This window comes from Emydura macquarii, unplaced genomic scaffold (genome assembly GCF_026122565.2).
Source record: "Emydura macquarii macquarii isolate MOO-44397 ecotype Brisbane River unplaced genomic scaffold, CSIRO-AGI_Emac_v2 contig_2681, whole genome shotgun sequence".
NCBI classification, from domain to species: Eukaryota; Metazoa; Chordata; order Testudines; family Chelidae; genus Emydura; species Emydura macquarii.
Window position 1 is genome coordinate 2,251,413 of NW_027132818.1, and position 144,179 is coordinate 2,395,591.

Consider the following 144,179-nt stretch of genomic DNA (forward strand, 5'->3'; position numbering starts at 1 on the left):
TTAAAAGCATGCTTGGAATGTTTTAGGATATCATCTGATATATTCTGCCTCCCCCCCCCCAAAAAAAAACAAAAACAAAACCCTCAGTGTGACAGTCTGTATCCTCTGTTCACCCCTTTTTCAAGACTGATAAATTTTGTACAGAGTATTCCTTGTGAGGTATCATTTGAAAACTCATAATTTGCTGATCATTATTGTCCTGGCAAAATATGTGTGGCAACATTGTATGTAAAGTTATAAGATTCTACTGTATGACTATGTTCCAAGGCTGGAGAGTAGTCACAAACCAGTTTCCCAGAGACAAAAGGTTAGCCGTTTCAGCCAGGTGTGAGCAATATGAAATGGACCATCACCTGGTTAAGTGGCCATTCTTTGTCAGGAAAGAGGATGTGGGTGACAAAGAAACAGCTGTGAGTTCCCCTCCACACAGACTTTGTCTCCTTTATATGAACTTATATTGTCCAGGAGGGTTTGGGAAATACAAGATGCACATTTCTGGGGAAAGTCTAGGACAGCAATGGGGTGGCTCTGCAGTGTAATGCATGAGCGGCTGGCTATAGCACTCATATAGTATAACTGGAAGTAACTCACATGCTGGAAGTTCTGTTTGGGCAGACCAGAAGAGGTTGCTTTCCCAACAAAGCAGTGTAAAAAGCATCCCAGGTTGGAGAACTGAGGGACACAGCTGTTCATCAGTTCAGATTGTACCTTGAGTTATGTCACATCCAGTTATCAGGAATTCACAAAGTGCAATTGAAAAATATTATGCAAACTCTTTCCTTAATGCTTATAACCTATAGCTGTACTAGCTACTCTCAGCCCTGTCTTTTTCATTTATTTCCTAGTCTTCTCTTTATTTCTTGGCCTTCCACTTAGTATTAAATACTATATCTGCCTCAGAAATACTTATTTTCTGTTTTAGTGAGGTTGAGGGGAGACTTGGTGTCAAAAGATCAGTCTGAAATCAGTTTAATTTATTAATCACTTCCAAACAGAACAAAGTAGTGTGACTAAAAGAATTATTAGTTTTTAAAATGTAGACTTGACTCAGAAGGTTGTATATTTCTGTAATACCATTTCTCATAATCTGCTGAAACTTCTGCAGTTTATGCTGAACGATGTACTGTATTTCCATAAACATGAGGGGACATATGCTCAGGGGCTGAATAACTTATTCAGAGAGAATTTCTACCCAATGATTTTCAATAGTTCACTCCAAATCAATGTCTATCAAAGGTGGCACAGATGCTTGTTTGATCCCATTTCAACCATTCCTTTTGTTAATAATAACCTGACTCCTGTGAGATGTTTTAATTAATTAATTCATTCATTCATTTCCATTGCTGGGTTGTTGTACAGTGTCTTCAGTGAAAATCACTTGTTTTACATCATAAAACAATTATGTCCAAGCACGTAATGTAATCTCACTTACTAAAATAAAATAAATGGTATCTTCAGTGGCTGAAGACCCCACTCCTAAAATAGAAATCCGATTCAATGAAAGTAAAAGATTTTGTCACTGTTGTTTCCAAGGGCTAGATAGATAGACAAATGATAGACCGAGAGATTAATGGCCTAATTCAAAAATTTGACTAGTTTTGTCTTGAGTTATATCTATTGCAATGAGCACTTGGGAACTTCTGTATCCCAAAGGTGTTTGAAAGCTGTTTAATAAATCAATAATGTCTATTAAATTATCTGTCTAGATACTTATATGACCTTCATTACTGTTCTTTCTGAGCTGAGTCGCATCATTATTCATAATGATGTTACTTTGGGTTAGACAGTTCATTATAGGTAGAGCTGGCAGTAGTGCCTGTATTTAAGGTTGCCTGACACTTCCCACTGCAGGTTATATAGAAGGAACTTCAATTAAAAATTGCATCCATGTGATGAGATTTTAATAAAAATGTCAATGCTGGTGATTATACATATTTCAGTAGAAAAAAGATACAAGAGATTTGTTTTGCAAAACAGAAGAACTGTTGTGGGGGTACTTTTACATACGTTATTTCTGTAACTAGATTTTGAATATTTAGTAGAGTTTAAAATATCACAAGATGTCCTTTCTGGTGACCCATTTTACTCTGCAAAATCAAGAAATTATGCTACAACACTGGGAAAGCTTCATGTTAAAATTTGGGAATCAGATAAGCACAGTTTTATTTACTAGTTTATTTTAATTGGACAACTTGTATTTTTTCCTAATTTTTCTATATGCTCTCCAACTGAGGATCTCAATGCACTTTACAAACATTAATGAATTTAGCCTCACATAGCTACAGTAAGCATTATTATTCACATGAAGTCTGAAACCAGAATACAAGTCCTTGCCAGTACTGTGCTTTAACCACACTGGAGTGAAATTCACACTTGTGCAGAGGGGCCAGCACAAGCTTATGCACCACTTGAGTCCTATTTAAATCCTCAAAATAGCTCTCAAGGGAGACTTAAGTGGTACATAAGCCTTGTGACTAGCCCTCTGATCAGGAGTGAATTTAATCCTTCTAGAAAGCTATGCAAAACTTCTGTAACAAAACCTGAAGCTCAGCCTAGGTCCAGGAGCCTTTTGATGAACTTTGTCTGAATTTTGGGCTTCTGAGGAAAGGTTTCTGGTTTCAAATGGAAACCAGACAAAACTCAGCACATTTGATGGGAGTTCTGCTTCATTTAAAAAAAAAATCTATCTTTTATTATTGAGTAGAGTTTCAGAGGGACACCTTATTCCATACATCACATCACCTACCTTTTAAATCTTTGGTGTGAGTTCTCTCCTTGGCTTGTCATTTGTGACCTGATATTGTTCAGTTGCAATTACAGCCATTGCGACACCCATTGAAATTATGAGCAATCAGTTAGCTAGAACCTTTCCTCCTCACATTTCTCTTTTTTCAGATCCAGACAATTGCAGTGTAGTAGAAGTTTCCTACTGCATCCATTCCTTTCCATTCAATGCACAGTCAACCCTCCCCAAAGTGTCATTCTTCCCTGTTCAACTGTATTCTGCTGTATGTTTACTATAGAAACCTTTTTCAGCATAGGCTTTGTAACCGTGTTCATAATATGAGCCTCAACCACCTCATAAGCTCCCATCTGTGGTATTAGAGCGCTGGATTTTGAATCATAGATGGTAACATTTTAGGCTGGGGTTTTCAAATGAGCCTTGTGGAGTTGGGTACTCATCCCCATTGGAAGTATGTCCCTTAACTCCCTTAGACTCCTTTGGAAATCCCAACCTTAATAAATTAATCTCTTCTAGCCAGGGGGTTCATCTTCCCTTCGTTGAAGTTAATCCTCTTTCAGTGATAGCACTGCCCTCTGAACTATAAGCAGCCTCTTATGTTTTCATATTAGGGTCAAGTAATGCTTCCACCACTTAGGGCTTGTCTACACCTAAAATGCTGCAGTGGTGCCACTGCAGCACTTCAGTGAAGATGCTACCTATGCCAATGGGAGGGCTTCTTCCACTGGTGTAGTTACTTCACAACCTTGAGAGGCGGTAGCTAGATTGACGGGAGAATTCTTCCATTGACCTAGCACTGTCTACACTGGGAGTTAGGTTAGTTTAACTGCATTGCTCAGGGGTGTAGTTTTTTCACACTCCTGAACAATGTAGTTATACCATCCTAATTTCATAGTGTAGACCAGGCCTTACTCCTTCATCTAGTTAGAGGAAAGCAGTGTCTTACTAAAAGCAGTAATCACCTCAACTTCAATTTGTGCAGATAATGCTTGTGGAAACTAGTTGGACACACATAAGTTCTTTCCGGATTAAGTTTTCCCAATTAATTCATTCTTGGGATTCTCTTTGGAATGCTATGTCCTCCCACCATTCATTCCATTAAAAGGAAACTTTCTCCAACTGTGGTGTGTAGCCCTATGAACCAGGAGTGCTATAACAGAGTACTGTAATAGTCTCTTTTCTGGACTATTTCCTGTAGCTGTACTTCATCTCTCTTAACTGAACTTAGCTTGGCGACAGATCAGGTGCCAGCAATGCTGTTCCCATTTTACCTTTCATTTCCTCAAAATCCTCTGTTTTAAAGATTCTTCATTCCAGAACTATGAAAGCTGAATGTCCTGATCAGAACTGGAATGATTACCTTCCAACTATTGTAATGTGTGATGGGGTGCACCAGATCCTTTGAAGCACCCTGCTGGAGGCCTTGCAGTCCTCCCACACCGCACCCCAGGAAAAGAGCAATGAAGGTGGGTCCCCCAGGCCTGCCTAGAAAGGCTGATGGGAAGCAGCCAATTAGAGCACAGTAGGCTCTGCTAAAAGGATGGGGGAGGGGAGTGAGCACATCAGTGTTCCCTGCTGGCCTCAAGGGAGAACCAGAAGGTGGGTTCTTGTGGCAGTGGCATTCAGTGAGGAAAGAGGGGCATTGAGAACTTCAGCACTGAGGTAAGGGTGAAGAGGAGGGGCTATGTTGGAAGCACCCTAGTGAATAGCAGGGGCAACTATTAAAGGAATCAGCTCATGGATACTATTTGTAGGGTCCCTGTGTTGGGATCTGGAGTAGTGGGGCAGGCCTGGGTCCCCCCACTGGCTGCTGGGGAAATGGTCAAAGCCCCAAGAAGAGAACAAGTTTTGTTTAGAAGCCCAAGGAATGGGCTGGAAGTTTAAACAGACACAGGGATGGGGCTGAAGCCCTGAAAAGGGTCAACCATTCACTGAACTTCGTTACTCCCCTGGAAAGGGACTAAAGATAAGAAGTGACCTGGTTGGAGAGCTGGTAAACCACAGACCTGCTAAAGACAAAGTCTCCTAGGTGAAAGCCTTGGCGGCACTGCTCCATAACAGGGCAGGGACAGTCCTAAAGCTAGCCCAGAATGGGTTGAGAACTGTGCCCAGAACCTGGACTACAGATACCAGCAAGGGCACGGTGATAGTCTTTGTTGGACCTTTGTTACCCTGGAAGGGGTTCCTACCTTTTACACTGTATGTGACTTAGCTGGAGGGCTGAGCCACTGAAGACCAGCTTGACAAGTGCAACAGCCAACAGGGGGCACTGTGAGCAGAGAGCGAGAACATGAGTGCAGATTTGCACCCAGCCAACAGGAAGTGCTCATGAGAGGTGAGTGCACCCCATCACATAATAGTAATGGGCTCATCTCACTGTGACTTTTATTCACCATTTACTAGAGTGGGGGAGAGGGAGGACCATTCAGGCAGCAATTTGCCAGCCAATTAACTTTTTGGCATAGGCGTTAATGTCCCAGGGACCATTTCTGCCCAATATAAGATCTGTTTATTTTGGTAGGGCACAAGAGAGAATTGGGCTCCGGGCTTATTCTTTGGTAAGTTAACAAAGAACTTCAATATATGGACAATTACATCCTCCTCCCATCCCCACCAAATAATAAGAGTTACCAAATTCCTTCAGCAAGTATTTTGATAGGCAGGAGTGGGTACTAAAAATATAGATACTTTCAAAGTTAGTGCTACCATTTGTCTCCAAATTAGCCAAATATCCACTGTCCTATTGCACTGCAAGAATCCGGAATCAAAGCTCAAGCACTTAAACATCAAATTAACATTTTTTTCCTCCGTGTTTTTAACACAACCCTGCTATCCGGTGATGGTTGTGTGTTTATGAAAAAATACAAATTAAGAGCTAGGACAAAGCCTGCATGGTTAATTTTAAAGAGCAAAGTTAGTTGTAAAACTCAAATGGAATATTGTGATTGATACTCCTCTTGTTTATACAGCTATACAAATGCCTTGTTTCAAGGGTTTTAATTTCTTCAGGGTTAAAACTGAGTGTCTTGGAGCTCTTTTGGAAAGCATCACTAAGACAGGGTTGTACCATGTTTAGTTGATGCTGTAAATTAGAAGAATCTATTCCTTTTCTCTCTTTATGCCAGTTTATTTTCAGAGGCTAACATCTGCCATGCTGGCTACAATGGCACCTGTGGCTCTGTCACCCATTCTTGCACAGACGTTGTAGAAAGAGGAAAGCTATTGATTTCTATTGCCAATGAGCAAATTTAGAGGGGCTTTAAGAATGTACTAGTTATTTCTGTAGGAAGTTGCATGGCATGAATCTATTAGTTATGCATGATCTTGCCTGTTTCAACTACCCTGTGTTTTGGATAATGGAGCAGTCCAAATATCTGAGGCCCCAGTCAGGTGAGTCTGTAGGGAAAGAATAGTAGAGTGAGTGGGAGTGTATCTCACTGCAGTGTTTTCAGTCACAGCTCAAATAAACTTCTGGGTAGCGCTCTCCAAGGTCAGAGGGGAACAGAAATGTGATTTATTTAATTATTTAAAAGAAAGCCAGTGTATGCTCCAATTAACCAATCGCCTAACATCACAATCCTTAGTGTTTCCATGAAAATGTGAGTTACCTTCTTCACCCTGTTTGATCATATTACAGCGTTTTCTTTCAGAATGAAAGCTGTTGTCGTCTTACCCAATAGTCAGTAACATATCAAATGGGGAAAAATACTTACCCTCTTTTGTAGAATGCTTTGAGACCTCTGGATGAAAAGCATGATATAAGAGCTAAATAGTGTTGCTATTGTTATTAGTTATCTGCCAAAATTTTGAGTCAAATAGTGGGGGTTTTATTTTGCAAGCTTTACATATCTCTCCAACTTTGTCTAAACCATTTCAAAGCAACAATATAGTAACAAATATAGTCTGTTTGTAAAATTCTACTGTGAAATGCTTTTTGCAGGAGAAAGTGGTTAAAACACTACAAACAGACTTGCAAAAAAGATAGCAAGTTTGGCTTTACAGAAAGATGGTGGGTTTTTTAAATGTTCATAGGACCTCATCCTACAGTCTTTACTCATGCAAATTCTCATGGAAGTAAAGACTGCAATATCAGGCCTATGAAGATTCTTATTACTCTGAGTGTAATGTGTTTAGAACTCTTAAAATAAATGGAGCTTTGAGCGTCTTAGTGATGTCACATCCATGTCAGTAATGTACCTAATACCAGTAAATGATTCTAGGTAGCCAGTGCACATCTTGGCAACATTTCACTTCTTCAAGTGTTAGTGACACCAAACCTACAAACTTAATCCTATCAGCTCCCAAGTTGTGCAATATTCATCTTAAAGCCTGGGCATTTAGGCCACATATGGCTGAGTCACTTTTTTGTAAGTGCTGGCAGCTTTAATTGGGATAATTATGTTAATAACAGGAAAGATACATTGACTAATTTGTCTCCATGTTGTTGTTACAGGAGCTCTCTAAGATCTCTCTTAAAAAAAAAGCAGACTTTAACAAACTCAGAACAGATAAATAGGGTGATTGGTCCTACAGGAAGAAAATCTAAGGGAAAAAGTTCAGGAGAGTTGGCAGTTTCTCAAGGAGATCATATTAAAGGCATAACTGCAAAATATCCCAATATGAAGGAAAGATAGGAAGAATAGTCAAAGGTCAATATAGCTCCATCAGGAACTCCTTAATTCCTGAAAATCAAAAATGAATCCTATTAAAAAGTAGAAACCTGAATGGATTGCTGAGGAATTCAAAAGAAGAGCACAAACATGTAGGGACAAAACCAGAAAGGCTAAGGCACCAAATGAGTCACACCTAGCAAGGGACATAAAAGGGAGTAAGAGGAGCTCCTTTAAATACATTACAAGTGAGAGAAAGACAAATGAAAGTATAGGCCCTTTATTTAGTGGGGAAGGAGAACTGATGATATCAAGAATGCTGAGGTGTTTAATACTTACCTTGCTTCAGTCTTCCCTAAAGAGGTTAATGGTGACCAGCTATTCAACACAGCTGATAAACAACACGAGGGAAAGAATAAAAGCCAAAATAAGGAAAGAACAGATTACATCTAATGTATCTAAATATTCTTTATTCAAGTAGGCAGGGCCTGATGAAGTTCATCCATGGCGAATGAGGCAAAGCAATCTCAGAACCATTAGCAGTTATCTTTGAGAACTCCTGGAGAATGGGTGAGGTTCAGAGGACTGGAGAAGAGCAAACATAGTACCTATCTTTAAAAAGGAGAACATAGAGGACTCAGGGAACTATAGACCAGTCAGCCAAACTTCAATAGTTGGAAAGACACAGGAACAAATTATTAAACAATTTATAAGCACCTAGAGGATAATAAGATAAGGCATAGTCAGCATGGATTTGTCAAGAACAAATTATTGCCAAGCCAACCAAATTTCCTTCTTTGTCATGCTTACTGGCCTAATGGGTAGGGGGGAAAAACAGATGTGGTATCTTGATTTTTAGTTAGGCTTTTGACAATCTCACATGACATGCTCATAGGAAGGAAGAATCCCATGCACAGCTATAGACTGGGGACCGACGAGCTGGGCAGCAGCTCCGCAGAAAAGGACCTGGGGGTAACAGTGGATAAAAAGCTGGATATGAGTCAGCAGTGTGCCCTGGTTGTCAAGAAGGCTAATGGCATATTGGGCTGCATTAGGAGGGGCATTGCCAGCAGGTCACGGGAAGTGATTATTCCCCTCTATTCAGCATTGGTGAGGCCGCATTTAGAATATTGTGTCCAGTTTTGGGCCCCCCACTACAAAAAGGATGTGGACAAGTTAGAGAGAGTGCAGCGGAGGGCAACCAAAATGATTAGGGGGCTGGAGCACAGGACTTATGAGGAGAGGCTGAGGGAACTGGGCTTGTTTAGTCTGCAAAAGAGAAGAGTGAGGGGGGATTTGATAGCGGCCTTTAACTACCTGAAAGGGGGTTCCAGGGAGGATGGGGCTAGGCTGTTCTCGGTGGTGGCAGATGACAGAACAAGGAGCAACGGTCTCAAGTTGCAGGGCGGGAGGTCTAGGTTGGACATTAGGAAAAAGTTTTTTACTAGGAGGGTGGTGAAGGGGTTACCTAGGGAGGTGGTGGAATCTCCATCCTTAGAGGTTTTTAAGCTGAGGCTTGACAAAGCCCTGGCTGTGATGATATAGCTGAGGTTAGTCCTGCTTTGAGCAGGGGGTTGGACTAGATGACCTCCTGAGGTCCCTTCCAACTCTAATATTCTATGATAGGCAAACTACGGAAACAGGGTCTAGGACAGGATTAGACTTCAAAAATTGGAGAACTGCTCTGAATTCAACAAGATTAAATTCAGTAAAGATAAGTGCACAGTACTTCACATAGGAATGAAAAATCTAATGCATAACTACAAAATGGAGAATAGCTGGCTAGTTAGGTAGTAGTACTGCTGAGAAAAGCATCTGAGTTTCTAGTGGATCCCAAATTGAGTGAGTCAACAATGTGATGCTGTTTGAAAAAAGGCCAATATGATTCTGGGGTGTATTAAAAGGAGTGTTGTATGTAAGACACAGGAAGTAATTGTCCCATTCTACTCAGCCCTGGTGAGGCCTCAGCTGCGTATTGTATCCAATTGCTGATGCCACATGAGTTGGAGAGAATCCAGAAGAGAGCAACAAAAATGATAAAAGGTTTAGAAAAATTTATCAGGAAAGATTAAAAAAACTGGGCATGTTTAATCTTGAGACAACAAGACCAAAGGAGGACTTGATAACCATCTTCAGATATGTTAAGAGCTGTTAAAGAGGACTGATCAGTTGTTCTCCATGTCCACAGAAGGTAGGACAAGAAGTAATGGGCTTAACCTGCAGCAAGAGAGATTTAGGTTAGATATTAGGAAAAACTTCCTAACTCCAACGGGAGTTGAGTTCTGGAATAGGCTTCCAAGGGAGGCTGTGGAATCCCCATTGCTGGCAATTTTTAAGAACAGGCTAGATATGCCTGTCAAGGATGGTCTAGGTTTACTTGGTCATGCCTCAGTGCAGGGACCTGGACTTGATAACTTCTGGAGGTTCCTTCCAGCCTTACATTTCTGTGATTGCATGATCTTTAGATGAGTGGGAATCCAGCTCTGTTTGTAGGAAAAAAATTTCCAGGTCATAACCTATTTATTAAGTGTTAAAGCTAGTTATATTATGCCCTGAACATCAAGAAATCAGTACAATTTGATCATTAATAGTTGTAGCCAGGTAAATATTGTCAACTGGCTAAAGCCTTTTAGTTCAGTCATTAACAAAAGAGCTGAAAGGATGCAGGAAAACTGATTTATTATAACTGTACAATTCCAAGTAAAAGGATCAGAGATAAAACACTACAGAGTTAAAAATAAACTATACAATTACAATAAAACAAGGAAGCACATTGCCAGAAATAAGTGCATAAGAACAAACAGTATTTTTAAATGTATATCTCACTTGGAGGATTATGTTCTTTGCAGCATCTTTTGCCTAATGTACAGGCTGGCTATGAGGAAACACTCCGTTTTCTGTACTTTTCAAAAACGGTTGTTTAAAAGCCAGTGTTTCAGAATTGACCGTGTCTACACTGAAAGAGTGGCAGTAATATCTCTATGAGTGAAGGCATCATGTGGCTTAACACCAGGGCCCAAGCATAATTTTTTCAGGCCCAGTACAACCTTTTAACACAGGCCACCTCCTGTACTGGCAGTAATGGGGGTTGCAGCCTGGGCCAGGTCCCCTACGACCTCTGGGCTCTGGTAAAGTGTACCCTTCCCCCACTCTCCCCATGTGGGGGCCCTGCTTAATACAGTATTTGGAGGGTGGGGGAGAATCTTTTGCTTCCCTAAGAAAGTGATCCTGTCTTATTTTCCTCTCTTAGATGGAGTTAATTGATTATCTTCTCTGGGTAATGCATACTGTCTGGAATGCATTCTCTCCTTTTTAGTCATTTGCAGTACTTATGTGTGTTCAGAATTGAGCATTGTATGCAAACTTAATGCCACTGTTGGTGGTTAAACCAATCTAGAAATATCACAAGCTGCTCCGTGGAACAAGAATAAATAAAAACCTCTTCCAGTTCTAAAAATTCAGATTGCTAAAGCTATTCTAAAATCTAAAGGATAGCCAGTAGGTAAAAAGTTGGATTCTGCTTAGGTTACCAGAAGAAAATTATTGCATACAAAAAGCAATGTCTCCTTTTCGTTTTAGTTGTATACCTTTAGCTCTTGTAATTATGACATGTTTAAGATATTTTACTTTATTACCCTGCATGCTACACCAGTAAGCCAGGGAGCAGTGGCACCGACACTGATCGGATACAGGGGTAGCTAAAGAAAACAAAGGCGAAGATGCTCCATGAAACAGCTCTTTTAAGCATTTCCCATCGTTTTGACTGAAGTCTCCCAATGATTTTGCCCTTCACGTGTGGAAGGGAACGGGCAGCTGGGCCGCTGGCAGGACGGCGGCGTGACTGTAAGCGACGGCGAGGCCAGGCGCACCCACGAACTGCAGCTCCCTGCTGTGACTTAGGCAGGATTACGGAGCCTGCAGCTGCCCGGCTGGAGGTCTCCCTGCCGGGGGGGGGCTTGAGCTCGGACGCCTGCAGCCGTCTCAGGTCTGCTTTGCCAACAGGCCGGGCCCACTGGCGGCTCCAGTAACACCAGCCAGTCGCTCAGTCGCCTGGGGGAAGCCAGGAAGGAGCCGTGGACCCACCTCGTTCCATCTAACTGCCCGGAAAGACGCCGCTTCGTCCCAAGCTCTCAGTCCGTCCGTCCCGACACCCGCCCCCAACCCGGCTCCCCGAGTCCCATCGCTGCCGCCGCCCCCCCTCCCCCTCCCCGCGTGTCACTTGGCGAACTGGCTCTGCAGGGCGGCGAGGCCGAGGCCGGAGGGGATGAAGTGCGGGAACTTGCAGACCGTGCAGGTGCACAGGCTGGCCCCGCCGCCCAGATGCAGCTGGCCGCACGGCTGCTCCTCCAGGGACAGCGAGAGGTATTTGTTGGCGGCCCGCAGGCCCTCCGGGTGGTTCGCGTTTCCCGGTGCCAGCAGCACGGAGCCCGGCGCCGCGAAGAGAGGCAGCCCGGCCAGCAGCAGCCGGGGGCCGGAGCCGCTCATCTCCCCAATGATCCGCCGGAGCTCCTGCAGCGAGCTGCCCAGCAGGAGGATGTAGTTCCGGGCTAAGAGCAGCGTGGCGATCTTGGAGAGCTTCCTGCCCGGGGAGCTCTGGCAGTGGGCGGCCGAGTAGGGCATGATCACCTCCCGCAGCGCGTCCATGGCTAGGTTCAGGTCCTGCATCCTCTTCCGCTCCCGGCTGTTGATCTTTCGCCTCAGCTGCTGCTGCTCCTTTTTTTGCTCAGTCTTGCCGCCGCCGGCACTGCCCAGCTGCTGCTGCTGCTCAGGAGCAGGCTCCGGCTTGTCATGCACTCGCTTAGGGAGCAAGGTGGAGGAGGGCGGCCTGTAGCCAACCAACTCGTACAGGGCTGTCCCCAGCTGCACCTCACCTGGGCGTTGTTGCCTCAGCATGGTCCTCCCGCTGCTTTCAGGGCAGGCTGCTGCAAACCTTCATCGCGATGGGGCGGGGCCTGGCCGCCAGGCAGAGAGCGGCAGCGAGCCCAAGGACGGGGCTGCCCCGTCCCGCTAGGCTCCCGTTACCTGCGGCGGGCAGGAAGCGCTTGCCGCCTGGAGCTTGTCGCTCAGGTCTGGGGAAGGGAACGAGCTCGCCGGGCCCCTTTAAATCCACGGCTCCAGCTTGGGGCAAAGGGATGGCAGAGGGCAGCCAATGGGCGCGCAAAGCCGGGCCGAGACGGGCTCTCATTGGCTGCCGCCTGCCGCGGGGGGGAAGAGTTGCACTTGGCGAACGCGATGGAAGTTTTAGGGTAAGGTTCGCTCTGCAGCCCCGCAGTCCAGGAGCGCTGCCATATCGGTGTCCGGGTCCTTCACAGGGGCTCCTCTGCCTTACCAGGCAGCGGCCTTTGTTATCTGAGACACTCTGTTTTCTCCCTATATTTCTCCGGCTTCCGCTCCTGGGCTCCGACTGCTTCCAAGAATTGTCATGTCTGCCAAGGGACCGAAAAGAGAGGTTATATCTGAGCTGACTCTCCCTTTCAGAGCACATAAAGCACTGTCTGGTTTGTCTTTGTCTTTCTTTGCTTCCAGAGCTCATTTTACAAAGCCTTTCAGGATGCCCTCTTCCTCCAGTTATTACTAGAGAGAGGCTCTTTTTTAAAATAGAGAGATACAGCTGACTGCCACATTTGGATGGTGGGTGAAATACCCCCTCTCAATGCTTAGATCCAGAATTTTTGCTCAGGCCCATCTCTAGTGATTGAATTAATGTTCACCTTTGTGTCTGTGTATTTATTAGATGTGCGGAGTTGCTGTAGCTGCGTTTGTCCCAAGATATTAGGGAGACAAGATGAGTGAGGTAATATCTTTTATTGGACCCATTTCTATTGGTGAGAGAGACAATCTTTTGAATTACACAGAGCTCTTCTTTAAGCTGGAAAGCTTGTTTGAGCAGTTAAACGGGCCTTTGTGTTTTGGAGTGTATATATAGTTATATTAGTGATCTTTCACAGTTTTTGTATGGCATACTGGTCATTCTGTAGCCGCAGTTTAAGACTAGCCATTTAACAGAATCAAAACAGAAATAGTTAAGTAGATTTCACATATTCTACAAACCATAGTAGTTTTTCATTGATTTAATATGAGAAATAGGTATGTAACCAATGATTGGGACAAAGTATTGCATTAATTCTTTGTATTTTCAACTAAAAATAAATGTAATGCTGTAAACATAGGTATTCCCCTCGTAGGGCTTGATCTGTAGTGCCTTGAACTCAACTGGAGTCTTTCCATTGATTTCTGTGTACTTGGGATCAAGCCCTTAATGCTGATGAAGGAATGAAGAAAAGGCAGCGGAAGGTGGTATGTCTGGTGAGAAGAAACATTCAATGGAAGAACAGTTCTACTTTTTTAAAAATGTGTGTTTACTGAGAATAGGTTATACAGACATTCATTCCTAGGTCACCTGTTCAGATCCAGCCCAGATAATCCGTGAGCGGAACTCATTACCATCTGAAAGTTATTCATCAACCTATAGGAAATGAGTTGGTGGGCTCAATGAATGTTCCCTTTAATTTTTTTTCCTGGCGCAGAATGAACAGCTGCAAGAGCACAAGTTATGTGCTGGGAAAAGAAGCATCCAAAGCAAAGTCAAGGATATGTTTATTGACAAAGAATGTCTGTGCTTCTATCAGAAGTAGTAGCAAAGTTGAAATCCAGATTCCGTAGGTCCAAGCTTTTGGGAGATAAACCTGGAACATAGAGTGATGTATTAGAGGGTTCCCGTAGGAACCTCTTACTAAAATTCTGCCACACAACTGAAAGAGAGGTTGGGATAATTTCCCTGCCATCAATGATTTGCCCCTGTAACTCTTAAAAATATTGCTGAAGAGTAAATATGTTGCTTGTGAAACAGATAACAGAGCTCCAAATGTAGCCTCAAAATACTTAAGGGGAAAAAAGAGCTCTGTGGACACCATTTCTGCTCCTATTTCAAATGACCCAAGTAACACACTGCATTCTGTTGGCCGTATGCTCAGCATATTTTTCAGGTGCAAAGTAAAATAATTTTCAGCAAAAGACTCTTCATATGTTTTTGCCCCAATGCTGTTGCTTCCCTCCTTGCTTGTGAGGAATTTTTTTTTTGTCTTAAATGGGAAAACTCATTAATAGATCCTCAAGTCTCTGAGCCATCCTCTTTGTGAACACACACAGGGAACGCACAGCTGAAACACCCATCTATTGTGCACTTGATTTTCAATAGTATTTTGAGACTAGAAATATTCTCCACATTATCTCAGTACTTCTCACAAAAGTATGTATGTCAGCTTAACATACTGGATAGAAACAGGAAGCTTTGTGCACTCTAGAAAGGGTCAGAAGAAGGTATCAAAGAGGCATCTGCCTCTGAAATTCATGCAGTTAGTCTTTGTTGGATGAACTGGCTGTGAAATTGATGGATCTACCTTGGACACAGTCATAAAAATGTCAGGATATTGACTAAGAGTCCATATACTCAAAGAACTGAAACTGTGGTGTCACTTCCCCATGATCATTTCCATAAGGTAGATAGATTAAAGCCCCCACTCTGTGGTGCATGTTGAAATGACTACTTTAAACTCCACAGGCCCAGTTTTCCCAAGAGTTAATATCTCTTTTCCTGTTCTGGTAGCATGAAGAGGATGGAAATAGCATCATGGGAATACAACTTATGTAAGGGGGTTCCACAGCCAGCAGAGAGCTATTGAAAAAGCCCTATGCCAGCCCTCTCCCAGACCTTGCCACAGGCAGCATATCAGGGAATGGTGTGTGGCTGGAGCACACCTGGAAGATGACCCACAGGAGGCCACTGCAGCCAGAGCTTAAGTGAGAGCAGCCCTAGGCTAACATATGCCATGGCTGGACAGGCACTCAGCTGTCCCAGCAATACAAAGAGTGCAGCAATGGCTTAAAGCTACCTTTGCTGCCCTTCTGCTCCCTTACAGTTGTTGCACCAAGCCCAGGAATGGAGGAATAGGGAATCACTGGCCCTGTTTTGTAACAAACTCCTTCTCTCTTCCCATCTGATTCTCTGCCTTAGAGGAGCCATTGTCAGGAATGGGGCAGAAATTAAATCCTTTTTCTTCTTGTACCAGTTGAAGCTGGGGAGGGAGAACATTTAGAATGTACACCATTCTCTTTATCCCCTTCCTTCCCATTTTCCTGTTTCTAATTTTTCCTTTCTCCAATGATTTATAATGAATGATAATTATTTGTATTGCAGTAGAGCCTAAGGGACTAAATCATGTCAGGACCCCACTGTGTTAGGTAGTGTACAGGCATGCATGCACCGCACATCATTCTCCTTTCTCTTCTGTTGAAAGACAATGGTGATAGCAATTCAGTATAACACACCAGTCTCAAAGCTGTAGAAATACGGCTTAGACTTCTTTAATAGAAAAGACTCTATGATACAGTGATAGGTTTTTCCTTGAGGTTTTTCAACTCAATAGCTGTTGAATTTCTGTTGTTGAAATTCAATCCTTGTTCTTTTAAGACTAAATAAAACAAAACCAAGGGGGAAAGAGAGAGAAACCGCAGAAAAGAAAATACAATTCCTCTCTCTGAATCTCTCACACTTGCAGTTTAGCTGCTGGAAATTACAGTCATGGCACATGCCCAGACTTGGCAAAACTTTACCATAATTATTTATAGTTGTCTTCTTAATCACAGCACTATTGCAAAGGTGGATTTGTTGTAGCTGGCTAAGATGGACTCCTATTAGACAGAAGGCAAGCAGAAAAAGATGGGAAAGAGGTAGTGGAAATAGAGGAAGGGCAGGGAAATGACACATAAGAGATAAGGTAATAACAGGAACCTCATATTTACATCACAGGTGTTGCATAGGGTGTTGTTGAACTTGAGGAAGGTGGTGATGTCATCTTGGTCTCTCTTCTTGCTCAGTCTGGCATCCTTCAGGATTAGGATAACCTATGCTGATTGTGAAATGAGAAGGGAAAGGATTTCTGGGGCTCCTAATCCCACTTTTGTTGGGAAAGGGAAGAGAGCTCAAAAGCTGCTGCTGTTGATGCAATTTCTTCTTCTGGCACTGCCCTTTCCCCTCCTGGTGCTTCCACCACCAATCAGGTGAAGAGAATGAGGCAGGGGAAGGGGAAAGAGAATTGGTGATAGATTTGTGGGGTGCGGGGTATGGAGTGGGAGAAACAGCTAGTGGGTTTGAATGATTTATAGTGGTGAACTCAACTGACTTCAGTGAAGTTACTTCTGATTTACATCCACGTAAGTGAGAGTGGAATCACATTCACCATCTATAAATGCCACAGGCAACCAGTATAAGGGTTTTGTGACAGTAGACCAAACTGGAGCACAATGGCCTAATGCTATCTTTTGTTCACCCCACCTCCCACCAACACATACTGTAGTGTGTGTTTCTATATTTGTGTACATATTAATATAAAATACATACTCCCCCTTATAAATCAAAAAACTACTTTTCATTGTCTGGGCTGGAATCCAAGACAGGGAAAAGGCAACAGAAGAAGATATGAGTTGTGGTAATTATTCAGATACTGTGCATGTAGTAAAGTAGAAGCCGGTTATTTCCCTTCTTTTATCAGATCAGAGCAACAGACTAACATACAACTTTTGACAGCAAAAGGACTGAGTTTGAAGTTCATGAAATAGATTGTACTTTCTAGCAAAGAGGCTCTTTAAACCCTATAGCTGGTATTTAGCGAATTTGATTTTTTTTGTTCATGAAATTTCAGTTTAACATTCAGTTTTCAAGATGAACTCAGTAATCCAATGAATTGGCTGAAAATGATTTCCTGATTAGATCACATCAGTTATTGGTTTTTATTTAAATATCGCTATTAAAAAACAATGTCATTATACTGAGACCTTTTTTTAATTTTGCTGCAGACATCAGTAACTTCTTGTCTGGTTAGTCAGAACACACAAATAGAAACTTAAAAGCAAGAATATTTTACTCCTGCAACAATTAACTATGTTCTACTAATATATAATGTCTTAACGTATTCCAATAATACATATAGGCATCTACTTTCTCTTTCTCCTACTGAACTCCTATATGACAAGGCAATTTTACTGAATGAAAAATAAAATGAATAAAAAATAAAGGTGGCAGTTCCTTTTTCTTATAAACAAATTTAAACTGGACAATAACATATTAACTTTAGCTTCAGCATAGAGTGGAAATAAAAATTGCATTAGTGTGTAAAATAATATCAAGTCTTTCTGAAAATAAAGTAATCCAGTATGCTGTGAAATCACACACACACACTCTAATATACAAAATCAGTTTCAAAGAGTTGGCTTTCCTCACCAGAGAAATAGATATTGTGTCTTTCTTAAATCAGTAACCTAAGCCAAATGCTGTAGGGGGTTACACTGGTACTATAAAAGGGACAATTTGCTTGGAAGGCTGTGGCTGATTTATAACACAATGCCCAATGCCATGGTCAGTTTTGTTGCAAAAAATTGGCAGTTTAACTCAGAGTCTCAGTCCGCCCAAAAAGATGTGTGATTCTGGCTGAAGAAGCTTTGCTTATTGGATGTTCCAAACTGTTAAAACAAGCTCTTTCATAGTGATACATGGCCAAATGTGTTCAAAGAAATGAGGGGGGGGGGAACAAAGGTAGCTCTGAAGTCATTTCCCTGCACTGAATCCAGCCGTCCGGTTTCACTCTTTTTCCATTGAATGGACAGAATGCAACAGGAAGAACAGGAATGAAAGAGAACAAACAGGCCGAATGTACTGGCAGAGAGACTTGAGAGAGAGGGAAGACAGGGGCAGCTAGATGCTAAACTTCTATTCTTTGTCCTTAGAAAGGAATGAATGATTAATTATAGAAATCCAAAAGGTAATAAATGTGCCTAAGTGAAGAACGATGGCCAAGTTCCTAGAACACCTGCAAAAACAGGCGGTTTTGTAAATTCAAGTACTTCTCTCTTTATTGTGGAGAGAAGACAGGATACATGGGATACAGTGAACAGAAGTATAGTGTTCAAAACTTCACCTCATTTGCTTTCTGCTGGCTTGAAATCCTTATCTCTCCATGTCTGCTTTCTTCCTGTGTGAAGCAAAACCCCAATCACCTTAGGAGAAAACCAGATTGTTCCAAGTGCCTAAACACTTGGATGGGTGGGATCATGCCCTCAAATGAGTAGAGAATGTAACTTTCATAATACATTTAAATTGTTTCCCTCCCAAATCAATAATTGTAGTAAAATAATTTTATTAATGAAACATATGAAAACAAGTATTTTAATATACAGGCAGCAAGCATACAAACATACTCTATGTGTGTGGATTATGACTGGGATTTTCAATATAGCCCAAGGGAGTTAGGTGCCTAAATCCCATTACAATTCAGTGGGAGGGGTGCTTAATGACTTCAGGCCCCTTTGGAAATTCCATTCTACAATACTTGGCCCACAATTCAGCAAGGTACTTACCCAGGTGCCTATCTTTAAGCATGTAAATCGTCCCATTTAAGTCATTGCTTAAAGATAGGCACCTGGGTAAGTATTTTGTTGAATTGGCGCTTTAGTGAGCACTGGTCAAACTTTTTTCACAGAAGGGTATCACGTTTGAAAAATAACAGTTCAACTATTTAAAGAAGTGATATCTGTAAAACCTATGTGATCAGAAAAGCCTTAGTCATTGATGGAGTTAAACAAGACCCAATGAGAGCTTAATTAATCCCTCACTGCTTAGGTTCATAAACATGGAAGCTCCCAAGTGGAGAGTTGGATCCAAATTAGCCCTTTCTGTGTCTTTTTTTAATGTCTATCCCTTTTTTAATGTGACTGATTTTTCAAACTTCCCATCCTCATATGTCTGAACTGTTCTCTCTCACATACATCATGTTATGGATCAGACCCTGACACACACTACTGATTTACTGTAAGCATCATTTAATTACCTAGAACCTTACAGTGGCAATTAGGCAGTTAGGTAGTATAAATCCCATGTAATTACAGAGAAAATACATTATTTCTTCTATCTTCTACCCCTTAGCAGAGTTTGTGGTATACTCTGTATGACATTTGTGTATTTCCAAGCTCCCCAGTGGACCCCCTGACTAAGAGGGTTGGAGTCTCTGGAAAGGAGAGTCAATCAAGCATTCCCTGAAGCTATTAATCAATCCATCATTGCTTGCACCCAGGCTGGGTCTCATACAACGTCTTTGATTGTTTTTCCCTTGTCCTCAGAGTTGCCCTATTTTGTATTTAACCACTATAGGCCTGATACTGTGACGTTCTCAACTCTCATCGATATCAGTGGGAATTAGAATTGAACAACACCTTGCAAGACCAGTCCTTGTGTAAATTCAATGCTAGTGAAAGAGAAAATATAATCGTGCATAGTTTCTGTGCTCAGTTCTATGGGCACAGCACTGCCTATGCCCCACAGTCCTAACATGTAACACTTCTATAGCATTCCTGGTTATATTCTGAGCTTCAAATCGTAAAGGGAAAATTGTCCTCTCTGAGATGCTCTGTAGGTCCTAATTGCACATTCTTCACTATTTCCCCTACAGTGCTACCATTGTTGTCAATGGGCTTTCTAATCACAGAGGAAAAATTCTGAGTATGCAGTAGGAATTTGCTCTTTGAACAGGAGAGATTCAGGCCCAGATCTGCAAAGGTATGGATCAGCCAGTACTTGGCCCAAACTGGGGAAACTAATGATCCAACCAGTGGACCAAATTCAGTGATGAAGCCTGGTCATGCCACCTGAGGCATGTTGCACATACGCCAAGAAGTGTTGCTTCACTCAGTATTGTAAGACCTAAGTAACTTAGAAGCTATGTCCCATTTTCAAAAGTGACAGGAACTTAGGAACCTAAATTTCATTGAGGCTCAATTGGACTTAGGCTCCTCAGACACTTTTTAAAATAGGACTTAACTATCTAAATCATTTAAGCCTTGCAACACTGCCTAAATAGCCTTTAAAAATGTGGGCTTTTGTCCTATATACAGTCATTTTTTAATGTTCACAACTCCCCTCCAAGAACTGCAATGGGATTATTGTGGGGAGAAGGGTCTTGGGATAACAGATCAGATGCCTAAAACATTTTTAATAAAAATTGAATGAAAAATTAATTCATTTTCTTTTCATGAACATATACCAAGAAGGATTTGATAAGCGTATGAAAAATAATGAATGCACCAAATTGCTAAAATCATCAATACCACATTACTGCCAAATGCACTCTGGAGGTTTCCTAGTACTTATCCTGCAGATTGCAGTTCACAGCTCCCAATCCTTCCCAGTAGCTAACTCTCTGAGGTGTGTCCTCACCGTGAGGCCATAGCATGTTTGAATATGAGACACATTGGTGATGGATAGATTACTTACCAACCTTCACGTGGATAAATATTACTTCACTGCTTGGATACAATATATAAATTGTCCCAACAAACAGGAGCATAGAGCAACAAAATTGACATTCTTAACTTATTTCTTTGCAAATCGACAATAAAGATATTAGACTTATATACTGTTGGTATTAATTAGCTATATATAATCATTCAGAATGTAGACAATTTGGGGAATAATGGTTAGTCTTATTTTTTCTTTGTGATATTTTTTATTGTGTGTGCCTGTGCATGTAATATATAAATAGTGTATATGCACATATATAACACATATGTACACATGCATATATTCTCTGTGTGTATATTACACACATATACTAGAAAAAATAACTTTTATCAAAAAGCCTGTTGGGCTTAGCCAACCTGAATTTTTTTGCATATTTTGTTGCATTACTTGGGCATTCAAGTTTCTATATTTGCAAAGTGAAAAGTGTGTGTGTGTGTGTACATTGCTAAGAGAAGGAATTGATTTTTATAATGTGGCATTATGATGCAGTAGCGCCAGATGTTATATGTCAGGGGTGGCCAAATTGTAGTCCATGAGTCACATAAGGCACTTTTACAGTTAAAGTGTGGCTCGCAGAACTCCCTATGTGCACCTACCCCCACATTCTCCGCCTACCAGACTGGGGTGGGGAGCATGGAGTTTCTGCTCTGTGGGAGCATGGTTGGGCTACGGGATTCTGCCCAGCAGGGAGGGTAGTCTCAGGGATTCAGTAAGTTTGGCCACCCCTGTTATATGTTAATGATGGAATGAAAGTTGAAAATGGCAGAAAATTAAGGGAAGCTTTTTCCAGCATCACAAAGAACTGCCATTTTATAAGGTAGAAACATAAAAAGCAAATTAAACGTCTTCTCTTGAAGAGTGTGGTTAGTTCTGCTGTAACTCGTCCTGCTCCCTCAAACAGTCACCTGTACTCTTTAAGGTGGTATGGGCATTTGCACCAAATGCCCACGAATTTCCCTGTGAGAATCATCTTTGACTTTGACCCAGTGAAAAGACCCTGTAGAAGATCTAAAACCCATGTAAGCATCACAGGCATCCTCACTTGTAAACCACCAGATTTGGCTCAGGACAGAACATCATGGAGGTGAACAATGCATTCAGTGGCTCCTGTGCTGTCTAAGCTGCAGCATAAGAATCAGCCCTCCAACCATGTTAGTGGTTTTAAATGCTTTATTCATTAAAAAAATTAGGAAGTTGTTTAAAATTGCTAGGGTTTAATCCTTTATGTTAACATTCACCTAGGTATCCAGAGACTGTGTGTCATATATATAGCTTGATCCAGCACCCACTGAGGTCAATGGAAAGTTTCTCATTGACTTTAGTTGGTGCTGGAAAAGGCCCACAGTGGGGTATATGTTTTGGGGTAAGGGAAGATAGTTGACCTTAGAGTTAGGCTTTTACTCCATCTGTTACCAGAGACAGAATAATGGACATTCAGGGTCTAAAATCCACCCACCACTGAAGTGTAATTTACATCTGTGACTTTTGTTAATCCTTTTGTAGAGGTGTAGGAGTTTTCTATGAAATATAGATCCACACCTGGTTTCTTATTCTGAATCCCTGGAGTTTGGGGGTGTCTAGATCTAAGCTCCAGTTTGCAATAATGATTTTAAGAGTTTTGGGAGTTTTAAGAGTTCGTCTTTCAAAAATGTTACTCAGTTAAAAATCACAGGTTGATCCCTTCAACACAATAAGTTTTTTTTCTCATAAATTGACAGTAAATCAATTGAAACACAGAAACTCTTTGTCATGCTGGGAGTAAAACCATGCTAGAGACAGACATTTGTCAAGTGTGACAAACTTTTCAGCACTGTTGTAGCTAGCAAGGTTTTATCACTGTTTGTGTCCACCACGTATCAGGTTTTAAAAATCAAGAAAACCTGCTATCAGAAACCATGCTGTAAACTACCCACTAGCTAATCCATAGCAAAGTTGCTGAACTCAGTTGTAGCGTGGTTGATAACCCTGTTGTGTGTGAACACATCATATTACACCCATATTTGGCTGTAACCATTCTCAAACTGTTTGAAACATAAATCCTAATTCTTCTTCATTGGGATCTATTGACCTTATTGCAGAGTCAAGGCCATATTATAAACCGTTGAGAGGATTGGACCTAAAAGACAGGCCCAATATCAAATTGATAATATGCAGGGTATCTATATAATACTCCACTGGTATAAGATTTTGCTCTTTGAGCACAACTGGTTGCTGTCAGTAAGTGTCTAATTTCCATCTATGCTGTCACCAGTGTCCCTATATGAGGCTGGCATTAGGTCCTAAACATAGGCATACCGTGTCTGCAAGATGCCAATTCTCTCCTGAAGCAAGCCAAGTGAAAGTATATTGGATACTTTGGAGATAGCTTTAGTTGCTGAAGATGGAGGGTTGGCCATTGAAGATGGACTTTGGTGAGGGTGTTGCTCTACCTTTTTCAACATAGTGTGCAGCCTTATTTCTAGTGACATACAAGGATGTTTAAATGTCATGGAGTTTGGCTTCTTTTGTAATGGAAGCAATTTTATATATTAAGTTTTAATTTGTCCATATTTTGGAAACATGTCTCTAATATATAATTTTCCTGCATAGGTAGAGGAAAAAGTAGCAACTGTGAGGTGAAGGGAGAAAAACTTGCCTCTGATATGAGCAAGAAAGGAAAAGGCTGGTGTGAATTATTGGGGGCATCATCCAACAAAATTCCTCTGCAAACCCCAAACAATCCATATATTTGTTCTAGCATGATGTAAGGCCCTGATCTGAAAGACTTATACCTGTGCTTAACACTGTGAGCACTGCCACTGAAATCTGTGAGACTGCTCCCAATGCTTCAAGTTAAGCATGTGTGTAAGTTTTTGCAGGATCAAAGTCAAGGTAGATGCAAGTGAATGAGGTTATCTGTGGCAGCTGGCAACCCCCTGTATCATGTAGCATACAGTGAAGACAGCAAAACTCTATCTTTCATGATATTATCTACTGTTATATTTTATCAGAATCTTTCATTGCTTTTTTTGATTAGAAAAATACGGATAGCAAATATTGTTTGAATACCAGTGATCCAGCACAGCGAATTAGACATCCTTGAGAAGAAAGCATTTTGAAATCTCATCAGTCCATAATTTTCTCATACCGTTCACCCATTATGTTTTGTAATGATTTAAAGTTATCTAAAAGAACAAAGGAAAATAATGGTTGATGTTTAGATAGTGTTTTGATGGCTTTATGTAGATTTTTTTCACCACTGAGCAATCTTACCAATTTTAAAGTAACAATATTTGAGTCAGAAAGAAAAAAAAAAAAACAAGGAATAACAATATTATAAATATAGATTCCTTCCTGAAGAGCAATTGTGCTGTTTTTGGCAGTTGCAGGTGACAACTCTAACCAGTCCCCATAAGCAGATGAGAAGTTTATAGGCTGTTAATAAACTGTAACCAATCAGTGAATGCTGGCTGATTGTGATCAAGCTGTTTGGGGCCACAGGTCCTTGGGAGAGCTAGCACTTGCTCTGTCTTTATTTCAATATAGCAGAAACATTAAAGCATGTGGCAGACTCTTGATGTTTGTTATAGTGAAAAGACATATGTCCCTCACACTAGCACGTAGAATATCTAATTAAGTTACACAATGATAGCTTATACCCAGGGGCAGTTGCAAACAAAACACTGTCACACTCTTAGGAATACAAACAAAATTAAAATTGGCTCTTAATAAATTATAATGATTATATTTTCAACACATTAAACTTCATTTACCAACACCTACGAAAAGACTGAACTGATCTCTGCTAATATAATTTTATAATTTTTTTTTTTTGTGTGAAAGTCTTGGCTTGTATAGCTAGGATTAAGGACAAGTTTGTTTATTAACTACTGATATTTTTCCTCTTTAGCTGTCTTAAGAAATAAAATCGGAAATGTAAATTTATTATGTCATCTTAAGTCAGTCCATGGTAGTGCAGTTCCTAAAGGCTTCATTTAAGAATAGTATCTTGGTTTTGTAGGAGGTGCACATTACTGATTTAAAAATGTGTGTGTCTCCCCTCACCAACCATTTTCATGACTAGTTTTACACACTTAAACTAGAAAGAGAAAACTACTCCAAATCTGAATGGTGGTTGTAATTATTTTCTAGTACTGTGGATAATATTGGAGAACAAGTTGTGCCATTATGGATTTTGGGTCCAATTCTGCCACCCAATGACTAAGGTTTGATCTATGCCGTTTTTAGTGAGATTATGTCAGTCAAGGGTGTGATTTTTTTAACTGTTACAGTTCCTAGTGTAGATGCAGCTATACCTGTATGAAGTTGCCCTCTATGAGTATAGATTATTCCTCTTCCTGAATGATCATAAGCATTTTACCAGTGTACCTGTGCCCACACTGGGGAGCTATACCACTTTACCTGGGTATAGTTAAAGTGGGATAATTGTTGTATGTTGACAAAGCCTCAGAAGTAGGAACTCCTAATGCTAGGGTTGTCTTTTCTTTCTTTTTTATATTTTTGATACATTTTCCCAAATATACCAGGTACATCATAATACACAAAGTAAGTTAAGAGGGTCAGGATAAAGGGAGGGGAGGGGAAGTGACATATCTATCTTCAGGGTCTACCTTAATCACACACCTCTAAAAAGTCAGATGCTAGGATTGCCTGAGAAAGTTCCTGTAGATTTCACCCATGCCTTGATTACAAGGAACTGTTCTAATACCTCAAGTAGACATGCAGCTTGCTTCCTCTTCCTGGACAGAGTCAATCATTTCCATTGCATCTCCACCCTCTTCAAACAAGAGCCAGTCAGCAACTTCTGAACATAGGATTTCCTTTTTCCTTAATCTGACTCTGTTCAGCTCTGCTCCTTAATTAACTAAGAGGTTATTACTTAGGGATGGGTCCTGCCATCTCAGTGAGGTCAAGACCTGCACTAGCATCAGTTCATTCACTGAAATCAGTAGGGGTTCAAGGAATGAGGAGCTTTCATGACACAGTGGTAAGAACATCAGAGCCCTCTCTACTCTAGCACTTACATCATTAGAGGCAATGGTGCGTCTATACCATTGCTGAAAAACTGATTTTCCCTGTGGAAATGCATCCTACATGACCCAAATCATTTGTAACATCCTTCGTGCTTGAAAAGAGACAGGGCTTGCTGGTAAAGAATATTTAGGGAATAATGGACACGCCCAGGAGTTTGTACGTCTCTGACTCCCTCACTTCCAAACTAACTAAACACAGTCAGGGTTGCCTAATGTTACTACACAAGGACTTACATTTTCAGAAGTGACTAGTGATTTTGTGTGTCTCAGTTTCTGGTGCCCATTTTCAGACACCCAAAAGAGGACGGCTTTTCAGATAGCGCAGCACTTCTGAAAATCATGCCTGAGGTGTCTCAAGTCCAGCACCCAGAAACTGAGGAACACAATTAATGACCATCTATGAAAAGTTTGGCTCAAGTGATTTTCCCAGCACCCTGTAGGAATTCTGGCAGAAGTAGGGGTAGAACCCAATTTACCAGGGCCATGGTCTTTAACCTTAACCATGAGACCATCCTTTCTCTTCCTTCAGTCTCAAGCAATTCACTGCATACCTTCTAACTTCTACAACAAATGAGGTAGGAGTCCTGCAGACAATAGCCTCCTTCACTACGCAACCCTGATTCATCCCCAGAGCAGATGCATCCTTTGTACTGAATGAGGCAAGGGAAAAAAAAAAGCATAATGCAATTAAAGACAATATCATAATGCATATGCACAAGGAGGCTGATTAAGATTGCTCAGACAGCCTTAAATCTGGCATTTCCTAACTTTTGAGAGCTTGACGTTGCAGCCTTAAATTTCTTTTTTACCATACTTTTTTATGCAATAGGTAATATTTTAATCAGTAAAATTATATAGCACACACTGTAAGTGAATCTACACTTGGGTAGGGCTCAATAACCTATCACCTTTGCAGCCTTCCTAACCAGGACCTATCTTTTTATTCCATCTCTATTCAATTCAGCACCACTTTCCCAGTTACAGTGCCAGCAGCCACAGCATCACAAAAGCCCTGAGAAAATTCAGTAGCTTTTATTCTGTGCTGCGCCTCCAGGAGGTACAGATCAGGGATAGAGCGGGGGAGAGAGAAGAAAAAGGAGGAGAAAAGGTGGCTTCAAGTCCCCTTTGTTACCTCAGGATTCTGAGATGTTCAATGTATCTCTGGTTTATGGAAGCCTTCTGAGGGCTGCTTATAAGTTGCCCATAATCCAGAGCAGTCCAGAACTCCTAGAGTACCATGTGCTATGGTCTATGCTGTGTCTATTCTTGGGGAGTGGAGAGAGAGAGAATCTGTGTGTAGGGAAGGCAGAATCATTTCTAAACTGAAGTTCAAACATTAGAAGCATGTAATTTAGTTAGCACCTTGATATATTAGTTGTAATTTAGTTGCACTAATATAGCTTTTGCTACATTCACTCCTTTATTTGGAATACTGTATATAGAATTTTTGTGCCTGTAATAAGGATACTTTCTATTCTTTCTTTAAACATATAGGGCCAAATTCTGCTCAGTTACATCAACAAAACCCTCTTGAAGTTAATGGGATATCACTAATGTAGCTGAGAGCAGAGTGTGTCCCGTTAGTTCTAATGAGTGAAAGTGCATGATTTTTCAAGCAGAGAAAGCTATATATTTTACTAAAAATAGAATTTAACAATGCCTTCTGCATCTGTAAAAATCTCAGACAATCCTGACACTCTGACAATTCTGTAGGCTGGTGATGTTTAGTGACATTGATTGATTTTTCCTGCTAATAGGATCAACACTGAGAATATATTAAACTAAAAGGCACACTTCTGACTTTCAGGAAACACTCTGTGTATTGGGCCTGATCCAATTGTATTGGTTTTGGCAGGGCAATATAATGATTGATGATAGCCAGAGAGTTAAGGGCTGCTTAGAAGAGGAGTTTGATTCCCTTGTCTTAGAGGTCTCTCCATGTGCATGATACTAGTTCCCTGCTAGGATAGGGACATGCATAAGAAGGGACAATGGAGCCGGGTGGCCCATCCAGATAACCCCTTTTAATGCATATGGTGAGATCTGACCTGCCAGTTCAAGAAGAGAAGGCAAATGGCTGATGGGAAATTAATTCTCAGGAGTTTGTCAAGACATCTCCAACAAGTGAAGATAAATGGCAGAACAAAACTTCTAAAGACAAACCCAAGAATAGGGATGAATGAAAAAGGGAAACACTGTTTTGCATTTACATCCATCTTTTGGGGTGGGGGAGGCTTAGGGTGAACTCAGTTCTTACAGAGGATATCGATTTATGTGTAATAACTTGGTACTTCTCATAACTCCAGATACCTTTGAACAGCATTAGATTGTCAGAAAGGTCTGTGTGATACACAGGTACACATTAGTCTCTTTCAGGCTTTTTGTTCAAGCCAATGAACTTAGCATTTACAAAACTCTGGAACGAATCTTGAGCCCATTGAAGTCATTGGCAAAAATCCAATTGTCTTCAGAAGTGAAGTCCATATAACAAAAGCATTTTAGTTATATATCAGGTAGTCAGCTTGAAAAAGTTAACACTTCATATAAGTTGATGTGTGGAGTTGGAATGCTATCCTCCCTTTTATTCTCATTGCTATATCTATTGATTTCCTTTAATAATTACTACTAGAAACATTTAAACATGTTAAAAAGTGTTTTTTATTAAACTTATTTTTTCTGACTCCACAGGACACTGGAGCCTTTGCAGGCTTAAACAAGTATTTTAAAATGCATTAAATCCTTTCAGGGACATAGGGGCTGGAATTTTCATAAAGGGTCAGCACTCACAACTGGGGCCAGATTTTCCAAAAAGTTTAGCTCCCACTTTAGGCACCTAAATAAGGGGCCAGATTTTCAGAAAAGCTCAGTGTGTTGGCTGCTGCTTTGGAAAAGCTGGCCCCCAACAGTGGGTCCTGAGCTTTTAAAAATCTGGCCCTAGGCTCTTCTGAATACTTTGGCCATGGGATAGGAGTTCCCCATCCCCACACTTCCAGGGAGACTGGCCTGTGAAAGACCCCTCCTGGAGGTAGGGAACTGGGAGCAGGTACAAGTGTCCATAGACTCTCTGGGCTAATGGAATTATCAGAGTTTATCTGGAGATGATACCTGTTGGGATGATGGGTAAATAGTGAAAGTTACCACCTTCTCTTTATGCGTGTGTGGTAGGGGTGTCATTTGTGTTAGAGGGACATATTAGGGTATTTTTATTAAATGTAGAAAGAACATTAGCATAAATAAATATCCAGTACACCAGCCTTTCATTTATGGAGACAGGAGTTCAACTCTTAGGCAAAAAAAAAAATCGAATGGTTTGTGCCATTGTGCCATAGCAATGTTCTGTGGCTTCCCAATCTCTTATTTCATGTCATGTCTAATGCTCTGATCCTCATACAGAGGAAAATCACATTGATTCCCAGCGGTTTTGCTTCTATAGTATCTCCCTGATCACTCTCAAAAGTGGGATAAATGTAGAGTTTCTGTTTCCAAATCCTGCATGTAATAAATGAGGCAAAGTGTCACTGAAGAGAAGTTATGCTACATCATTGTGATGGCTATCAACAAAATGCTTTTATTCAAAATCTGTGTCTGTACCTCAAATAACCACAATGTAATATGGCCCAGTATAATGTAACTGACAGCTTCTACTCGGCTTAGGCACTAGTGAAAAGTCTATGGGGAAAGAATTATATGTCTAAAGATAAGGCTGATATTTTAAAAGCTGTCTGAGTGGATCTGGACATCCGTTCCCATTAATTTTAATGGGAACTGGGCATCCAAGTTCCTTTAGACAGTTTTGAAAATCTCCATCCCAAATATTTAAGATTAATTACTAAAGAAGAAATATAGAGTAAAGAGAAAAAGAAATTATTGTATTTGAAAAGGTATAGACATTTATTAAATGCTATTGATTAATAACAACAATATGGAGACATGTTATTAGAACATCATAATGTTAAAACTGATTGATTTTTCCAGATAAAAATCATACTCTGGGTCCAATTATGGCATGCAAAGCTTATGGAAGATCAATTTTTCATGCGGGATTTGGGAGCGGGTAGGGGTGTGTGTATGTGTGTGTTGAAAATTGGCTTAGAATGTGGAGCAGCTTAACTATGAAGTAACTACCACTGTGTAAATTGCTAACTATATGAAGCTTAGCACTCTGTACTCACGTATCATGTAGGACAGTACTCGTTTTCTTAAGTTTCTTATTTTTATTATTTAACTGTACTGCCCTATACCTTAGTTTCAAAAGTTCTTCCTACACAAATTACTTTAACGTGTGTGCGTTTGTGTGTATTGTTCCTCAGTCTTCTTGCCAAATGAACTGATAGGAAAGAGATCCTGGCCGCGGTTTCATGCCTTATATAAGCTGTTTCCCCATAATCAGCAGCCAGCTACGCAGCTGTATGGGTGGACATTGTCAGACTTCCCTCGGGGCAACCAACTGTCCCGTTGCTAGCAAAAAAAAAAAAAAAAAAAAAAGAAGAAGAAGAAGTTTGACTGACTCATTTGAAACTGGAAACTCCGCAGCCTGGCTTTCTGAGCGCAACATAGCCAGCAGTGTTAGGATGTATTCTTGCAACCATCTGTTGCAGACTGAAATGCATTAGCACATTAACAGAGTGCGCCGCCTAAATATCATTCTGTATGGAGTGAATGCAGCAGAGTTAACAAAAAGGAAAGTGATGGGTTTTGCATAAAGCCACGCTTTAGAGCGACCCAAAATTAGAATCTTCCCATAACCCGCACATGCCCCGATTAACAAATTACAGTACTTAGTGCTCTCTTACACTTACTGTATTCATAGCCCTGATCAGAACTTAATAGGAAAGGCCTGTTTTATGTGGGTGAGGAAACCTTAGGTTCTTCACGTCCGATGAATTGTTTATCGCGATATACTCTAGCTCTTTTCTTTTGCTCTTGATTGGCGAAAAGGGTTAAAAAGGGAGGATCCAACTTCCATTGTCTTTAATCTTCAGGTGTCTGTTATGACTTGAGGTCTTGATCCTTCTTTGTGCCCACCGACTGTACCGAGCCTTAAGGAGACACCAGACAGTGTTTACCTTTGTTGACCTCGGAGAGGGGAGTGTTACTTTTTAAGCTGTATGAAATGCGCTAATGCTATCTGATTAGGCATTTCACTACCCCCCCCGGCACTCCTAGCGCCAGCCACCGGCACGCCGTGATCAGCCTGGGGAGGGGGGGGATATATTGCTTTGAATGAGGGTTCTGCTGTATTTATCTGATGGCAGACACAGACTGGGGGCGGCGGGGGGATTCTGGAGGAAGCTACTGATTGTTTGACAAATGTTCGTCCCGCTCTATTCTTTGTTTCACAAAAGAAACGCTGCCGTGCAAGGCGGCTCCCATTTCCCTGCTGAAGGGACCCCAAGGGGCGTCACTGATTCGGATTTATTCCGTCTTTTTCCCTGGATTGCTGCCTTCTGCGGAGTGCGAAAGGGCCTCTGGGCCCTTGCCTCTGCACCGCGACCTGGCTCCCCCCAACCACCCCAGGGGCTTGAAAGCCACGGCTCCTGCTAGAGCTGTGCTGGCAAAGGGCTCCCCCGAACTGGCCTGAGAAGGGGGCTACTCTGCGCCCTGATTGTTGGCGGGAAGGCAGGATCGAGAGGGGAGCAACCTCCCCCCCAGTCCCATGGATCTAGATCCCTGCAGAGCCGGGGGGGAGGGGGACGAGGGGAAAGAGAGCTTCCATCCCGCGTCTTCTGTTCCTTCCCTGCCAGACCAGTATCTTTAAGCTCCCAGTGCCACCTGCTCCTGCCGCCCTTAGCCGGGCCAGAGCCATTAGAGCAGGTCAAAATGTTCCACACAGAGGCTGGGGCTGGTTTCCCGTGCAATAAGCGTTCATCCTCCACTGCAGTGCAGCCACCGCTGGGGTAAAACACAGCAACTGTAACGTGCCAGGAAGTCTCCGAGTCCTGTCTCCCATCGCAGCGCGGGCGGTGGCTCGGCTAATTCTGTCTGTCTGAGCTGGAATTTGTCTCGTGTTAACATCCCTCCTCCCCGGAAAACCAAATCTTTAGCGATCACAAGTGATGAGGCCTTTTGGGTTTACAATTTAGGCAGAATGCACACAACAACAACAACCCCCGCCCCACACACACACAGCCGATTTTAGTGGCGACTGATGATGCTCTCGCGTGGGCATGATTTCCTCGCATCACTTCATTTGTAAGTGAGAACACGATGGGGCTGTGTCCCGAGGCTTTTCGAAGTCATGGAAAAGGAAAATAAAGGGTGCTTTTTAGAAAACCCCGGCGTCTGTTCTCGTTGTCCAATCCCACTTTTCACTCCAATCCCCTCGCGGCGGATAAGGCCAGCAGTTCTTGCAGCTGATGGACACATCTAGCGCATCTGCCAAGGCTGAGTTACATGGCGTGCTGAAAGAAGGGCACTGCATGCACTATGTTTTATTGCAAGGCAGATATCTGGACAATGAGTTTGCTGAGAGGTGGTCACCAGTTTCTGGTGCATTAAACAAAATGCAATCTTTGTATACGCCTGGAGGTTTAGCACGGGGCTCTTTTTATGGACGTCTTTTATTCCGGGTCTCAAAACAAGGAGGTCTGGTTCTGAATATGAATTCAGAAATGCCAGGAGTGCGGTTAGCACCCTCTCAACACAGCCGACTCAGTGACAGGGGCTGGGACCAGGCTGGGCTCGAATAACATCGTGTTTCCGAATGTGTGTATTTGGACTGCAGCTTCTCGGAGAGCGACAGAGCCCAGGGTCAGGCAGCGAAAGTAATAACACCATAAGGCTGGCTTGGTGCTCTGTGCTTCGCATCCCCGCCACGGATAGTTTGCTCACGTGAAGGCAACCACAGCAAAAGCGACCGTGCTCCTAATTGGAGAGAGGCGGCGTGCTCCCTTGGCGAGCAGCAGGTTGGAAAGCTTATTTACATCTCTCTCTGGAGAGCTAGGCACTCTGCTGTTCCCTGCCTTCCTGCAGCAAGCTTTCATTCTAAATCATTTCCTTCCTGTGCTTGCTACGCAGATCAACCCTCCATCTTCATTAGGTTCCTTCTTCATCGCATTCTCGGGGTGACCTTGGCATCTCACGGTGCCTTTGGCCACCCCTTTCCCAGATCGGTGCTTTCGAACCCTCATTGGACCTTCTCCTGTACTCTGCTCAGCAGGTGACCCCCGTGTCTACTCAGAGCACACAGTGATCTCAATTGAAGCCCATGACTCACTTTTTGCCCAGAGCCAATCTACTATTTACCAAACTGAACTCCCACTCAAAGGAAGGAATTTAGAGCCATTGGAAATCCCCCTTACACAGAATGAACCGTTTTAATCGAATGTTTGAATATCTACACTCTGGTTATTATATGGTACTCGTATGAATTCCCCTAAATATGTCTCTTTTGGGCGGTTCTGCCTCCACTAATAATTAGGTTAATCAAATAGGAGATATAAGTAGAGTCTCTGAGCTCCCCTCACAACACACAGTTGGAAAATTTCGGGAACGTGTTACGAGATGATTTCCTACCTATGACAAGGGCAAGCACGGTGTCACCAGTTTGGAAGCAGGGGTCCAACGAGAATCCTGCTTTAGTACTACTTGTGTTGTGTCGCTCTGTGCTTTCTGTTGTGTTCGGATTTTGGTGTCATTCCCTGTGAACCTAGTAGGAAGTATTAAAGCGAGTTAGTGCCTGCAAAATGTGTGTAGAGAAACTGTTCTTCTTTGTGACCTTTAGGATGGTTATAATGAGCTCGTATAAAGTAAGAAGAAAGCAAATCATTTCCCTAGCTTATTTGGTAGAAAGGGAGATGTGTTCATCTTGTGTTCAGGAAGCATAATGCGACTTTTTCAAGTAAAATAAAATGCTTTTGTTCAGGTATTGGAACGGATCATCATTTCCATCAATAACACACGGCTCAGATAAGATCGGTTTGCTTAGAATAGATTTTATTCGAATGGCTCTATTGAATATTCCTTCTGATTCTGATTAGGAAAACCAGGATTTCCTCTTTCCCAAATGGTCTAATTGTACAAAGGCGAGAGCTCAGCCCCAAACTGAATGCTAGCTCCTTTCTCGAAGATCTCAGTATAAAGGGGTGTGGGGTATCGTTAAGAGGGGACAATTGCCTTGAAAAGCCAGTCTGGAGGTACAAAATTCCTTTCCGAAATCTAAAGATTGGAGAAACAGCATAAATCTAAGGACAGATTTACTGCATCTCTTTTTCAGGGTATGTTACTCCGGAACCTGTAATTGTATTCTGTTGCTCTCTAGCCAGTTTTAAATGACTGGCCATGCAGGTGCATTTCTTCAAAGATTAGATTCGCCCGATATTGATCAGAAATATACAACCAACCAATTCGTTGGCTGCAAAACTATCAAACGAAACCGATCCTCGTGCACCTTTTCTGGAAAGTGCAACTAAAACTTTTTTTCCGGCCTGCACCTCATTTCTGCCTTTGAAACCATACTGATGTGGAGGGATAACTCGAGTATACTAGGGATATACTAGCGGTGAAATCTAGGCACAGACGATTATTCTCAATTCCGTCAGATTTATTGTCGTGCTTGGTCCTTCTTGAGATTTCTCCCCGCAGTCCACCTGCCCCGCCCCACTACATGTGAACGTGTAATTTGGTCCCGCTAATCTGGTGTAAACCTCACTTTTTGTCAGCGAAGGCAGAAGAGAAATAGGATCCCTCTTAACAAGGAGAAAGCAATTTGCTGATTATCTGATCAAGGCTGTGTTTTGTGATCTCAAAACAGTAGTTCGCAGTTGTGCAGCGGATTACTGTGGTGGGTCCCACCATTTCATTTAAATTGGGGGTTTATGCGTTATCGGTTTTAAGTCTGCCAACAAAAATGCTACCCATTATAGTTTTCCTTTCGCATAATATCTTATAACTATGCATCTTGCCTGACTCTTAAATGATCCCGGGGTTGTTTTGAACAAAATTATCTGACAAATTCAAAGCCGAACTAAAGCGGTGTGGTGCCTGTCACAGTTCCTTCTCATGTAACACTTCAGTGTCTGTAGTAGCAGATGAAAGGATCCGGGAAACTAAATAAATGTCCCAAGCGCACCAATCACCGAGGTAACGAGATGTAATAGTCCCCCGCTAACTGCATCCTCCACCACAAGCAGAACTGTAATGTTTGTATCAAGCACAAGACTGGAACGAGTCACTGTCATTGTTCCTTTTCCAGAAGGTGATGGACTATATGCTCGCGGCTGGTGTTCGTCTAAAATAATTTCAATACACTGAAATGCTGAGCCCCTTGCTCTTACTGGCTTATCCAAAGCTCCTTGAAGTCTTTGGATTACTTCAGTGGGCTTCGGATCAGGTCCATGCTGAGAGACTCCCCATATTAGGAGGCTAGGGCAGAAATCATAAGTAAATTGAATGGCAAATGCACTGTTTTTCACCATGTGTGACATCAGGTCAGGGAGATGGGTCTGCAGCTGGGAGAGAGGATGGCTCAGATCCTCCAAACTAGCTATTTCGATTTACAGTAGCTGAGCCCTTGGGCCCTCTTATTTTTGAGGCTTATCCCTAACAGGTTCAGGGAACACACTGTAGGAGCTGGCAAGAATGTCACTTTCTCTCTGGCCCCAATGAGCAGATTGTGTGCTTTGGGTCCCATCCTGCAGCCTCTTCTTCTCTGAGCCCCATCCTGCAGGACCCCTTCTCTGAGCAAAGACTAAGGAATTGGGCTATTTGTGAGGCTTCTGGAAACATTAGAAAGTTAGGATCAAATATTGCTCCTGTGAGTTGTCCAATTAACTTTCACTACCTCCGTGAGTAAAGGACTGGGAACTTGGCCCTTTACTGTCTTCAAGCTTAACTGAGGCCTGGAGAATTTATGACAACTCAGATGAGACAATTCTGAGCCCTGGAAACCAAGCACAAATGGATAATTGCTGAAACATTTTAACTTGATTTTTAACAGCTTATGTAGTGAAACATCTGTTAGGAAATGAAAGCAGATTGTGCAGTGATGGATGCTATGTTGCCACTAGAAGAACTAAAATCTGAGAACTATGTATTCTACTTTTCATTAAATTAGCTAAATACACTGGAAGAAATAGTGGGATCCTGCAAAGAGTTATCCATTAAAATGTGAACCAACTCCTGTGTTCTGCAAAAGTTTACTCAGTGCATAACCTGTTGAAGTCAATGGGTGACATCCTGCCTCTATTAAAGCCAGTGTGAATTTTCACCATTGACTTTTAATAGGGCCAAGATTTCACCTAGTAGGTCTTGTCGGCTATGCCTAGGTAGGAGGAGGACGTTTGCCAGGGGGAAAGTCACTGATGAAACTTAAGATGGCTGAGGAGTCTAATTGGTGCTGTCCAGATTTTTCCACATATATGAGAGGTGGTTGCTTGGAGAGACACAACTGCTGGCCAGGATGCAATACCCTCTCCTTCCTCCTCTGCCCTTTCTCAGCCCCTTCAGCAAGGTAATTCTCTTCAAACCAGGCTGAGGCAGATGTGAGACCCAGTAGGTCTACTTATCTGTATAAAGCACATGGGCACATCTTGGCAGGATGGGCAATCCTTACCTACCAATCTGTGTCCGTTCCCTCACCTGTTGTATGTGGTCCTTTCAGCAAAACTTTGGTACTAAGTAACAGATTGTTGTGGGGAGGAAGGGGGACTTTTTAAAGTCTTTACAGCTACAATTTCCAGAAAACTGTGGGCCACATCTTGGAGCCCTGTTGAGAACCTAAATAAAGACAGCAAGACCAGCCACAGGCCTAAGCTTTCTGGATGAATGAAACTTAGTTATAGGTGATCTAATCCCATAGTGCTATGGTACGCAGGGCAATAGCATGAAAAAAAGGAAAATCAGCAGCAAATGTCCTTTATTTAAAAGTGCCTTTGTATGTAACTTCCCTGGACTGACACTTTATTTCCCTGCAGATGAGTATGACCAGTTAGTGGTTTAGGCTAATATTAGCAGGTTTGAGAAAAGGAAGTCAATTTGATTTAATTTGTTTGGAACCATCTTCTAGGCCTGATCCAAAACCCCCTGAAGTCAGCGGCTCTGGTTTTAGAATGTCCCTGAAATCCTTAGATTCAACCATCCACCGCTTCCACTCCAGTTTAACCACTGGGGTTTCTGGTGAACCGAAATGCAGGCAGGGGCATAGTACAGTATTGATGACTTGCACCAGCATGTGATTACCTGATTTATATAGTGTTAACTTCTGTCATTGATGTCTTCTCTTCTTTCCTCACCTATCTAGAGGCTTAAATGTTGCAGTGCACATGTGGGAGGGGATGTAAAGTAAAGCTAACCTGGTGTACACGGAAGCATATGGACAATCACACCACTAGTGCCAACTCTGTAACTCTATATGAACCAAGCATAGCCTTAATCTACAGTAAATGTAATAAGTGGAGCCCTGTGGGGGCATTTGCCAGTACAGAGCCAGCAGGGGAACATATGGGAATAGCATAGGGTTGATGGGATTGGGGATAAAAAAAAAAGCAGCTAATTTCATTGGCAGGTAAAGTGAAAGGCAATGCAGGAGCATTGAGTTGGGGAGAGAGTCACTGAACAGCTGGCAACTGGATCTAGGGGCTAGTCTTGGGGCAGTGTGGAGAAAGGAAAAAGAACAGGAATATTCCTCCCTGAGGTTTCTCTGCACCAGCCCTTGCTGTTGGTATTCAGAAAGGAATCAGGGTTTTATTTATCTTTCAGTTTGGCTACACTGTATTTTTGTTTGTTTTATTATAATACTTTGCACCTCTGTGGCGTCATGCAATTTAGGATAGGACAGTCCTTTACAGACGTTAAGTAAGCCTCATAACAGGCCTAGCCTACAGAAGTATCATCCTGTATTACAGACGGGGAAAACAGAGGCACGAGGCAGGATAAATATCACACAAGGAATCAGTGACAAGAGGCTTCCTAACTCAGTCTCCTGTAAACTAAACCAAGGCTTTCTTTCTTCTGGATATGGTTCACCAGGGGTGGCAATTTATTGCAGTATGGAGCCTGATCCTCAGCCCTTCAATACAGTAAATGGGATTGTTCAACAGGATAAAGATCGCGGGATCAGATCCAGGGGAGATTCCGTCCAGGCCATGGTAGATGGGTGTCAAGTGGAGGAGTTCCCTAGCGGAAGCAGAAGGGTGTGAGCCTTTCAAATCAGCGTCTCCTCACTCTGCATGGAATCCTTCCTTGAATGTTTACTCCAGGTTGTAGATTACAGTTGTGTATACAGGTTGGCGCAAAGAGATGCAATTCTACATACCGTCTGGTCATGTACATGTACAATATTTTGGCTTAGTTCCGTCCTTCCCACCCCACCTTCAAATCTGTTTAAAACGAAGTCAACAGGTCAAGAAGCAAATGAACTATCTCAGTGGCCATTGTCGGGATCCAGCCAAACCCTTACTATCCCATCGGTGATGGGCCCAGGAGCTGTAAGTGCTGCGATTTGATTAAAAGCTCTCTCTTTCAATCAGCCCCCATCTTCAAAACTCTTAGTTGACCTCATCAACAAGATCAGGAGAAGTCACGGGCTAAAACTGTATTTTTCCCTCGTGTGGGCTATGTGTGTGTTAGAGAGTGAGCGATCTGCTTCTGAAGCTTGACATTTATTTCTGTTGTTATACTTGTTCCTCCAAAGATGTTGCTGGTCTTGTAAATCACGGTTTCACCCGGTCTCATTCAGTTTTTAACAAAAAACGTATTGAAGAAAGAGATTATGCACCTTCTAAAAGTCTTAAGAGTACCAGTACTTTTCAAAACAGTGTTTGTTGAATAGAAAATTCTTCTTCCTTTGTGAATACTTATTCTTACTGAGCCCTTTTCATTCCTAGGGCTTTACAAAAGAGAGATCCTTACTCTCCTTTTTACAGAGGGGGAAACTGAGGGACAGAGATGGAATAGAACCCAAACTCCCAGTAATAGCCACAACGCCTCCCCGCTAGTCCTGCTGATTTCAGGGGAAGACGTTCTGGCTTTTACACGGAGAGAAAGGTATTTTGCTGTTGATGCAGCAGAGTTACTGCTGTTTACCAAGCCAGCTATTTGCGGGATGCAACGTGGGGAGCGAGCTGTGAAGCCTATTCTAAATGACTTGTTCGTTGTATTGTATTTAGTGAAAATAGTTCGAGATTCGGCTGTGAATTGACGAATATCACTAACAACATTGGGAAGCGTATTGAGGAAACTGTTTTCTAGTGGGACGATGTGGGACATGTTATAGGCTGGGATATGTGAAATCAAACGGCACCTTTGCCTCTGTGAGAGCCCGATCCCACTCGGGTAACTGCACGCCCTTGATTTGGGAACTACATCAAACCAGTCACTATGCTGTAGGTCGGGAGGGGGATCGGGGGAGGATTCTTTCTTTTCTTCAATGACTAAGAATCGGTGGTATAAACAAATTCTACTGCATGAACACCAAGGAGAGTGACTGGAACCCAGCTCGTAAAAACATACGAAATTGTTACCACGAGGCTAGCCAATTAAAGCAATTGGTCCCAGTGCCAATTCATGATAAGCGGGGCCTGCTTAATTCAGTGGGAGACAAGGGAAGGGAGCCAGAATAGGAATTCTCAATTGAGGACTGCGTTATTCTACATAGCTCCTCTCACTGTAGCGTTGAGACTCCATCCCTAGCAAGAGGGAAGGCGGGGTGCAACATTGCGGCCTTCCTGCGAATCTTCAGGACCACAAATAGGATTACAATTTCTCCCTTCCACCCCCAACTGTCTCCTCCCTTGCTCCACCTGTTAATCTTACGGAAAGGCCCCTGGGTAGAAGCGTGCGATCAACGAGACAGCCGTGTAGATTTAGTAGCTTCTGGCCTCTGCTGAATCTCTGCATCTGTCAGGGTGCTAATTACTGCCTTTACCAGAGACAAAGAACAGTTCCTAATGATGCTCCCTCTAATTCTCACCTGCTCCTGCCCTTCCTGCAGCATCACTATCTCACCAGAGCAGGGCTGATCTAGAAAGCTTATTTATTGCCCCTTCCTGCTGATGGAGGAAAAGCAGCTAAGTAGGTTCAACTGAAAACTCATGAGAAGCGGGGTTGGGATAACTGTCTACATGGAGAGCAGCACATGGTGGGTTAATACAGGAATTTACAGAAGTCTTATTCTGGAGGCGTTAAAAAGAGCTACTGAGACGGCTCTCCTATTGGGTAGTGATTTTTTAAAGAGGTGCTGAGCATCCACAGCTCAGCTATAATGGGGGTCTTGAACCGTCAGGTTCCTAGGGACCTTTTTATTTAGAGGTTCCTTCCAGTGTCGTATCTTCTCTTATACCCCAGTGCTGAGCTAACCTGCTTTGGATGACCACGTGGCCATATTTTCTACTTCTTTTAAATGATGGCTGGGAACTGTCTGTTTGCTGAAATTGCGGCAGCAGGTTGGGGCCCGATCCCGCATGCCTCCCTTCACTCTCTGGGAGTTTAGCTTGCAAGATCCATGCGGGATCAGGCCATTATTGAGAGCACAAGTAGTTGGAAGTAAGTGGTCCCTAGCGGCGCCCCGCAGACAGAAGGGTGATGTGGTTCCTTCCCCCAAAGAAGGAAGCCAGTGCCTTAGCATCATGCTCATACACTGCCAGGAAAGGGAATGAGAAAAAGGCCCTTGCTTTCCAAGACTCACTTTGAGTGTTTGGCTTTTGCCAGACGCTGCTCAGCTCGCAGTTCTAACGCGATGACAAAACGACTCACCTAGGTCTGCAAAATGTAAACTCAAATATATTCCATGGGCTAGTAATTCCTGAAGGTTCGTACCATCGATGCAGATGGCGGCCAAGATAGCTCAGTAAAAAGGAAATTCAGCAGGGTTCACATCAGTTACCCTCCGATAAAGAGGTAGGGGAATCCTGCCCCCTAAGGGCTGCTAACACCGTGATAGTCGCCTGGAAATGCGGCAGGGTTAAACCCGGGGGCTGCTTAATCTTTCTACTAAAAGACTAAACGCTGTTTGTTTTAGAAACCAGTCCCATATTTTCCACGTTGGATGCCAGCAAATGAATCAGTGGGTTAAGTCCTGGCTGGCCACGGAAGTCAGTGGGGCCAGGATTTCACCCATTGACTCCTGTCTGGTCTGAAGCTTCATGAGCTACGCGATGTACAACGAATGGACGTAACTTTGGGCGATGGGGTTGGGGAGTTTTGCCCCTGCCTTGGAGACACGCTCATCTGTCTCGTTTAGACGGAGCTGGCCACCTTCCACATGGCAGAGAACCTTTACTTTCATCACACCATGGTGGAGATGTTCCGCTGGTGGCTTCATAGCTGAGGTTTTCTTCCGATCCCTTTCCGCTGGAGCGGCTAACCCATTAAGGCCCAGTTTGTTTCTGCTGCTGTTTGCAGGTGCTCTGAGAAGTTTGGTGCTTAAATAGCTCCCAAAGCGACTCGCTTTAACTCTGAAGGTGGCGGCGGGGTGAAAAGCAGAAAAACTAAACTTTTTTTAAAAAACCAAACGAACAAACCAAAAGCAAGTAGCTCTTGCGTGTGGACTGCTCGATTTTATTTCCCCCCTTTCCAAGCAATTCAGACTGATGTATAAGGGAGAATAAAGGTGTAGCATTTAAAAAAGAAATGCTTACGGCGGGGGCTATTTGACGAAAAACCTGAGCCCTGAGAAGTGAAGAGAGCAGAGGAAAACCCTTTCTCAGCTAGTGGGATAGGATAAGGTGCCCCGCGTTCCAAGAGGGGAGGTGAGCGAGGCGGCGTGTGTGTCGCAACGTGTGTGTGTCGCTAAAAGTCACTGTGGACTCTCTGCCGTGTCTAATGAGCGCCTTTGGTCTTCCACGCAGGAAATCCCAGCGGATGCTCTGGTCACCTTCTTTACACAGAGTGCGACGTTAACTTACGAAAGAACCTCTGGTTGCGCTCCTTTGGGAAGCAACCCAATTCTGGGCGTCGGGGTGTGTATCTCGGGGCGTCTTCCGAGCTGCCTTCCTCCAAAGCCTTGGGGAATAATGTGCAAAGAGAGACTGGCTTCGCGGGCCAAATTGTGTTTGAGACTGTATCTGCTGTTCAGAGTAATCCTGGGAACAGTAATAATCAGCACAGGAAAGGATGATCGCCAGTAGCAATTACTAAGGTTTTGTGTCTGCCTGTTGTGTTCCGGGAGCAGCCCGATATCCAACTTCATCCTCCCGCTGTGCCAGGTTTTCACTACCAAGTAAAATGCTGTGACAGTCGGATCCTGCCGCCCTTGGTCCTTGGTGGGAATTTAGCTCTGGCCCCTAGCTTCTTAATTGTACGTGGGTAGGAATTAGCTTAACGCAATGCAACGTTTTCCTGGGGGGGGAGGAGAGGGTTTAAAGGCCATATCTGCGCGCGGAGAAGGGTTTGCTGGTTGCTCACATTTTCCAGGGAGTGCGATCGTTTAGGTGGCACTTGCGTTGCAAAGTTTTCATTGAAAAAGTGATGACAGAGAAGTTTAAAACCCCTCTCCCCCTACCACACTCACTCCGTTTCCAGTGTCACCCATGAAATCCGTAGGGCTGCATGGACCTATTGGGGAGGAGAATGTCAGCCCATCAAATGCGTTTTCATCTCTTCTTTCTGCTTTTTGGTTTTTTTTTAGTCCCATTCCTCCTTGACTCTCCCACCATCGGGAGAGAAAAGGGTTTATTTGGAAAAGTAAATTCGGAAAATGCATGTATTTTTTTAGCTTCCCTGAGCGAGGGGATCAAGCTGTGTGTGTGTTTAAAAAAAAAATCCTAAAGAGTCCTCCTTGCAAAAAATGAGCACATCTCTCAGGCTCCGTGGCCTTCCTCAGACAGACCCCCAGACCCATTCCGCACGCCGAAAGGGTTAATGTGGAGTTCCTTTGCCAACTTCGCAAATGTAGCTCGCTTTTTACCGACGCTAGATCTCCTGGTAGCCTATGATTTATAATCTTCAACTCCGATCCTTGGCTCCTGCTTCAGTTGGATTTAAGCACCTACTTAATCTCAGTGTATGTAGGAGCCGGGCCTAGGTGGGTTAGGCTGATACCCCAAGTATTTAATGTTCATTAAATGGAGGATAATATTAATGTCTGTTACACATCGGCAGAAGTTCAGCGATCTGCCTAGAAGAAGTAAGAAAAAATAGCCCCGCCCGTGGGAGTTCAAAAAGGGCTGATCTGTAACGGAACTCAACCACATTGCCCCAAATCAATTGAAATACCCGGTGTGGAAGGAGCCTTCCCCTGGGTTTAATACTTCGACACCTGCAGGATTCTCACGCTAGCTAAAACGGAGATCCATAAGGGCGCGCACTGCAATCTGCTTTGGGAATTGCTCCCAAATATTCACATTTTGAATAAAAATGCCCCCAGAGAACTGAATTCACTTCCATTCCCTAGCAGCTTTTGTGGGTACACAAACGCCTTCTGGAATCTCTTTGCGTAGATACATGGAGTTTTTATGTCATTAAAAAAAATGGCTCTGGAAAAGATACAGGACGTGTCGGCTCTATGCTGTGCACTTTAGGGGTAAAGTCAATTGAAGTTTTGCCTGAATAAAAAGCTCAGGAGCGGGATCCACTGAAGTATTTGCTCTCCTAGGAGTAAGAAACTGAGAGGCAGGGTGTGCAAAAATACCATTGCTAAAGCATCTCTCTGCGCTATTCAACAGAAAGACGTGTTATTGTGGGGGAAGTGCCAAAAAGAAGTTAAGCAAAGTAGTAAATAAAGCTGAAAACACTCAGGAAGAGTTAAATGGGCAAATGCTCCAGCTTTTATGGAAGCAGATAGGATTGCTGCCATTTTTTTCAGCAGGTGTAGAATTAAGCGCAGTGTGTGGTATCAGATGTTAAGTATATTAACAACCAAAGCAAAGATGCTTATTTGAAAAGTGCATTTATCTCTGCTTTTTTAGGGGGGGAGGAGAAGGCAAATTAGATTTTCATTTTTTAAAAAGCGAGGAAATAAGGCGTCTTTGCAGTGCAAACCATCTCCACATACCTACCCTTTAAATCAATTAAAACATTTATTTGGGAGGTTTTTAGAGCTGGAGGTTTAAAGCGCAAAAGAACTAAAATTTTGCTGTAATATATTGTTGTGTCTGAATATCTCAGGACAGGATTGTTTAAATAGGCAAATACGTAGATATCCAATGAAGTTGAAAGGGATCCCCCAAATCATCTTACTTTCAATTTTTTGTCTGAAGTCTCCTATTTTGAAATATCTAAACAATGACCATGCAACATCAACCTGCGTTTAATATTTCCTTCTCATAAGCAATTCCTTGTCTTTGCTGGATGCTGAGTTTTGTTTAAGAAAATCTTAAAAATGTGGACCTCATAAACTTGGTTAATTGATCATTACTCTTGCTTCTTAGAGAACGGATGGGAAAATAGTTTAAATTAGAGCCTTGTAAAGAATATTAGAAAAAAGGGCTGGAAGTATCATAAAAATGATCTAAATCCTTTTCTATCTGTTTATTTGGTCTGTTGAACCAGGATGCCATATTAATATTTCTGAAAGTAATCATGTCTGGTTTTCCACACCTGGGCTTCAGCCACTAGACTTCCCAAAACATAAATGGATGGAAAAATGCAATTTACTTAAAATGTTTTTTTTATTTAAAATCTCAAGAGTGGATCATTTATTTTGTTTTTGCAACCGAACAAGTAATAAATATTATTTAGCAACTTTTTTTTTTTTACAAAAATAAACAGATGATAAAATCTCTGCAAGGGGCAGTAATTTAAAAAGTTGTTATTTCAGAAACAAGCCCAAGTTCTCAGTATTGTAACACAGGCAGTGTGGCGTTCCTACATAGAAAGCACATTAAAGAGTTTTGTAACTTTGTTAAAGGAGGCAGAAAAGAAAAACGTGTTATACTCTAAAACAAAACAAACCAAAAAAATCCGTAACCATTCATAAGATTTCCAGTACAAGTGCACAAACAGAAAGCTCAAGCGAAACGGACTTACATCATCATTGGGACAGCATATTTACAAATCCAAAACCCAGAAAACTTTGCAGGCTACATTTACATCAACAGCCTTCATTCTTGCAAATTATGTAGGCAGGAAGTGACCTGCCGGGTGCTCCGAATAACTACTTTATATATCTTATGATATGAACCAGAAAATGTTGAAAGGGTATATGTAAAAAAATAATAATAAACAAAAAACCCTATGCAATTTTGGTTACTTCCGTTGAGGAGAAGAGTCTATAACTATTTTCAACTCCTACCAAAGTTAAAAAGATGCACATATATTAGTTTAAAAATGTTCTGTGTGTTTACACAATTGCTATTGAGATTGGACAAAACATCGAGTACTGTACGTTGCGCTGGCCTCCTCCTTTTCCTGCTGGAAATGATGGAGGAGAGAGGATCAGTTCGGCGTGGAGTCACTTGCAGGAAGAGAGAGGAACTGGTTTTGTTCATTTTTCTCTCCGATGGGCTTCAGTGATTAGTGTCCTCGGTCTGTCTCAGTTTGGTGGAACGTGTTTGAAGGTGTCGTGGGTGGTCTTAGGATCAACTTATAGTTGGGGGGCTGGTGGTGTTTAAAAACCTTGGACGAGACCGGTATGTCCTTGTAAGTCCTTGTATGTGCCTGTGTTTTTGAGGGAGGCCCCCATATACAGTCTGTGTCCCAAATGTGGTGACCGCCTTTCCTCGGGGCTGGAAGCTCGAGTCTCTCCCGAGTCCCCCCCTTGCTGCTGTAGATTCTCTCCCTCTCCCCCGCCCCACTGAAAGCGAGTCCCCCCCGGCGGCTCATTTGGTGTCGGTGGCTAATCTGGGCAGACTGGCTGTGCTCATGCTGGAGACGTGGTGGTGAGGCGGAGCGGGCACCTGGCACATGCTGCACGGGCAGGGCATTCCTCCCCAGTGCTGGAAGCTGCTGCCCAGCGGGGCCGAGGCTGCGGCGGTCGAAGGCGACTTGAGGAGCCCGTGAGGGGGTCGGATGGAGCTGACCGCGGAGAGGCCGGCTCCGGGCAAGGAGGCGCTGGAGACCGCAGCGGGGGGCAGGATGGGGTGGTGCACAGGGTGGGAGGCGGGGTGCCCGGGGTGCCCCGGGAGCGGGGCGGAGTGGGCGGCCATGCCCCCCGGGCAGGCGGAGGGGTGGAAGCCGGCGTGGTGGCCGCCGTAGATCTCGCTGACCAGGCGCTTCATCTCCTCCAGAGAGTTGGTGAGCATGAGGATGTAGTTGCGCGCCAGCAGCAGCGTGGCGATTTTGGAGAGCTTGCGCACCGAGGGCCCGTGCGCGTAGGGCATCACCTCCCGCAGCCCGTCCATGGCGATGTTCAGGTCATGCATTCGCTTGCGCTCCCGGCTGTTGATCTTGAGCCGCAGCTGCTGCAGTTCGGGCTCCGTCATCTGCTTCTTGTCCTTCTTAGAGGAGGACGACGAGGAGGCCGACGAGGAGGAGGAAGACTTGAAGCCGAGCTTGTCCACCACCACCACCCCGGCCGCGCTCATGGCGCTGCGCAGCTCGGCGCTCAGCTCGGGAGGGGAGTCGCTCTGGGTGGAGCTGGACACCGTGCCCCCCGAGAAGCCTCCGCTGCCGCCTTTATTCCTAGCCGAGAGGAAGAGGTCATCGGGCTCCGGAGAGGAAGGTCGGCTGGACACCAGACTAGCATCGGAGTCCATGTCCCCAGCCAGGGGAGAGCACCGCGCACCGGGCTGCCTGCAAGGAGGAGAAACCAGAGAGCGACCTCAAATCAACAGGACAAGAAACGCTGCAGTGTGACAACCTCCACTTCACCTCCATAACGCTCCGGGCAGCTCCTAGCCACCCCCGTGGTGGGACACGGCCCGACCTCTTCGTCCCAATCCCCAGCAGTCTCTGCCAGATCCTTAATGGGCGATCTTCCTAGCAGGATCCGGCATACCCCCGTCCCCTTCGGTCACACGCCTCCAACTTCAGCAGCGACAGAAATCCTAAATCCGTTATCGTCTCCCTGCTAGGACACTTGCCAACGCCCACTCCACACCCGAAGCCAAAGCGTTATTACACGATGTCGCCCCGGATTCTTTCCAACCTCTCCTCGCCCTCCTCCCCGCACCCCTCTTTCTCCACCCCTACCCCAAGATGCTCACTATATAATTGTCCCCGGAATACTTTCCACTTCTTCCCCCGTCCGACAGCAAAACCCTGGATCTCCCTCCTGCTGCTCCTCACCCCACCCACGGCAAGGTCGCTGAATGTGTGACTCTTGCACGACTTGTTCCCGAAGGAAGGTCACACATTGCGCACCGAAGCAGGACAACAAGCAGCGGCGTCCTAGGTAAGCGACTAGCGTTCCTGGTACAAGAGTCGCTGAGGTGGGGCATGGAGAGAAAAGGAATCCCTTTTTCTCCGGACAGACCTTCCTAGCCAGAGAGGACATTCAAAATCCCCCTCGTCTAGCCCCGCATCTGTCCCCTCCCTCCCTCGCTCCACAATCTTCATTTCAGCCCGGATCGGCGCCCGCGGCGAGAGGCGGAGACCGGACCTGCAGGGCGCGCGGTTTCCCTTGGAGAGTGTGGGGGGTTCTTTCCAGCCCCGTGTATTGATTTGGGTGTAACGGATGACGGCTACCGTCGGGGCTGGCGGATGCCTCCCGTATAAAGTTAGCTGCCGCAGGAGACAGGGAGTGAATTGGTTTGGGAACTTACTGTTTGCAGAGGGATCCCTTTGGCAGGACGGCCGCGCTCCAGCGCCGCTGGTGGTTGTTACGGATCACAATAATAATAAGCACCTTTTGGCGTCTCGACGGTGTTTTTATAGGCACATCAGCAAGCAGCGCCGGATAAGAACAATGTTATTGTCCTGGAGGGGCCGCTGCACCAATAAGCAAAGTGCTGCCAGGGGGCTGGGAAACTGATGTCATTCCGGCTAATTCCGCTCAATGAAACGGACTCAGACACGCTCCTTCGCAGCTTCAGCCAATGGCGTCTGCCAGGAGGAGAGACCCAGAGAGACAGGAGGGAGAAAGAGAGAGACCTTTGTCAGACCTAGAGTAAAATGTAACAATGACAGCGTTAGGAACAGCTGGTGGGGGGAAAATAGACCAAACAAACCTTAGTCCCGGCGTAACAATAACATTTTGAAAGGGACGGCATTAACCCCCCCCCCAAACACTCCACCGGCCTCTATCGCTGGAGAGTTTTCATAGGTTTCACAAACACATCGGTATTTGCCCCCCACCCACCCCAAATGTAAACACTCACCAGGCACAATGCAACCCTTCCCACACTTACTTAGCCACTTATCTCCAGGCCGGGCAGTCTCCCATCGCACCCAGACACCACATTTCAGGGCAATGAAAGGCATAGAGCTCAGGGCTTTTCCCCCGTGAAGATCCAACTCTAAAACCATTCGGCGTGAGCCCAGCTTTGCACTCCCCAGGGGAATGGCTGCCCGAGGAAAGGTTATTTATCTTTTCTCCGCTTACTTCAGGAAAGAGGAAGAAAAGTTATTGTTAGCCCATCCCATTTTGTGTGAAAATATGCACAAAGAAACAGATGTGACTGAAGTGCTGGGATCAGACAGCGAAGTTAGCAGGAGTCACCACGTGTATATCTCGCTCAAGCGAGCACGCTAGGCCTGTTTAGAAAACATTTCCTTCGTTAAAGTCCCGTGTACAAGAGCAACCCTTTGTCACTGGCATTGCACTCCAGGGGCACTCACTTATTTACAAGGTATTGTTGGTTAGCGCTCGCTTAAAAAGATCCTGCCTACAAGGGAGCGCATCCCCAACACTGAACGCTTCTTGTGCGGAGTGACACTCTTTGGAGGGAACCCTGCTTCCTCACTAGAAACTTTAGTCGCCCCGAAAGCCCTCGGTAAGCCAGAATTTCTGAGCACTTTCCCCATCTGCAGAAAAGACATTTGAACTGCGGAAATAATGCTGGGTCGTTTTGCAAGCAGTGCCTCACTGAGCGCCTGTAAACGAGTGTGAATGAGGTGTTTCTTCGCATCTACAGGCGGGCCCCTTCTGTATCTGAGTTAAGTTCCTGGGCTTAGTTTTTCCTTTCATTTGTGTACCTCCTGGTCCTCCCCTTCCCCACAGCCCTGCAGCCTTTGTTGTGTTATTTTTATACCCGTTTGTTTCCCAGCTGGCTCGGCAAGCCTGGATCAGCCGTTAAATGTGTATTTAAAAGGTTAAGAAGTGAAGCGTGGCAATGTGTTTCTTAACGGTTCTGACGATGATGATCCATAGCAGCTCAATTAGCGAAATCTGTCACAGTGACAGGCTGGCTCGGGAGCCCCTGCCTCGCCGCGTGTGTCCGTCCGGCTCGCCGGGTCTGTGTCTGCGCCAGCAGGAGCCTGTTGCGTGCCCCGGCTTCGGAGAGGGCATGTGTCTGTGAGTGTGCTGCTGGGTGTGTGAGTGCGGTGATGGCCCTCCCGTGCGCGGTGTGGACGCGTGCTGAGCCTAACGCGGGGCAGCGCGGGTCTGGCCCAGGGTCTGTGCGCGTCGGTGGTTGGGCATGGCTGTTGGATGTCCGTGCGTCAGGCCTGAGGCTGTGTTTCTGTTGCATTTCACGAGTGTGGGGACTCTGCCTGTGAGAGAAGGTGTCCGTGTGCGTGCCTCTGCCAGTGAGGACACGGCTAAGTCTGTGTGCCTGGGCGGCGTGGGCAGGCGGAGAAGGGGGGTCGTTTTGTGCTCTGGAGATCAGCCGCGGTAGGGGAGGCCGGACACATATTCAAAGTTTGCATTTCACGATGAGAAAGTAATTAATCCGGCGCAACAATCCTGCCCTGCCTTCTGACCGATCCATCGCGCTCCTGCGCCTGTTGTTAGAGTCCCATAATATCCAGTGAAACCCATTCAACCCGGAAGCGTTTCACCCCGTCAGGCAGAGCCTGCCGCGACACTGGGGAAGGGCCCTGCAGGCCTTGAGAGGATATCGGGGGAGCCCAAAGAGAAATGTTCCCACGTGTTTGTCATTCTAGATTCACGGAACAGCTGGCCTTGATCCCCAGTAAACAGAAGGCGATGGAGCCAATTTAGAGCCTGGGTTTTACGGGGAAGAAGTGAAAGAACCTCTCTCTTCCTCGTCCCTTTCAGTCTCTGAAAGCTGCTTGAATGCTGAGTATATTCTGCATGAATTTGTCGATATAACGGGACACGACCTAGGCGGAATTCGGGTTGCCAGCTACAGTGGATAAACCTCGGTAACCCAAACTCATTACAATGGCCACTAATCCGGGTTTATATCAACACCTGCCACCTAGTGGCTCCCGGATAAAAGCTCCAGAACTTCTCCCCAACTGTGCCGCGCTGAGATGGTTACTTACTGCCTGGTGAAATATGGAATTTAGGGTTTGAAAACCCCCTTCCTGTTTCCCTGTTTCCTTCCTTCTCTTTATCCTCTCCTGCCTTCTCCCCTTCAGACTTTCCCTTTAAACTCTCCTTTCCTTCGGTCCCTAAAGCATTGACTTTACCTCTGCTTGTGACATGATGTGCAACAAGTGTCCATTCTACAGAAGCAGCCCACCCTTGCTAGTGGGATTTCTCTGTAGAAAGCTATGTCTGTCCACTCGGCAGCTCCGGGGGCTTTGCTCTGTTTACTGTTCGTGCCGGAGAAGCCGGTCACATAGTAGGCTCAAATCGGCGGATATGAACCGGAGACAACCGTTTCACTGAGGCAGGATATTAGTCACTCCGTCTGCTTTGGGCTGTAGCTGTGTGTGTCTCCGAATGCGTGCGTGTGATTCTCTGAGTGTGCGTGTCACTCTCCCTGGCTGTGAAGATGCTTGTGTGTGTGTGCCGGCGGGGGTCTGGAAGTGTGTGGGCGGAAGGGGGTCTGTGTGTGTGTTTGGAAAAGGTGGCAGCGAGAGGTTCACATTTTACAAGGAAATGGTAATCCGTCCCAGGACAGGCAGGACATGGACTCCGAGCACTACTGACGGGGCAGTGGGTTGTGCAAGAAAACACACATTCCAGTTTCACTACCAATGTCCGTGTCAATGGTCATCAGCCAGGAGCCCTTTCGGATTTATTTTTGTTGGTAACCCACAAACACAAGATTATTCAGTCCGATGTGTTTTAGGCTCGTGCTACTGAGTCCGCATTATGGAGGCTTTTACACTCCTTAAACGGGAGAGAGGGCACAAAATTAAGTCGATGCAGAGCATCACACTAACACTTTACATTACAATATACACGCTACATTACATGACATTACAATAACACGTTATTTCAGGCGGAGTATGCACCAGCGGAATGATTTATGGCTTTCAAATATATTTAGAACATTAAGTAACGTTACCTAAGGCTGATTTTTAAAGCTGGAAAAAATATTTCCCTTTGTCAGTAAATTTCCCGTTTGAACTTTCATATCCAACACCTCAGCACCTTGGCTTTTCACAGATTCCTTTTGTTCTGTCAATACTGTATTGTGGTTTTAAAACTGACCCGATCCTGCACGTCACACTCAGCTAAAATACCCATTGACTCTCACTGTGAATTTTCCCTCAGTAAAGATCTGGCCCACACACAACGTATCAAGTGTACATCAGACACAGAATGATCAGTTAACCCCCAAATTCCTATCACTGTTATAATGATTTATTATTTGCAATAGACCAGGGCCTCATTGTGCGAGGCGCTGCACAAATATCTTTCTATTCTGACTTGTGCCGCTCTGTAGAGGTCTGTCTAGGCGATTTAAAAATAGTTTTACCATACTGATAAGTCTGACAAACAGAGAGTCCCGTTTTGCATTATTTGTCATTAATATACAGAATAATGGTTTGATGGGCGTGCTCTGGAGAGTTTCTTTTGTAAAAATGGATAGCCACGTCAGCCTGCGGAGTGACTCTTAATTCTCTCCGAGAGTTCAGCCCGCCGTGGACATTAAATGATTTGTGAAAAATGTCTTAGTGATTCTGCGCGGTTTTCAGGGGGATTCGGATTTCAGAGGTGATCTAAGCAGCCTGCGGGGCAGCAGCACTTGCTTTGTCTTTCTGTCAATTAAAAGCCACACCGGCAGAGAACATCTTTAGTGCGGACAGAAGGCTATGGAACTTGGTAATCAAACTCCACTCTCCTGTAGTCCAGGTTCAAAGTCTTGTACCTGCAGCCTAGCTCCAAATTTATCTGCTGTTATTTTACTATTTCTGTTGTGAACAATCGGCACTGCAAAACCAATCAAAACCTGAGGCTGCTGCATCTAGACAAGTAAAATAGATGTGAACAATGAATGAATCCCACTTAATGTTATGTGCTTCCTCCCCGGGTTACTTTGGCTAGGTCCCTCATTTTGAAGCCACGTGGCGCTTCTTCCAGGTTGAGATCCGGACAGGGCAATTTTAAGACCTTTGTAGGCCCTAGGCACACTTGCCTTGGTAGGCCCCCGACCAAAATAACTAATTTGATTTTAAGCTATTGATAAACAGTTTTTTCAATACAAGAAAAATTATATATAATTTTTTTTTTCATAGGCCCTGAAAGTTTCCTAGGCCCTAGGCACTGTGCTTATTGTGTCTAATGGATAATACAGCCCTGGATCCGGGTATTGTAGCAGACAAAGGATGCCGTCCAAGAGGCTCCAAGTTAGAGAGCTCCCACCATCCACAACTTCTTGAGTGTTACGTTTAAAAAAAAAAGTCTTTGCGGGGAAGCCAGCACGCTGGGCTGAGAGCACAGATGGCTGTTCCAGACACGCTAGACGTTGAGGGAAGCAGGAGAAACAACTTCAGGGCTGCAGAGGAGGCCAGAGCTTGCGCTGCCTTAGGCCTAAGCAGTGAGTTTCAGGCCGAGACTCCAGCCCAAGGGTTGATCACCAGAAGGAAGTTTTAGTGCAGACACGCAAGGCTGCTGTGCGCCTGGAGCCCAGCTCGCCTGTCTTTACAACCACGCACCTACCTAATGGACTCAAGTAAAGAGATAGGGCAGGGCCTCCTGAGCAATCAGCTCTTGTGAGTTTCCCCCACCACTGGCTTTGTCTTGTTCTGTTCAGGGTGGGGAGGGGAGAAAGAAAGATCGCCCACCAAATAAATGTGAAGCCAGGGTTGCCAATGATTTGCTGGACCTTTTACTCGGTCAGTGAAGAAAATACAGGACTAGTCTCTATTTTAAAATATCAGGCAAACCAATCCTAATGAATGCATGCAGGCTGGAGCACCTATTTCCCTTCCAACCGTTTGCAAGGTGTTCTCAACCGATGTGACAATTGCCGCCCTTGGAGGGATTCGGGCTAGAAATCAGGCATCTCCAAAGAGGGGCTCTGAAAGTTTCTATCCCCAGCTGCTTTCTAAGGCAGTGCTATTGGGTTGCACTGAGGCCTGGTCTACACTGGCGACGTAGGTCAATGTAAAGTCACTTACGTCAACCTATGTACACCTGCCTCTTCACTGGCACTACTGTTAATTCAAATTAAGTCGCCTCGAAAATCGACTTAATAAGACCACCTCCGCAAGTGGTGTAGCGCCTAAATCAAATTTGTTAATTCGATTTAGTGTCAGTGTAGACACAACTTCACTTAAATCGAATTTATTAGCCTCTGGGAGGTAGCCCACAATGCCCCATTTTGACCGCTCTGGACAGTCGCGCTGTGCTGCTCTGTGGTCACACTACCAGGAAATGTCCCCTCCCCTCAAGCCCCAGGAAGATTTGAATTTTCACTTCCTGTACTGCCAGCGTAGAGAGAGCTTTGTCACTGTTCTCCGCATAGCTACTGCAAAGCCCAAACGCGCTCCAGCATGGAGTCAACTAGAGGACTTAGATCTCATCGGGCTGTGGGGCGAGGAGTCCGTTCTGGCTCAGCTCAGAGCCAGCAAAAGGAATCTGGACATTTACGGGAAGATATCACAGGGCATGCTGGAGAAGGGACACAAGAGGGACACTCAGCAGTGCCGCATAAAGATCAAGGAGCTGCCAGGGAAGCTAACATCTGTTCTGGCTCCTCGCCAAAAACATGCCGCTTCTATGATGAGGTGCATGCAATTCTTGGTGGTGATCCCACCACAGTGCCGCCCCGCAGCATCAATACCTCTGCTAGGTCACAGTCCATGGACAATGATGAGGACTCCGTGGATGACGAGCAGGAGGCTGAGGAGAGCAGGGTGCATGAGAGTGTGCTGTCCGTTCTCTCTGAAAGTCAGGACATATTCCTGACCCCAGAGCAGTCCAGCAGCACACAGGACAGCACTAATGATCCCATGGAAGGTACATCTGATGAGGTTTTTTTCTTCTTAGCAGTTCTGTCCTTTTACATTGGGTGTGGAGGGGGGGGGGGCACGAAGGGGATTTCAGACATTTCGGTGACTGTACTGGGGGGTTACCCAGGGAACAGTTTATTTATGTGATGAGAAATGCTACGTTTATCATCAGTTGATATCTCACGGAAACGTTCATGTATGTAATCTGTTATCCTTCGCAAAAGTTTTCAGGGGATGGCTGCCTTGTTCCTCATATCTTGTTCCGGAGGGATTTGGTGGGTACAGATATCGATGGGGGGGGTGGTTTCACCAAAGGCAAACAACATACAGGAACAGAAATCAGTCCTGCATCTCATTGCAGAACCTGGTTTTCAAAGCTTCCCTAATGCAAAGCGCTCCGTGGTTAGCTCTCAGCGTAGTACTGGCATCTGGCTGCTCATAATTGGCGGCCAGTCTTTCTGTCTCCACAGCCCAACCCTAGGGGAACCGCTCACCCTTCGCTTCACACACATTATGAAGAACACAGCACGCAGCTATTACTCATGTCCAGCCTAGTGAGGAGACTTCTCCATCTACCCTTTAAACGCTCAAAGGCAAATTCTACAACTATTCTGCAACTGCTTAACCTCTTATTAAAACACTCCTTGTCGCTTTCAAGATGACCGGTGTACGGCTTCATTAGCCAAGGGAGCAAGAGGTAAGTAGGATTCCCCAGGATCACTATGGGCATTTCCATACCCCCAATTTGAATTTTTTTGGTCTGGGGAAAAAAGTGCCCACCTGCATATTAGAGAACAGCTCCGAATTACAGAATATGCACGCGTCATGCACCTTCCCAGACCACCCCACATAGATGTCGGTGAAACGACCCCTGTGATCCACAAGCCCCTGCAGGACCATGGAAAGGTACACCTTGCGGTTTATGTACTCAGTTGCTAGGTGGGCAGGCGCTAAGACAGAGATGTGCGTCCCATCAATGGCCCCCTCCACAGTTTGGGAACCCCATCGTGGCAAACCCCTCCACTATGTCCTGCACATTTCCCAAAGTCACTAGCCTTTGTAGAAGAAGTCTATTGATGGCCCTGCACACTTGATTCACGGCTATGCCCACTGTGGATTTACCGACTCCGAATTGATTCCCCACCAAGCGTAACAGTCGGGGGTTGCCAGCTTCCAGAGAGCAATGGAAACTCTCTTCTCCACCGTCAGAGCTTGTCTCAAGCAAGTATTCACGCGCTTCAAGGACAGTGCCAGCTCCGAGCAAAGTTCCAGGAAAGTTGCCTTTCACATTCGAAAGCTTTGCAGCCACTGATCATCATCCCACAGCTGCATAACAATGCGGTCCCACCAGTCTGTGCTTGTTTCCTGCGACCAGAACTGGAGCTCCACGGACTGCAGATGATGCGTTACAGCCTGCAGCAATCGGGAATTGCTCTGCTCGATGGCTTGTAGCAGGGCAGCCTCAGTGGCATCGCTGTTGTGTGTGCTTCGGCTTCTTGCTCTACTTTGAAAATACTCAATGATAAGCTGTGATGTATTTGTAATGCTCACAATTATAGTGCAGAGTTGAGCTGGCTCCATGTCTCTGCAGCAATAGCGATCACCGGGAGTAAAAAAATGGTGCGAAAATACTTTTCCTGTTTGTTTGGGGGGGAGGGGGGAAAGAAGGGAGGGAGAAGCAGCGTTGCATCATGGGACGATGACACTCGTCCCAACAGCCACTGCAGCTAGTTGCACTGTGGGATAGCTGCCCACATTGAACTGCTTTGCAATTTGAATTAAGAGTGCTCAGTGTAAACTCAGGAGACCTGCACAAACAGCGTAGTGTATACATGCTGCTGCGACTTCTAAAAATTGGCTGCTGAAAGTCAACTTAAAGTAAGTCGACTTCACTCGGCAATGTAGACATGGCCTGAGTAATCATTTCACAAACAATCTCCCGGACTGTCAAACGTGAAAGGGTTCGATTTTGGACTCAGATCTGCAGGCTGAAAACGAAGGGCACAAAAAGATCTGCCGCTAGAGAAACAAATTCCTGCCAATCCACATGCTGACTGTTTGTCAGCAACAGAAAACCATTCAAAACACCCAGATGCAGCTTTCCGGCTAATTAAGACGGTCTCTGTCAAGAATACTGGAACATTTCACTTTAATAATCGAACAGAGCACCATGATTCAGTATCATTTCTCTATCTAGGAAAAGTGCAAATACATGCCACGCTTCACTAAACCATTAACACTGAAACCATCCATTCAGAGAACCTTTTTGTGGGGGTCAGACAATGTTACCAGCAGTCATTTCCCCCAAATGCAAAAACTATAGAAGCCCTAAAAGCCAAAATCTGATTTAACTGAGGGATGTAGAAACTCACAGTATTTCTTCCCTGCCTCTCGAGAAAGCTCTAAGGAGGAAGGAGTTCTGGGGGTTGAAAACTGTTTTCTTGCAAACTTTATGGCCCAGAAATAACTTGCCTTTGGTTAAAAAACGCTCTCAGACCTGGAAATTGTTGCAACGTTTGCGTAGAGTTCTGTGCAGTCTAGCAGCGATGTTTTTTCACTGGCATTTGAATTCTTATTTGAGAACAGATAATGTAATAACGTTTGAGTTGCAGAGCAGGCTTGTCAACAAAAGTAGTGTTAGCCAAACTGACGGAGACCATATAATGCTATAAAGATGAAAAAGATTTCAGCTGATTCTCACCCCACTGGTGAAATATTCTCTACTGCTTCCAGTTCGCTTTTAATTTGTGACAAATAAAACAGGCAGGAAACTACTGAGTATTTGTTTTGTGTTTTTTCTGATAACCAATTTATATAATCTGCCCTGTTCAAATCATGGATTCAGTCCTGCCCTCACAGAAGCTAATGGCAAAATTCACATAATCTTCAGAGGGAGCAAGACTGGCCCTCTAGAAATTTAACTGATTTATCTTCTAGTTCAGGGGTCTAATATTGAAAACTCTTCCTCTTTTGAGTGGTCCCACTGAAGTCAGTAACAGAGGATTCCTTGAGGAGCCATTTGCCCGAAGTTGGTTTTGACAAATAAATGTAGAATTGAGCATATTTTATTACTTATGAATATTTAGTCTTTTTAAATCGGATCTGTAGGTAACTAAAGCAAGAATGAAGACTCTCGGGGCTTTGGATCAGGTTTTTTATGTAAAAAGAAGGTCTGAAAGTTTCCCTTCTTCCTGAGTTTTGTTTTCTGCTGTTCCTCCACCCCCCAGGATAGACAAGACCTAAATTTATAATGTAGACTATACAACTGAAGAACTAGTAAATTTATTACATCAATGATACCAAGGAAGGAAAACCTGGTTAACTGAGTGGGGAAGTAATTTTTATTCTGATGGTTTAAATCAGTGGTTTGTTTGTGTTAACACTTCTTTAACGCAAATATTTGATAGAAATACTCTTTGTGTCAAGGACTCAGCACACCTATCCCTACAGTGAAAGACTGGGGTAGCTCCCAGTCTACATGGAAGCCATCCAAGAGGTCTTCTAACAAAACTGGGAAAAAACAGTCTGGATATTCTCGTATTTCTGGGACAAAAACAGGCAGGGAAACCAACCAAACTTTTTTTTTCTTGTTTAAACAGAAAGATAGCTCTAGTTATAATTAGAGCAGGATAGAACATTTTCAGTGAAATGAAATTTTCCTGGGGAAAGTTTAGGGAGAAGTCACACTCTATAGCCCAGAGGTTAGGACACTAACCTGGCATAGAGAAGACCCACAGTCAAGTCCCTGCTCTGCCTGATTTAGAGCAGAGCTTTTCATCCCAAATCAGGCTGAACCTGGGTCTCCCGGGTCCCAGGATAGGCCCTTAACTGATAAGGTCTACACCTCTCTTCCCAAATTGAAAAACTCAGGTATCAGTCAGAAAATGGACATTTCAACACAATTCCTTTTTCACAAAAACAGTAGAGAGGGTATGTTTTCACTCCAATGTGATATGAAAACAAATTTCAAAATCTAAAAAGTTGCTGCAGCAGAGTTGTTATCATCCGACCCACTCTAGTTATAATATACCATTCATTACATTGATGGCCACAACAAAATAAATTATTGCATCACTTTCACTGCAAACCCTGGACCAAATTCTGTTACTCTTACTCTCTTTGGGATTGATCTGAAATTGATAAGTATTGCCATTTACTTCAATTGGAATGTGCACATGAGTAAGGCCACACACAAAAATTGACCCATTGTTTTGAATAAGCTTTTAATCTAGCCCTTAAAATTCAATTCAATCTGAAACTTGGAATAAAAGATTTTACTTCAGAATCTGTATTACTACATAATTTGGGGTGGCAGGTAGAGAGTGTGGGAAAAGAAGAGGGGAATGTACATGTATAACATATATGTGATTAAACACATAATAATTCTGATTTATATATTTATTTATATATTTGAATGCAAGATAACTTTTGTACACTCCTATAACGTCAAACAATTTCATTTAAAAAGCTGCAGTTGACAAGAAATCAATCCATAATATAATTTAATTGTCTTTGTAAAAAAAATCGTTTACAAACTGCTAAAAATGCAGTTTGGAAAACAATTTGCAGTAGCTAGGTCCTTTCAATTAACATTTTCTAAGTTGTATTAGCATGTGTACTCCTTGCTGATGATGCATCTCGGGCAAGTTCACAGGAGGGGACAGAAATGACGATAGAGCACAGTCCTGTAAATGTTTTATGCACAACACTGCTACTGAAGTCAGTGGGAGTTCTGCATTCAGAGGGTGAAATCCTGGCCCCATTGAAGTTAATGAGAATTTTGCCTCGACTTCACTAAGGTCAGGATTTCACCCAGAATGTCTGTTCCAAAGCTCATTGAAGTTAATGGAAAGACTCCCATTGACTTCAAGGGGTTTTAGAACTGGGCCAGGGTGTTTTCAGTATTAGGGTCACAGTCTGTCTCAGGCCTTTTATGTGAAAAGAAGGATCTATGCAACGTCTATCTTTATAGCTGTATAAGCATTTTTAATTTAACTATCACAAGGATGTCTTATAACAATTCTGAAGGAGTCTTTTGGGGCTATTAGGTAAGGAAACACTATTGGCACTGTTAATTCAGGCACTTTAAAGTAAGGTCCCTGTCCATATTATTTAGACTGTAAACTCTTTGGGGCAGGGACTGTGTTCTAGTCTGTTTGGATAGAACCCAACACAACTGGCTGCTGAATTGGAGGAGGGCCTCTTGGAGCTACTGGAATTTATATAATAAATAATTATTATAATAGCAATAATAAATAATGCATGAAATTCCCATTAGGCTTCATAATATAAGTGCTCCTGGTGCACAACTCCTATTAACTTTACTACTGCTAAAAAAGCTAAGGAATTTCACGGAAACACACACACTGAACTAATTATTAAAATTGTGTTGTAAACTGACAAAGGCAAGGAAACAAAATTAGGGCTAAAACTCAGTCCTTAATTTACCCAGTTGGCCCAGTTTTATAGCATAAAGGGAGTGGGGCTTACTAAAGTACTCAGCCTTATTTTAACTGTGCTCCTGTTAACTTTAAAACTTTAAAACTTTGAAAAACCGTACCCATGTTCAATTCCTATGTCATCTGAAGGCAGCAGAGTGAGTTAAGGCTAGACAGAATTAAATTCTGGGCAGAGGGCTAAACTTAGCCCTGGTGCAAGCTGCATATAATTTCATTGAAGTAATTGGAGTTGCACCTGCTTACAACCACAGCAGAATTTGGTGCAGGAAGCCATAGTCTACCATCATTTCCATGAGTGCAGCCCCATTGCTTTCAGAGAGGTATATCCCATGTAATAGAGGGCAGGACACGATCTAGAGTTTTAGCTTTAATTTTGAATTTCCTGTTTGGTTGATTAGTCACAAGTTTACTACTCTTTTAAATGTCCCCTTTTCTCAGTGTGTGACTAGTCCATATTATACATTACACCTTTTCCATTTTATAACTACATTTTAACCGAGCACTATGAGGTGCTTTTGAAGGTTCTCATTAAAGACCACAATAAATGAAAGTTCAATAAATGTGAAAAGATTAATATAGAGGGAAGGAGGTGTTTGTGTGCGTGTTTGTGATTTTTCACATTAACACTCATTGGACACAAAGTTTTCCTCAGCCAATTGCTATGTCCTTTCCCAGTGAACATTTCCAAATTGCTTCCTGTGCTTCATGAAAAGCTGCTTTAAAAATCCTTTGATTTACCATGTGTATGATATATTTGTTTCTTTAGCCTACATGTTTTTTTATATCTGTTCTTCATGGTGTCCAGTCCCTATGGCAAGTCTTTTTTGCTTGTTCAGTGGGGTTGTGTGATTTTTTTTAACATATATTCATCTTTCATAATAACAATAGTTAATTATGTTCTCATCATGATCACTTCATTTATAAAGTTACTTCGAATGCAGGAATTGGAAATTCCTAGCTCTGCTGTTCTTTAATGTATGATAAAGAATGAAAAATAATTAATAGAATCTTGGTACTGAAAGGCTACATTAGATATTTGGCATGATTTCTCTTAATTTGCCAAAAAATTTGGTGGGGGGAGGCTGTAGCCTTGTTATGTCATCTTGGGACTTGCATTAATGGAGTAACAGCTGAACTAAGTGTTCAGAATGAACATATCAAAGAGCAGAGTCTGTACGACACCATCTCTTGTATTCCATGATGTCAAAGGTTGCTGCAAATATATCCCTGGCTTTCTGGGTGGCATTGTTTAGGATAGTGGCCCCAGCAGATGGCCCAAAAACGCACCTCGGCCTAGCAAAGAGGGACCACATGTGATGAAGCATAGATGTCTCATTAGCAAACGGGGCGGGGGAAGAGGGGAAGCAAGGATGAGAAAAAAAGATAAAAAGAATACACAAAGACATTTACATATTTACATTGTTTCTCCCTCATTTTAAATTCTCCTTTAGCTGAAGTGTCAGTGTGCTTGCTTTTCTCCTTCTGTTTGTATGTTTACTTGTGCTAAATAGATTATGATAATCAGGCATATAAATGCATGCAACTGTTATTATGGCATTTTAATCACAGAGTTTTTCACTGGAAGCCTTCATTAGAATTCTCATAATCTCACTTGTTAGTGTAACAAACAGTAATAAATGCCAAGGAACTTGGATTAAGTCAGAGACATTCAGACATTAAAGGAGGAATATGGAAATGTTGTCAAATCTCTGCATTATTTATTGAAATGTCACATAAACAGTTCAGGACTTTAAATATCTTACTCATTATAGGATAGGGAGCAGTGCAACCTGAACACAGAAATTATAGTTTTTTATGGAGAACCGTAACCATATGTGTCTCTTAGATTCTTTCTAACTTTGCTGAACTAACTGGATACTCAGACACTCGTTAATATTTATTTATTTTTATTTACAAAATCATCATTTGAGATACCAAGCAGTGGATGCTTTGCTCCCAGAAGGCTGAACACAATATAGAAAAACTAATTCTTCACCTTTCTGCAGCACTTTTATATCTTCAGAGCTCTGTACAGTTGATCATAACTGATCGTAACCCAACTAACCATAATCATAACTCCAACCCACCTCTAACTACAAAACAGACATCCGAATCTCTCATAACATTTTTATATTAAATACTATTTAAGAAAAGAGGTAGTGAATAATTGTGATCTGAAATCATTCTAGAGGGCCAGATCCTGCTTTCCTTACCACACACAAACTCCAATTGACCTCAGCTACACTACTCAGGGGAGTATGATCATGATTTGATCCTTATTTTTCAGATACAATGGGCACAGGATTGGACCATTACAGGGAGATGTGCTTCCATAAATCTGTTCGTTGAATATAGCACTTGTTTTGGACCCATATTTTAAAATATTGTGATACTTAGAGGGTAATGTAACATCAGTGAAAAAGACAAGTAACTGCCCTTTCATGGAATTTTAGTTCTGTACATTTATTACTTACAGATACAACCACATCCTGCTCCTGCATATGCATATGAGTTGCCCTACAGGGGTGAATGACACTATTAGTGTGAGTAAAGCAAGTAGGATTTGGCCCAAAGCCAGGACTGAAATGCCTATAAAACACTTCAGCAGCACAGTGATTTATGTGATTTTTCTTTCATTTTTTTCTGCCTTGTGAAAAAGAGTGGAAATCAAATGCAAAAAATGAGTGTTAGTGCAACAGTAAGTTGCAAAATCAAACACGCATCAGAAATTCCAATGGTTAAATTTTCTACCACAAGATGTTAACTTGGTCAGACCGTAACTATGTCGTTTTTCTAGTTCTGTTTTTTGTATTCAATGTAAGACTTAATGCATTAGTGTATATTTGATCTATCCTTCACAACTAGGAAAAATCCTGGAGCTTTGAAATGGCATGAGTTTTGTGTGTTTGATTTCACTTCCTTTAACTTTTCCTTAGTGCTAGATTTTGCATTAGGGGGACAAAACCTGGTCCTGTTGAAGTGAATGGCAAAACTCCTGTTGACCTCCACAGGACCAGATTTTGACCCTTAAGGATTAAGAAGAATCCAGCTCTTGTGGAGACTCCAGATAGCATAGGAGGATTAATTGAATCAATATTGGAAGTTAAGTTTGATTCTCCCCTCTAAAGAGAAACAATTTGACAGGGTACCTTGGATACCTTCTGTTTCAAATAAAATTCAGAATCAGAATTCCTTGACAAAAGGGTTTATAGTGGGATTTCTTTCATTCTTCTGATAAAGATAAACTCCTAGATTACAATTAGAAAGAAAAAACAATGTGGACTTCATACACAATACAACTAGTTTATATGTTTTATAATCTCTTCAAATTGAAACACAGGAGAAGGAAAAAGATGGGCTTGTTAAAAGTGAAAAGCTTGCCACTTTGATACTGATGTTTCTGTAGTATCCTGTCTAAAATATATACAACTCAAGAAGGAGTTATTTCTGCATCATAGTTTGAGAACAGTGAGCTTTTTTAATTTCAAACTGCCTACTGAAAATTATAAGGGAGAAACTTTAATCCCACATGTAATGATATTATACAGAGCACTATTTATTATTCCACAACATGACCCTGTAAGATCTGTATTTATAGAACTTCTATATACTTGTAGAATCAGGCCTCCGAATTTTGATTTTGTGTCTAGTAGTTTGTCTGACTGTTGCTTTCTCTTTATCTCTGTGCTATTCTTTTATTCCTCCCTTTCCCAATTTGAATTCTTTAAAACTAACCCCAAGACAGTTTTTCAACAATCTATTGCTCTAGAGAAATATGTTCTGCAATTGTCAGATCTCAATTGTAATTTAAAAAAAAAAGATACTTTAGTTTTCACTACAGTAACACACTGGTAGAAGTTTTGATCTTTTGTATACCATGTTGAATTTATTATCCTGAGTTTCTTCTTTTTGACTGCTTCCCCTTCCCTTGACTTAAAGGGGAGTTTTGCTGGAGTACTGAGTTAGGACTTCAGGATTTGGCCCAATATAGTTTGTGACAGAATCCCTTTGTCAGTTCTGTGGACCCCTGCTGTGAGATTTTAAGCACATGTTCCTTTTGTGGTGCTCTAGGGAAATGTTCACAAGTGAAAATGGAACTGCTTCACACAATGTTACTTATTTTAAAAGTTCTTTATGGAGCACGTGCCTGTCAGCACATCTATTATGCAAGTGAGATCCCAGCATTTTTTGTCTAAACTCTTCATCCTCCAAATCCCTCTCATCATCTGCTTTTCAGAGGCTAAGTAGGATTCTAGCTGGCCCAAGCAGAGGGAAGAGATGGAAGCACCTGCTTTCCTGTGCAGAAGGCCCAGGAAAGTTTCTGACATCCCTCATATGGTATTAGCACAGCCTGGGAGGGAAGGGAAAAGATGCATCCAGGTTTGATACTGCAGCATTTCCTTCCCCTCCCTGTAGGGGATACTGTGTGTGGAGATGGACTTTTTTCTCTTCCAGTTTCTTTCCTCCTTCCTGCGGGCACCTGCACAAGAAAAGAGGAGAGAAAATTGGAAAGGAGAGGCAGAAGATCCACGGGAGAGGAGCTAGTGTGGATGGGAAAGGAGAAAGATAAAGAGGGGGTGGAGGGATGGAACAGAAGAAATACATTTTGAAACAAGCATGGTATCTAAATCTCAACTCAGTCAGAGTTTTTTTGGGAACTAAGCCTTTAATGAGACAGATTCCACCTATGCAACAATAGGCCAAATGCACTCTGGTGCAAACACAGGTATCTCACAGAGATGTTTTCAGATCAAATTCAACGGTGACTTAAACTGGTGAAAATTACATGCCAGGTGTAAGAGTGCATAAGTGCAGAATAGTGTAACTTGCATTGATTTAGCAATGAGTGGGCAGGAAAGCCAAGTGTAATTGGATAAGGGCTAGACTGTGACTTTACAACCTCCTCTGAGTGAGAACAGTGCATAGCTGCACCGCCCCCAGAGCAGACCAGAGCAGTGGCTCTCAACCTTTCCAGACTACTGCCCCACTTTCAGGAGTCTGATTTGTCTTGCGTACCCCCAGGTTTTATTCACTTAAACACTATTTGCTTACAAAATCAGACATAAAAACACAAAAGTGTCACAGCACACTATTACTGAAAAATGGCTCACTGTCTCATTTTTACCCTATAATTATAAAATAAATTAACTGGAATATAAATATCGTACTCACATTTCAGTGTATAGTACACAGAGCAGTATAAACAAGTCATTGTCTGTATGAAATTTTAGTTTGTACTGACTTTGCTAGTGCTTTTTGTGTAGCCTATTGTAAAACAGGCAAATATCTAGATGAGTTGATGTAATCCCTTCAAAGACCTCTGCATACCCCTGGTTGAGAACCTTGGGACCAGAGAATCAATGGTGACACAGTTTTTCCCCTGCTCCCTTTTTGTGGAGCAGCTTCCTCCCCACAATGTTATGCCAGTTGCTCTGGCTGGCAAATGTGGGTGGGGAGTGGGGGGCATGGAGCCAGGCCTCCTCCAGCTCCCCATGGAGCCAGCATCTTCTTGCCCACTTGTTCATAGCAGCGTGTATCAGGTGAATAGTGGCTGCTGTCCACACTGCAGCCAGAGTCTCAAACTGACCAGGAGCAAGTAGGGAGAAGGAGTCTTTTTCCCATTCACAGCTGAACAGTGCTGTCATAATCTAGCCCATGGTGAGAAGCGCTTCTGTCCAGGTGTAGGATATTATCCCAAAGTGGAGTTACCATATTTTTATTTTCAAACCAGCAGTTCTGAGCCTCCTGTTGACTGCCACAAGAACAATCTATTTTTTTGTAATGAAACTTCATTGGTGCCACAACTTCTGCACCTTTATCCCTGAAACTGAACATTGCAGTGTGTCAGCTCAAAGGTGAAATGAATTAGTAGAATTGTTTCAAATCAGATTTTCAAAACGAGTGTGCAGCTTTTGGAACTGATTCTCATTTATATTAAGCCCTTTTATAGCACCCAGTGGAAAGGGACCTTAAAGTGAGTATAAACTATATGTATGCCCACTTTAAGGCAGTTTGGTGCCAGAATGGTTAAAGAGGCCATAGTATTAATGAGAATCAGGGCTCATGAATACACTTATGTACCCAATTTAGATGGAATTTGTATATGCAGCTGGGCACCCAACTGACCATGTGACCGAACAGAATACCTGATTTGTGTGTGCACATCAGGCACTGGTGTACATAAATTAGGCATATGCAAATGAATGTATGCAACTGCATGCACCTAACTTTGAAAATCTGGCCCATCTAGCTCAAATTGATTTTAGGTAGCAAAACTCTAATCCAAACATCTCCTGTGGGATAGGCATGGATTTTTTAATTTGTATTATTTATTGCCAGCCAAACTGTTTCAGGGCTTACATTCACATATGGAAATATTTCTTGAGGGTCTGAAAGCCACAAAGAAGCCTATGACTGTGTTAGTGAAACAATCCTTCAGACGTGACTGACGATCCATGATGCGATGAAACGATGAGGAAGAGATGCAATTTTGCTAAAACCTAAGGCTGAGGTTTCTGCAGCATGTCGATATTCACAGCACTGAATCTGTTAAATATTCTTTTAGTCGGTGGAGTGTTCTTCACTTTCTTTAGCCAGGAGGCCTCCCTCTCTCCCTCTCCACACTCAGTTTTCTTGTGCTTCCTGGGTGGTGGTAGAGTTGTGATGTCTTGAATACCAATAGTGAAGCTGAACATATGTGAACCTTTCCTAATCCTGCTAATCTTCCTTCAAAAACCTTTCTGAAAGTGTAGGCAACATCCAGATTTAAAAAAAAAAAAAAAAAAAAAAGCTACTGAGCATTTTAATGACAAATAATCTTTGTAAAGGGGGTGGGGGCTGCTGCCTCAGCTGGAGATGGAGCTTATGAACTACAGCAGGTAGAAATAACTGCTGTATTACCTCATATAATCTCCACTATTCAGGGTCAGATTAGGCCTGAATGCGAGACGAAATAGACTTCTCTTTTAAACAGGGGACTTTGTCCCCACAATGGCTATTAGGCAGTAATTAGTTGTGACACAGAATTACCAGCCACACAATAGTAACTGGAGTCTTACAAGTCCTTTGAAATTGATTGGCAAAACTGAATAGATTCTACTTTCAATTTTTAAATTCTGCTCAGTTGTAAGAATTATTTACATTCTCTCCTCCCCCCTCCTCCTTTGGTTGCATAAATGTTATACCTAGCAGACAAGGGACTGGTAACAGTATAAATACTGAAACCTCATGTTCAGCCGGTTTGGTGGCTGCACACAGCTTTTAGCAATCCTGATGAGATAACAACTGTATCTTTGATCTCATTAGCTGTGATATTGTTAAGATGACTTTGTGGTTGTATTGACACTGTAGATGCTTTGAGACTTCCTAGTGCCTGGAAAGGAAAATGAGAGCTAATGAAATCAGTCAACGTTGAGGTATGATTGATTGTGGCTGTCGATTGCTTAATGAGTCAAGTAGCTGAAAAGCAAAGCATCTTCCTGCATGCGCTTTTATACAAAACACATACAGGCCACATTTCCAAGCAGCAGCCAGATAATTTAGGCTACGTCTGCACTACAGACCTTACAGCTGTACTGCTGCAGCTGCGCCGCTGTAAGGTCTCCCATGTGGCTGCTCTATGCCAGCGGACAGAGTTCTCCCGCTGGCATAATTAATCCACCCCCAACGAGCAGCAGTGGCTATGTCAGCAGGAGACACTCTGTCCACACTGGTGCTTCTGTTGGTGAAACATATTGGTCAAGGGTGTGTTTTTTCACACCCTTGACCAATAAAAGTTTTGCTGACAAAAGTGATAGTGTATACAAAGCCAGAGGGGTTATCTCAGATGTACACCAATATAAGAATCAGGTCAGTATGGTTTTAGTTTCCAGTTTTATATATACCTGCAACATTTAGGAGTTGGAAGACTAGTGTTTTCAGTAAAATTAGAATGAGACTAAATGTCAATGCCTTTTGCAGTGTAGTAATGAAGTAAGGTTTTATCTTGCTGCTAAATCCTCAGTATAATCAGCAACAATAACTAAATTACAATGAGCCCTCTCTGAAGTAGCTCTTTGCAAAATGGTTATTCAGTAGTTAACATTAGCAAACAGTTTTAGATACAGTATCTCTATAAAAAACATAGGTATCATGTATATGCAATAATAGAGTAAAGAAAAGCTTTCAAAACCTCTTCCTTACCCACCCAGCCTTTAGACATGTGCCAGGTTCAACTTCCCAAGGTCACAGTGATACTAAAAGAAAAGGAGTTGACGTGACAGTTCAAATAGCTATCCTCTTTTCTGAGTTTTCATCTTCCTTTTGGAGCCATTTTCTGCATTGTCTTATCTGGAGACCAGCAGCTAGTCCAAAGCCCACTGAAGTCAATGGAAAGGTCCCCATTCACTTGGATCAAACCCCATGTTAATAATGACATAGCCCAACGTCACTGGAGGAAACAAGAAGTTTCATGTAAGGCTGATAATGATAGTGTTTCATCACTCTTATGGATGCCTCTGAATAATGTAACTGTTTCATGTTATTTCCAGTTTCTTCCAGTGAATTCCTATGGAAACTTGGAGATTTTGAGGGGAAAGAAAACAGTACTTATTGCTCTCCATTGTTGCCATATTTAAGGAATATCAGTTTCAGAATTCAATTCTCATTCTTTTAATTTGCAAAGGACTCCCAGAAATCATACACTATTAATCCACACCAGTTAGCAGTAGGTTATTACAGCAAGAAATACTGTTATAGCCTGCACCTCAGGTGTGAGTATTGTAGAAATAAATGACAGCACCACAGAACTACATCTGCTAGGTAGTAAAGAAAAAGGTAATGGAAACTAAATTTGAAGAACATGTTATTGTGAGGGATGCAACGGCAGTTTTATTTCCATAATATAATCTTCCTGTGATTGATCTGTGCATCTGTTAATACAGTATGTTTTGGTATTTCACTAGCTTTACAGATATTCAAGCATCTAAAAGCCAGTAAAAGATGGTTTCAATATCTGTGAGGTGACTCATATAACATTTATTTCTTATGCTCTGTAGTTTGACTAGATTGAACTATGTGGTCCAGTAAAAGTTATTCACTGTGTTCAGCCGTCAGACTATTAAGTTCAGAGTTCTCTCATACTTTGTAAATAGCTTTAAAGGTTTGACACCACAATCTATCCATATTCCCAATATCTATATATATATTATAGAGGCATGACATTTCTTCTACATTAATAAGGATTAAGGTTGGCTTCAAATTCACACACATGCACACACCCCAATGTCCAATAAATTCCTGCCAAAATGAAAAAAAATATATAAAAAGTGCATTTTAATAATAAAATGAGGAAACACAGCATTTTTTCTTTAAAATCCGACATTCATTTCCCTTTCTTTATTTCTGCATCATTCTATGTTCCCTGTCCTGAACTTATCACACATATGGATAAAATCTGAACATAGCTCCAATATTGCAAGTAAACAAAGTAAACAAACAAAGTAAACAAAGGATTCACCCACAGATCTGGATGAAGCACATGTTTCAATAATAGTTTTTCATGATTCTTCAGAACATGTTGTAATGAGGCGACTGAGCAGTTAAATTAAAAATAGAGGGCCACGTTCTACCACCTTTCCTCATGCTGAGTAGGTGCGTTATTCTATCAATAGTCCCATTCATTTCAAAGTCAAATAAAATCTCTTGAAAGAAAAATGAACAAAACTAGATGTTATCTGTCAATATTCTATAGTATTTGGTCCTGTAATTTGTTAATTTTTCACAGTAGATTAATTAGCACCAGGATGCTTGATGCATGCATATATTAACGGAAGATTTTTTTAATTAAATATTGATTTCATGATATACCTAAACTTCACTGCGGATTAAGTGAAATTGTGGTGAAGTGTTTAAAGCTGCTATAAGATAAAAGTGTTAAAGATACATTTTTCAAGAATCGCAAAATTTGTGTCCCTTTTCAGCATTGATTGTAAGGTGGATTGCTCCCATTGACATTAATGTGAGTTTTGCCATCCACTTCAATGGTAATGGGGTTGGGCCCATTCTTATCTGAGAAGAAAGTCTTTTCTTCCAGCTGAAGTGTTTATTCAAATTAATGATCAATTTATTGGAGCACTTCCTGATTCTCAGCATTCTCCACAATGTAGGCATGCTCTCAGGGCAAAACCTGACCTTGTGGTAACCTCTAGCCTTGACTTACCCACATTAATCTTTAAATCTCTTGACTTTGAAAAGTCATTTCATAGAACTATATCAAAGCATTAGCACAGAGACAAGCTTTCGAGTATACATAGAGCTCCAAAGATTGTCTTTCTCACTAACAGAAGTTGGTCCAATAAAAGATATTACCTCACGCACCTGATCTCTCTAATATACTGGACTTGACATGGCTACAACACTGCATAAAGCAGTAACATGTCGAATTATTTGATTTTGTCCCCCATACACCTTGTTTTGTCTCATACTCAGCATTATTTTGATTTATTAGCTACACTATTTCTTATGATTTGGGGAACATGAAATAGCTTCTGAAAAACTTCAAGTGAATTATAGTGCAACTTCTTTGTACATTTTAAGATAGCTAATAAGCAATACTTAACACTTTGATAGTAATTTCCATATAAGAATCTCCAAGCTTTTCTCAAACACCTAGAACCAGACCCTCAACTGGTGCAAATCAGTGTAGTATTATTAGGACCTACCTTGATTTACACCAGTTGAGGATCTGAACCTTAATTTAAATATAAAGTCTTACAATGCTCTTGAGGCAGACATCATTATCCCCATTTTACAAATGGGTAAACTGAGAGACAGAGAGGTTAGATGACTTGCCTCTCATAGCACCGGTTAGTACCTAAGTCCCCTGATGTTCAGCTCAGTGCCTTAACCAATAGCACGTGCTGCCTTTTATTATTATTTATCAATGTGTCACAGACTGAAGCAAGAATTCAAGGATCCATGAGTCAAAGGTTTTGTTGATCTGTGTTTACTGTAAATCTATAATAAAATAATAATAATATCACCCAGCTTATATAGCACTTTTCATCAGTAGATCTCAAAGCACTTTACAAAGGAAGTCAGTATCATTATCTCCATTTTATAGATGGGGAAACTGAGGCATAGAAAGTGGTAGTCACTTACCAAGGTCACCCAGCAGACCAGTGGCAGAACTGGGATCTGAATCTGATTTCAGACTCAGTCTCTTATTCTCTTCTCTGGTAGTGGTTGGGAATGTTAAGGAAATTGTGTCCTAAATGAAAGAGATATCAATATTAAAAGAGTTTAAAAGAGTTTTGTATGCTTCCCATAAGGATGGAAGGTGTAAGTTTGGTGCAGGAGGGAGTGTTAGTGTGTGTATACTCTTACTGGTGGGCAGGTGGCAATGCCCTTGTTAAGCAGTGGTGCTACAGTGTGTGGGAGAAAAATCAAAGGAGAACTGTCAGCTTTTCTGAAGGTTCCAGTGAAAACTTAGCAGCTTCCCCAGACAGCAAGATAATATACTGATTCATTGCCTTTGGTAGGGGCAGTACACACAGGCAAACATCCATGTCTGTGTGATTTAAGGATATTAAATTATTCCAGAGGGGTAGCCGTGTTAGTCTGTATACAGCAAAAACAACTAGAGTTCTGTGGCACTTTAAAGACTAACACATTTAATATTTGCAGGCATAAGCTTTCGAGAGACTTCAGCTCTCTTCTTTAGATGCAGTAATACAGAAAAGAGGTAACACAGAGGCATCTATAAGATATCTATAAGATATCATGGATATCTAGATATCTAAGATCCATGATATCTTATAGATGCCTCTGTGTTACCTCTTTTCTGTATTACTGCGTCTGAAGAAGAGAGCTGAAGTCTCTCGAAAGCTTATGCCTGCAAATATTAAATGTGTTAGTCTTTAAAGTGCCACAGAACTCTCGTTGTTTTTATTAAATTATTATATATCATAGAATAACAGAAATGTAAAGCTGGAAGGGACCTCAAGAAATCATCTAGTCCAGCCCCCGACACTGAGCCAGAAATAAATATGCCTAGACCATCCTTGACAGGTGTTTGTCTAACCTGTTCTTAAAAACCTCCAGTGATGGGGATTCCACAACCTCCCTTGAAAGCCTATTCTATCGCTTAACTACCCTTATAGTTAGAAAGCTTTCCCTAATATTTAACCTAAATCTCCCTTGCTGCAAATTAAGCCCATTACATCTTGTCCTACATTCATTGAACATGGAGAACAATTGCTCACAGTCCTCTTCATAACAGCCCTTAACACTGGTTTCATGGTGAACCAATGATATACATGAAATACATCAATATTTCTATCCTCTAGACAAACTACTTAAATTCCCTCATAGATTTCCACCGCCACGTCAACATCCACCACCCTTCTTTTAAACTCTCTCTGGAACACTCCCACACTAACGTCAGCTTCCTGGATACCACGATTTGCTTCAACAGCGGAACCCTACAGACAACCATATACAAAAACCCACGGATCACCACACCTACATTCATAGATCTAGTAACCACCCCCAAACACACCAAGAAATCTGTTATCTACAGTCAGGCACTCTGATACCACAGAATATGCACTGAAGAGGAAGTCTGGGATATACACCTTAACACAGTTAAAGCCTTCACCAAACAAGGACATTCCCACAGAAAAGTAGATTGCATCATGAAACAAGCTACCCAAATACCCCAAGAGAATCTGCATCAATACAGAAAACCTCCTCTCTGACCGCTCACCTCTAGTTGTCACCTACCACCCCACGCTGGAAGTCATACAGGTATCAAACAACTACAACCCATACCTGATGGGGACCCTATCCTGAAAGAAATCTTTCCTGAGCTACCTCTTCTGGCCTTCAAACAACCCCCCAACCTCTCCAATTTGATCATCAGAAGCAAGCTTCCCACAGACCCAGACACACCAACTCAAAGCGGCGCCAGACCCTGCCAGAACAATAGATGAAAAACCTGCAGACATATCTCCATTGTTACAATGATCAATGCTCCCCGCAACACACCTTTCAAGATCCATGGACCCTACATATGCCTATCACAACATGTGGTATACCTCATGCAGTGCACTAAATGCTCCAATAACAACTATGTGTGTGAAACAAACTCACATAGGAAAAATGATAAAAGACAAAAACACCACATCATCAACGGGGGAACACTTTTCACAAAGTAATCACTCTATATCTGGCCTTTCAGTCCTCCTCATCCTCAAACGAAACCTGCACAAAACTTTCAAAAGATGAACCTGGGAGCTTAAATTCATTACTCTGCTAGATGCTAAAAATGATGGCCTACACAGAGACACTGGATTTATGGTTATTGCAACAATCTGTAACCCATCTTTTTGTCCTCTACCTGTAGAGGTGTTAATGGCCACTCTACCTTGAATGGTCCCTTAGAATATGTGCTAACTACTTATGCTAAACAATCAGTTCCACCTTTCATTTTGCTGTGACCCTGGGAGTACCTTTCCCAGACCTGAAGAAGACTCTGTGTGTCTTGAATTATTGTTTCTCTCACCATCAGAAGTTGGGCCAATAAAATATATTACCTCCCCCACCTTGTCTACCTAATATCTTACTTATGACACTCCTGTTAATATACCTAGAATTATATTAGCCTTTTATGAAACTAAATCACATTGTTGGCTCATATTCAATTTGTGATCCACTATAATCCCCCCCGACCCTTTTAAACAGTACTGCTGCCTAGCCATTTTGTAGTTGTGCATTTGATTTCTCTTCCTAAGTGTAGTATTTTGCATTTGTCTTTAATGAATTTTCATCTTGTTGAGTTTAGATCTCCAATGTGTCAAGGTCATTTTGAATTTCAAGCCTGTCCTCCAAGGTGTTTGTGACTCCTCCCAGCTTGGTGCCAACCACAAATTTTATAATCATACTCTCCACTCCATTGTCCAAGTCATGAATGAAAATACTGAATAGAACTGGAACCAGATGGATCCTTGTGGGACCCCACTAGATATGTCCTTCAGTTTGACAGCAAACCATTGATAACTACTCTTTGAGTATGGTCTTTCAACAGTCATGCGCCCGCTGTGACAGACTGATGATATCCCATAATATCCTGGACAAACCTTATGGAATTTAAGTTAAACTTCATTGAATTAGGTTTAATACTGCTGGGGTCCATTGTATTAATGGGGGCATTGCAGACCTGATCTAGTGCTGACAGAAGACAATGGGAGTCACTGATTTTTTTAAGTGTTTAAGCTGGGCTGGAGCAAAATGCAATTGACAAAGAATTTTAAAGTAGTTTTCTCTTATAGTGTACAGATTGAGGTAGTTTATCCTCTTCACCAACTTTATTTTGGTCCTCCTACAGACTACCCCTTGTGATGTCCTGATCTCATCTTTCAGAAAATTAGTTTCTTCTTTCACAAGGGAGTAATATTTTATGTATATTAGAGATTAAGCCTTTGTTATTCCCCCTGAATTTGTGCCATTTGCTTGAATTATGGGTAGAGTCTATTGATCTTAGTTTTTCTATCTCTTTGTCCCATAGTGCGAGGCAAACCTGCAGCCACACCAGGGCTGCTCACTCATGTGCCATGACTCACCCACCCCTCCAACGGAACCTGCAGTGACTCAGTCCTCCGGCGTGTTTCAGCAGCTTATCCCTGGGCTGGGCTTGAGTCAGATGACTGCCAGGCACAGGTGGAAAGGAGCTGCAAGGGCCTGAGAGAGATTTTTCATGGAACAGAAACAGTGTAGAGTCAGCATATGCATCCCCTGGCATAGGGATGTGGTAGGAGCTTACGTTTTGGACGTGTGAGGGGGAGTGGCTGTAATGCTTTGTACTAGGACTGTGTTGGGCAGCAGAGCAGGCCATAAATAGCCACGGGGAGGCTGCTGTAAGTTACCTGCTTTAACTTGTGCCCTGGGCTGAACCAACCCCTAGAGTGGACAAAATCCAAGTGGCACAAAGGTGTTGGAAAGCCGCTTTTGCCCACCCCACCCTTCTCCTGGGCTTGCCCCTTCTGTGTCGGGCTAAAGGCACAACACTGAATCCTAACCCCATGCGTTTAGTTTTAGAGAACCAGTATTGCTGGCAGCCTGGTGAGTGAGTACCCTCCTGTGTGGCCCTGTCCAGTGCCTTAGGGACAATCCTTCTCCTTTCTAACGTTGGATAATGACATTCAGTTATGAATGGCTGTGAGAGTAAGAGACACAATCCACATTTAGTAAAAACAAGACCTGAGGAAGCTGAGGTTATCTTTCTGGACACAACACCACACTGTATGAGTTTCCAGGCTGAGAACTGTTCCTAAACAAACATATCTGATGCACATACATAGTCTTTTGGCCAAATTCATACATGCCCCTATGTTAAGATGGCATAGTGCCCACACCCAAGTTGGTCAGAGGCTCATCACAGGGCAAAGATTCCAAGTAACCATGGGTTTATGTGGGCAGCCTGCATAACAATGCAAGTGCTATCTCTCTTGCAGCACATCTCACCTCCATGCCAGCATTGCCATAGCAGAACCCCATTCGTCTTCAAACTTTATCTCACATGCCCACTGTTTAAAACACACAACAGGAGGCTGCCGTGGGGTGCAGGGAAGAAAGGAACAGACAGCACTTTTGTCCGTCCTTGAAATGGTTTGCATTGTAGTAGGCACAGGGGATGTCTGAGGAGATCGTTTAGGATATTATATCTGAGTGAAAAACCCAGCAGGGACAAGGGAAAACTTAACTGCAATGCAGTGAATCCATTTGCCCTGTGTACAGTAGTAAGAAATATATTGAGAAAACGTATAACTGTGCAGCAAGGGGGTATATAATAACTGTTCGTATGTGGCAAAGGCAAAAATTTAAAAAGACTATGCATGTGTCACCCACTGGTCAGTGTGTGTTATGTGTCCCCCTTTGTATCTGATCCAGAGAGCATGAGAGCCTGTTGCAGCTCTCAGCGATGGAGTCTTGCTCAAGCTGCACAGACTCAGGGGCTGTCTACACACAAACTTTAGTTAAACTGGCTCAACTTATATCAGCTGAAAACTGGTTGTATTGATTTTGCTTGCTGCTGTACACTTAGTGTTGTAGCTGTGTCGGACGCGGGATACTAGAGAGACAAGGTGAGTGAGATACTTAATCCAGATACTAAACACTCCAACAACAACTATGTGGGTGAAATCAGACCATCACTGCACTGTCGAATGAACTCACACAAGAAAACGATAAAAGACAAATGCCCCATATCACCTGTGGGTGAACACTTTTCACAGAACAATCACTCTATATCTCAATCCTCAAAGGAACCCTGCACAACACTTTCAAAAGATGAGCCTAGGAGCTTAAATTCATAATTTTGTTAGACACTAAAAATCAAGGAATGAACAGAGACACTGGATTTATGGCTTATTACAACAAACTGTAACCTACTTATGACTCCCCCTTCCTCTCCCACAACTTCACTTCGAATGGTCCTTTGAAATATGTATCACCTACGTATGCTAAACAATCTATTCCACCTTGTATTTAGCTCAGTATGTTTCCCAGATCTGAAGATGAGCACTGTGTAAGCTCAAAAGCTTGTCTCTCTCACCACCAGAAGTTGGTCCAATAAAAGATATTCCCTCACTCACTTTGTCACTGTATATTTACACAGACAAGCTAAAACAATACCAGCCAGATGTAAATCTATTTGAGTATCCACACACAAAGTTGCATCAGTTTAACTAAAATCAACACCTTTAGTTAAATCAGAGCACCTTTGGATGCAGACCTGGCCTTGTCATGCTTTTAGCTCTGAAGGTCCCTGCTTCAATGCCTGGTGTCAGCCAAAATGGTGGCTGTTAGGTTTTTTCCCCTCCTCCGGAATAACCTTGATTGTGTGAGTCAATGGGAAACAAGCGCATATAAGGTCTCCTAGAAGTCAGTCTGGGGGCAGAAGCAGATTACTGCAGCTGGGTGGCAACATCATAACTTAGAACCTAAAACACCCACTGACAGAGAGCTGTCAAACATAAACCCAGAATCAGATCTGTCTAGCTTCAAGGGGGATCTGCTACCATAGCGCTGTTAGTCCTTCACTAAGAATCCATCTGTCAATTTTGGAGTTTTCTCTGATCGTGTTCAGGTGAGACAGTGTGAGGCCATGAAATGACCGTACCATCATGGGGGGGTTAATTCTAGAACCACTGTAATCAATGAGAGTTTTGTCATTGACTTCAATGGGAATGGGCTGAAGCCCATAGTTAATTGACATAATTATGGGCTTCATAGAGGGGGTTACTGCCATTTTAACAAATCAGTTTTGCATACTGACTCTGTGCCATGAGAAATCTCTCTGAAGCCAATGCAGCTCCTTTACAGCCTAAGCAAGTGAGCCCTTGCAGTGTCATCATCCAACATGACAGCAGATGATTCAATTATTTTAGCCTGTTCTTCAGACAGCCAGGATGATTGGCTTCCCATTATCATTCAGAGATCACAATAAGTCAGTGGACATTCATTCAGTAAAAGAATACTGTCAGGGTACGGTTCAGAATTTTTAAAAATCATATTTTTCTCTATACTGAGCACCCTTAAAAAACAAACAAAACCTCTGCACCTTCCAGGACTGACTTCAGTCTGAGGCAGAAATAGAATCCAAAGACTTCCCGAGCACAGGACTGAATCGGCTGGAATGTCTCACTACAATTATGAAATAAGAGCTTAAAAAGTAAACTTTAATATTTGAAAACATTAGTGAAATATAACTGCAGCAACCAAACTATTTAAATAACTTTAACGACCCATCATAGAAATACTCTATGGGCCAGAGCTGTAAACTGGGAAAGCTGTTCTATTCTGCCCTGTTCTATTCTATTCTGATTCATATATTGCACTCATCACTGCAGTATCTGAACATCTTCCGTTAGCGCATTAAACAGTGTTAAGTAACATCTGTCATGTGTTTGTCAGCTTCCAGCAGAAGACCCAGCTCCATACATATAACATGATTTAAAATATCAATGTTTACAATTAAGCATTGAAAAATAGCATGTTTTAGCTTTTCTTACGTTGTACTGATTTTGGCTCTCCCTTGGAATGGCCAAGGGTTGTAAATAGCACGGTGTCTAAAACGGCAACAGATACAAAATAATTCCATCATGATTCATTTTATCCTGTAGTTTCCTAGAAACTGACCTGTGATCTAGAATGATAGAGACAGAGAATTATTTAATTTTAGAATTTAGCTCAATGGAGCTCTGCTCATTTACATCAGCTTTTACACATAAATTGTGGCTTAGGATGGTAACCAGCACACGTGAACAAACGACAACTCTTTTTCTACACTAGCCCTTGCATGCTGGATCCCTAGCTGAGCTTTCCCATAGCACCAGCCAAGCTCTACTTGCCTGAGATCACAATGATTTTAATGTTCTCTCTTTTATTTGAGATAAAATAATTGCAAGAGGTTACATTTTCCTGGTTTTTGTTTTTCATAATGTTCAGTGAAAATTAAATGAAAAATGCTTTTGGTGGGCAGCTGGTGAAAAACACAGTAATATCAACTGTATTATTTTAACCAGACCCATGAGTTGACACTCCACTCGCTACAGTTGTCAAGAGTGCTTCACATGAGAAGACTTTAAACTTTAAATCCAGATAATTATGTCTCTTTGTATTTAGGTTTTTTTCTCCACAAGGAAAAGTGAACGTTAATGGCCCAGTTTTGTCTTCCTTGTGCACCCTGAGCCTCCCCCTGATCTCTGTTTTTCATCCCTTCCCTAGCAAAACATGACATTTATTTTATTTTTAAAAAAAGGAAACTGTTTAACTGATTCTATTGCTCTTACATTTAATGAATTATGGTGCCTCTTCCTCTTTTCCTTTCGACTGCTGGCATTAGCCTTAATTCATTCATCCTTAAGCTCTGGTGAGGCCAGATCAACATATTGTCAGCACAAGATACGTTTAACTGCTGTAAAAATCCAAGAAAAGGCTTTTCCATGTAATATGCCGGTGCAATAAAGTGATCAAGCTGGATTAGTTTCTGTGCAGAATTCTTCCACTTCAAGCCTGCATGTGCTCTTCCCAAAGCCTGACCCAAATGGGAGCAAAGAATCCTAATTTATTGGTGGGATGCGCTCTCTGTTTTTGTTTTATTTGTAATTTACAATGCCGAATGCCCCCATATTCACCTTTCCCTCTTCTCAAGTAGGTGAACACAATGTAATTGTCTTGGCTGCAGAAAAAAGGATGCTTTCTCCAAGGCCCCATTAATTGGAAAACAGCACACAACTGACAGGAGTGTGGTGGGTGTGATTATCAGCACCAGATGAGAGCCATTAACAAAATGGAGAGTGTCATCTTCAGAGCACAAATATTTTCCCTAACTATAATACCCTCTTAAGGGGACCTGAAGTGGACATGCATTGTCACATGCACTCCCCAACACACCGCCCATCATTTTTTACTACTGCGATGCGAGGGTTTTCAGGATGAGAAAGAGCAAGAGCAGAGCAGCCCAAGTGATCTTAGCAGTTAGGCCTATTGTACTTTATCCTGTAGACAAAGAAGCCACAAGCCTTTCTCTGCAAGTCTCTTCAGCTTTGTCAATAACTTAAAGTCCAAGTAATAATATTCCGACTTCAGCCAGGAATCTCAGAGAAGTGTTTCCAGGATATGGAAGATTTTTAGATTAACTCATTTTGTTTTAATTCTTTCTCTCCCAGCTTTCCCTTTTTGTTCAACTCCCTGTGGAACAGAAGATGGGTTTGTAGTCTTGAATTGGTAGAATTGTTTCACATCATCAGGCTATTCATGCTCTCCCCTCCCCTGTTGTAAAACACAAGCTATTGCCAGTGGAACAGTGGTGGCATTGTGCTGCTGCACTATACCACCCAGATTTTACCTCAGCGCTCTCCGATCCCCTTTTTTGTTTTCAGTCAAAAGAAAGCATTTGCTCAGGGGAGGGAAGGGGGTGTTCCTATTGCTTCCACTAACATGGAGGTTAAAGGAAAGATTGATGGGAGAAAGTTCACCTAGAAAACCAGGATAAATTTCTTGCTGGCCAAGGCCAGTTGTTCCATTGTCCAGGGGCCATGTTTTTTGTTAATTATCTCTCACTCTCTCCTTTTATCAAGGAAACTGGCAGCAAAGCACGGAGAAAGGAACAGGATATGGAGGTCAGGGGGTCCCATTCGGCCACCTAGGTATTCCATTTTAAATGCTAAGGATGTGTTAGGCACAGGGTGAGTTTTGGTAGCTTGGACTTGAGGACCATCAAAATAATAATTAATTTAATGCATTTATTTATAACTAAAAGTCTCAGCCCTAACTTAAAAAAAAACAAACAACAAAAAACTGCAAAGGGGCCTTTAAAAACAAAAACGAGGGAAAGTTGCTTCAGACAAGACCATGTTGTCAAGGAAATAAACCTCAGTGAAAGTAGGCATTAAACACACAGCTGCTAGATTTGGCTGGGCCTTAGACACTGGTGGTAATGACAATGATTCTTAGTGGCAGCAAACCAGATCTAAACATAAATAGGACTGCATGAAAGGAAAGGAAATGGAACAAAACAGTTCCTTGGGTACCACTGGCAGAGGAATAACATCAATTTTGATTAAAAAGCAAAAGAATCCCCCTGTTTCCACACATTAGTAAAGGCATGCAAATTCATAATTCACCAACAATGTACCTTTGAAATGCAGCTGCACCCCACAAACGGGGCCTTTTTTCCACTCAGAGAAACAGCCCTATTTTAAGCGGAAAGAAAACAACTATTGAAAAAGCCACAAGAGACTGTAAAAGTGGGGAGGGGTGATGGGGAGGGGTGGAGGGAATGGTGTTCATTTTGGCAGATGCCGTGGATCAGCGTTCCTAATATAATGAAGCCTTCTTATCCGGTTATGACTGAAGTGAATGATTGTTACACGAGCCCCAGGATTCTCAGGCAGGTTACACTGGGACAGCTGTTAGCAATGTTAGAGATGAACTGGAGAAATGCCATGTGTAATTTCCATGTGCCATATTCCCGCATAGGGATTTCAGGCGGCTTCTCAGGATGATATCACAAAGCCGATTACCCAAAGTGAGGCTATCTTCCATGAGGCCATTCCTCGAAGGACTTCTCCTCAGAGTTATGCTCTTGGCGGGCGAGAGGAGTGATTTCATAATGTCAAATGGCTTTGGCTAACTGACATAGTGACTTCACTCCAGGACAACTGTCTTATGTTTGTTAGTTCCAGGAGAGTCATAAAAATGTACTAGGCAATAATTCCTGACCTACCTGCAGATAAATTGTATGTTGTGGGTGGCTGCAGCTAGTTAGGACGGTTGGGTATTTCAGCAATCACTCATCTTGAATGTAAAATGGGATTGTTTAAAAATAGTGAGAATAGATGCAGTAGTTGAATGTCATCCTTCCCCCTTCCTGTTGCACTTGGGGTGCTGCACTGACAAAGGCAAGAATAAAAATAAATAACCACACTCCTATCTTGCCTCTCACCTGAGGCTCTCAGAGCACTTTGTGAATTCTAATGAAGTAACCCTCACCATGCTCTTGCAAGGTAAGTAGGTTGCATTATCCAAGGGCACCTTTAAGCACAGGCTGGATAGAAGATCACAGTGAGTGCCAAATTTCAGAGGGACACTGTGAGTCTTGGAGGAGTTTCCACTGCTGAAAAAAATAATCTAACCAGCTGACCCGCACACACTGGGCCAATTCTTCAGGTGTACCCAACAAGCAGAGAGCCAGGTGGCTTAAAATCTCTCTTCGTACTGCCCTGATTCTTGTGCTGCTCTTTACTTGCTTTTACCCCTGTGCCATACCAGAGCAGACTGGAGGCTGCTCTAATTCACGCCAGTCTATAAGGGCCAAAAAGGACCAAAATGTAGCTCAGAACCAGTGTGGTATGAAATAGGGAAAATGCTGAGAAAGAGAGAACATAACATTTGGAAACTCACCTTGGCAGTTTGAAAATGTTTCACTTTTGCTTCAGCTTTTAAAAGTATCAACTTGTTAAAGTTTAAAGCCATCTCTTGCTCTGTGTGTGTGTGTATATATATATATACTCGCCTATCAGGAACATGATTTTTTTTTTTTTTATAAAAAGAAATCTAAATTTAGGAAACTACATCACTTCCAAAAGATAATCTAAAAAAAAATCAAAATGTGTTTTTTGGCTGAAACAATCAAACGCTGGCTCAAGGAGCTTGGTTCTTCTAGCTTGACTCATCTTGAGCAGTCCCTTACTCGGTGAAGTTAAGGAAACTATTTGAGAAGTGTGTCGGGGTGGCACAATCTGTCTCTCGCCCTGTAAGTACAAAGATACCAAACGCCTGCTGAAAGACATTTAGCAAAATGACCCAGAATGTACAAACTGATTCAAGATTCTGCACTCAGTCCTGAGGTTTTTAAGACAAAAACCTTCATTGACATCAACAGGGTTTTTGACTGACGCTTAAATTCAGTGTTGGGCTTTCTGCTTAATGCATAAACTGGGTCACTTCTCTTGTGCAGTATTGCAATTGGGGAAGATCATCCTCTCTAATTAAATGTCATATCATGCTGTACCTGTTCTGTGAACAAAGAGAGAGGATTTGAGCTTTTATGACCCCTTCGTAAGTCCTAGATTCTTTTTAAAAAAACCCTCTAAAAATGACATGCTGATCTTAATGGGATTTTCCTGAGTGAGGGCCTCATGATTCTTTTTAAGGAAGATTTCATTTCTGAGCTTGCCTGTTAAACTTTGCAAAAACATTTGTAGAATGAAAAAAACATTTGCTACCAGATTTATCCTTCTTCACTTGATATAAATTGTTTTGAAAAAAAAACAGCGCAAAGCCTTGGAAAGACTATCAGTAAACAGAGTGACATTTATTGTCATCACACAATACTATTATTATTAACTGATAGCAAAAATAGCAGTTGCCTGTTGGTGAGTCACTGCTTTTTAGCCCCTAAACTGATTGAAACTCTTATCTTTTCTTACTGTACACTGTGATGATGGTTGGATCTCCAGCTTTGGGGCCTATTATCTGTAGCAACATCTGACAGCTCTTAATTCATTGGCAGTTTTGTTGTTTTAACAATTTGTTGTTTTGTTGAGTGTATGGAGAAGAATAACTGTGATATCACTGTCTAGGCACGGGCAATATGAGCTTGTGTAGTCTACATTTATCGGGTGCATACCTAAGGGGTAGTCTACATACCTAAGGGGTGCACTATTGAAAACTCTGAACATAGCTACAGGGCCCAACAAACATATTTCATGACAAAGCCCTTGTAGAAAGTCCAATCACAAAACTGTTCAAATGGGACAAATACTCATACTGGCACTTGGATGCATACAGGGTCTGAACTAGCCCACACTGAAGTCAGTGGAAAGACTCCCTCTGATTGCAATAGACATTGGATCAGGCCCATGGTTTACAGAAAATTCCTGAAAGCTATTCCTGGATTTATTTAACAAGCAAAATTTAGGACAACATTCTGCCAGCAGATGCATGTGTGCAGCTCCTGTGGAAGTCAAAAGGAGCTTCTCTTCCTTCTGAACAAAGACCAAATCATGAGCCCTACACAAAGCCCAAGTAAATGGGTCATGTGCAGGGGACCAGTAATGAAGTTGGAGGTGGCACAATGAACTCCCTTGCGAATTTGGGGAAGATTATATTACAGCTGTGCAGCCACACCAACTCTGCTGCTTTAGCCCAGATGCCTCCACTTTTTTCCCACACCTGACTGAGAAACTTTCAACCTGCTTCACAGATAAGAGCATCCAGATGTAGCTGTATCTTAGGAATTGGAGGCAGTGCACTGGCACACAAATACCTCTCCTTCTTTCACATAAATTAGCCAGCTGAAAGTTCTCAAAGTATTGAAGGAAATGTGATCTTCCACTTCTGAGTGACCTTTGTTCCTCATGGCTGGGGAAAAGCAGTGGAAGAAAGACAAATGGCATCTCTCTTGAGCCATCTTTGGCTGGCCGAGGAACTGCATTTCTCCGGGCTTGATTATGGCAATGCCCTGTACCTGAGGGTGAAAGTAAATACCAGCAAGCTGCAGATGCTACAAAATGTGACAGTTTATCTTTTGAGTAACACAGGGCAATGAGAACACATCACCAAGGCATTCCACATGTTGCTCTGCTTCCTTACCAAACACTGGATGCAATTTAAAGCTATGATGCTGATCTCCTGGGCCCTCAGTGGATTGAATTGGTCTCTGTGACAATACCATAACTGATCTTATCAGGGATGCTGCAACTAACAGCACCTAAAATGAGATCACTAGTAATAAGTGACTGGACTTTCTTGGCTGCTAGACCATAGCTGTAGTACTCCCTTCCACATCATAATGGCCATGGATCTTGCCATGTTCAAAGTAAGATATAGGAGCTATCTCTTTGCAACAGGTTTATATCAATAACAAACCAAGAATAGCTTGGTTTCCTTATTAATCTCCATTCATGCTCCAACAGTGTATCTGAAGCAGGGGTGGAGAATACAGTCTTTCCAATTTCTTGTCTACTTAATTTTTGTTAGCAGTCAGATACCATGGTGATGATCATATTTTAAATACCTAGCCAGCTAACCAAATTACATCGTACTACATTATTTGTGACTATGACGTACTTTAAGACACTGTCTGGTGAGTTTGAGTCTTTTTTTCCTCCTACTCCATTTCTTAAAGTCATTTGATAGTGAAACCAGGTGGAGTTCTGGCTTCTCTTGCCTTGTGATTACTATCTTTGTACAAGCTTAATTTTCATACATGTTCATCGGTGTAACCAAGTAGCTGGCCCCTTAAATGAAACTGTGCTCAGCTCTCCTGTTCCAGTCCAGGTGCTCCCAGCTGGGCCAGTCAAGTGAGCGGGGCAGTACCCGGGGCTATAAAAGGTCAGTCAGGCATCTGAGTAGACAGTTGGTCAGGAGAGAGGCAGGAGATGAGAGCTGCTAGAGAGAGAATCTGGTTCCAGGGAGAAGGTTAAAGGCAGGCGAGCAGAAAGAGGGATTTGCTGGCTGGCATCCCAAAGCCAGAGGACCAGGGCTGGAGGGTTGGAGAGGCTGAAGGCAGAAGGAGCAGCAGCAACAGAGGGAGATTTCTGCTGGCTCTAAGCTGGAGAGCTGCAACCAAGGACCTGAGAAGGCTGAAGGAAGGGGGAGCAGCAGCAAAGGGGGGTCATCTCTGATATCTCTGGGGTCAGAGAACTTGGCCCTGAGAAATTGCAAGAGGGACGTGCAGAGTCAGGGATTGTCCCCTGGCAAGGATGCTCCCAGTAGAGAGGCTGTGGGGGTACCCTCTGGGAAGAGTGGGGTTGCATCCCAGTAGGCTGACCAGATAGCAAGTGTGAGAAATCGGGATGGGGTGGGGAGGGCAACAGGCACCTACATAAGACAAAACTCCAAATATTGGGATGTCCCTATAAAATCAGGACATCTGGTCATCCTACATCCTGGAAGGAAGGGCTGGGTTGGCTGTCCTGGCAGAGGGACGGAGATATGGCAGAAGACACTGGGGTATGGTGAGAACAAAGCTGGGTTTTAAAAACTACATGTGCTAGTGGTAATATGGACTATGGTTTGGGACTTTTGTTATGAACTATTTGCACTAGGCTTTGTTAATAAATGATGTTGATGGACTAGAGAATAAGCTTGCATGGCATTACTGGGGACCCAAGAGGGAAACTGAGGCAAGGGGCTGCCCCTAGGCCACGAGTGGGCACCTGGGAAGAGGCCACTCGTTTACAATCAGGAACTGAGCATTTCTTTCATTTGGGTCCTCGGACCTTTTCATTTCGCAGTGAATCAAACCCTTTACCATAGCCACTCCAGACAACTGTAACAGCTAACGTTGATTTCTTTTCTCAAAGAACTACCCTGCCTCAGGGCAGTCGGTGCTTGTAAAATTGATGATTATTTATATCTGGTAGCACCCGGGATGTGGCAGGTGCTTTCCAAACAGAGAAGAAGGCTTGAGCTCTTCCCCAGGGAGCTGCCTGTCTACGGAATATACTGTTGCATTGCTGAGTTCAGTCCATTATTATGCTAGTAGTAGAGTGAACTTTGGGGAAAATATCAAGTGCATGGGAAAAGCGTCATTACTTTGAGCTAGATGAGTTTTAACAGCACTATTCCAGTCTCTCTCCCCACTGAAGTAAGCTATGTGAGCAGCTTTTGAAAAGGGTTCTAATTATGGGCTGCTTCCTCCTCCTTTCTGAAGTCAGCTTCAGTGTTCTGCCTCCCCCCCCCCCCCCCGGCGTACGTTTTTCCCCTTTTATCTTTTAAATGCTTTTCCCTTATTACATAGGGTATCTTCACCGCCTTTCTTTTCCATTCTGAATGCCACAAAAAGTGATGAGGCATGTTCTGTAGGTCTGACAAATTTTGTAATATTGTAGAACTGCTCTGTTTTCCACAAGGCTTTATCAATCACTATGGGAAAACATTACCGGTTCTTCCTTAGACCATCTACTGTAGTTTCCCTTCCTTTCAACGAATATCCTGCAGGCCTATTTTATGTTCTCTGTTCATTTTTATTCCTTTGCAATGTTACCACTACATTATTTCTTGTTGGCCTTGCTCTTACCCACATAGGCCCTAGTCCATCAAAGCACTTAAGCAAGTGCTTAATTTTAAGCACATGTGTACTGTACTTCTATTCACTTCAATAGGACTACTCAGATGATTACAATTAAACAGGGCTATGTGCTGTGTTGGATTGGGGCCCTATTCAGTAAAGTTACTTGGATAGTGGGCTGGATCCTCAGCTGCTATCAATTAGCAAAGACCCGTTGAAATCAATCAAGCTACACCAATTTCCACCATCTTAGGATCTGGCAGACAGAATGTGAGATCAGGACAAAGGCATTTCTGGGTAACAAATATCCCTCTGATTAATTTTCACATTGATACTGCATCCATCTGTGCTCTCTCCAGACCTGTGTGCCTAAACCAGCAGTTCCCAAACTGAGGGTCGTGACCCCAAGTGAGGTCATTTCCTCAGCAGATGGGGTCACGACAATTCTGAGCATGCAGAGGACGCAATTTTACAAAATGGCTTCCTCCACACAGCGTGACCTCACATGCACCGAATGCACAAGGTCACGTTGCACGAGGGAAGCTATTTTGCTCTACAAAACGGCGCCGTCCATGCAACATGGCCTTGCACGCACCATATGTCAAGCAAAATGGCATCCTGCTTGCGGTATGACCTAGCATGTATGGTGCGTGTGAGGTCACTCTGCATGGAGGACACCATTTTTAACAGCATCTTCCATGCAGTCTGGGGCAGTGGGAAACCACATCTGAAAATGGGGTCATGCAGGGGAAATGTTTGGGAACCGCTGGCCTAAACCCATATACAAGATTGATTTGAGTGATTTTTACATGAAGGCTATCTTTATATATATATATATTATATATATATATATATATATATATATATATATATATATATATATTGTGACAGGGCCAGACCGCATGGCTATGAAAGAGTGCTGGAGGGCATGTATATTAGCCTCAAGCTCCATAAAGCCCTCTTTCCTGGGTAACCCAGCTGGGGCTAATTCAAGACAATTGGGCCAATTAGGCCACCTGGAGCCTATCAAAGAAGCTGCCCCAGCAGATAAAAGCCTCCACTTCAGGCAGGCCAGGAGGGCTGAAGGGAGTTAACAGCCAGAGGAGAGGAGGCAGAGAAAAGCGAAGCAACACAGAGCAAAGTGAAGTGAAGCGAAGCAAAGTGAAGTGAAGCGAAGCAAAGTGGAGCGGAGAAGAGCTGCCCTGCCCTGCTGCAGTGATAGCCGCAGGGCTTGAGACTATCATCCGCTGCTGCTACCACACCGAGGCGGAGAGGCTCCAGTCGGGGAAGGCTGAACAATCCCTCACGCCGGTACCAGGGAGCAGGATACAGGCCGGGGGGCCACGGACAGGCGACCTAGGGAAGGTAGTCGGTCTCAGGGACTGAGCAGGGTGAGACCACTCCTCACAGGGTCCCTGGGTTGGGCCCGGGCAGAGGGCGGGATCGGGTCCCCCCCTTCACTCTCCTCCCAGCCGCACCACTGGCGTAGCTGGTGAAGCGCAGGATCCACAGGGCAAGCAGGCGCATCCCGCCACAATATATATATTAAACGGAAACTGTCTGTCTTTGAAAGAGCCAAAATTTGACCTAACTGTTGGTATTTCAGATTACAAAGTCCATGTAATTGTTTCTTTATGTTTTGTGTTTGAGAACAAACACTTCTAGTCTTAGAGGGGGGGGAAGAATTAATTAATATTAGCAGCTCAGTATTATTGTGCATCCTTATGCTAAAAAAGAGATTGTATGGTAAGGAAGCCAATACTTCATCTTACAGTGTCTTTGGATGTAAGAAACTACCTTTTCAAAAGAGATCGCTAACATTGCACATGCAGTTCTGCACACCCAAAGTTTTGTCCCCACAAACACTAGTTCCACCTACATGTCAGTTAGACATCTGACTACTTCAGCCAATTGGACTTCTCATAGTGCAAATAAAGTTAAGCATGTGCTAAGTCTTTGCAAGATCAGGAGCTTAGTTTTCAGATAACAGGAAATTTTGATGAAAAGGTTTACTGTTGTTTATTGTTTCCAGAAGTGCTCACAATGCACTTGGTGCTGTACAAAGAAAGAAGGCATGAGATCTCCCACAGTCCAAAATACACACAACATAGTAGGCGGAGGGTAGAGGGAAAGGCAACAGCAATGAGTAAGGTAGTCAGGAGGTGATTAGATGTCCTGATAATACAAACTTTTAATTGCATACATTTATATATGGAGCAACACACATTTGCACCAGCTGAGGAACCAGTTCATAAAGGTATAACGACATATGGACAATTCCAAATTTCCCTACCATTATAGACATTTCCACATTTTGCAAATTACACAAGACCAAAGAGGATTGTCTAATTATAGGAAAGAAAGCCAAAGCATTCAAAGGATTGGTTATTGTGGAATTATCCCAATAATTTCCCCTTGCAAAGCAATGTGTTTATTTTGTTATAAGAACACTTAAGTGATAACAATTAACATTTTCTCTAATAAACTTATTTAACAGTACATCAGTCATTTTGCAACTTGCTTCCATTACTTTTAATACAAACTTGTATTGCTTTATGTTTGGCATTTTCTAAAGAGTATTTTTAAATATAATTTTGCATTTCCATATCAGATGGCAGCATAGAAAGATATAATAACAGTCTGATTGGTAAAAGGACATTGTGACACAATCCAAAATCTTGCCAGTTTGCCTTTTTTTTTTTAAACCCTGTTATTTCTGTATTATGTACATTTTAAAATAAACCTACAGGGAGATCTAAAAGGCTAACAGTCTGATTATAGCCTCAAACTCCTGTTTTACGATGATAAAGTACTCTTTAAATACTTAATTTAGAAATGTCGTCCTTTCTGCAAATGCTTTTCTGCAGAAGAAAATCAGTATATTTGCCGAGATACTCAAATCTATTTAGTATAATGCTGAAGACTGAGACAGAAGTTTGCAGCTGCGTTGGCTTGTATGCCTTTAGTACACTTAAAAAGACCCATCTGATGTCTCCCTGCAGCAGATAGCGTTTAGCCAGGGTTAAACCATGGCTTTTGTGCACAAAAAGTACAGCAGTGAATAAAAATGACTAAGTGCAGCTGTAAATCTCTGACAATATTATTCAGAGTGAGTGAACAAATCTACACAACATCATAAAAAGGAAAATCATCCAATCAAAAAGTCTTAAAGCATATTAGACCAGCTTTGAGCTCTCAATGTGGGAGAGAAACCTAATATATTATCCAAAGTGCTAAGGAGATTATCAATGGATTTCACTCCTGAATCCCTTTTACCTCACCCATCTCATTAGAATAAGTAATAAAAATGTGATAAATGACATCACAGAAAGCTCTGATTAATCAAAAAAGCTTGCTTAAAGTATGCTCATTTTTCACCTCTACATTCAGTACCACTTTCAGAAGTTTAGCTTTCGCTTTGACTCAACAACTATAAAGTTTTAGTGTCAAATCAAACTAACAATATTACTATGCAAAGCTTTTTCCTATATTCTGCTTTGCTAAATGACTCCTATTAACATGCAGATTGACTGGGGATTACCAGAAGGTCTCCCAAAATAATGATCAGAAATGTCACGTTACTCTCCTGCTAGGCTACACCACCAGAATACATTCCATAAACCTCTTCCATGTACTGTTCAGGGTAACTACATGGCGGAGGTAGCAAGCCTGACAATCTAAATCATTTTGTTTTTATCCGCTACCAAGGGCTATCCTATTGGTAGGCTCTGTGAATCCCAGTAGGGATAAGAGTGAAATCCTGGCCTCACGGAAATCAGTGGGAATTTTGCTATTGACTTCAGTGAGGCCAGGATTTCACTTGATTCCTTTGCTTTGAGCTAATACAAAAGTTATGAGTGGAGATCAGATTAGATGCGATCTTAGATTGTGGGACTTCTTTGTTTTATATTTTCATCTGAATTGTCTTTATCTATAAAATATGAATTTTACATACATAATACAATCCATTTTTAAAATTTTAGTGATTTCATTATTTCTGAACGTTTTCCCTTTAAAAAAAATGAGTATAAATTATACTTAATGGCCTATTCCTACTCAGGTTTACCCATAAGTTTGACTTCAGGCACTTGAACATGCTTACTGAGTTTATTCAGACTACTCACGTATGTACCATTAAGCACATATGTAAGTGTTTATGGGATTGATTGAAAAGATGATGGCTGTTTAGACCAGAGAAGAGATGAAAAAGGGGTGCAGCAACAGAACTATATAAAATAATGAGCACAGAAGGCAAACGGGGCTCTCCTATCTACTGTTTCTCATCAAATAGGAACACGGGGACATTAGTGAAAAATAATTGACCAAAGGAAATACCTTTATCTACCAAGCATAATTAACCTAAAGACTTCATTGTCGTAAGATATCATTGAGTCCACGAGGTTAGCAGGGTTCAGAAATAGATCAGCCATTTTTATATAGATAATGAGAACTTTCATGCTTAGATTAAATAGGATACAAAAGGTGTAAGGGACATAAACCCGCATGCAGCAAGATGTTAGCCGTCCAGTGACCGACAGTTAGGCAGAAACTTCTCCTCTGTGCAAGTTATTTCATTCTGGGGTGTCTTGCACCCTCCTTTAAAGGATCTGGCACTTGCCATTGCTGGAAACAAGACTCCTAGCCTAGCTGGACCACGGCTCTGATCCAGTGTGGCAAGTTCTATGTGGCTATTGGGGCTTTTTGTATGGGGAAAAGGGATGGTCTTTCAAAAACTGTAACAACTCAATTGTAGTGTAGCAAAAAAGGCCGCAAAGGTGAGATTTTAATTGTTTTTAGCCAGTAACTTTTTAGATTAAATTTGACACTTAGGGAATGTTACATTTGCAGCTACGCTATAGCTTTCTTTCACTCTGAGATGCACTGGTTTGTAAATCATTTCACAGAACTCCTTTTGATCCCTTCATGTCGAGCAGGTGTATGGGCAGCAGAGATGCTGATGTACAGGCATGTTTCCTCCTACTTAGAAAGGGCAATGAAATAAATAATAAAATAATGAGAAAAAAAACACGCCACCCTCAACAATAGAAAGAAGCACAGAGCTTCGTACCCGAGGATCAGCTGAAAGGAAACTTCATTCTAATCATTTCAGGATGATAGGCACATCCTGAATTCCATATTCAGTAAACCAAGGCAGGATGTGACCTTACTGTATGCTGAGCACCCACTGCTCCCACTGACTGCTACAGGAGTTGCACATACTTACCACCTCTCAGGGTCAGACCGGGAGTTCTTAAAACCCTGGTTCTTCCAGTTATGGTATTGTCTAAAGCAGGGGTGGGGAACGTCCGGCCCGCGGGCTGTATAAGGCCCGCGAAATCATTTGGTCCAGCCCGCGGGCTGTATAATAAAGCCCATGAAATCATTTGGTCTGGCGGCGGGGGGGAATTCAGTGGCGATGGCGGGGAATTCGGCGGCGGGAGGAGGAGTCGGCGGCGGCGCAGTTTCACGGCGGCGGTGGGGAATTCGGCGGGAATTCGGCGCCGGGGGGGGGGGGAAGTTGGCGGTGGAATCGGCAGCATGGCCCGCGAATTAAGTTATAAATATAAAAATGGCCCTTGGAAGGAAAAAGGTTCCCCACCCCTGGTCTAAAGGTATGTCTACACTGCACTTAAAAACCCACGGTTGGCCCGTGCCCACTGACTCGGGCTCAGGGGCTGTTTAACTGCAGTGTAGACATTTGGGCTAAGGCTGAAGCCTGGCTCTAGGACCCAGCGAGGGGGGAGGGTCTCAGGGCTTGGGCTGTAGCCCCATCCTGAATGTGTACTCTGCAATTGAACAGCCCTTTAGCCGGAAACCTGGGAGCCTGAGTCAGCTGGCATGGGCCAGCCAGGGATTTTCAGTAGCAGTGTAGACATACTCTTAGGGGCCATTTCTCCCCTCAGGCATGCCTATGTCATTCCCACTGACTTCAACAGAAGCTGTACTGGTATATTTGCAGGATAAGACTCCAATCTAGCTTCCATGGAAGTCGGTGGAAAGGCTTCTGTTAACTTCAATGGGAGGTGGATCGGGCCTTTTGTTTGGCTAAATTCTGTGTCTGTAGCCTGATAAGTCCCAAGTGTTCAAATCTTTTCTTTGGCTGCTACTATGTTATAATGCAGTTATATTTTTCTTGCATCTGACGAAGTGGGTAGCAGCCCACAGAAATTAGTTAGTTTTTAAGGTGCTACAGCACTCTCGTTGTTTTAGTTATATTTTTGTAAAGGGTAGGATCATCATTCAGTTATGCTTACAAAGCAAGACAAACTTTTCACTGTTTAATCAAATTATCGTGCATTCCATTCTTCCTTGAGAGCAGGAGTCAGAACTAATATAGAGGCACTTCAGATCATGTAATCATGCAGTAATTCATGCACTGCTCTGCTATGTGCAATGATAAATGACTAGGGATAACCTTCGTTTGGGAAATCCAAAACTTGTCACATTGCAGCAGGAAAGAATGAGGGCCAGATCCTTAGTGGGTGTAAATCGAAATAGCTCATTTGAAGTCAGTGGAATAATGTCGATTTACTACAGCTCGGGAAGTGACCCAGACTACTTAGGTGAAAATACAAACCTGATGATAACCCTGTAATGTAATCTGTAATGATCGAAGGGCAGAATCGGAATCTGGTCTGAATTCCACTATCCTCATCAAGTATGATGAACTTTCTGAGGTCAAGTTTATGTACCTTCAAAAGAGCAGAATCGAGTTCAAGTGCTGTGGGGAGCTTTCATGAGCAAACCTCTATTATTTTTTATTTTGTTTCCAGTAGCTCTCACAATGTGCTAGGTGCAAACATAAAAGAATGCACAATGCTGGCCTTGAGTAAGGTCAGTCTATCAAAAGTTTAGAATACAATAATCTACTGTAATTCACATAGTATTATATAGAAAAAACAAAAACAACATTGCTACCCCCTCCTATTTCCTGCTTAGAAATCTTAGGCAATTGTCCTTCACTTTCATAATTAAATCACGAGAGGCAGATTTTAAAATTGAATGCAGTAGGTTTAATATCATACTTCCAGCTGCTATAGTGATCTAGTAAACAAACAGATTCTACTTTTCTAAGACATTTGCAGAAATCCCAGCATAGGACAAACAGGTAGAACTTCTCTAGTGCCTCACTTTGTAACACATTCACATTTAAAAAGGACGGACGGCCTATTAATTTCTCAGGCTCTGTGTTTCTGCCTGCCTCATGACCAGTTTCCAGACTCTCTGTGTTTCTCCCTCAGAATAACATAGGTGTTTCAGTGGACAAATTTTGTTGGCCTTTTGTCTGTCTTCCGGATTTGAGTGTTTAATGTGGTTTGTAAATAGCTTGAAATTAGACTAGTAAAGAAATAAAATCTAAAGAGTTTTCACCAGTCAGTGTCCTCTTGCAACAATTTCCATCTATTAAAAAGCAGACAGATCTGCAGCTCTCATAACTCACATCTCAGCCCTCACAATGGACAGCTCCCGGCAACCCCAACAAACAAGCTGACACTGCCTGCAAAAAAAGCAGAACACACAGGGAAATAGGAAGAGCTCAGACACAAAAGCTTTCCACATTAGATAGTGCAAGTACATAGTTCATGCTGTGATATCAGGAACACAGAAAAACACTCCACATGCAGACAGTCCGTTTTTTGTCTCTGCAGGTTGAATATGTAAAACTTTGTTTTATAATGTGAAGTGAATCCTTTCTGAAATAATATCATTTAAATGTAACCATTTCCCCTGGATAGCTTTTTTGTTAATCATCCTTGGACCCCGGCTACTTAATTTTTTTTCTTTCATGATATTGGGTAAATGGTCATGCTGGATGGCAAATGTGATTTTTTTCCCCCTAAAACTGAGTCATTCCAACGTAATGATAAAAAACTCCAAGGTCAAAGGAAAGGAATCTCTGTCATAGAAGTATCTCCTGTCCAAAGGAGGGATGCATGGATGGGGAATTATGCTGGGACTTTGAAAGAGGAATCAAGGTGCACACTTTTATGGCTAACTATTCTATTCTAAAAGGTTCTGATACCACCCTCAGCTGTGATGTCTGAGCATCTTCCAGCAGTGCATTAGTAACATGACTAACATCTGTCATGTATGGTTTGCAGGGCCCGAGCATATTTTCGGGCCCAGTACAAACTTGTAACATGGCCCACCTCCCACACACATACCACAATCCCCCATCCCATATGTAGAATCTCATGAGCCATGAACAATTTTTCCTCATGGTAATGGGGGTTGCAGCCTGGACTGGGCTCCCCAGGGCCTCCAGGTCCCGGTAAAGTGTACCCATTTTCTCCCCATGTGGGGACCTTGCGGGTTTGTTCTTTCTCTTATCCTCTCCCCAAAGGGAGAATTGTGTGTAGTGTGTGTGTTTTGTTTTGGAAGAGTATTGATTTTGGTTTTTTTCAATGTACACACTGATCTGTATTTATGTTACAGAAGGCCAGTTGAAAAAGAAAAAAAAAATGCACACTGCATTTAGCTTTGAAGACGGGGAGGTGTGTGGTGCTCCTTAGATCCTGCGGAAGCTCTTTCTCCTGCATAGACGAGCTCTACTCTTATTATAGGGCACCAGGCCACTGAACACTTTAAAGGAAAGGACTGATATCTTGAACATGACTTGATATTCTGTGGGAAGCCAGTGTAGAGAGCAGACGACAGGTCTGATATGTGCACAGTAGCCCAGGTTGTCAGGAGATATGTTGTAGCTGACCCAAGGGGACACCAGCATAAACCATACTCAAATTTCAGGGCCACAGTATCTTCTTCTTCTTCTTCTTTTCCTTTATGCCACTTTTTCGGGTGAGGGTGTGGAAGCAGCATGGAGAGTAGGGAGGACCAGACCTCCCTTTCCTCTGCAACAGGGTCCAGCTTCTCCTGGGGGATTCCCAGGTGTTCCCAGGCAGCCAGGAGTTATAATCCCTTCGGCACATCCTAGGTTGGCCTTAGGGTGACCAGATAGCAAGTGTGAAAAATTGAGACAGGAGTAGGGGGTAATAGGTTCCTAGATAAGAAAAAGCCCCAAATATCAAGACTGTTCCTATAAAATTGGGACATCTGGTCACCCTAGTCGGCCTCAGGGCCTCCTCTCAGTGGGACATGCCTGGTAGAGTTCCAAAGGAAGCCTACCAGGGGGCCACAGTATTAGACTGGGGTGGAGGTGGAGGGGGGGAGTAAAATTTTGTTTTACTGGGAAATGATGACATGGTGTATATTTCCATATGACATAATGGAACAAAGCACAACATAACGTAAGAGGATGTTAGACTGTTAGAAACTAGAATTACACGGTTTATTTACTTATGTGGGGAGCACAAAGAAGAGTGTCTTCTAGATTCAGGCGTATGTAATGGACGAAGTGACAGACTCTTTAGAGAGCCAATTTTTCAAAACTGACCATCTGAACTGGCTACACAAATTCTGCATTTGCACACATAGCTGCAGGATTTGCACATGCAGTGCCATTTTTGAAAATGTGTCCCTATTGAAATTTGCAAATGGCTTTTGAGTGTTTCCAGTATGAAAGCTACTATACAGCTGTGCAATACTATTATTTTCCTTTATTATCTGCAATTCATTGGGTGGCAAATGCCCAGCTAATTTAATGTGAAACGAAACGATAGTCCTTGTTGATGGTGAATCATTAGGGACTGTGTGCCATATATGCATTAAACATTATTATTTTTGGCGAACTCAGCAATTCTTTAACTTAAAAGTCTCAAGTATTTTTAATGTTATTTCTTTAATAAGCCACCTTTCCCCTGCATTTGCAGTTGCTATTAGACAAACATGGCAATGCAATCTCATCCTTCCATTTTGTTAATAGGCCATCATGCCATTCTAGAGATGGCAGTTAGTAATGTAAAGAGGCTGTATTGTTTGTTTAACAGTCAAGTGACAAATTATTTAATTAGCACATATGCCATTTGTCTCCACAGCTGTGTTCATCATTCTAATTGCAAAGCAGTCTTAATTTATCGCAGATATATTGCTCCCTAAGACTAACACAGTAATTATATGCTTCCATTATTGCCCTACACCCTGTGTAAAATTACTCATTCCTTCACATAGAACGTATCTCCCTCCCAGCTAAACATATAGACATTGCTTTCCTAGAAAGGGGATAGTTATGTGCATATTTAAAAACTTAGAACTTCCCCGGAAACTTTTTCTAACCTTTATCTTTAAACTTTTTATTGAGGGAGTGCTTTTTGGTTTGGTTTGTTATGTGAAGCACACCATACTGTTTTGATATCTCCACCTACTGGAGAAATCACACCACACACTAAGAAATCTGCCCCTGGTTTCTTAAAAATATCCATCTCACCATTCCTTTTACATCCCCTATCATCAGACCTGCCTCCTTGGCTAGAAAGGGGACTGTGTAAACAATATACTGCACACCAAACACAATTGTTGGCAATTTTACTTTAATAGATTACAAAAGAGTGTCATTGATTGCAACTATCATTCATGTTTATTATATGCAGTGGAAGGTATTGATTCTGTGTCTGTATGTAGGCAAGTGTGAGTGAAATTTGAGCAATATGTGTTTGTAGGTGACATTTTACAATTTTGGTAACTTTTTTTTTTTTTTTGTATTTTGGAAACTAGACCACACTAACAGCACCTTTCTTTAGTAGAAGAAATAGCTGTGTTCCTAACATCTCTACATAAATACAACAGAAGGAGTTTCATTGCTTTTTACACTTTGCTGCACAAGAAAGAGAATAGTTGGCCTTATCAGGAAGTGAAACTGACTAGAAACAAAAGGGAAACTCACTAAGAGTGAAACTAAGTGAAGTCACTGGGATTTCCACATGTGGATTGCTTGCAGAAACAAACTCATCTCATTGAAGTCAATGGGATTTAAGCACGTGCCTATTATTAAGCACATGCTTAAGTCCTCAACATTTTATCAGTTCTAACACTCTAAGACATTATTAATCACACAGATAAGAATATTGGTTTTTGTTTTTTCATTACTGTATATGATTTTAACCGGATTATGAGATTACTTGTAGGAATAAACAAAAAAGGATTTGGCCTATAAAGTAATTAAAAATGGGCATGATAATATATTACCTCCACAGATATATTTCACTTTTCTTTTTAATCTCTTACACAATAGTAAGTTTTAAATTCTAAGTCGCATGAATTTTGTTTTGTAGGAAGCATGCATTATTGTTTGATCATCAGCAATGCCCCTACACTGGTGAGTTAATTCGTCTCTAACCTGAACTGCAGCAAATACTGAATTCCTACAGCTTTACAGTAATATGCTGCTATTTCCTAATAAACCCCAGCAGAAAGATTCCTCTTCTGAAACAATCTTTGTATTTCTAATGGTCACTATCCCCTGCATAAAATACTTTTATTGTATTGAGCAACTGTCAAAGCCGCATCTAGTCGTATATTATTCATCTGTAGTGACTGACAGGATGCATAAAATTCTCCCTGAGGTAATGCAGGACTAAGAGAAAGGAGGAAAGGGCACAGTAGATGGGCCTTGTCCATGCTTTCAGGTGGCAAACAGTCAGAGACTCCTTCAGCAATGCCTCCCTGCCAGACGCCAAATTCAAAACAGCAAATGCAGCTCTATTCTCCCCCCCACCCCCTGCCTTTTTTCAATGTGGAATACAAGGCCACTGCCAAAAACATATCCAGCACAATCAAACATCAGATGGTGACTCCTTTCCCACAGCTTGTGTGAGTGAAAACACTGAAATTATACCCATGTTTTAGTGGCGAATCCCCTGGTGTTCAAGCGAGGCAAGCCCAGCACAGGGCTCTTGTTCTCCTGCTTTTTGTTCCTGGACTTGCACTGTTTTTAGCACTGGACACCATTCAGCCTCCATTCAGTATTGTATGTCACTTCACATATGGTTCATCCGCTCCAAATGTGTGCATGTACCCAGAAAATGCAGCTTTTCATTATGTATTCTCTATGTAACAGAAAAGATTAAGATGTAAGCCTACTGAATGCAGCAGGAATTAGTTGGACAGATGAATAAGGGAAAAATGAATCTAGAATGACGGCGGATTTAGTCTAATGATTGTGGGAGGGCGTTAAGAACTTGGTGGTAGGTTTCAGCCCTTTTAATCCCAGACTGTGTGTGTATTTTGGCAGGAGAAATGTTTCTTCAGAACTACATCTAGAGGGATACAGTAAAAACACTTTTAACCTGATACAGAAGAAAGCCATCAAAAATGTCATTCAAGGTATTGAATCCTTTTTTTAAACTCTTTTTTTGTTGTTGCTTTTGTTGAAGACTTAACTTTTCAATAACCAGATTTTTTGAAAACATAATTTAATGCAAGCATGGAGACATCTTGCCTGCATTTATGCATTTCATTCTGTTTTTTTTCCTCTTTAAATATAATTTATATGTATATCTACTAATGAGAGAACCTTCCACTGAAACCTGAGCAATGACTTAAATTCTAACAGGAAAACAAAACTAACATGCATTGAAGTTTCATTACACTTTTCACACACAAATAAAGCCTCATAAATGCTCCTACAGTTGTGTAAAAGGTATTAAAAATCCAACAATTTAAAGTGGAAGTTATAGAACCTGGGGACTGTCATGACTTGAATAAACAGAAAAGTGGTTACTCTGATATCAACCATTTTATTGTCTTACAGAAAATGAGAAGAGGGGAAAAATCTGAACTTTCAATAGAAAAAATTGGAGTTAAGCTTACAACAGTTTTCACAGATACTTTTTTTTCAACCAATTTTGATTGAAAATCAACATTTGCATCACAATAGAGATATTTCAAAAGTATAAACACAAAAGGCTGCAACTTCAGAGACTTCTTAGTCAGCTGTGTTATTTAGCTTCTAGTACATCATCTCATAAGGGCCTCAGGAAAGAGATATTTACTCATTCAGCGCATCAGTGGGTATTCTGCTAACTGCTCATTGCAAAAATATCAGCAGTTTTCTCTGTTTGGTAACTTATGTTCACCCTTTCAGTGCTGTGAGCAATCTTAAGAACACACTTTAGGTTTGAAGGATGCTATTTGTTGAGGTAATTCAGTTGTATTTTTGTGAGTGCATTTTATTGTTAAGATGGTCTTTATAAAAATGAATCTTTCTACATTACAAAAGAAAGAAAGAAAGATAAAGAGAGAGAGTAACTAGCAAACAATCGTGACAAATAATTGTGCCTTCTGCTCAGCAGTTCATGCATTCTGACACATCTTAGGCATATCGTGTTCTGGATGGCTTAAAGAATCTGTCTAGCTTCCCCCACATACAATGCTAACAATTAAAAAATAAGAAAATAAAAGCCCTTACGTGTATCCATTCTACACCTTTAAAAATTTTAAAACAATTTCCTTTAAATGTCCATTCTATATGCTAAGGTACATTTTTGGAAAGGCCAAGTTAAATTTTGGAGAAAGAATATTGTACTATATATCCTTTTTAATAAAGTTGACCATTTTTATACGGTGGATTAACTTTTCTTAGCAGTTCAAATAAAATGTAATTTAAGGCCCAATTCTGCAATGTGCTGAGCACCTTCACTTCTTTTTTGGTTGGTGCCTTTGTTTCATATTTAGATCCCAGTCCTGTAAACGCTTCATACATGAGTCATAGCATTGTCAACCCCAACAGTTCAAAAATCACGAGATAGGCTTAAAAGTAAGAAATATTTTTAAAAAGGAGCAGGCTTTTTATTTGCCTTCTGCTTTTTGAGCCTTAAGAAACATTTTCAAACTTTTCTTTGCAAACATAGCAACTAGAAATTGACTTTTTTCATATGAAAGCTGTGATTCTCATGTAATCACATGACTCCAGGAGCTGGGGCTTTCAGAAAAACACCAAATATCATGCAATTTGCAATAAAAGTGTTAGCATTGGCTAAACTGTGTTATGTGTATCACTAATCTCACTTAAGTCAATGTGGTTGCCCATGTGCAAAGTTATTCACATATATAAAACTTTTCAGGATCAAGTTATTAAGCAGGAATAATTTTAAGGAGTAATAGCTTAAGTACCATATACAAATATGCCTGAGTATAGTGCACTGGACAATAATTATCAGAACAAAATCATTTTTCTTTCCCATCTTCTATATGCTAATTATTTTATTTGCTCTTTTTGAAAAATTGGGAGGAAATGCTGTTTAAAAAAAAGAAAAACCACAATAGCATCTATTTTCATCATATTATTTTTCAAAATTAAAAAAAAGCATGTTCAGTATTAATCCCTTTAAAAAGCTGACTTGTAAGAACATAAGAACAGCTATACTGGGTCAGACCAATGATCCATCTAGCCAGTATCCTGTCTTTTGACAGTGGCCAATGCCAAGTGTTTCAGAGGGAATGAATAGAACAGGTACTCATCAAATGATCCATCCCATCAGCCATTCCCAGCCTCTGGCAAACAGCAATCCCTACTATCCTGGCTAATAGCCACTGATGGACCTAGCCTCCAGGACTTTAGTTCTTTTTTTAACCCATTTTAATCTTGGCCTTCACAACATCCTCTGGCAAGGAGTTCCACAGATTGACTGTGCATTGTGTGAAGAAATACTTCCTTTTGTTCATTTTAAACCTGCTGCCTATTAATTTCACTTGGTGACCTCTAGTTTTTGTGTTATGAGAAAAAGTAAATAACACTTCCTTTTTTACTTTCTCTACACCAGTCATGATTTTATAGACCTCTATCATGTCCCCCCAAGCTGAAAAGTCCTGGTCTTACTAATCTCTCCTCATATGGAAGATTTTCCATACCCCTAATCATTTTTGTTGCCCTTTTCTGTACCTTTTCCAATTCCAATATATCTTTTTTGAGATGGGGTGGTCAGATCTGCACACAGTATTCAAGATGTGGGCATACCATGAATTTATAAAGAGGCATTATGGTATTTTCTGTCTTATTATCTCGTTTTCCTAATGATTCCCAACATTCTGTCAGCTTTTTTGACTGCCGCTGCATATTGAGTGGATGTTTTCAGAGAACTATCCACGACTCCCAAGATCTGTTTCTTGAGTGGCAACAGCTAACTCAGACCTGATCATTTTATATGTATAGTTGGAAATATGTTTTCCAATGTGCATTACTTTGCATTTATCAACATGGAATTTCATCTGCCATTTTATCACCCAGTTTTGGGAGATCTCTTTGTAAGTCTTCGCAATCTGCTTTGGACTTCACTATTTTGAGTAGTTTTGTATCATCTGTAAAGTTTGCCACCTCACTGTTTACCCCTTTTCCCAGATCATTTATGAATATGTTGAACAGTACCGGTTCCAGTACAGATCCCTGGGGGACACCACTATTTACCGCTCTCCATTCTGAAAACTGACCATTTATTTCTACCTTTTGTTTCCTATCTGACCAGTTACTTAGTATAGAAAATAAATATAAGCTATTTATAAGGGTAGTCAAGTTTCCAGTCACTTCAAATTTATTATAACATGTTTGAACTCTCAGATTAGTTTAATTTTAAAAGATAATTGTCATTCAGGTACATGTTCAATACTGTCAAGCTAAAATAGTACATAATATACTGTGGGCCTACTCCTGAAATCCTTACCGACCCACCACTCCCATTGGCTTCAATGGGAGTTTTGCCTGAGTAAGGACTGTAGGATCAGGCCATTTGCCAGTAAGTTTCATATAAACCACTCTGTAAACTTTTTCCTTTGGATCCAGCACAAGTGTCAGTTGGACATATTTTTCCTCCATTAGAATAACTAATCTGAGATAATTTTCACAGTTCTTTTGCTGCTTTTACAATCGGAATCATGCTTCATTCTGAAACTGTTTACATCTAGGTAATAAGCTCTCTTTTCCCAGTTAATTTAATTACACGGTAGAATCTAAATAGAAATTACAGCATTCCAATAAACAAAACAAAAAAATGGTGTGAGCACAATGCATGGTTCATAATTTGCCTGGAGGAACAAAACAGGCATGCCCTGTGCTTTGTCCTTGTGTGTATTTAGGGTTATTATCAGTGTCAAAGCTTCTAAAGTGTCTTTCTGTGATAAATATAGGGCTGGACCATGGAAAATCAAAAAACAAACTCACATTTGGATGGGCAATAACTTTTTTCTAAGAGGGGAGGACTAGGCCTTTTGCCTATTATCTCAGACTTACTTCTGGTTCTGTACCTCTTCCAAGGTAACAGGGAGAGACGGATCACCCACATTACATTGCTATCTTAAGTCTGACAGTACCAAATAAGCAAGAGAGATCATCTGATTGTGAATTAAAAAGAGAAAACTGCTTCTAAAAAACAGTGTTCTTTTCCAACGAAGGCAATTCAATGCAAATAACTTCTGTATGAGAGTCAGTATCCGAAAGCTCATAATTGCCTTCTCTTTCAGTGAGATCTCAATGTTTTGTTGTGAACATTATTATTTATATATTTGTATGACAATAGTGTTCAGAATCCCCAGTTAGAATCCTGGCCCTATAGTGCTAGACGCTGCGCAGACAAATATGAAGACATGGTCCCTTCCTCAAAGACTCACATTCTAGTTTGTGGCCTGATCCAAAGCCCATTGACGTTAATGGAAAGATTCCCATTGCCTTGAATGGGCTTTGGATCAGTCTCTAAGTAAAGATACAAGTGAGTGTAACAACGCAAATGAGAGAATGGGAGAAGAGAAGAAGAGGAACAGCGATAGGATTGTGTGGTCACATAGATCAGCTATGTGCATGACTTGATGATTTAGAGACATTTTAAGTTTTTTAATCAGAAAATATATAGAAACATATAAAATAGATATCAGCAATCCCACTGGCCGTCTACTTAGCCATTATTGGCAACTTTCTTTATGGCTATCAAGAGAAGTGAGTCTTGAGGAGGCATTTGAAGGCAAGGTAGTGGGTAATTATATTATTTATATTGCTGTAGAGGCCCAAACCAAGATTGGGCACAGTTGTACTAGGCATTTTATAAACCAAAAGAAATAGAGAGCCCTGACACCAAAAATCTTACATTATACATGGATAAGATAGGCAAAGGGTGCAAAGAGAAGATGATGCAAAAAGAGGTGAAGTGACTTGAACAAGATCCAGTGGTAGAGTGAGGAAAAGAACCTAGGTCTCTTGGTGCTTTATCTAGCACCTTGTTAACTAGTCCCCTCTGCCTACCTAAGAAGATAATAATATAACACTTTCATCAAACATATGGGATCAGATTCCGCCCTCAGATTCATACACGTGACTTCTGGCTTGTGAGAGCTCTGCACATGTATCTAAAGGTAGAATTTGGCTCAGAAAAATGAACAGTGCTTAAAATTTAGGCTCCTACATCTATATTTAGACCTAAATAAAAGAGGTCAGACTTTCAGACATGGTGATCATCCCCAAATCCCACTGAAATCAATAGGCTTTCTCCCCAGTTATAAAAGTAAGTGTTGCGGGAATGGGCCCGACATCTGAAAACCCAACATATAAAAGACAACACTATTCAATGCACAGATTTAGCATAGAAAACCAGAAGACACAATTCAACAACTCATTGTGTGTGACTAGAATCCTGCACCTGTGGAGAGACCCATGGACTTTTACAGAATTGGGGTCTAAGAAGGAAGCAAAAAGGGTTGAGCCTATCCCTGAAGGATGCCACCCATCTATTTGGAATAAAAATGCAGTGCACGAACTGCTATTTTTATAAGTCTGGCTTTTCATAATTTATTTTCACTGAATATTATCTAACATTTCATTTACAGCCCCAGACAGCCAGAGCTAACTAGTGTATTGATTTAAATACATAAAGTACAAAATCCCATGTCCGCTTTATGGAGAATGAGGAAACGAATAGTCAGGGAAAATACGGTGTATGCCACAAGAAAGAATTTAGTTAGTAGCATCTTGGCAGGAGCTTTATTTTCTCCAAAATATGCCTATTACATGAAATGGTTTAGAATTTTTTTGAAATGTATGTCCTTTTGTAGCTGAATGATCAGAGGGGAGCAGCTGACATGGAACCTAATTACCTCTCCTTCTTAGGTCAAGTTAGAGGTCATGGTAGAGGAAGATGTCATTTTGGTAGCATGCACTTGTATATGTCCCTGGCCAAAGGGGGAGGAGAACTCATGAAACCTTGGTCTATTCCTCTACTCCCCTGCTGGGACCATACCGCCTAGAGGAGTTCTTACAGTCTTAAGCTATAATAACTCCTATCTGTGGCCACATGGGGTGGAATGTCTTTTCAAAACAAGAAGCAGGATTTTGTGACTTTGTTCTTTTCAAAACAGTGTCTGGATGGAATGGCTGAGGGACTTCTGCACCCTCAACAGAGAGACCTGGCAAACCCTTCATTTGCTGTTTCCTCAGAACTGAGGGAACAAGGTTAGTCTTCAGCCTGGTAAGTTCATTGCTGTTCCTTTCTGTACAATAGACACACAACAGTCAGTCAGGGAGATCCTTTATCTTCCCCAGCATTGGTATAAATCCTACCCAACAGCCCCTGCAGTGCTTGGGGCACATGAGATCACAGACATCATGAGTATAGAAGTGCTTTCTACGACATACCAAACATTAAAGCTCCAGTGATTGGCCCTCCAAAAGCTAATTGGCTGGTGGAGGTGGATGGGAAGCAGCACAGCCATCAAAGGGGAGAGCACACTGCCAGCAGGGGCAGCCTTCAGGGACATTTGTGGTGAACATTTTTAGCTGCTTTCAAGTTAGGTTTTGGAACAGCGCAGCAGATTTACTGCAGGAGCTATTTTTTCCTGTGTCCATCAGTCCTGTTAATGAAATAGTCCAGCAGATGCCAAGAGAGAGACCAGCTGAAGTGTTACACAGAGTCTAATGAAATTTCCTCTAGGTGAGAGAGCTGCTGAATTTCCATCTTTGTTTCACAAAGCTTCCTCTGCTGCCATGGAGCGAGGAATAGGGTCTGGCAGCTATTTTGAATACATTCACTCATATGCCTGTCTACTGCCCTAACTTTCAGTTCCAATGATGGCTACAGATAGCAAGCCACGGAAGCAACACATATGAGAAATCAGCCACCTGACCAGCTGCAGTACGTGGGCAGAGAGACAGTGGGATGGACCAGGGGAAAGAAGAGAGAGCTAGAGACATCAGCAGGGACGTAAGGTTTATAGTTTAGGGAGGCCAACACTTTGGGGGAAGTGAAGAGAAAAACAGAGCCACCTATGGACTTGTGCCTGTGGAGGAAAGTTAAAAGAAAGTGGCATGGCTTAGAATGAATATTTTGGGGCCAAATTTTCAGCCTGGCCTTCCCTGAGCCTCCTATTTTGGATTCACAAATGTCAGGTGTGAATAACTGTAGGCACCATTTTGCACCTGTAGCTACTGCCACTTCAGCATCCAAGTACCCTACAGTACCCACAAAGCAAGTCTTTAGAAGTCCAAGTAACTGCAGGTGCAAATGACTGTGGGCACAAAACAGGATGGTTTGAAAATCTTGTCCTTCATGGAGGTGGTGGGAAGGGGGGGGGGGGGTGTCACTTTCAGTGGTTTTGGAACTATTTGTATAGTGGAGGTGCTGAGAGCCATTTAAGAAAACTATAAACCCTGTATATGATGGAAATCACTTCTAACCAGGGAGTGCTATCGCATGCCTAGTTCCAGCACCCCTGGTCCCTTTGCATTTGCGTTAGCAGGACTATCTGTATAACAATCCACAGTTGTACCTCATTCCATGTGGGGACACTGGAAGAAGTACAGCGCTTCCCATATGATATTGCCATAGGCATTGCATGGGCACTATTGAAGGGAAGCAACCCAGATTTCCTATGTAGCCCAGGAGATCCAGTGACCTTCTACAGGCCAGCAACTACTGAGGCTACCTTCTTCACGAGCAGGGGCTATATTAATGGAGAGACAGAGTCAAGTAGCAGACTGGGACTCAGATCCATTTGATTCTCTTCTCAGCTTTCTCACTGGTTTGGAGTGTGAACATGGGGAAACCGCTTGTCCACCCTGTCTGTAGATATAATTATTCTTGGATTACAATTGGGGAACTGAGGCACAAAGTGGTTAAGTGATTTTCTTAACACCACACAGGAAGTATGTATCAGAGCTGGGAGCAGGACCCAGGTCTCTTGACTCCCCATCTCTTGCATTAACTGGAAGCTCATCCTTCCTTTCTATAAATCCATAAAGATTATGCTGATTTTCCTGGTTTTACTCGCAGGGAGTTTTTTAGCCACTATGTAGCAAAAAGATTTAAAACCCTGGTTAGTTTATTTAATTTTAGCAGGCAGAAAATTCCCAGCAGATTTGAAAAACCTGATGCATTTCATCCTTTGAGTCCAGCTAAAATACAGTTAAAATGATGACCAGAATAATTTCCCTCTTTATATTAAAGCCTCTGTATTATAAGTGTAGTACTTACTAGAATGAATGAAGATCATTTCATGGAACCAAATAATTTAAGCACAAAAAGTCCCTGCTCCATATTTAGAGCTGTTTTTATTATAGGTATTAGTCACTAGCATTTACTTAAGAAATAAGAATAGACTAGAAAAGCAGCTGCTTCTATAACCAGTGTCTTTAGCTGGCCAGCAATAGAAAGCCATGCATTGGTCAAATAACCCGCTCTCCTCTTTTGAGGCTCAGGAATTTCCTCTATAATGCATACATTATTATAGAATGCAAAAATCAGTTCATTCTTAAATTTAGAAGCATAAGCCACATAACCCACCAAATCAGATTTCTTTATTATTTAATAACTGTATATTAACAATAAGTACACATTTTTTTCATTTGCTAATGTAATTTTCATTTTGATTGACACCATCATTTGATCCATTTATCCTTGTGATGAGGTGGACAAACCTCTCACTAGACCAAGGCAAAAATGGGTTAGTGATCTCTCTCAGCACTTGGCAGCAATATCAACCTGGAAGGAGTGTGTGCAAGGATGGAGGGGACAGCAGGCTTCAGAGTTGGGCTACCCAGCAGAGGGACCTTAGGTTTGAGGTGGAGAGGAGCGAAGGTGCAGGCTGAGCAGCCCTGAGCTTAGTAACCTCGGAGTAGCCAAGCCTGGGAAGAAGGGTTGGGCAGATTTTATGTTATCTTATTTCTTGTTGGTTTGTCAATGTTAAAACCCAGAAAGAGGGTGAGTTTTGAGCCTACATGGTGCCTGTGGACTCTGTCTTTAAGCAGGTGGGAAAATCACCTGCTCACAATCCTTGAGGTACTAGTGAAATACATCAAACAGAAGGAAACAGCAGTGCTGTGCTTATGCATGCCACTCCATGGGTTCCCCTCAGTTTTGATCCCCTTCGAGGGATCAAAGAAAATCAGAGATGCCATAATGATTAAACTATAGCCAATTATTTTAAACAATCACAACCCAAGAATGTACCCAAACATTGCATCCTGAAAGCTTCTGTGAGATACAAAAATATCTTCCTTCTGTCAATTTCAGGAGCCCCGGGCAAGCTGCTGCGCTGAAGGCTTTCCTTCTGAAGTCCTACCTACACTAGAGCCTTCTGGCAACCTGCCCTCTGTAAGTGACACAGGGGCAATCTCTTATCAGCAATGAACCTGGCTTTTCCCCACTGACCTTCAAGAGCACGGCAATGCAATGGGTCCAGAGCACAGCCTGCATCCCTGCATCTCTCATAATTCGATGAGTAGCATTGGCCTCAACTCAAACAGCGATGACCTAGCTTTTGTCCTTTCCAAATATTGCCCACAGAAGCAGAGAGCATTGATGGTAAGTTCTGAGGAGCATCTGCGCTGGTGTTTGTGGCAAGAGTGAGTTTAAGGACTGGGATGGGGATGCCTGCTTGTGGGCGGGGGGCGGGGAATTGTTGTTTTTGCTCCCGATTCTGCTCCTTTCCCTCAATCCCCTTGATCCCAGTTCGATTTTTCCCAGTTTCCCTTTCTGTTCCCGGTTGTCTTCCCCAACCACCTTCTCCCTGGCTGTGCTCCCCTGCCGGCAGCCAGGGACATTGTGTCAGCCAGCCACAGCCAGCTCCTGGTTATGCTCTTCTTTCTGCCAACCAGCCAGCAGGGAAAGGGGGCAGTGAGCAGCGAGTGGAGAGTCTGGCTGGCTGCCTGCTCAGCATGTAGGGCAGGGATCCCCAGGAGCCTGGAGGAGCAACAACCTGCAAATACCTGAGCATCCTGTTAAGATGCAGGAGAGTATGGCAGGGGCTGCAGGTATGAGTGTCACACAACCTTGGCAGCCTTGTGACAGTTTTAATCTGATCAGTTTTTATTACAAAGCAGCGTCTCAAAACAAATCTGCACACTGAGATTCAAGGCTTGTCTGCAGAGTGGGGCAGTGCACAGTACGGGAAGGGCGTGTTTTTTAAAACGCACAAATGTGTTGCACATTAGTTTGTCTGTGTAGACCCAACTAGTGTGCACTGAAAGTTTCTAATTCTCTTTAATGTAATCCTGTTCATAGTACTGGTAGTATTGTTTCAAACTGTACTTTAAGTGTTCTAGGGATACTTCAGAGTGCACCAGCAGGGTCTACACAGACCAATTAATATGTAACGTTAGAAACGACACACTGATGGTGCACATTATCCTGCTGTGTAGACAAGCCCTTAGAAATGCCTTGGGGACTTTCCCTTGCCTCCCTCATAGCTGTAGCATAATTTCCTTATGAGGCAAGTGGCCCAATCCATCCCAAGACTTCTGCCACCAGCCTTCTAGCCATCTTCCCTCCTACTTCTCATAAATCGTGAGGGAACTATGGTGGCCTATGAGGATGAGGAAAAGAACCAGTTTGTGGATGATGGCGGACAAAAGATCATTGTAAAATTCTGCCGCTACCACTGACAGAATGGTCGTCGTCGGAATAATATTTCCCCTCAAAGCCTTCCAGAAGCTCTCAGATTCCATTCACCTCCAGAAGCAGACCATAAGAATGGAGCTCTTGGACTGGCAGGAGAGATGCACCGCTACCCCAGTTGCAGGAGGTAACAAAATAGGTGATACTCAGCTGTTTTGCAGCCTGTCTTGCCTTGCCTGAAGCCCAGGTATGCACAGGTTCCCTTTGAGTAGAAACAGCTGTCATTTTACCAAGTAAATTTCCCAAAGAGTCTATCCACAATGGGCATGCTCCAGTCCAGGGCTGAGCAGGACTTTATCTGCAATTGCAGCTGTCGGCGGCTGCAGGCTGTGTGGCTTTGGGCTGGACATCTGAACTGAGAGCAGGGAGACTATCTCTCCCGGGCTGTCAGCGACCTTCATGCTGGGCCCCGGGAGCATGAAGAAGGAAGTGGACTCATCTAAATGCAGAGGGAACAAGAGTCTGACTGAGGGGAAGGGTAGGTAGAGGGAATAGATTGTGACAAGGAGCCTGGGGGATGTGTGGGAGACTGGAACAGGGAATCTGGAGGATTAAAACTAGGACTTGCTGGAACTGGGATGAGAAGCCTGAGGAACTGAGACTGAGACTAGCTAGGTGAGAATGGGAGTGGGATAAAGAGCCAGAGGAAGGAAAGACAGGACTGGGACAGGAATAGGTGGGATGGGGCAAAAAAGGTCATGCTTGGAAAGAATGGGCAGAAGGGTCTGTGCCTATTAGAGTACACTTCCCTGCAGCACCTGGAATGGACCCAAGATTCCTGAGTCTTCTGTCAGCAAATATCTGTGCAGACCATTGGCAAAGTATCCCATCCCCCCTCTAGTGCTGGTCCACACAGAGAATGACAACCTACTGCTGCTATCAGCTATTACGTTAGTTCAAGTGGCAAAGGTCTGTGTGATGGGTCCAACCCTGCTGTTGACCCATGTGGGTGTCAATATGATGCTCCGTGGTGGGATTTCTGTGTTTTCAGTTTGCTTTTATAAAAAGCCAGAAAAATCACACACAAAAAGTACATTGAATGAACATTATTGAGGTTGCAAAGTCAAGCACTCAAAAGTTAGGAAATGCCAGATTAAGGATGCTTGTGCAACAAGGAAATATTGATTCCATCCTGTGCACTGAATGAAGTGTAGGAGCCCTGTGGAAAAACTAGTATGTGATCATGTAATTAAAGGGTACAGGTATCACTAGGGGGTCTCTGTTGTGACTGGAGTCCTGGGGAGAGTGGTTATTTTATCATTTTTGGAGAAGGTGCAGCATGCTCTCAGCTGAGCACCTGGCCATTTCCATTGGCTGGTGGATGAGGTAAGGTCCCCCTTTTGGATAGATAGCAGCTGCCGGGGCACAAGCAGGCTTTCCTACAGGATAATGGCCAGCTCTCGTGCAGGAGGAGCCATCTGCATTCCCCATCTTTGCACACCATTGCAGAGCCTAGTGAAAATGTTTCCCTAGCTAAAGAAATAATAGGGTTTTTTTTTTACCAAACCAATATTAAGAAAATTGTGCCCAGAACTGCGAGTATTTAAGTGGGGATGCATCTCATATTTCCCAGAGAAGGTGATTTTGAGTAACCCTGAATCTGAACAGCACTTATTCATCTAAGTAAGGATTACTTGAACCTGCTTCCACTGAACTCAGTGAGAATTTTGCTAATGACTTTAATAGGAGCAGAAATGGGCCCATTTACGAGTCTCAGCAAAATCAGGGGCCAATGCCTGCTCACTTTATGCACGAGAGTAGTTCCACAATTGACAATTGACATGAGTAGGGAAACAGGATTAGGCCACAAAACATTTCATTTATGGGAATTATTGTTAGTAAGGCTTTTGACAGCCCCATATGACATTCTCATAAGCAAACTAGGGAAATGTGGTCTAGATGAAATTACTGCAAGGAGGGTGCACAACTGGTTGAAAGACCATTCTCAAAGAGCAGTTATCAATGATTTGCTATCAAACTAGGAGGACATATTTAGTGGGGTCACGCAGGGGTCAGCCCTGGATATAGTACTAATCAACATTTTCATTAATGATTTGGATAACGGAGTGGAGAGTGTGCTTACAAAACATGCAGATTACACCAAGCTGGGTTGCTACCACTTTGGAGAACAGGATTAGAATTCAAAATGACCTTGACAAACTGGAGAATTGGTCTGAAATCAACAAGATGAAATTCAATAAAGACAAGTGCAAAGTGCTACACTTAGGAAGGAAAACTTAAATGCACAACTACAAAACGGTGATAATTGGCTAGGCAGCAATACTACCAAAAAGGATCTGGGGGTTATAGTGAATCAGAAATGGAATATGAGCCAACAATATCATGCAGTTGTGAAAAAGGCTAACATCATTGTGAGGTGTGTTAACAAGGCTGTTGCATGTAAGTCACGGGAGGTCGTTGTTCCACTGTAGTCGGCAATGGTGAGGCCTCAGCTGGATTACTGTGTCTAGTTCTGGACTCCACACTTTAGGAAAGACATGTACAAATGGGAGAGAGTCCAGAAGAGAGCAACAAAAGCTTAAAAGGTATAGAAAACGTGACGTATGAGGAAAGGTTAAAAAAACTGGGAATGTTTAGTCTTGAGAAAAGAAGATTGAGCGGGGAACCTGATAACACTCGTCCAATATGTTAAGGGCTCTTATAAAGCGGACAGTGATCAATTGTTCTCGATGTCCACTGAAGGCAGGACAAGAAGTAATGGTCTTAATCTACAGCAAGGAAGATTTAGGTTAGATATTAGGGGAAAAAAATTAACTATAAAAATAGTTAAACTCTGGAATAGGCTTCCAAGGGAGGTTGTGCAATTCCCGTCATTGGCGGTTTTTAAGAACAGGTTGGACAAATATTTGTCAGGGATGGTCTAGTCCTGACTCACCACAGGGGACTGGACTTAATGACTTCTCAAGGTCCCATCCAGCCCTACATTTCTATGATTCTACAACAGCAATGGTGGTGTCAATTAGCTGTACGTATATGTCGCAGTGGGCCGAAGTGGTAAAGAAATGTAGCCTGCACTGATTTGGCTTTCAGTGGGTGTTCAACAGCCAACAATAGAATGGAAGAGAGGTGTATCAGAAAAAGCTAATCAGAGAGGAAGGGCCAAATTCTCTGCTGCTGGTGGAAGTGGGTGCAACCTCCCTGACTTCAATGGAATTTCATCCTGTAATATCAGCAAAGAATTTGACCTCAAGTGTATATGGAAGGAGCTGTTTTTACCTATTTCTCCAGCAACAACCCCTTCTGCTCAGAGTCCTAAATTTAGCACAACTGGAGCTGTGATGAATTTGAATTTGGCTACTGGCACGTAAGAACTGGGCTACACACAGGTTTTGTACCAATTTAACCATTTCGTTAAAGTAATACAACCGCTTAGTGTGGATGAAGTTATGCTATATAAAAGGTATAATTTAAACCCATGAATTTACCATTTCTAAACCAATGAAGTGAAAGCAGTACAAAAATTGTTTGTAGATAAGCCCTTACTTCCATTCATTTTGCATTACCACATTGGTTCAAGACATGCTATTTTGTCACTTAAAACTCATCTTACATCTGAAGTCCACCTTGCACCATCGTTTAGATCATAGGTGAGTGTGTCCCAGAGACTCCCATTGGAGTTGTATTCGCTGGGCCTGATTTTCCATTGCGCTGCACTTTGATATAGTTGCTGCAAAGTGAGTGTGAACATCAACCATTTTGATGTGGCAGCCTTTTACACCCGCTTTGCAGTAGTATATACGAGGTGCTTTGCAAGGTGCCAGGCAATGGAGAATCAGAACCTCCTATACTAGTTTGTATTTGGGGCTGAATTTGGCCTGATATTTTGTAAAAATCACAGGAATTTGGTGGGAGCTCTCTAAATATAATTTGATGATGATTTGCTTCTGCAAACCTGCTTGGTACTGCATGTGTTTTTTCCCCCATTTGCTAATTGCTTTAAAACAGATCTGATAGTTCTCCATTAAAGTTATTGCTACAAATTGACTGTGCAGTTCAAATTTATTATTGTAGTTATTAGTGTAAATGTTGAGGTAGACCTTTAAGGAAATACATGGGGGTATCAATTCTTAACATAACACAGCTCTGCAACTAGGGTAAGAGTTAAGGTCATGACCTTATAATGGTCAACCAGCCTATTAGTTTAGCAATGTGAAACTCAAATGTCATTTCAGCACCAGTTGGATGCTTGAATTTATTACTCAGGAAGCCCCTGACTTGAAAATGATGAAATTCTGTACCAGCTGCTAAATGTCCCCTTTTTAAAAATAATAACTAGAAATCTGCACTTTAAAAAGTTAGCTATATGTTCTTTAAATGCTAGCATGACCTATGCCGAGTGAGTAGGCAGAGCAGGTACAGTAAATAATTCAAATTTGTAGGCTTAAGCAAAAAAAAAAAAAAAAAAAAGAAAGAAAGAAAGAAAGATGCCAATCAAATTTAAATGATGATCCCATTAAATAATAATTTTCATTCAAACCCTACATTGTACATTTTTCAGATTTTGTGATTGTGCCTTATAGTGAATAAATTCTGTCTCTTTATTTCCCCCCGCTGTTAATTTGTGATATTCTGTGATAATTTTAGTTTTAAAAAAAAACTGAGCAAAAAAATCTTGCTGTATTCAGTCCCCTGAGAATGTTGGGTCGAGTTTTTTGATCCCTGTTGCTCATTGATTTGAGGGCTGATGTAGTGCAAGGGGTCCTTATTAGTGGCGTCTGTCACTGCTGTAATGTTTTTGTTATTTTTCCTCATTTGTTCGCTCTGACATCATGTCATTACAGAATGGTGCTGTTCAGGCCCTGCCTTGGCTGTTCGTTAGCGTGTGTTTAATGAGCAGCTTAATTGAGCTGTCTAGTAGGCCACCTGTCACCCTCCGGACTTATTAACATACTAATGGCCTGACATTGTATTCTCTGACAGGCAACAGGGTTTACTGATTTGATGTCTGGACATGGGGATTTTATGCAGGAATGAGAGAGGATATTGGGAAGGAGGTTTAAAAACGCAAATTAACTCTTTGGTATCTATGTATTTATGACTTGCTTGTAAAAGTTCAATACAGAATAGTGCAGGGAAGCAGCCCCGCTTAGCAAGTCCCACACTACCATTGCAACTGCAGTGCATTTCTTCAGAAGAAAATATGCTTGGTGTAAGAAGTGCAGGCTTTATTCCTATTACAGTATCATTGTTGTTACTACTTCAAAGGATAAATCTTCTTAAGTACAGAGGAAAGTTTTGTGACTAGTCTTTTCTCTACTGTGGCTAAACAAATGAAAGGCAAGAAATTTCCAGTTAAGGGATTTAAGTGCATTACATTGTTCCCACCTTTTAAATCCAGATGAAGACATTCACAGCCAGTGAACACTGTGCTGAATTGTAAGAGTTCAAAGAAATGGCTTAAGTGCATGCAAGTTTAATAAAAACACTTGTTTTGGTTTGGTTTTTTCAGTAGCAGAGAGGTAGACCTTCTGTCACAAGAAACTAGGGTTACCAAGCAAATAAGAGATCCAGATGGGATGGCTTAAAGTCAGCGCTTAATTTGTGCCAGGGCTAGTCAGGGCTGAGCCCTGACACCTTCAGGTTTGGCAGTTCATAGCCCCGGCACCTCTGGGCTTGCCACTTCAGTTATGAAAGTAAAAAAAAATTGCTTGAGCCCTGGCACCTCTTTCATTACAAATTAAGCACTGCTTAAATGCCAGTGCTACGGCAAATCCACATACTGCACAAATACACACAGGGCTATGTTCTTCCATATAAAAGAGACTTGGTGGTGGATCTTAAGAGGTTTGCACAGAACCTTTCCCAAAGGGTGAGCCCACCTTAGTCAGCATTCAGGAAAAGCAGCCTGAAGACTGCTCAGGAGGACCAGCAGAATCCTTTTTCAGCCCCCAGGCAGTTATGTGGTTGGCAGCATAGCCAGCACAGGAGTCAGCCAAGAGACCATACAAAAATAAGGAACCAGCCAGGGAGCCATCAATAGCCCCAGATGCCACTGCTAAAAAAAATACATTCCAAAACTTGGCATTTTGATCCTGCATCTGCCAGGCATCCTTTTTATGTGTGTCCGCGAGTGACTCTAGTGCTGGAGCCGAGAGAAGGGTAGCAACTGGAACAACCTTCTGCACCACTGCAGATGGGAAAAAATAAAAATAAATGCAAGTTAGCCTTAAAACCAGACCAGATAATACATGTCCATTTGTTGTACAAGCACTTTAATCCCATTAAAAAAACCCAACCATCGTTCTGGGACTATTAGCTAGTCAGATTTAAATCTAGTAAGGAAAAAATCACACTCAGAGTAATAAAAAGGAACCATACAAGATTTATTCATGAATCCTACAGAGTTTTGATGAAAAAGACTGGCTTATTCTGATGCAGCTTATTCGGTAACAAAAACTAAAATGTCTGCGGTCCTGTTGGGTCAGCATCTGGACATGATTTCTGTTGCTCAGACCATATACATTCATCGATTTTAAGGTCAAGGGATCATTATGACCAGCTAGTCTAACACAGAATGTAGCATTTCAACCGGTGATTCCTGCATCAAGCCTGTATCTTGTGGGTGAGTTAGAGCATGTAGTCATGAAGTGTTTTTTCTAGTGTCTAGGTGAGCCTGTGGCATAGATGACAGGGAGTAGGCTAGACTCATTCTGGATAAAACTGCGGTGGTAAAGGTAGGTAGGGGAGGCAGCTGAAATATTTGGCTGAAATTATAGCAACTCTCTTGACTGAGGGCATTCAGCTTTCAAAGTGTGTACTTGGACTCTAGTTAGACTCCCATTTGCTCCTGCACAAATACACAGCAGCAGTGACCAAAACTGCTATTTTCCATCTGTCTTTGGCAAGGAGATTTGCTTCCTTTTCTCTTACTATGGGGATCTGTGCTCTTTGTCTCCTCTAGACTGGACTCTTGCAATGGAGCTGCATGTTAAATCGATTCAGAAGGTGAATTTAGTACAAAACGCAGGAGCTTGTTTATCGAGTGCATGATGCCAGTACACCATGACCTGTGGCTTTGCACCGGCCAAACTGAATGCTGAATTTATTCAACTCAGTGCAATTTGACATGACTTTCTCAACCCACAGAGGAAAGCTGCACATCTTCAGTTACTTTAGTGTTTGCAGGAGAAGCAATGAAAGAGCTGACACGTGTACAAGCAGCCTGTGTTGGCAGTATATTAGCTCTAAGCTGAAGGTAAGTGGATGTGCTTATTAATTTCCAATTAAAAGTCAAAGATCTTAGTTCTGGCCTCATAACTGAAGATAAAATTCTTCTCTCTTGTGCTCCAAAAGCTACATTTCAACTCCATCATCTTTCTAGCAACAGTCATTCAGTAAAACTGCTTACCCTCTAAACTAGAATCTTTTGACTGTAATGTTGACTTTTAATTAGTTTCCACCAGCATTTAAACTTTTTCCAGTCTTAATGTCTTCTACAGTGCCTCCTGCTAGCTACCGGGAAAATGGCACCCATGATTAAGCTCAGAGAGATCCACTCACAGAAAAGTGGAAACTTCAGGAAGTATTTTAAAATAGTACTTTTAAAAAATATTTTGTATATTTATGTAATATGGCATGCATGACAGCAAATATATTGTTATGTGAATTACATTAGCACCCAGAGGCCCCTACCAAGTTTGAGGTTGCCATTGGATTAGGTGCTGTACATATACGTAGTAAGAGACAGTTTCTGCCCCCACAGAGTTTACAGTTTAAGGCCCATATCCTGCAAACACTTATAGATCAAGACTCATTGACTCTCTTTTTCATTTTGACTTCAATGAGACTACCCATATGAAAAAATTCAGCCTGTGTGTTTGCAGAATTGAGGCTTGAGTATGCAAGACAGGCAAAGGATGGACGACAGGAAGTGCTATTATCCCCATTTTACAGATGAGGAACTAAGTCCTGGAGATAAGTGACCACATTTGAACTCAGCTCTGCAAAATCACAGGCCACTGCCTTAACTATAAGATCAACCTTCTTCTCTGGCATGAGGTTTTTTTTGTTTGTTTGTTATAATGTTTTTATGTTATTAATGTTAAAAAAATAACGGAGAGAATGCATATGGGGAGTATCTGTAAAGTAAGATACAGTACATAATTACTAGTTATAAGGACAGTACATAAATGTATTATAAGCATGACATACCTGATCATGAAGAACCACTAGATATATACAAAGGTGACTGTTTTTAGAACTTACCAAACACCCTCACATCATTTCTTATTAGCTTGATTCCCTACATTCCCACTCCAATCCAATCTGTGTCTATAGAATTTTTAGCTATTTTCAGTGGACAAAGATATACTGGACACTAACTCCTTAAATAACATAAGAGAATCTACAAAGTCAATAGTGGTTACAATGGAGTCTCATAATTCAAGTTAAACTATTGCTTTAATATGTGTCTCATTTTCACAGAGTGGCTTTCTTTAAATAATGCTAGACCCTGTTTCAACAATCAAAGAGGAGAATTCTCTAATATCTTTATCATGGAAAGAGTAGATAGTGATTCTGCCTCAGCTGATCCATTGTGTTCCTGATGCTAGTGATGAATATCTTATAAATGAATACATAACTAATTTTATTATTATAATTATTCAAAACCTCTGAACATTGAAACACAAACTTAAAAAAAAAGAAAAACTTAGTTTTATGACAGCTCAGGTTGTCTCAGGATACACAAACTATAAAAGCACAGAAATAAGAAGTTAAAGGAAAAGTCTCCTGTATTTTTTAAACCATTTTTGCATTGCCTAAAGTGAGATAGCAAGCACCAAAGATCCATAAGGCTTTCACCCAACTTAATCAAAATTACATGTTTGTGCAAAACCTTACGCACTATCTCAGATGCACTGTATCAACAGGTCACCACACTTGACTGTCACACTATGCCATACATTGGGAGATTATTCTACCATGGCATTGCTGATGTCACTGTTAACGTTTTGTATTAGAGTGCAGGTGTGCATAGGCTGTTGTGACCAACTCCAACACACTATAGTCCTTTACATATATTCTTAAAAATCTTTCTTGCTATTCTTTTTGACAAGAAGAAATAAGATAAGATAGCATATGGTTACTTCTTTTAAAATTGTGTTTATGAGAAGAAACTTTCTTCTGAATTTGGAGGAAATTTAGTGCCAAAAATGATGTGTGGGGCTAGTCAAGTGCTCCTCCAGTATTGTTTCCATTGCCATTAATAGAGCTGTATCCAGGTTCACAAGCTTGAAGTACATGCGGCGTATTTGTGAGTACTAGGTGGGTTTTACAAGCTCTACAAAAAAATGAGTATGTATTGTGGGTTGGTGAACAGGACTAGATGCAATCCTGATGGCCACATAAGGATGTGTTAGAGAGTAAAGGAATTAAATTAATGTAATTAAAGCGCAAATATAAATTCTGCTCATTCTTTATTTTGAGCTACTCTCAGTTGACCATAGTCCTTTTTTCTCCTGAAATCTCATGCCTCAAAGAGGAGAAAAGCAAATAAATTGAATGAAAACAGGAATACGAGCATTCTCTTATCTGTCAACCCTCTCCACACACCAGGGAACCCAGCCCCAGTCTTCTCTATTTTTTCTTTTTGTCTTGTTATTTGAAAAATAATTGCAATAAATACATACACTTTTTCCAGTGGCCCAATACAGTGAATTTAATTTCCATTGCTATACCAGGACCCTCAATATGAGAGAGGGTGGTTGCGACCCCTTGACACCTTTTTGTGACCAATCTGAAGTTCATGACTTCCAAGATAAGAACTCATGACCTAGTGCTTCCACATGGGAGATATGAACTTGAACTCTAACCACAATATTTTGTTTCACAAATGCAAGTTAGCAGGAGATAGGAGCATCCCAGAAGTGACACAGCTCTAGAGGAAGAACCCAGTAATATCTGGTTATGCTATCAAGGCCTCATGTCTTTAGTGCTGTCTGATTTTAGAGCGGAGTAGTGTTTTAAGGGGATCCTGCCATTTACTGGAGGATGCTGGCTCAGGGTAGGCCTGGCTCTGGAAAGTACATTGTAATGAGTACATACCTGTTGGATCAATGCAATGTGGTGCTGTATCAGGCAGGAGCCGTCATCTAAGGGTATGGCTACACAGCAAGTGAAGGTGTGACTGTAGTGTGGGTAGGCATACTCATACCAGCTTTAATCTAACTAGTGTGGGTAACAATAGTAGTGAAGATGTGGCAGTGCAGGCTTCAGTGTGGGTTAACACCCTCAGTACAAGTCCACCAGAGACTCAGGGTATGTACTTGGGTTGTTAGCCATTGCCAAAGTTAGTACTGCCATATCTTCACTACTGTTGTTACCTGCACTAGCTAGACTAAAGCTAGCACAGGTATACCTATCCATGTGACAATTACACCTTCATCTGCTGTGTAGACAGACTCTAAGGAAGAGAGGAATGTAAAGTGGAGAAAATTCCAGTCCCAAATAATGGCCTTATCAGCAATACACAAATGTGCATATTACTTAGACTATAGACCTGGAGCCCAGATGGCCCTTTGCTGCAGGGATTAAGACATAGGAAAAAAAAAACAGTTGCACTAAACAAATGTTAAGAGGACAAATTCTGTTCTTAGTTACACCTGTGAACATCCAGAATAACTCTACTGATGTTAATGATCTTAGATTGGAAGTAAGGATTAACTCCTTTTACATCAGTATAGCTACTCTGGATGCACATTGGTGTAACTGTGAGCAGAATTTGGATCGAATCAGGTTGTACAATGAGGTACCCAGAGGCCACAAACTGCAAAAGTTACATGTGCAGCCTTAACTCTGTTCCCTTCTGCCTGTCCATTATGAACCATTACACCGTTGATTGCATGGTGACATACTTCTCTCAGATAACACAATACAAGAACATCCATCGTAAAGACAGACTTCTATTGCAGTGACATTCTGCTCAGAACCATGTATTTGGGTGGCAGTTACCTTCAAGCGAGTTCATCTGCGGGACAGACTGTCCCTTCAGGCCCTAGAGCTGGGAACAGCAGCCGGCTCAGGGACCCCAACTTCACTCTCACAACTGTAAGATCAGTAGCACCCCTGATCCTATTTTCACACTTGGCTATCTGTAGGAGAGAAGCAGCAGCCGCCACTTTCATATTCACTTTCTGTGGTTGCAATGAGCATTGGTCTCCTCCCCCTTAATCTATCTGATCTATCCATTTCTTTAAATTTACTGTCTGTTGTAACTGAAATATGCCTATCACCATAGTATCTAGGGCCCCGCACCCCACCTTCACTCTTGCTTTCCAAAGGAGCAGGAGTTAAGGTGGTTCCCTTGAGATGCTACATTTGCCACTTGCCTAATAGAGGGCTTGGACTTCCAAGGTGCCCTGGCTCTCAGACAGCAAACCTCAATTTTAAGCATGTCAGCTGTCCCATTGACTTAACCCGCTGATGTAGATGGGACCGCTCATGTGCTTAAGTGCTTTGCTGGACTGCAGCTAGAATGCTAGACAGCTTGCAGGATCCAGCCCAGCAGGCATTCCAGCACAAATTCCGGTGGAGGACAGTGTGGCGCTGTAAAGAAGATGCAGCAGGTAGTATAGTTCTCCGCACTGTGAGGGAGTTTTATTTCAAGTTCTAAAAGTGCTCAGAGTCAGAAAAGGCCAGACATGGGTGGAGAATGGGTATGTTTGAGGAGACAATGGCTGAAATGAGATTCCCCTTATGCTAATGAGTTGTGTAGCTACACCTCTTAGCCATTGCTCCTGCTACTAGACAGGAGTAGTTTGGCAGTCATGTAGCAGCTCTTTTATTAATGTAGGCTGTGCTGAGGTCAACACATCACCACCATTTTCAGAGGCCTCCCTGTGTGCTTGGTAATCCACTGAAACTTTTCCTATTGTCACACTGCAAATTGCATGAATCTGCCAGTCATAAGTTATAGCTCTGAGTAGCATTAACAGGGTCTGTCTTTTCTGTAATTAACTATGCTGTTTTCTTCCCCAGAATATCAATCATATGTTTGGCTTTACCCTCATTTCTCCCACATTTCCATCAGCCATCCTTTTCATTTGTACTTTTTGAGGCTCTTTTAGAGTTCTTCTGCCTGAGACAAAGTCTGTGTTGGAAGTTGACGTGGCATCCTACCAAGAAGAAGGTGTTGGCTTGTTCTCAAGATTGAAAGCAGTTTTTGTAGTAAGTTGCTATGCTTTTCAGGGCACAGACCATGGGAACATATGGCTGCTACTGATTAAAACGCATATTTAGGAGAATGGAAATTAATACAGAATTTACACACAGCATACAAATTGTAAAATAATCTAGAAAAGGGGAAAACAGCATTCAGCCTTTTAGATCAACATTTCCAGACACGGGTGAGAATTTTCTCCAAAAAAGTTGAAAGAAAATGTAATTATTATACAGTGCATAGTGGCCATGTACTTTATTTAGGAAAAAATGGGCCATATCCTGTGATCCTTACCTGAGGTTATCGTCTGCCAGCCTTTCTCTCCTTGACCCTACTTTACTCCCTGGTTTGATGACTTCAGTACAACTCCTCAAGAAGTAAGGGACTACTCTCCCTCCATTTTCACTCACACTTTATTAGGCAAATCACTCATCTGTGCCATATTGCAACAGTTCTTTCTGTTTTCATGATGCATTTTTGCCCACGTATTGTCAAATTGTAGAGCTGTAAATGGGTTTATTGTCAAATTAGATCCTGAAAGAGACCGGAGAGATACCAGCAGGGTAGGTGGTGATAAGCAGGTTATTTGGGATATCTTATTCCCAGATTGTCCAATATTTCAGAGTTTTGAGGGATTTATTTCTGTTTCAGGTGTAACTAACTGAATGTCCTGCCTTTGATATTTGTGTTTTTAAAATTAAAAGTGCAGACCAGCTACCAGCAGCCATTGTCATTTTAATCTTCATGTCATCTAGACCTGCTCTGACCAGCATTACAGAACACAGTAGTAAAAACAGCAGTGCCTAGTTTACACTAATGCTTCCCCATAGCTAGCACTGGAGCTGCCTGTGGTAGTGCAACAGTGAGAAACCCTGAAAAAAATGCTAGTGTAGACAAGGCCTTTGACTCCCTAAAATTCGGCATCATTCTCCTGGGCTGTATTTGTCAGTTCACTCACTTTATTAGGGCAGTCGCCAATGTTCGACTTTTTTGCTGATTGCTAGTTCCTTAGAATGATTCTTTTGGCCACTTATATTAACAACTATTGATTCTGAGGGTAACTTAAGTCCAAAATAACTTCCAGGCAGGGGTGCTGGAACAATTTTTATAGTGGATGTGCTGATGGTGGAAACCATGTATTTGGTGTTTGTTATTACTAATTCAAGCCGGGCCGTGCGTCAGCACCCCCAGCATCCCCTAGTTCCAGCACCACTGCTTCCAAGTTGTTGAATAGAGATTCTAGGACCTCCTGGAACATCACAATTTCGAATATATGTTACCAATAGGGACATCTCTAACTCATTACCCTATGTATATGTTGCACACTTACATGAGAACACACAATATGGTTCCGATCCAAATCCCATTTTAGTTAATGGAAGTCTTTTTATTTACTTCAGTGAGCTTTCAAGCCACACTGTATGATCGTGGAATGGAAAATCACAGAATATGTGGGATAATTGTGTGTGTATATATAAATATGATCATGGGATGTGTATTGCAAAATGCATATGTATAATTACATTAGATAAAATATTATGAATAATAACTACTATGATTCTTTAAAAAGAAACTAAGGAACCTACTAGACTAAATTCCATAAAAAATCAGTGGAGTTACCCCAATTAACTTTAGACATAATTAATAAAATACTATTAACAAAAGTGTGTCTGTGGGGATTTTTTTGCAGGGGAAGAGGTGGTGAGAGGTTTAAGTTGATTATCCTAAAATGGAAGTGTATGTTTGTGATCCAAAAATAATTTGGACACTCCCTAAGTGGTAGCACTCATAAATTATTCAACAATGATAGAAACAAATCCTTTAAAAAGGTAGGCCTGAAAATGAATCTGTTGATTTAGCCATAGCAACTGATATGTTGTTCAAAGATGTGCATTTACACATAGTCAGCTGAAGTAATTTTTGTTATTTCATAGAATGACTGCTTGTTCAAGAACTGAGGATGGAATCTTGGGGCCAACAAAACCAATGGCAAAACTTCCACTGATTTCAGTGAGGCCAGGATTTCATCCTCAGTTCACAGTGAGTTAAATGTTAGAACAAGCAGTCACTCTTTCAAATAAGATTTAACTCACTGAGAACTAAGGGTGAAATTCTGGGCCCATTTAAGTCAATAGGATTTTTTTCATTGACTTCACTGAGGACAGGATTTTAACCAGGAACATTTTTATACAATTTTTCCTACTTCATTTATTCATTCTAGAGATGGGCCTAACTCACCCTCCATCTCTCTGCAAACGTAGAAAATTAGAATCTGGATTTGGATATGAACTTTGCAGGTTGGGCCAGTCTCTAACACATCCACACACTCCACTCTGTTACACTGGTCCATTTCTATTGGCTTCTCCACCTAGAAGTATATAATCTTAGACTTTCAAAATCCAGCTGTTATCTATGCTCCCTTATCTCTTCATCAAGGTTTTGGCACTAATCCAATCTTCGGTTCTGTTTTTTTGCTAATGTGTTGTTTCTTTTGCCATTGATCTAATAGTTTGCCTGAATATCTTCCATTGTTCATTGCCCTGTGCTCTGAATCTTCTTCTTCTTCTTGATAGGGGTCTCACATATTCCTTTGATAATTTCTCAACTACTTCTGGCACAGCCAAATGTTTTAGGTTTTCATCTGCTTACAGCCTAGCATTTTTCTTCTCCATTGTCCAGAACCTGGGTCACACTCTGGCAGGGTGGAGTTTATGATCACCACAATAATGAAGCTGCCTGAAATTTTTCCTAAAAATCAACACTGACAAAATTTGCCTTTTTTTGTCACTTTTGGCAAAGAATTAAAATGTATTTTTCTCTTTACTTCCCTTTCACCCCAATGTGGAGCCCCTTTAAATAAAAGGGATTATTTTTTGGATGGAGCATGTTCCCCCCCAGCCCCATATGTAGTATTTTGTTCTGTCCCTGATGTTCAGCTTATCACAACTGAGTGATATCAACCAAGAAATATCAAATACTGTGCCTGTATCTTAGTCACACTGTCCCTTTAAGGATCACTGCTCTTTTTTCCAACTATGTAAGTTCAAATCCCTTTATGCTCAATGTAAGGAGTTTAGGGTTGAGGCAAAAGGGCATTTTAAAACCTATTATTTGCAGGTGCAGTTTTTTAATTAATAGATTGGAAGTCTTTTGTCAGATGACCATTAATGGTTCATTTAACTACCTGTATTAGTCATTTCTGGTGAACTGCAAAACTCTCCAAGTTCTTTTGTAAGATCCACCAATAGAGGGAAAAAATGGTATTTATCCATTGTTCAAAAATGCAATTAGTCTCTATTTAAACAGGAATGGAGACAATTATGCTCATTTACAGAACCAAAGAAATCTGTGCTGCTTGCTTCCTGGTTTCCCTGCTCAATTTCTGGTTTCCCTGAAAGAGACTGACATCACAACAACCATACACTCACACAGGTGGGGATGAAGTAGCTCTCTTATCCTTGTTTGTGGTAGTCGTGGTGTCATTCACTATGCCAGAAAGCATGCAGCTCAGATTTCTCAGGCTCATACAGAGGTAATTTTAAATGCCACATCCCTTTGTCTCTTAACTTGTAGCAAAACCTTTTTCCCAGGTCACCTTGAAGTTAAGTTTGCAGGATGATGGTGTCCCTGACTGATCTTGGAAAGGGGAATGAGGTGTTTTGAAATGGGCAGCATCTTGTGTAGCAGCCATATGTGGAGGTTAATATCTGAATTGATGTAGTCTCTGGTTTGCAGTGGAAGGACTGAGTAGGACTTTGTCTCTAATTACTGGTTGTGTTGAAAGGCCATTAAGTAAAGTTTTCTTTGGGATAGGGGGATCTGTGACCTGTTGGTGGGGAGTTAAGGGCTCAGTTGTAACTCTGTGCCACAAACCCAGCGTAAGGGGCGTGTGCTGTTGCGCAGCCGCAGGAGCAGTCCAGAGCAGGCTCTCAGAATCACAATCTTCCTCCTCATTTATCTGTTGCCCCAGGGAGGGAGTCATCTGACACGCTGGCACAGCTACACTGCCTGGTGCATTTGGGGAAAAGGGGCAGATCCAAGCTACCACCCATTCCTGCCCAGCTCCTGCACCACCTGTCTGAGAGTGGGATATAGCAGATCTGCCTGGCCTATTGCTCCTGCACCGCCAGCAGCCATGGGGATAGCGGGAGTAAGGGGATGCTTTATTCTGCTTTCCTCTCGTGTGCCAGACCACAGTCTGTCCCTAAGTGTTGGAGTCTTGGGGCTTGTCTACATGGGGACACTCAGGAAAGCTAATTCTATTATCTATGTTGTGTGTGTGCTGAAAGTACAGTTGTCTGCCATATATATATATATATATTCATTAGCACTGTTTCTTTTAACTGAGTAATCATTTAACAAGAAACTTACATTTTCCCCCAATAACACTGTTGTAAAAGATCAACCTGCCACTTGTTATATCACCACTGTTCTCCTTCCTCATCTCCAACCCAACCCCACCCACCAGCTCTCTGTGGGATTTTTTCTTATGATGTCGATCATATAATCCTGCCCTTGGCATGCTAAATGAGACGACCCTATTTCCAGCCTATGACCTGAAAGTTACTACAGATGAAAAGATCATGCAAAAAATCTATATGGATGTATGTTATGGTCACTCATCTTCAGAAATCTTTAAAGCTCTTTTTATTAAGAGTGGCTGATTTTACTCAACATCCATTTTGAAGACGGTAACCTTATTCCACTAGGTAATTCTATGCCTTCCTGTTTCTGCAGGCAGGATGAACTATTTCTGGGGTCATGTCTCAGATCTGTGTATCTGCAGTGAACTCTGACTGAGGTCATGAATTTAGCCTTCAGCACCTCTATTACTGAATGGATGTTACACTGACCCCTGCGAGAGAAACCAGTGCCAAAAATGCTACCTTCACTAATTAATACTAACTTGTTCTGATCTTCAGACTGACCAGTTACCATACCAGCTGTCAAGGGCAGTGAGGGCAGATGGTCTTGAGCCCTGTCCTGCTGACCAGTATGATTCTTTAAAATGTGAGGACTCTTGCTTACAGGTATTTTTGGTTTCTCCCTGATTATAAATTATCATTATCAAGTCAATAATAGGTCTTAGGGTGCCTGCACCTACTGGGGCAAATGATTAACAAAACATATCTAAAAAGGTCCTTGGTGTTCAGATCAGATTGACCAAGCCCATATGAACTGGAAAATGTCTAATGATAACACATTGCATTCTTATCTTGGTAATTTTCAAATAGCCCAAGGGTAACACAAGGTACAGAACATGAATGTTTTTTTTTTTTTTTTTTTTTTTTAAGTACTCTGTTGTAAAATAAATGTGGATTGCCATACCAGTGTCATATGATGGGTGAGACTGGTATCACCACATGTTATTAAGGCTGCCTGACATTTCCCATTGTACGACCCTTTTTACAATTGCTTAGAACGTTGCCAAACAACTTTAACCATTATTGATGAAATTTTGTTTGCCAGATGTCTGTCTCAGGCTGATATTTTTTTTCTTAATTTCAGCCAAAATGATTAAGCTATTTCCAAAATGAAGGTAAGAGAAAATCTCATTGTTTTGTCCACGTTAAAAAAAATTCTGGCAAACTTTAATTTAAAAAGCTCTAGTGCCTCCGTGCATTTAAGCAAAGACTTGAAATTCAGCAACAAGCTGGCCTTTGTATCAGGGATGTGCCTTTAGTCATCCCCACGAAAATCCATCCAAATTTGGCCAAGTTACAAGCCCATGAAAAATATCACAGTTTACACACGCTCTGTATAGATTTCTTAAGCATTGGCAGGTAAATTCTCCAGAGTCCATCTGCGCTGGGCATGCTGCAGCCCAGGGCTAAGCAGGACTTTCCTTGCAATTGCAGGCTCTGAGCGGCTGAAGACTATGCCAAGTCTGGGCACTTGAACTGAGAAAAGGGAGACTGTGTCTCCTGAGTTTTCAGTGACACTCACACCTTCCACTTTACCTCCTTTCTGCCCCACTGGTCCCTTGTAACCTGGAGGAGGAATCTGCCTGGTTCAAATGCAGAGGAAACAAGAGTTGGAACAGTGGGGAGGGATGGGGAGTAGATGGGGATAAAGAGTCTGGAGGAACCAAAACTGGGACTAGAGAAGGGAGCACTGGGAGTGGGAGCTGGGGTGTGGAGGAGGCTGGCTAGGCAAGGAGACTGGGATTGAGTGCTGGAGGGACTGGGACTAGCTGGGCAAAGAGACTGGAGTCAGGGAAGGAAATGGTGGGGGAGTGGAAGCCAGTAGGTGGTCGAGAGACTGGGACTAGTTGGACAAAGAATATGGGACTGAGAACCAGAAAGGCGGGTGGAAGGAGATGAGGTGGGGAAGGGAGACCACTCTAATGAGGAAGCATAGTGTCTAGGGGCAAACTGCTATTGTCTGGGCAAGGAGACTGGGGACAAGGAGTGGGGGAACTAGGAGTGGCTAGGATTGGGATGAAAGGCCTGAGGAACAGAGACTGGGACTAGCTATGTGAGGAGAAAGGCACTGGGACCAGGAGGTGGGGTGGGGAAGAGATAGGACTGGGACAGGAAAGGTTGGAGGAAATGGAGCAGAAAGGATCAAGCAATCAGGGCCCCCACATGGGGGGGGGGGGGAAGGATACACTTTACTGGGGGCCGGAGGCCCAGGCTGCAACCCCCATTAGTATGAGGAAAAAATTGTTCATGGCTCATGAGATTCTATGTACAGGATGAGGGATTGTGGTATGTGTGTGGGAGGGGACCCGTGTTACAAGTTTGTACTGGACCCGAAAAAATTATGCATGGGCCCTGCAAGCAATAGGTTATCAGTTCCACCTCTGTAAAATGGGGATAATACCACCCATTCACAGCACAAAGGCATTGTGCAACTCAATTCATTCGTGTTTGAGAAGTACTCAGATGCTATAACGATGAGTGCCAGAGAGAATATTGTAATTCTGTCTTCAGAGCAGGGCTGGATTAGTGCACAGTGAATGAGGCTTGGAGTCACCTATTGAACAAGGAGAAAACTAAATATTGAATGGTTGCTCATTCAAAGACCACTATCCAGCCTATGCACTGAATGAGGCAAGGGTCCTATGGAAAAAATTGTATGTGATCACGTAATGAAAGATTAAATCATAAGGTATGTGCACACAAGGGGGGCTGAATTAAAATTGCACAGACATTTAATTCATTCATAATTTAATAACTTTAATTCTGGCATTTCCTAGCTTGTTGAATACTTAACTTTGCAAACTTAAAAATATTGTTTTGATGCAGTTTTATGTGTGCACTTTTAAGTAGTTTACAGAAATCCTCCATTAAGATGCTTTAAAAAAAAAAAAAAACAAGGGAATTCTGTTGTTCATTCTGCAGGAGTCCATTTCAATTTTGCTAACTACCATCCAGTCATCTCCTGTTATTTGATAAATTACTGAAACAATGATTAACACCCATCCCTCCACATGGCTTTCCAGCTCTTTCTTGCCCCACAATGGCGGGCCAAAGTGTTAAGTCACAGCAGAGTTGACATTATTTTGGGGCAAAGCTTTCCCAGCATCATCTTTAGCCTGCGGTAACTGCACATCAACGAAGCCAGACGAAAGGGGCTACATTTTGAAGCTCTTTAGTCCAGCTCTTTGGCCGTGAGTAAGTCCCCTGCGTGCCACTCCATATGCAGTCTAGCTGTCAAAATGGGATTTCAAACTTTCCAGGACCTGATTCATTGGGCCCAGCTCCATTTTCAAACTCTTCAGCTTGATAACACCTGATCCTCTGGCAAAGGGAGTTGATTGAGAGAGGTCTGGAGAGGATGAAAGAGGGTGGAGCTGGAGTACACCATCCTATGGCAAGCCTGGGCTGGTGGAACAGACCTAGGCTCCATGTGGAATGGAGTGAATATTACCCATTATACCAGGAGGTAGAAGGTTACTGTTGTTTTGTTCTTGCCCTTCTTTTTTTAATTGCAAAGGTAACTGTAGAACAATAGTTCAGAAACACTAATCACTGCAGCCCCTTAATGAATATTTCACTTTAAACACAATTACCTTTTTGGCAGCTACTTTTGTGAATCAGATGATATTTCCTTTGGGAGCATAAAGAGGTTGCTCAGCATGAAGAGGCTGTTAGCAGCAGCAACCATGAAAGAACAGATTTTTCGCACAATGACTTTTGAACTCCGATAAAGATTTGCAGTCAGCCTTGTTTCACGTCACCAGCTGCACTAACCATAGTTTTCACATGTATAATATAGGGTCAGGATTCTCCTCTCACACCATTTTCACAACTCCCTTGGTGTCAGTGGAGCTAGCCTGACTGAAAATAGTGTGAGTCCAGAACTGGGTCTCGAAGTCTCACCGTGCATGATCTGTGTACACACACGTGTGTCGCTAACTGATGATTTCCCAAAAGCTTGGAATGGTGAAGGATGTAACCCAATATCTATGCACAGCCAGATAGTTCTTATTAAACTACATGGAAATGAAGATTAAACACTAAAGGAACAGGAACAGCTGGCTACATCACAGAAACAAATATCATTACATGCATCTGGTTTGCAAGAAAATTAAGATAAGGCCATAAGCCCTTAAGAAGGATAGAAATTATAAACATACAGTGGGAGGATTAAGAGGACACCCAAACAAATACTACATAAAGATTCAGGAAGTGACACTCTGATTTATTCTGGAAATGTTATGTTATTGGGTCCCTGTTTAGCAGGAGATGGCTTAATGGTCTAAATGCCTTGGGAATACCTAGACTCCTTGAACCCAGAGGTAAAATGCAGCAGGGTTTACTAAGCTTTTCCTTCTGTCAAGGTGAATACACTGAACACCACGCAGTTTACTGTTGTTCTTAAAACTCACTTACAGCACTGTCAATTTATACAGTACTTTACATAGGCCACCAGCCCCTGGCCTCACAACGCATCTCAAGGAGTTGGCCAGGCACTTCAGGGGGAGCCAGCTGTACCATCTCAAAGGCCAGTACAGCTTGTTACTCTCCTTCTGCATACTGGGGAAGGCTTCTGCCAATAGGAGATGTGATTTCTCAGCACCCCTTAGGAATGGGCTCTCATTTGCTCCCACTGGATATAAGTGAAGAATGACAGTTTTTTAGATGGCTGGTCTGCAGGGTTTATGAAACCCAGGACAAAACACTCTAAGCCTGATTTTCAGTCACATTGAGGCACCTTTGCACTGCTCTGGTAATAACTTTAAATGTAACTTTAAACCCACCTCAGTGTAACTGAAAATTCAGGTTTACGAGCTGATATACACTAGCTGAGGAATCTGAGATTATATATTGTAAAATGGAGAGGGACACCAGAAGAGAGCTGAAAAAGGTCTGATTGTCAGAGATGCGTGACCACCTTCTTAGAACATGATGTGGTAAGAGATGGAAGTGAATGGAGAATTTTGAACAGCGGTGACATGGTCAGCGAGGCTGCAGAGGAAGCTGAGCTTTTGGTTGGAGTGCTTTGAGCGGAGATCAGTGCTAAAGAAGAGATCACAGTAATTAAGACAAGAAATGACCCAGGCTCGGGTTGTGAATATCTCTAATGAGACTTTAAAAAACAAGGTTATACGTACTCTGAATGGATATTAAAGATCCTGTGGCACATTTCATAACAGCAGGACTAAGCCCTGGTGCCCTGGGCCAGAATTTCTGCTCATCTTTCACTATTCCACACTAATTTGTAGTGAAGTCTGCTGGGTTCTGACTGACTACCATCTCCCACCCTAGAGTAGCTACATTTTAGCTGTTCTTTATGTGTATAACTTGTGAAGTACTTTGACAGGCCCTTTAGGATAAAAGGTTCTATATAAATACCCAACAGCATTTTTTTTTATGGTGGTAATATTTTTCAATAGCTGCTGTTATGTAATGGGAAGTCACCATGCTTAAAGCTCTTTCAATTGGAAACAATTATTGTTTAATACCATTAGTAGTAACTAATCAAGTATTTCCAAGCTTTGATCTGTAATATTTGTAAAAATGATTAATCTGAGTGAACTATATTGGTCTGGATATGTGGCATCACAAACAAACACCCAGATTTGACTCCATAGATGCATAAATAAGGTAAAAAGACAGCCTGATGATAATATTCCTATGTTCTAAATTATGCTAGCCTTTAGATTCTGTCATAAAAATATGTATAAATGCAGATAACTTTGAAACTCTCAAGTTGCTGGACCACAAGTCAGTTAGTTTTTTTGGTGTTTCTTTAAAATGTATAAATTAGGGCTGCTGTGATGTCCATTTTGTTGCTTACACCATGAATCACATTTTAACAAACTCTGAAGTTTCTTTTTTAATAAACATCTGATTGTAGAAGCTGCTTTGTCCAGATTTTAAGCCTTAGATGTTTCAAAACGTCCTAATTAGAAATCAAAGATCTTGCTAAGGCACTCTGTATAGGTCATTATTTTATTCTCTGGTAGTAGATCTCCAAAAGTGATTGTTCCCAATAAAAGCCACCTATTGCAGTAGTCAGGCCGGTTAATAATGTTAATCATAGGGTTATGCTACAAGGAGTCCTTGATAGAAAAAAAGAAACTTCCAATATGTTCAACAATTTTCTCCCTTGCTGAGAAGGCCTGGCAAGTGGCTCTTATGATAGGATGCTGAGCTACAACAGAGCATAAAACCATCAAAGGCAAGGAAGCCAAGGGGAGTGCAGACACAATCAACTCTTCAATTTCCAGCCGACCAGGCTTCTAAGTTAAGGAAGCTGATTGCCTCCAACATATCCTTTACAAAGCTGCCAAGTTATTAGGGGGTGCTCAAGGGAAATGGAATACAGACGGCCTTCCCAAAAGGTGAAAATGATTGCATTTCCTTGAATTTGCAATCAAGCTCAACTTATTTTACCCTGAGTATAATGATTTCTGTGAGATGCTAGATAGTTTTAGTTTAAATTAGTTGGAATGAAATATAATTTTAATTTCTTTGTGATTTCACCTTTTTCCCACATGTGAAGTACCTGTCCTCATCACAACTTGATTTGCAAAAGTGTTCTAACCTTTTGCACCAGCCTTCTGTTAGCATACATGTAAGAGGATTTCTCTCTCATATGATCTTCAGCTTTCTTTCATGCTTATCCATTTCCTCCTGCTGTGTATATAAGAGTCACTGGATCCAAGGATGTGATGTGTTTACTCTCACTGTCCAATCTTTTGTGGTACTAAGTGTGCACTTCATATGCAAAATATTCTGTAAAAATAAGTGGCATTTAATGCTACTTTAAGAGACAGAAATACACTGAAAGCCAGGACCAGAGCAGTGAGATCAGCCTAAAGGGAATTTTTCAGATTGTAAAGTAAGTAATAGGGTAGTGTTGCTTAATAAGCAATTATCATGGCTTTCGATGCATTGTTATTTATTAATATTGTATTACTTATTTTTTATACTATGGTAGCATATAGAGATCTCACCCAACATGGGGACCCCATTGTGCTAGGTGCTGTACAAACACAGAGTAAAAGACAGTCCTTTTCCCACAGTGTTTGCAGTCCAAATGGACAAGACAGGCAATGGGTGAGAGGGGAAACAGAGGTGGAGTGACTTGCCCGGAGTCACCCACCTGGTCAGTAGGAGAGCAGAGCAGACTCTGAGTGATAACTGTACATATGAGCCACACAGCAGAGCACATGTCAAGGTCGTGGTGAATGCAGATTTGTAGAGTATGGCAATGTGAGACAGAAAGGAGAGGCTGGGCTCAAAAAGCTACAAGATCAGTGACCTGAATGAATGCAAGGGGGGCCAGAGCTGGGAAGGGACCTGGCTAAACGACATATGTGACTGAGCATACTTCTCTTCCTATGTAGGAGGATGTCTGCCTTATTAATATTTGTATTCCAGTAATGCCTAGATGCCCCTTTGTACCAGGCACTATACAGACTAATAATAAGAGAGAGTCCCTGCCCCAAAGGGCTCACATACTAAATAGACAAGACAAATAGGGAGGGGAAACTGAGGCACAGAAAGATTGTGACTTGTCTACGGTCACAAAAGAAGTCATGAAGAACCAAGAAATTACCTCTGGTATTCTGAGTCCCAGTCCTTCACTTTAACGACAGGACTTTCCTTCCTCTCAGTTTTGGTGAGGTTCAGTTGTAGAAGGATAAGAGAAATGTATATTCTCTATGGGGGGAGAGGGAGCCAGAGGAATGGGGCACTGACAGATTTAAAGGAGGGACAGCATTGATGGGCACCATGTGAAAGTGGTAGTTGAAGTTCAGTTGTAATGTGTCCAATTCATTGTCCATGATGATGAAGTAAGCACTGACATTTGGGGGCTACTGGCTTCAGTGTGTGTAATTACTTTCCATATCCACTTACAAACCAAAGGCTGGATTCTGTCAAGTACCCTTAAAGAATCAGGATTTAACTCTTGTGAGCTGGAAACTTAAGTTATAGCAAGATCTCCTCATAGAAAGCAGAAGAAGGTTTCTCACTCCAAAGGGAATACGGACTGTATGTACGGAATACAGTATGTGCTCACAACACACGTTGTAGATACAGGACATGACACAGGATTGAAATCTGTTACCTCTATTATTAAATTATGTATTTTGGCTCCAGTGGGCTAGAGTCTCAGCTGGTGTCAATCAGCATAGCTCTGACTTACCCCAGTTGAGGACCTGGCCCCACATATTATTCTTTTGGCCTCTTTCATGGAGCATTTTCATGAGGTTAACTCTCCAAGCTGTATGCCACACTACCTATTTATTGTGATAACTTCGGAGTGCACGCTTTAGCAACGTGATTGCTTTTGAATTGGCTCACCTCCAGGGTCAGTATATCTGAAATTAAGTTGACAGATTTATTGGCACGTGAGCCTGCAAAATAGCTACTGAAATATTTCATTTTAAATGAAGGGTTTTCACCAGTTTGTCACTTGACTGCTGCCTGGAGCGGGTGGAGAGGGAAAGCGGGGGGAGGGGGGTGAGAGGAATGCAGGGGGTAAGGACAGTCAGCCTACAGAATAGTAACTCACACTGACCTATGGTGAAACACACTGACTTCAGATTACAAAATGCAACCTGCATGTATTTATAGGCTAATGACTGCTGAAACCCCCCTTATGAAAATTAGGGTGTTTGTTTTTGTGTTTTGCTTTCAGCGGCCTTGCACATATTGGCCCCAGTCTTCATCCCTTGTTGTGCATGTCTATCAGGCCTAAATGTTATTAGGCTAGAACAAAAACCTCAGGTAGCATCTCCTTCCTCTACAATGGCAGCAGTTAGAAAAACTAGACTCCTGCTGGGAGTAACAAGGCACCCTGTGAAGGGAAATAACCAAGGTCAATGGTGGGGATGCAGGCATCTGCAGACAAGCACTTGCCCCCATTCTACACTCATGGTCATTGTTGCTTTCCACTGACCAGCTGCCTGCGATCCCTGGACCAAAAACAAAATGGGTAACACAGCTCCCATTCAACTGAGATTAAATGCCTGAAATGAGCCACACCTCTGAACAATTGCTTCCTATAAGAGGAACAGAATTCAATAGCCATGGAGCCCCATTGATCAGTGTTATAAAAGAGGTGAAGTCCTGCATGAAAAAGGTTTCACACCGCCCCTTAAACTAGCTCTGATTCTTCTAAGTCTCCCTTCTTTCACATTCTGACTGTCCATTTTGCACACATTGTAGTCAGTATCTATCACGTCCCAAAATTCAAGCAGAGATCTTAAAAATTCACACATACTCACTGTAAGGCATCTTATTCCTCACTGATCGCATTTGTACTATTTATCTGTACAACTTTACTACTTTAACAATTAGTTACTATCATTCATATGGTGCAATCAGCTGTTAAATCCTCATTTATGTTCATCTGAATGTAAATGCACTGTTCAGTAAAATGTTAGATTACCATGTTTACAAATATACTACAGGTATTTAGAAATTTAGAAGATACAAAACATACTGTTTAAGCTTCTTGTGGTGCCAGTTTAAATAATGTAACACTATTTATCAGTTACTTAGCAATTCTTTTCACATACTACTGCTTTTCTGCGCACCACTTGTCACCCAACAAAAAATGTGACACCTTTTAAAAATAATTTAATAAGTGATCATCTCAACTATGGGATTTAATTATACATGAGTAGTGTAATTTAGCAGGAACACATTTTTCTAATCCCTGGAGACATTTTTTAAGGCTGGTGAATTTACAAACAAGGGGAAAACAATCTATCCAGTCTGATAATATTAGATCTACTTTGGGGTCTGTAAACGTGCCAACATTTAAAAAATTGTCCTAAAATGAGCCAAAACCATTTAAATCTAATTAGCCCAAGAATTAGTTTCAAGTTAAAGTTTGCCTGTATACATTAACGCCCCCCTCCCCCCTTTTTTTTTTGACAAAGAGTGCGCCTTATTTCGTCTACTTACTTTTTTCTAATATACTGTCAACAGGATTAGGTCACTTAGATGCATGAACTCTATCATCAGTCTATATTATAGAAACTATTCCCAATGTACACACTGTGGCTATGCTCAAAACAGATTCCATCTTCAAATGCATGTGAAACCAAGTGAGAAGGGATTGCATTGCTTTTTGGATAAATCGTTGCCTTTTTCATCTATAGCCCTGAAGTCAAGGCCATCCTGAGGTCCTAAGTCAAATGAGTTTGGTGGCCCCAACTCTTCTAGTAAATAATTGCCCATATCACACACACACAAAAAGTAACATGCTTGCAATTGTCTAGTTGGGGGAAATGACTAGTGTGAAATTGACACGGAGACTGACTTGCATCTTGCCCTAGAAAGGTTTGTCTCTTCAAGTGAAAGTGGAAGTCACTTAAAAAGACAGATGCAAATATTTGCACTCAGTCTGCCTTTACTTTGTTTTGTCTCTTAATAAATGAAGAACATCAAGGTCCAATCTTTGTATTAATTTTGATCACTGGACTATCATCGCCACAAAACAAAGAATCATTGTGTAGATTTGTCACTAGGAATAAACTCATCCTATCATCATATGAATACATGGGTTCCTATCCTCACACAGCTACAGGCCCTTCAATGCCAAAGTCCATATGTATGAGAATCTGGTAATAGGCAAAATTATACTTCCAACAAAACTTATGTAAGGCATGAGGGAACCTTTTGATTGAAGATAATATCAGAAAGACCTTTTGAAGTCAAGGGAAAACACATGCATGCATCTTGTGGGATAACTGGGATGCTTAACACACCATGATATTTGCAGTAGTATCTGTATTAGGGATGGAGAACACTGTAAATAGCATGGGAAGGTTAGTTACTTTAGATGGTGGTAAATGTCCGGTTTTGAATGGTGCCCACTGCTTAAGTGCTCAGTCTTGCTACTATTATACAAGAGGTACAGCTCAGCTCAGAGAAGAGGTGAAAGTCTCTAGTGTGGATGCTCATGGAGCAGGTGAATAATACACTGGATTAGCTCACAGAGTATGTTGAATGGGTTGAGAATGTTATACACAGAGACAACACTGTCAAGGGGACTCATGTGTAAGTACTGAGGGTAGCAATTTCTCTAATTGTTTTATGAAAGCCAGGTCAGAACACAGTCATTCTGAATTATTTGGGGTCCTTATTGCTAGAACAGTTGGGAGATGTAATTTATTGGAACAGGGAAAAAAATCTGGCAACAGAGATTAGCTGAGGCAACTGACATGCGGTGGTTTAAAAGTTTTACTCCTCAGTCCTCAAGAAGTTTAGGAAGCCACATTGATAATGGTGCTATGTTTGCAGTATACTTGGCATCTTTTTGTCTACTTTAATTCTATACTGTAATTTTTTTCAAATATAAAAAAAGAGAAAAGGGGTTACAGATAAAATTTTCTCTTTGTCGAGAAAGAAAAAGTTATCTATGAAGCTATTGTTAGCTATAGAGAGACAGAATGGAAAATTGTGATCTCTAGACATATTAGAAGAATGAAAACATCAAGACCTAGATTGTGGCGTGGGATATACACACACGCAGTTCTTAACTCCTTGGCTTCAGTGGGACTGCACACACACATAAGGGTCCAATCAATGGATCCCGTTGCAGGGTCAGGCCCAACAAAGGAGAGAAACTTCTTATCAGAGAGGTGGCATAAGTAAGAGTAATGAGACTAACCTAAAAAATGGCAAATATAAGATGGATCTCACAGAACATTCCCTCAATGCAGAACAGTCTCCCAAAAGAAGTGGTGGAAGCCATATTAGCTGAATAATTTAAAATCAGACTGAACAAAATACTTAAGAATATACGGGAGGAAACAACTTTGCACTGGCAGTAGGATGGTCATATAGACATCAAATGTTTTTATCATCTCTAATGTATGTTATTCTGTTTCATTAGACTGACTTAGCATCAAGCTTCAAGATAAATATAATAGGTTATGTTATTTCTTGAACAGCTAGGCTATAGTTATTATATACTAAAGCTATTACTCATGGACTGATATATCAATGAAATGGCACCACATTCTAATTCATGATTCTAATGAATCATTAGAATTCTAATTCTAATGAAACATATATATACACTGCCTAAGCCTGGAAGGTTACACATTGTCATCTTCATTCTAGGGCTGAGGGAGATATCCATTTGTTTTGTGAGAATTCTTTTGTATAATTTTTACATTTGGAATATACCTTTAAGACCTTTTAGTAGACCTCCTCCTATTTTTTCAGAAGGGGACAGATGACTGCCAAACAAATGTGACAATACAGTTATGTTACTCTGATAAGCAGAACAGTAGTAAAAATAGTGTGCTGAAATCTGTACAGAAAAGCCCAACAGAGCTGTTCCAGACTAACCCACTAAAGCCCCTCTCTGGGCCTCCTACCAACACTGGGCCAGACCCTCGGCTGAGCATATTTGTACTTTCAGATTTCTGGATGCAGCGGAGTCATCCTGTTAGACTACCAAACAAATATGTTTATTATATTTACTTAAAAGTACAGCTACCTTAAAAATAAAGTTTTTTGTATGATGAAAAATTGTCTGAACAATCTTCAAAGTGCTCGAATCGTATAAAATCTTAATCCGCAGGAACTCAATCTTAGCTACTCTCAGTGTGGAGGGTTTTTTCCCCCCAGTTCACACACCTTGAGACAAAGGCTATAGTAAAGATCAGGGAAGGGGGAGGGAATAGGTTTTTGTGCAGGATGCATAACAAATTTATTCTAGAGACAGCCTGAAATAGGCTTCAGAAAAAGGGTAGAGTGTCTTCTTGAAGAAAAGGCCTCTAAGTAAACTCCGCAGCCATTCAGGAGATTTGTTCTGACACTTAACAAGTGGTGCAGGAAGAAAGAAAAATCTGTTGTCAGGTTTGGGGTGTTTATCAGCTACCCTCTAGACACTTGACCTGATGCCATGGACCCCCTAATCCGCTGATCTGCATGCTGCAAGTCTTGCAAGATTCAGGCCCACAACTGCTGATGAAATTGACTGGAACACTTGTACTAATACACTGATCCCTCAGTACATTGTGTGCCACTCACCTACTCCCGCCTCTTCCCCCCTCCCACCATACAACTCCCCCTAAATTTAATTCTACTCACAAATTGTGAAATAAGTTGTTTGGGCTGGATTTGTAGAGTGAATTGTCCTACTAATGAAACAGTCTGTTCATTATACAGTTGTAGAAGGAAGATTTAGCGCTCCCATACCCCAAGACCCATGCAGGTTAACGTTTTTAGACTGACAATTGACAAAAGAATGAATAGCCCAACGCTGTCAAATCAGGCTTACAAACAGCTTGGCATACAAACAGTTACTGCTTGTGTGCATGTGGATTTAGGGTCCCCAGTCTCTTAATGGCACAGATTTGTAAGTACAAATCGGTCAGCCTTCAGACTGTTTGCAAAAGGAATAAAATGACCAAAAATTAGTTTGTTTTAGGCTTGTTCCCTCCCCTCTCCACCAAGTAACACCATTAAAAAGGGGAAAGTAGCATCTACTTTCACGTTTTCTTGAGGAGAACATACCCAACTAACCTGTTTCTGTGATAAACTATTGTGCACCCCTTTCCTTGCAAAGCCGTAGAAAGTCTGATAGATTAATTCTAAGATCCGAATATTTGAAATATTCATTTAAATTATTTTAATACCTGCTGAATAAAACTGTTTGCAATAGTTTTTCCATTTTTAATGATATTGGTTATTAACTATAGTTTAGCTTTCTGAACTCTTCTGTTAAGTAAGTCTGAACTAGATAAAAACAGTTTGATTTTCATAAGCTAGGTTGACTTATTTTGACTAATGAATTGAACTAAGCAGAAATCATACTGTGAGAGTACATTGTGGGAAAATTTTACCAGGTGATTTATCACCAGAGGGACACTTTAAATCTGGATCAGTATTATTAAATCTTTCATGTATTTATTAAAATTGGAACAGAAATAATAGCCTTATGCAATGTCGTACAACAACTATAGAAATATACTAGTGAAAAACTAACAAGATGCTTTTGAAAGAAAGGTGATCGGCAATTATGAATGAGTAGATTGTTTTAACTCTACACAATTATTTGATCATTCTACATAAATATGCCACTGCAATTTGCAAGCAAGGGATGCAGAAGGTGGGTTATCTGGAGTATCAGCGTAAATTGGCAGTAGCTTGCCCATACACAAAATATCCACACAGATCAAATGTGTTTCTAGTCCTGACCTGATGTTGTTTCAAATATATTGGACAACGTGTACAATTTATTTGAACAGTCTTGTGAAATTGCCATGAAATGTTACCAGCAAAGGGACAAAATCCAAGCGCCTGCCTTTTACCCTGATAACTGTTGAAAATGTAGGCTGAGGTTTGTAGGGGGGCCTAGTCATACACCTGACTCCCTAAAGCCCTTTTGAAATTCCTCCCAAAAAACCTAATGATCTCTTAATCACCCATAGAAAAATAAAATGGCTTGCCGTGAGAGAGTGGATAAGTGCAATTTTGCAGGGCTACACTTCAGGTACTTATAAAATGGCCCGTTTTATTGGTGTTTAAAATATATTGTGCCAAACTCTCAATTTGGGCACTTGTGAGTAATTACCATTAGCTTTAATGGGATCCACACATATGCACTGGGCAAAATTTACCCTATAGTGTGATACAATGGCCTTGATTCCCCATTGTATTGCACCAGTTGTACACTGGTGTACCACTACTGATTTGCATGTTTTGAGGGCAGGATGATAGGTTACATTGATACAGCTTCTCACATCACAGAGGACCCCAGAGCACTTTCCAGACTGTACATGAATTTGTTTCCAGTGTTGTGTGTTAAGTGCACAGTGTCAATCAACTGTAACTCTTAATAGCTTTTAGATGGAGGGCCAAATTCTGCTCTGTCCTATGTGCAGAGCTAGTAGGAGAAGCAGGTGAGCTAATGTGAAGAGGAGAGGGAAAGGAGTTAATGGGTTTGTGACTGGGAGGCAGTGTATGGATGGAGTTTTTGAGGAATAAGAATGTGAAACTGGTGGATTTCGGGTGGACTGGGGTATGGATGGACTTGGGTGAAGACAAGTATTTTACCCAGAAAATGTCACATGTATTGTTGATTGAGACAGAAAAAATGTGAGTCCCTTAATAAAGTGTAGTCATCCCCTCATTTGCCATATCACTGACTTCAGTGTGAACTGTGGGTGTTCAGCACCTCTGAAAATCAGACCCACAGTGACTAAAATGGGCCACCCAAAAACTGAGGTACCCAAAATTAATGGACACGTCTGAAAACATAGGCCTGTGTGACTTACCCACAGAAAGCCTGTGGTGGATCTAGGAATAGAACCCAGATTTCCCACAGCCAATTTTGCTTTAGCTACAAGATCATCTTTAAATATATCACACATGGCATAAGATGGATGATAGGCTCACAGCATGTGACAAGACTTCAGTAATTATAAAAGTGGTGGTAGGAGCTTTAACTGTATTTCCAACTTGGTTGAGATACTATAAGTGTTAATGGCAGTATGTAGATTTTGTCTAATATCATGTTAATGAGAGAATAGGGAGTTTGGTTTTATATTTGAGAGAACAGTGCATCACAGCAGTACAATATCATTGGCTCAATGAAATGTTTTGGAACTATTTTCTCTGTCAATGTTGTTGGCCTTTTCATCATTTAATTCCAAACATTCAAATCCTCTTGATGTATATTACCTTCCTATTCACAGCTTCATGAGATCAATAGACATCACTAGGAGCTATATGTACTATTTATACACTGTATTATTAAAACAATAATAAAATATATTGCTTTTTTAAATGGAAAGACAAGATAAACCAATGTAACTACTTTATGTTTATTTGTGTGAGGAAGAATGGAAAAGATGAACTTTTATTCAGCCTCAGTTAAAGGTCCACGAACAGAAGTTCAATAGTAAGATTTAAAATGCAAAACATAAGAATAAGCAGCACTTCATTGCAGAGTTGAAAGATAATTGCACAATTAACTGCCTGGGGTCAATAATGCCAAAGCTTGATGCTTCTGAGAGATAGGGATAATCAATTCAGCCTCTGTATAAAAGATGTGAAGGTAGCAATGGAAAGTAACATAGCAAAAATGTTTCAGTGTTATAATGAACACCAGCCAGAGCATTATTGATGTTTTACTTATTTTAAGTGTTCTTGTGCAAATATCTACTTGATTAAACGTAACTTTTGAGTATTGCTGTAAGTTCAGTATTTATCCTGATCTAAGCAAGGACATTAATTTGGAACCTTAGCAATGTATTCCCATTTCAGTTTCAGTATTTACATGTGTAACTGCCATGAAAGGTAAGTGGAATTAATGCCCTGGTTTCTAGAGGTGCTGAGAACCCAAGCTCCTATTGACTTCAGCAGGCATCCAAGTTTGAAAATATAGGCCTAAATGCATAAATTCTATGGCATCAAGATGAGAATATATTCCAGGAAGTCTTTTTGGTTACCACAGATTCATGGGGGGTTGGGGGAGAATGTGGATATAAGAGCTTGGGGGAAGGAAGGGAACTCCACCACACATGCGCCCCTGCATAATCAATCTAAAGTTCAAGGGATACACACTGCATGTTAAGCCTTAAAACTTTCCATGTAAAAGATGAAAAACATAATCAGAGTTTCACAAGATATGTTATTTATTCCTCCATATGATGATTTGCTTTTCCTCTCCTCACTTTCTGTGTTGTATGAGTCATCCCTCCAGTGGACGGCTTCTTCCAGAGCCAATCTAATCAATTCCCAAAGTCACCTAGGAAGAGGATAATGAATGCTGTAAGGAGGTATTTCACTAAGGCATTTCATACTGTTCCATCTGAGAAATTATTAGTTAAATTGGAGAAGCTAGGGAATTATCTTAGTTAACATTTTCATTAATGACCTTGGCACCAGAAGTTGGAGTGCGCTAATACAATTTATAGATGACACGAAGTTGGGAGGTACTGCTAATATGGAGGAGGACTAGAATATCATACAGGAAGATTTGGATGACCTTGAAATAGGATGAAATTTAATAGTGCACATAGTGACTAACAAGAAGAAATTTTGGTATGAGCTGGAGATTTATCAGTTGGAAGAGACAAAGAAGGAGAAAGACCCGGGTGTATTTGTTGATCACAGAATGACAAAGAGCTGCTAATGTAATGTAGCTATGAAAAAGCCTAATATCTTGCCTGATGCGTCCTAGGATTGTATCTCCAGCAGAGCTAGAGAAGAGTTATTACCATTATGCAAGGCACTGGTGAGACCTCATCTGGAATACTGTGTGCAGTTCTGGTCTTCTATGTTTCAGAAGGATGAATTCAGACTGGAACTGTTGAAGAGAAGGGCTACTAGGATGATCAAAGTAATGGAGAACCTATCTTACAAGAGGAGACTTAAGGAGCTTGGATTGTTTAGCCTAACCAAAAAAAAAAAAAAAAGCTGAGGGGAGATATGATTGCTCTCTATAAATACAACAGAGAAATAAACACCAGGGGAGGGGGGTAGGAATTATTTAAGTTAAGGGCCAATGCTGGCCCAAGAACAAATGGATATAAACTGGCCATCAACAAGTTTAGGCTTGAACTTAAATGAAAGTTTCTAACCATCAAGGAGTGAAGTTCTGAAAGAGCCTTCTAAGGGGACTAGTGGTGGAAAAAACCTAACTTGTGTCAAGACTGCACTTGATAAGTTTATGGAAGGGATGGTATGATGAGATTGTCAACAATGGCATATAGCCCATCTGTGACTGCTGTTAGCAAATATCCCCAATGGCTGGAGATGGGACACTAGACAGGGAGGGTTCTGAATTACTAGAGAATTCTTTTCCAGGTGTCTGAATGGTCCGTCTCACCCAGATGCTTAGGGGCTAACTGATTACCATATTTGGGGTTGGGGAGGAATTTTCCCCCAGGTCAGATTGGCAGAGATCCTGGGGGGGAAGGCAGTTGCCTCCATCTGCCATGTAGGACACGGGTTACTTGGTCGTGTGCAGTAGAGTAAATGGTGGATTCTTTGTAACTTTGTCTTTGAATCAAGATTTGAGAACTTAAGTAACTCAGCCAAAAGCTATGGGCCTGTTACAGGGAGTGGGTGGGTGAGATACTAGGGCCCCAAAGAAGCTTAACTCCCTGGACCTGATCCTCCAATGCCTTGCCCCTCTTCTAGTCATTTACACCAGAATAAAATAAGTGTAAACCACTATCATCCTGAATTGGTAGCATTATTCATTCTCACCATTGCACAGCTGTAAATGACTACCCAGAAGCAAGCAGGGCTCCCACATGGGGGGAAAAATGGTACACTTTACTGGGGCCCCAGCCCAGGCTGTAACCCCCATTACCCTCATTACAGGAGGGGGCCCGTGTTAAAAGTTTGTACTGGGCCTGAAAAAATTATGCTTGGGCCCTGGGGGCAAGGCAGGGGAGAATCAGACTCCCTCCCGCCCCCTTTGCAGTGCTGCTGGTCTAGCAATATAAAAAAAAGACCAGTTCTGAGTCTTCAGTTTGGAGTCCTCATATGGATTCAAACTGAGCAGTCACTCAGTGGAGGATCAGACCCGGCTACCATTTAAACTACAAAGCGCCATAGTTGTACAGAATACTTTACAAACATTTCAGTGATAACATGGCCCCATGCTGCAGAGAGCTTTGTGCCTAAGTGCTTGATCCTTAAGTCCTTACACAAGATCTTACTATATGACTTCCATGGGAGTTTTGTTGTGATAAGGCCACATTGAGTCTATGTTATATGCTGACAGAATATGACATGAATGCAAAATATTTTGTAATGCATCCCATCCACTACACAGTGCCACAATTTAGCCATTAAAATAAACCTAGGAGAACGTTCTGTGAAACAATTCAACTTCAAGTGATTAAAAGGATTAATTTGGTGATGTTAAAATCAGTTAGAGCACATGATTCATTATTCATCAATTACGGGTCTAATCCAGACAGCTGATTAGGGCACATCATTTCCTCAAATTAAACACTAAAGGGACAT

The 144,179-nt window shown here is 41.9% G+C and overlaps 2 protein-coding genes and 1 long non-coding RNA gene across 3 annotated transcripts; 1 reads left to right on the forward strand and 2 right to left on the reverse strand.

The window, feature by feature from the left end:
- Positions 1–10,015: 10,015 nt before the first annotated feature.
- OLIG1 (oligodendrocyte transcription factor 1) lies at positions 10,016–12,420 on the reverse strand. Its single transcript, XM_067565598.1, has one exon. It carries the CDS (start codon positions 12,244–12,246, stop codon positions 11,569–11,571), a length of 678 nt encoding a protein of 225 aa, XP_067421699.1. The 5' UTR covers positions 12,247–12,420; the 3' UTR covers positions 10,016–11,568.
- Positions 12,421–44,266: 31,846 nt separating this feature from the next.
- Positions 44,267–47,414, reverse strand: OLIG2 (oligodendrocyte transcription factor 2). The gene is made up of 2 exons (XM_067565645.1): positions 47,313–47,414; positions 44,267–46,341 (listed from the first exon to the last, which is right to left on the reverse strand). The coding sequence occupies exon 2, from the start codon at positions 46,302–46,304 to the stop codon at positions 45,429–45,431; it is 876 nt and encodes a 291-aa protein (XP_067421746.1). The 5' UTR covers positions 46,305–46,341; positions 47,313–47,414; the 3' UTR covers positions 44,267–45,428.
- Positions 46,763–104,105, forward strand: LOC137164706 (uncharacterized). The gene is made up of 4 exons (XR_010923173.1): positions 46,763–46,942; positions 96,993–97,036; positions 97,952–98,043; positions 104,053–104,105. It is a non-coding gene; the product is annotated as an uncharacterized lncRNA (long non-coding RNA).
- The last annotated feature ends 40,074 nt before the right edge of the window (positions 104,106–144,179 follow it).

Excerpts from the sequence above, each read along its gene's own strand:
- OLIG1 (XM_067565598.1), bottom strand. The coding sequence starts at position 12,246 with ATGCTGAGGCAACAACGCCCAGGTGAGGTGCAGCTGGGGACAGCCCTG.
- OLIG2 (XM_067565645.1), bottom strand. The coding sequence starts at position 46,304 with ATGGACTCCGATGCTAGTCTGGTGTCCAGCCGACCTTCCTCTCCGGAG.